At 34.4% G+C, this 142,879-nt stretch overlaps 6 protein-coding genes across 6 annotated transcripts; 4 read left to right on the forward strand and 2 right to left on the reverse strand.

The window, feature by feature from the left end:
- Nucleotides 1-10,203: 10,203 nt before the first annotated feature.
- On the forward strand, nt 10,204-23,303 carry RR14 (response regulator 14). Its single transcript, XM_086453095.1, has 6 exons — nt 10,204-10,849; nt 15,399-15,551; nt 16,192-16,590; nt 16,777-16,853; nt 19,247-20,413; nt 22,846-23,303. Exons 1-5 carry the CDS (start codon nt 10,666-10,668, stop codon nt 20,411-20,413), a joined length of 1,980 nt encoding a protein of 659 aa, XP_086309221.1. The 5' UTR covers nt 10,204-10,665; the 3' UTR covers nt 22,846-23,303.
- Nucleotides 23,304-31,368: 8,065 nt separating this feature from the next.
- LOC147393991 (Sec14p-like phosphatidylinositol transfer family protein) lies at nt 31,369-38,767 on the forward strand. Its single transcript, XM_086453558.1, has 6 exons — nt 31,369-31,606; nt 31,711-31,968; nt 34,906-34,942; nt 35,768-35,888; nt 38,031-38,141; nt 38,524-38,767. The coding sequence occupies exons 1-6, from the start codon at nt 31,537-31,539 to the stop codon at nt 38,659-38,661; spliced, it is 735 nt and encodes a 244-aa protein (XP_086309684.1). The 5' UTR covers nt 31,369-31,536; the 3' UTR covers nt 38,662-38,767.
- An 8,149-nt stretch (nt 38,768-46,916) lies between these two features.
- Nucleotides 46,917-76,039, forward strand: LOC147393992 (putative 3,4-dihydroxy-2-butanone kinase). Its single transcript, XM_086453667.1, has 20 exons — nt 46,917-47,089; nt 47,277-47,350; nt 47,443-47,506; nt 51,151-51,263; nt 51,384-51,431; nt 51,619-51,690; nt 51,799-51,888; nt 57,444-57,617; nt 57,957-58,040; nt 59,761-59,816; nt 60,475-60,605; nt 61,119-61,211; nt 61,452-61,516; nt 73,975-74,118; nt 74,208-74,251; nt 74,571-74,654; nt 74,757-74,827; nt 74,903-75,015; nt 75,096-75,191; nt 75,655-76,039. Exons 1-20 carry the CDS (start codon nt 47,050-47,052, stop codon nt 75,784-75,786), a joined length of 1,788 nt encoding a protein of 595 aa, XP_086309793.1. The 5' UTR covers nt 46,917-47,049; the 3' UTR covers nt 75,787-76,039.
- A 2,710-nt stretch (nt 76,040-78,749) lies between these two features.
- Nucleotides 78,750-81,111, reverse strand: LOC147393993 (nudix hydrolase 18, mitochondrial-like). Its single transcript, XM_086453669.1, has 5 exons — nt 80,833-81,111; nt 80,133-80,241; nt 79,885-79,968; nt 79,662-79,790; nt 78,750-79,184 (listed from the first exon to the last, which is right to left on the reverse strand). The coding sequence occupies exons 1-5, from the start codon at nt 80,904-80,906 to the stop codon at nt 79,056-79,058; spliced, it is 525 nt and encodes a 174-aa protein (XP_086309795.1). The 5' UTR covers nt 80,907-81,111; the 3' UTR covers nt 78,750-79,055.
- Nucleotides 81,112-97,516: 16,405 nt separating this feature from the next.
- On the forward strand, nt 97,517-112,900 carry LOC147393994 (uncharacterized). Its single transcript, XM_086453529.1, has 6 exons — nt 97,517-98,056; nt 109,612-109,729; nt 111,123-111,466; nt 111,563-111,694; nt 111,791-111,889; nt 112,264-112,900. Exons 1-6 carry the CDS (start codon nt 97,635-97,637, stop codon nt 112,772-112,774), a joined length of 1,626 nt encoding a protein of 541 aa, XP_086309655.1. The 5' UTR covers nt 97,517-97,634; the 3' UTR covers nt 112,775-112,900.
- Nucleotides 112,901-113,195: 295 nt separating this feature from the next.
- LOC147393995 (1-aminocyclopropane-1-carboxylate oxidase homolog 3-like) lies at nt 113,196-126,427 on the reverse strand. Its single transcript, XM_086453530.1, has 2 exons — nt 125,527-126,427; nt 113,196-113,637 (listed from the first exon to the last, which is right to left on the reverse strand). Exons 1-2 carry the CDS (start codon nt 126,367-126,369, stop codon nt 113,389-113,391), a joined length of 1,092 nt encoding a protein of 363 aa, XP_086309656.1. The 5' UTR covers nt 126,370-126,427; the 3' UTR covers nt 113,196-113,388.
- Between the last annotated feature and the right edge of the window lie 16,452 nt (nt 126,428-142,879).

The raw sequence follows: 142,879 nt of genomic DNA on the forward strand, positions 1-142,879 counted from the left end.
ATTTTGAATTTTTTTTTTAAATATATATAAAGAAAAGTGGTTATTTTTTTACCATCGGATCTTAATTTAAATTGGGAAATTCGATGGTCCAAAGAGAAGAAAGCTACACGCCCTTCACCATTTTATTTTTTTCTTAGATGTTTATTAGAGGATAACATTGAGATTTTAACTCTATTTTTATCAAAATGATTATAAAATCATTTACAATCATATTTTACGAATCTCGAGATAGAGTGTAAAATTTGTTGTTGATAGATGTCAATCCTTATATAGTTAATTATATCAAGGAGTTTCTCTTTAAATAGAATACATTTGCTGTGACAACTCACTTGTTAGGCTCTGATATCATGAGAAGTTTGGGGGTACAATTCAAAACCAATTGGTAATGAGTGGAGAGGTCCAGGATCTTATAAGGAGGGAGAAACAAGGTGATTTGTGTCCGATGTGGGACTAAATTCAACAAGATAATCAATATTAATAGTCCATTTATGGTGTGATTGATTAACCATGGAAAAATGGGTTCGATTTTCATTTTCCATGGTTTAATTGGAAATTTTTCATGGAAAATAAAAATCCGTCATCATCTTAAAATCCAACAAATGGTGGATTTCATGTTCCCACTTCCACTAATGGGAAAATGAAGTTCACCCTAAATTTACCTTCAAATCACAAACCTTGATGTTCTCCATCCTCTTATGTCTCTTCTTCTTCTTCACTACCACCACTAACACTATTGTAGACCCTTCACTTTCGACCACCCTCACTCATTTATTTCTTTATTCTTCTTCTTTCTCCTCCTCCTCCTCCCCCTGCTTCTCTTCCTATTCTTCATCTCTGCCTCCACCCCACCCCATCCCACCACCACCTCCCCTCCCCTCCCCTCCCCTTGCTCCTTATCTTATTCTTCTTCTTTTCCCCACTCTCTCTCTCTCTTTCTCTCTCTTCCTCTTCGTTTTTATTTTTTTATTATTATTTTTTTTTATTTTTTTGTATTTTGATATTTTTTTAGGTACATTCAAATATTATGATTTAGTTTTCTATGTTGATCATTTTTTCTATTGATTTTGAAATCCATGGAATTGCATTTTTCATGCAATCAAACAAACCCTTAAGCTATCATTGGTTACTCACTTATTCGGAATCAAAATCCTGATAATGGATCCATTTTTATTGGAATTGATTAGATTTTGGCATCTTAGAACCAAACATATTGAGTATCGGAAACAATAGGAATCAAGAATTAGAATCATCTAGAGAGAAAATCTTGATGATTTCGATTTTGATTCCATTAATTTGATAATTGGAATCAGCAGGGGTCAAAATTGATAAAACTAATAGCTCTAATCCCAAACCAAATCAGAATTGACTTGTTTACATACTTATCATCTATCACGTAACTAGTTAGAGATCCAAGTAAGTTATGCAATATTTTAAAATATTGACCAAGTTTACTCGACCAAGTCAATTAGGTTTTGTATATTTTTTTAAACTCATGTTATAGGCATCCATCGAATTTTTTAAGGTACCCCGAATTTATGAAAGAGTCAAAACTTAGATTAAGTTGTTTCTTTTTATAAGGGCACCAAATTTTCTTCATCTCCTCTCTTTCATCTTCTTCTCCAACCACCACCATCATCATTGTCACCCCTCCACCCTTTGCCTCTCTCTTTCTCTCTTTCTTTTTTTTTTCTTCTTTAGCCACCACCATTGTCTCCTTCCACTACCCCCCTCCTTCTAGAAAACAAAAACAAACAAAAAAAAAAAAGAGGAAGAAGAAGAATAAGAAAAACATAAAGGGAAGAGGGAATGGTATGGGATTTTAAAGGGTTTTGAAGAAAAAAAAAAAGAGAGAAAAAAGGAAGAGGGGGAAGAAAAAGAGAGATGGAGGGTCAAGGGGCAATGGTGCCTGGAGAGAGAGATTTAGTGATGGTGGGGTGGTTGGAAAAGAAAAAGAAGACGAGCGCCCTTGTACAAGCGGGGTGCCAAAATCATGCTTAAAATCTTATGTGGGTTAAAAATCTTATGTGTACCTTCAAATATGTTTGGGTTACTAATAAAACTAGCCTTTAAAAAACACAATTTTTTTTTAATATTTAAATGCTTATAATCCATGCTCAAATGATATTGAGACAACATCTACTAGTCCACATTATAATGAGAAAAATTATAAATCTATAGTCTATACTTCTGTGGAGTTTAAAATCTTATGTGTACCTTCAAATATGTTTGGGTTACCTATAAAACTAGCCTTTAAAAAACATAATTTTTTTTAATATTTAAATGCTTATAATCTATGCTCAAATGATATTGAGACGACATCTACTAGTCCACTTTATACTGAGAAAAATTATAAATCTATAGTCTATACAATAAAGAGGGCTATTATGGCCACCAATGTTTTCAGACACTAAGGAGTGAGGCAAGGCGCTTAGCTAGCTAATGCATCAAGGCGTAAAGTGTAAACCTCACATACATGATATTTTTAAATAAATAATATAATATTAAAAAATCAAAATTAGGATAGTCATTGCATATTCATATATTTCAAATCCATACAATTGAATTTCAATTTAATAATGTAAAATATTATTACTTTATATTTTAGCTAAATGAAGTCTCTATAATAACTAATTATTTTATATTTATTAGAAAAATACAATTAGATATTATTTTTTTACAAACTTCTTATGTATAATACTGAATGCTATGAAAAATTATTTATAAATCAGCTTAACTCAATGATTTTATTTGTAAGTATCACTATTTTGTATTCGAATTTATTTCTAAGTGTTCTAATTATATTGCCTATTAGCAGTAACACATAAATAGAAGTATTTTGTTATATTATAAAATCTTATTTAAATAATTAAAAAGAAATAAAGAAATAAATTAGCAAGAAAATGATAAGAAAAATGAAGAAGAAATGTATCAATTTTTTTTAATAATGTGAGGCATATGCCTTTTAGGTGCCTCATTGTTTGAGGCGTAAGTCTTAGCTGCTTTAAGGTTTCAACCTTATGCCTCAAGGCGTCTTTAATGAGCGTCATCTTGAGGCGCGCTTCAAAGTGTACATTAATTGTCACACCAACTTTTACTAATAGCACACCATTATATATGAAACAACAAATCTTGATTTACACACGTCAAAATCACTTATTTTCTCTCTTTGCTATCTTCTTTTTGTTGTTGTCCAACATTGCAATATACTTTTGTTCTCTTTGTTTGTCCATAACGGAATAGAAAAGAGATGAACAAAGATAAAATGGTCTTGGAGATTCCATCATTAACTCTAGCAAAGAATTTTACGTTGGTAGTATTTGGGTATTGGAACATGTGAAACCTCTACATTGTATCTCTAACAATGGTGACGATAATCAGGGGCGGATTTAGAGTGGGGGCATTGCCCCCACAAGAACTTTCAAAGTCTATGAATTAGTGAGCTATTGGGACGGATTTTAGCAGCGGATAAAAAAATGGGCCACTATTGCCCTCATGATTTTTTTTTCCAATCTTAGTTGTCCCCACAACTATTTTATTTTTCACTCTTGGTTGTCCCCACAAAAACAATTTTCTACTTTTGGTTGCCCCCACATGGGCAAAATCCTGGATCCGCCCCAGATGATAATGATGGTTTAGTGAGAATGGTAATTTGTTCTAGTACTTGGGAATCCAATATTTTACTTGCCCCGCCCCCACAACTATTTTTTTTTTCACTCTTAATTGTCCCCACCAAAAAAAAAATCTACTTTTGGTTGCCCCCACATGGGCAAAACCCTGGCTCCGCCCCAGACGATAATGATGGTTTAGTGAGGATGGTAATTTGTTCTAGTACTTGGGAATCCAATGAGTGAAACCCTCATCTCTTGTGCCTATTCTCTGATGATAATAAATGTTGATGATGATGAAGAATTACAATTGGAAGATTATAGGTTAAAAATCTTTTTTTTTTCTTGGTAAAGAATTGTTTGATGAAATGTCAATTAGAATCTTTTGATTCTTTTGATGAAAGTCTGTGATGATAGGAGCAATGGAAAATAAAATAGGGTATAAAAATCTGGAATTGGTAAGCAGATCCATTATCATCGTCATAACTCAAATTTCTAAAAAAAAATTTAGATCTTTTGATTTTTTTTTTTAAATTCTTTTTGTGAGATGAGCAATGAGCGAAAATCGATGCATTACCTATTAGATCAAAAGCAACATCAATTATTCAACTCTTCAAGGATTGAGATCTTTTAGAGCAACTCCAACACAAATCTCTACATTTTGTCTCTATATTGGCATAAGAGATTCTCTCATTCCAACCAAAATGAACTCCAATAGGGTATCACCCTCTAAATCACTATTCATGTCGCTTATTCAATGTTCGCATACTTAAAAAATCATAAAGTTGTTATTGGCAACCCAACTTTAATTGTTACACCCCAATTTAAATATAAAAAATAATCAATTATTATTTTTATTTATTTCTATAAAAAACTTTAAAAAAATTAATATTCATGATCAAACTTATTCTATTACAAATTTCCGTTGAATTTGTTTGAACAATTGATTTGATCTGATTTTTAAAATATTTTTATAAATATTTAATGAAAAGAATTTAAAATATTGAATACTAATAATAAAAGATAAGTAGGGGATAAAAATTATATTTAAAACATATTTTATTAAAAATAAAAGTCAAGAATGATATTTATGTAAAAAAGTGGGGACACAATTGAGATTTATATGTGATGAAAAGTGAAATAAATACTTTTTCTAAATTTTTGCTTCGTCTCTCTAAAGACTTGAATAGTGAAATAGAGGGCTTGTCAGAATATAGAGATTGGTTGGAGTTAGGGTCGGAAGTCTACATCTCTATATATAGAGATATAGAGATCGGTTGGGGTTGCTCTAACAGTATGGTGCTTCTCAACGCAAAAAGAATCGAGGTTTGAATGAAGCTTCTACTTATTTAAATGTTTTTGTTGTCCCCACCTTGATGTTGAGTTTTTATGGTGTGAGGCTTCTCTATTGAGAATGAATTTCCAGAATAAGAAATTAAGATTCTGTTATTTTTTTAGGAAGAAAAATGGACACAAAAGTGAAAATAACAACATGGACTATCTACATCCTAACCAAATTTGTTGGATTTAAATTTGGTGCGATATATTCCCAATGTTTATCGCCTAAATAAGTAGCTCTTGGGATTTAATCTCCCCACAAATCTTGAGGATAATTTTAATTTTATTTCATTCTCTTATCTATTAGCAAAAAGTACCACCTCAACTTCTTTGTTTTTTCTCTTTAATCCCTTTCTTTCCAATAATACCCCCTCCAACTTTATTCTTTGAATTGTTTTTTCTTTTTCCAATAATGCCCTCAAGTTTTTTTTGCCTTTATCCTTTTACTCATTTTTTCAATAATACTTGTAGATGCAAAAACTTGCACTACCTCGTGATTCTCACTATTTAAAGAACTCTCGTCTTCCTGTGCTCATGGGTGTGCCTGCAACAACACCACTCCGACGTCCAAGTCAGGAATTTTAGTGTAAAAAGTAGAGTATGGTATTTTCTTAGAGAAATTGCATACCTTTCAGTGTTTTGCATCCCTCCATTTATAGAGGTTTCCTCCTTTAAATCTTTACAGATTTTCTCCTTGATTTTTGTTTGAACGGTTACACCTATTTAGGGATTTGCTTTGATTTTCGCAGATACAATTATATTCCTTATTTTATGGGATTCATAACTCCCGTACTTCAAGTATATTCCCTCGGAGCTCGATTAAAAGCAAATCCGATCTTTCTTCTCCCTCTCTGTTATTTCGGACGTTTGGCTAGTTCGATTATATTGTCTTATAATTTGGTCATTCGATTAAGTTTTCTTGAGATTGTCACGTGTTGCTTTTTCCAAAAAATACCCTCCACAATACCCCCTCTCGGGGTTTTGGATCTTGGTTCTTGGTTCGAGGCCCCAAGACAATATAATTAATGGTGAACATGTGGCAACTATCAATTGGATGGTTGATCGATAGATGCCCACTTATGGCATTAAATGTGAAGTCCAACCGTTCGAATTTCCAAAGCGGCCCTCTGAATGATTTTTTGTAAGATGCACCGTCGACTACTCTGTTTTGCAGCGCATTTATGCGTCGTACACACATGTCGTTTCACCAATGGTTAGTTGCGCATGCGTGTTCGTATCGTTTGCATCGTTTCCTGTGCCCATTAATGCGTTACCTGGCTCATTATTGCCTCGTTTTTCAAGTGTATCATGGTTTCTTCATTGTTACGTATCTCGAGGTTTTTGAGGTCTACAAATACCCTATTTCCTCTTATTATTTCTCTTTTATTTTTCACTCTCTTCTCTTCTAGCTCTCTATCTCTTAGTTTGTTTTCATCTTCATGCTCTCGTTAGTTCGACACCAGCAAGTCTTCCTCAACAAAGTACCAGTTACTAGTATCTTCATTTCCAAGTTCTTCCTTCGACCACAAGGCAAGATAACAAAATCCTACCCCTCTCCTCAAATCTTTTACATCTTTTTTTTCTTTTTTCCATGGCTAGAGGGAAGACCTATTCCCCTACATGCCCTCTGCTATATGATATCAGGGATACGCATGATATCCATGATGACGTGGGCAAATTTTTCTCGGATGAGCCTTCATCCTCTCAGAGACTCCCCCTGAATACCACGGTGGTGTACTGGGGGCAGTTTAAGGCTAGCCTCCAAGTTCTTTTAAGTAGGCTAACTTGGGAAGTCTTAAACTTTTATTGGAGGGCTCCTGGTCAAATGAGCGATAATTTTTACTATATAATTTATTTCATCGAGCAAATGAACGCTCGGCTGGAAGGTCTTCAACTCGGGCTTTTTGACATAATAGCCCAATTCTCTTTGAGGATGTGCTTTAAGTAATAAAAGAACTTCTACTTAATTAAGAGGAGAGGGAAACGGTCCTTGTTCGAGCTTCCTGACACAGACAAGGATTGGTTTTTGTTCCTGATCAAACTTATTGGTTGGTGGGAGAGTGTTCTTGGGGACGAATTTCCCCCGCTCTCGTTCAAGAGCGTCGGTAAGTTTTTTTCCTTTAACCCTTTTTTAATTTTTCTTTAATTTTTTCTGAGATTTAACTTTTGCCTTCTCATTACTGCAGGTTCGAGCAAATACAAGAGTGTCGACGATTCGGTGATCATAACCCACATACTCTTCAACTCAGAGCAATATCACCGGGTTACTGATTTTTTTGCTCCCATTGATTTTTGCGCACTGACCTCTTAACGACGAAGACATGTCCTTTTGATCGAATCGGCTGGCACCCACTCTCAACTCCAATGCCTCAAATGATGAGGTGATGGAGGTGTCACCTTTTCCCCACCTTGAGGTGAATGAGGAAGAAGAAGATGAACAACCTATTTTGAAAGGCTAAAAAGGGGCATCGACCCCCGACCTTCTAGCACTGGCCCTACCGAGGCCCCTCGAGCTCATGCCCTTACTCTCGTTACTCAGGCCCCAGCTCTTGTTGCTCCAGCCTAAGCCTCGACTTCAACTTCTGGGTCGGGGCCTAAGGGAAGCAACCTTCCAAGCACTTCTTGGGTTGTTTCCCCATCCATGGCGGGCCAATCAGTCACAGACCATTATTCCGTGCTCTCCAATTCTTGAGTTGCACGAGCAATGTTCGAGTTGCCATGTCTCCCCAAGGACATGGCAATTACCAATAAACACTTCGTGAATGTGGTTATTCTATGACATATTCTGAGCAATGATTGCGATGAGTATTCCCGGTTCCCTTAACTTGTATACTTTTAATATTCATTTTCCGAGGTCTGACACTTGAGTTTTCCTTTCAGGTTCAATATGGCATTTAGAAGCTCGGACAATCTAGAGACGTAGCCATTACCGATCGCTATAATGCTGAGGCAACTGTGAAGAAGTTGCTTAGCAAAAGGGATGCTATCGCGTCCAACACTCTAAAGATCCAGGATTACTTAGATGCCGTAAGGTTCGAACTACGTTGTTCGGAGGAAAAGTTGGAATAGGTGAGGTAGGATCTCATCTCAACAGAGGGGAAACTTACCTTGGTCAAGGGATAATTTGAGGCCAAGGAAGCAGAGAAAGAAAAGGTACTCCACGACCAATTTGCTCTCCTCCAAGCTCAGCTTGACAACTCAAAGTTGGCATGGGAGAAGGCCTACAACAAGCTTAAAGCCAAATTGAAGAAGGTCGAGCTGGCCTTGAAGGACATTACAGCACCCGTCGATCCTATTGAGGTCTCCAAGGATAACGAGAATGCTCCCGATGATGTTGATCATTCCCTCAATCCTTTGTAAAAAAAAATATGTAACTAATCATTTGTAATAGTTTTTTTCCTTCTTAATGAAAAATGTTTTTTTTCCTATTCTTTTAAATCTATTTAAAACTTCCTCGGGTTCTACAATAGATCAAATAAGATTTTCTATTCTCAAGTACCTTAGTTGTCTTTTTGTTTAGTCACTTTTCGATTCTTTGGATGAACCATAGCTTGCGCCATCAATTTGTCGTGCTTGACTCACCCACCGAGCCAAGGCTTAAATAAATAATAGATGAGCCGATCGAAATTCTCAATCTGGCTTGGATTCCAAAACAATCAAAGACTTAAATTTATAATAGATGTACCAACCCCACACGGTCGTGCTTGGCTCCTGCGACAGGCCATGATTTAGATAAATAATAGATGAATCGACCAAAATCTCAGGTCGTTCTGGGATCCGAGCTCGATCTAGGACTTCGATTAGTTATTCTATTATTTATGTAAAACTTGTACTACTTCATGATTCTTATTGTTTAAAGACTCTCGCCTTCTTGTGCTCTTGGGTGTGCTTACAACCACACCACTTCGACGCCCAAGCCGAAGAGCATGGTATTTTCAAAAAGAAATTGCATATCTTTCAGTGCCTTACATCCCTCCATTTATAAAGATTTCCTCTCTTAAATCTTCCTAGATTTTTTCCTTGATTTCCATTTGAATGGTTATACCCATTTAGGGATTTGCCTTGATTTCCGCGAATACAATTATACTTCTTATTTTATGAGATTCATAACTCCCGTACTTCAAGTATATTCCCTCAGAGCTCAGTTAAAGGCAAATTCGACCTTTCTTTTCCCTCTCTGTTATTTCGGATGTTCAGCTAGTTCGGTTATGTTGTCATATAATTTGGGCATTCGGTTAAGTTTCCTCGAGATTGTCACGTGTTGCTTTTTCCGAAAAATATCCTTCACAATACTTATGTAGCTTTATCATTTTTCCTCAATTTCCCCCCTTAGGCCTTAATCTAAAGAGGATGACCATCTAGGCATCGACAAACTCTATTATTTGTGGGTTAGGATCCGTTTTGACTCATTAAGAATGATTCATAGGAAAACCCATGGTCACCACGATTTGGATATAAAATCCAACAATTGAGATTTATGCATATCTTGATAACACATATCTCAAAGATAGTTATTTTAATGATAAATCTTAACCATTGGATTTTGTATTTAGACAGTTGGGATCACATTTTTTTTTTGGAGTCATTCTTCATGAGTCAAGGGATCGTGACTTATTTAAATACAATACATTAACAAACAAAGAGTCGTAATAATCTAACTTGAAAAATTGTACTCGGTTGACATGGCAAGTGCTCAAAGCCATAGATCTTTTTCTTCGGGATGCACAAGGAAAAGACCTATGATTTTGTGCACTTGCCAAATCAATTAGTACAGATAGTGTATGTTTTTTCGAGTCATTTTATCATTTGGCATAAACTGATTCCAATGACTTGACTCACCCACAACGAGTCAACTCGGTAACTCGAGTTGCGTGAGCGTGAGCGTGAGCGTGACGAGCCAAGCTAAAATCATCTAAACGGCTGGCTGGTGGGCTTAGGAAGGGAAAGGCACGCGAAGCACTGTGTGGGGTCGCCGCTCTCATATATAGCTCAGAAGGTGTAGACTATAAAAAGAAAGAAATAATAAGTAAAAAAGTTAAGAAATTATTAGGGTAGACCCGAGGTTAACTCAATTGTCACGTCGTCCATAACTTAAAAAATATTTAAATCGTTTTATGATGTGACACGTGTAAAAAACTTTATAATGTAACGGACGTGACCAAACGATGCACAATTTTTCCATAGACATATGTTGTACGCTAACATTTCTGGAAAAAGGAAATTATTAGCTTTAATGGAGTTTTCTTCCCTGGCTTTGCTCTATCTATCCATATCACCTCTCTTTTCATCTATTTTTTAATTATTTGTACTCTCTCATCTCTCTCTGTGATTCTGCCCTAACTGGATCGAATCTGACAACAACTGACGAGAAACTGAGCTGAAATCGATCTGAAAATCCTCTATTTTCAACACAGAATCGAAGTTCAATGAAGTTATTACAGTGATTTCGTTGCAGATCTGATCGAGATTGGATAAAAAAAGAACTTCAAAAGTGGGATTCGAAGTCGAACGAGTGGTTTAATGAGTTTCTTGGTGAGTTTGAGGCTTAGATTTTTCAGATCCGACATGAAATGGCGGTGATTTTGATGCTAGATCTTGTTATGGAATTCGAAGGAAGTTTTGGCCATGGCTGATGATCTGAAAGTTTGAGATCTTTTGTTAAAATAGAAACTTTTAGGGTTTGGAGAACATATAATAGCTTGTTTTTCTGAGGGGTTTGGAGATGGAAACTGTGCATAAATTACAGTTATCGAGCTTGACTACACCGGCTAGCAGTTATGGATCTTGCAAAGTGGACGATTCTGTGTCAGATCAGTTCCCGACCGGGATGAGAGTTCTCGTTGTTGACGATGATGGTACTTGCTTGAGAATTTTAGAGCAAATGCTTCGAAGATGCTTGTATCGGGGTAAGTTCATTTAAATCCCAAATTTTATTTTATTTTATTTTATATCGAAATTATGACACATAATTGAGTTTATTTTGCTGATTAGGGTTGTGTTTTAAGTAAAACTCTAGTTTGTTGCTCTTTAAATTGAAGATGTTTTGGAACAATGGTTGGATTTTTCTTGACTTTTCATTAGTGTACTTAGGTTTTACAAACAAATTGGATCTGTGGAAGAGGTAGTTCTATAGATGCCTGAAGATAGATTTAAGTATTATTTGTATGTTTAGTTGGAAACACTTGAAGAGTTTGGTAAAAGTAGGCAGCAATTTGTGATGTGTAGCATCTTGGGGTTTTTCCAATTCGATTTGTTGACTTGAGGTTTTGAGTTGTAGATTTCAACTTAAATATGCTTTTTACCTGCTTTACTTGGTGCACTTGTTAAGACTATATTCTAGTTGACTTGACCTACTATCACTCCATACCTACCTTTGACTGGAGTAACCTTTAGCATCAATATCAATATTTTGATCTGGAATTGGTGTCTAAATTCAACAGATCTAAGTAGTATGTGTTCAACATAAACCTCCCGGATAAATACACTTATGTGAAATATATATGAAGGTTTGAATTCATGGGATGTTAATGTTTCTGTTAAGGCATGTAGAAGCTGATAAGCAGTTGGAAAATCTTTGTTTCACTTTGCTACACTCATACCGTTCATCTTGGTTAGATTTTATATATTTTGATTGCCAATGAAATATATATAGTTTGCACTTTGTAGCAAGCGACTAATATCACTTTCACACTAACAAAGACTGATGCATCAATTTGAAGTGGTCGAACTCTCATGGTTTTGTTGCTTCTTTGTCGGTGTAATATGTTGCTAAAGTGTTTACTTTTCATGTACTAATTTGAGTATCCCTCTATTCTATCATCATATCTTTAGACTATCCATCATGCATTTATAAACTGCCATCTTTTTTGATAAATCAAACTTTTATTAGAAGACAAGGAGTCTTCAATAAGAAATACATAGCCAAGAAATTAACTTCTCCTCTCACTTGCAATATCCCACCTAAACATAAAATCCTTAGAGGAAAGACCTCTAAAATCTCTTTTTTTGCTTACACGAAAGAAAGATAAAACTCATAATAGAGAAATACGTCCAGCAAAGTCTTTTCCTTACCCCCAAAAGATTCTCCCATCTCTTTCTAGCCAAAGACCCCAACAAATAGCAAAAGGTGCAATAACTCATCCTTAATTCCCCAGCTTCTGAAGACTTCACAGACCGTCTTAAGGGAAGCATCAATTGACACAAAACAAGGACAGGTCAAAAAGACCACATGGAATGAGCAAAATCACAATGAAGAAGCAGGTGATCCACAAATTCCCTGTTGGATTTACACATAAAGAAAAAAAAAAAAAAACCCCTTGCCCCAAGGTTATCCAAAGAAAATTTTCTCAGAAAGTAGACTGCATGCAAAAAAAGCAATATTAAATGGAATTTAAGGAAGCCAAACGGATTTGGGAGGGAACGACATATCCATATCATTTTTAAGATGAGAGATCCAACCATCCCAATTACCAATCCGAATCGTAGAATCCTCCTTGTGTTGGGACTTGGGTGAAAGCATATGAGTATATGGTGCTCATGAGGGAAGCAACTTCCTGAATCTCCCAATCATTAAAACTTCTCATGAAATCAAGATCCCACGATAGGTAGCTCCATTGATGTGCATAAGGGAAGAGATCGTACTTTTCTTTTTTGTTGACATAGAATACAATTTTGGATAATTTCTTTTGAGGGGTTCTTGGGGCACCAACGATCCTCCTAGAAACACACCCTATTACCTTTCCCACCCTGTAGCACATATATTTGGGAACAATGGAATAAGTTTAAACACCCCTTTCCAAACACTACAACCATTAGACGACTTTATTGGGAGATTCACCCATCCCAAATGGTCCTCCCCACTACAATGATTTTCCTGCAAAGGCCATCTCCATGACCACTTGCCCAAAAGGGCTTGATTCATAGATCTAAATCTCTTGATCTTGAGCCCTCCATTGTTTTTGGGCCGAGTCACAACTTCCACTTAACCAAATGGAATTTATCAATCTCAACATGATTTTCCAAAAGAAGTCCCTTACCAACTTTTCCAGTTGAACTTCCTTCTTTTTGGGTGCAAATACAAGGAGAGAAGATATAGAATGCTCGACAAAGTACTTCTGATTAGGGTCAACTTGCCACCTTTTGAGAGATATTGCGCTTTCCAAACCCCCAGTTATCCTTAAAACAATTGTCAATTTTTTAATTTTCAATGTTTAACCGTGGATGAACTCATCCAAATAATATCAGATGGAGAAGGGATATTTACAAGAGGAGACTTAAATAATCATATATGGAAGGAAGGAGGAGGTTATGGAAGCCTTGGGTTTAGGAAAGAAGTTGGATGGAATTGCAATACTTGAATTCATGATAGCATAGTGTTGTTAAGGGTGACTGGTGCACTTAAAGTGCAAAGGCTTCTTGGTGCCTTAGGGCGCAAGGCTATCAAAAAAGGAAAAAAAAAACACACATGCCTAAGTGAAGACACAATAAATTATAAAAAAAAAGAAAGAAATGTAGGTTCTAGGTATTTTACCATTATAACATGTATACATAAATATGAGTTTTACAAACAAGATAAAGCATTCAACACTAAACTCCAAAACTTGAAACGATGAAAAAATGTTTTTTTATTTTAATTTTTGAGTTGATAAAATTATTCTCTACATCCATGTGGCACACGCTCATGTTTTTGGGTGCCACATGGACGTTCGATCCATGTGGATAGGTGTTCCTTTGGGCCATATTACTCTCTCTCTTATATATGTGAAGAAATTTTTTGTTAACCACGACATAATTCCAAGTCAGATGCTTAGTTTTGTCTCTTTTCCAATCGTGGAGCTATAATGTGTTCTTGAGTAGAAAAAGAACCAGGGCCCTCTCTTCTTTTGCCTTTTGCTTTTTGCTGGGCCACATGGAAAGAAAGAAATCGAAGGGTCTTCCTAGGACTGGATTTGAGTGCGCACGAGGTGGTTTTGGAGATTTTAGGGCTTTTGTTTTATTGGAAAGTTATATCTGGACTTTAAAGGAGTGTTTTTTGATAAGTTTGTCTTTAGTTGGGAGTCTTTGTGTAGAGTAATGCTGTAAAAAATTTCCTCCTTGTATTGCGTATGGTTATCTAAACCGTCTTTTTTCGTTGATCTAATAAATTCTTTACCTATCAAAATAAAATAAAATGCCAAGTCTCAAGTTTTTAATCCGCATAATAAATTTCCAAATTTTAATCCCTTTTATTAATCGCAATATAAAATGTTATTATTTTATATTTTAGGAAGAAACAAATATTTTGTATTTGAAAGTTTTTGTACTAAATGGCTATTTTATATTATTGCAAAAGTATAAATAAATGTCATTTTCTACTAATTGTTTCTGCATAATACTAAATACTATAACTCTTATTTATGAATCAAATAAATCCACAACTTGCTTTGCATATATTACCAATGTATATGCATATAGTTTCTAAATGCACCAATTATGTTGAATGTCATTGTTGCATAAGAAGAGAAAGGAAGAAAATAGAAAATACTGTTAAAATATAGTTTTAAAGGAATTTTTTTTTTTAAAAAAAAAAAGGGGAAAATTAATGTGAGGTGTATGCCTTGTTAAAAAGGTGTATGTCTTAGTCACACTGATGCAAGACAACCTAGGTTTTATCGATTTTAGGTTTGTTCTAATTTAGGAAGAGTGGAGAAAAGTTAATTAGATGATGAAGAAGAGAGATTATAAAAAACGGTTTAATTGGCCATTGTGAATGTTTCAATAATCCCAATTGACCATATGTTGAGGAATAAACACAAAATTTTGCAATAGGGTATTGTAATTAAGTTATGGGTATGAAATAAGGGTAGGTAATGGGGTTTAGAGTAGATTTGGGGTAAAAATTAATGGTATATGGTGAAAGGAAAATTGGATGGATTTCTTGATGGGATTAGAGGATTTTTTATGGGTTCAAAACAGAAAATAAAGAAAACAAGTAGGACTCAAAATATCCTAAAATAAATAAATAAATATAAAGGACTTATATTCCTAAAATTCGTCCGACCCATTAATGGGCTACAAAACTATAACAGCCCATTATATTTGATCTCCCCACCAATTATCTCTGGTTAGAGAAAACTCATCCTCAATTTTTGAAATGCCCATGGATGATCTTAACAATCTATGGCCTGTCCCTTTTGGCGAATATGCACATGTTTAAAAATGTAGGCAGAACAATGTAGAATGGTAATGTCTTAGTCAGCAACATTTTTCCTAGAGTATTTGCAACCTTGTAGAGTGAACTATGAGTTTGGATCTGTTCTATTGTTTTTTTTTATATTACAAAAAATAAAGAATTAAATCTACTCTATTGTTACTGACTTCATTTGAGAAAATATCGGACCTGAAAGTTCTCTATCCATTTGCTTTTGTGAGAATATAGCTAAAAGGTATAAATGATGCAATTTTATTTGGTTGCAGTTAAAACTTGCTGCGGAGCAATTGATGCTTTGAATATTCTTCGGGAAAGCAAAGATGGTTTTGATGTAGTAATAAGTGACGTTCATATGCCCGATATGGATGGATTTAAACTCCTTGAACATGTTGGCCTTGAAATGGACTTGCCTGTTATCAGTGAGTAACATTCTCTCTAATAAAGTTTTCTTTAATCTTGTGGTTTGTAAACTAAGTTGAATTTCTCCTCCGCATAACTAAGTTCAATTTAAGATTTGATTCACATCTTCACATAAAAAAGAAGATATATTTGGAAATTATAATTTTTTTCCATTTAAAGTGTTGAATTTTATGTTTTTGCAATTTTTATTGGCTCGAGCTTTGTCAATTTAGGCTCAATAGGGGGGTATAAGGCTGGTCTAAGATAGAGCCTTCCTCTATAGAGCTTGGTTTGGGCTCGACCTAAGCCCATCCATTGATGGCCCTAGGCCCTAGCCATGGTTCAAAATATCAGAATGTATCGTTCGATACCGGCCAAGACTGATAAGAAACATTAATCCGAAACATTGAATGTTTCAAGAATGTATCAACTCATACAACATCAATTTTTTCTTTGAAAGAACATTCCTCCAATACGACATTTTAAACCTTGACCCTAGTTGTTGTTGGCCCACCTCTACTTTTTCTTCCCTTATTCTTGTTCTTCTCCCTTTCTAATTTTTCTGCTATTGCTGATTGTTCCTTTTCTTCTTGAAGTGTTGAATACTTTAACTTATTTATAGAACTCAATACTTTAACCCTAATTTCTGCTGCTCTGTAGTGATGTCGTCTGATGGGAGAACAAGTGAAGTGATGAGAGGAATTAAACACGGGGCTTGTGATTATTTGATTAAACCCGTACGGATGGAAGAGCTGAAGAATATATGGCAACATGTTGTAAGGAAAAAGTGGAATGGAAGTAAAGAACCTGAACAATCAGGTAGCGTTGAAGATAATGACCGACATAAAAGAGGAGGTGATGATGCTGAATATGCTTCTTCTGTTAATGAGGGAACTGATGGTAGTTGGAAGGTTCAAAAGAAGAGAAAGGATACTAAAGAAGAAGATGATGGTGAATTGGATAGTGATGATCCTTCTTCATCAAAGAAGCCACGTGTAGTGTGGTCAGTGGAGCTTCATCAGCAATTTGTCAGTGCTGTGAACCAACTTGGAATTGACAGTACGAACTTCACTTATAGTCCCTCATGTTGCTTTCTTTCTTATCTATGTCTTATTTCGTCAATTCAACAAGTCTGTCTTTGTTGATAATTGCAATTTACTGCAGAAAGTGGTTCTGGTTGATATATTAAAATTTAATTACTGTTTTTCTAATCATTAGTGATGAAATTTCCTGTTTTGTGTGCAGAGGCTGTTCCCAAGAGAATTCTTGAATTAATGAATGTTCCAGGTCTTACCAGAGAAAATGTTGCAAGTCATTTGCAGGTTTGATTCAAATATACAGGGTTTTTTTGTTGCATATGCTGATGAACTGATACATATATAGGGGACGGTTCTCAAAAGTGGTTTACAAAAAAATGGTCCATGATTCTTCAACTTGTAAACTGGGGTTAGAAGTTTCGGAATGGGCTGATTTTTTGGTGAGGATGATCTCCTCACCATAGAGACCATCCTCACCAAAAACCAGCCCATTTTGAAATTTCTAACCCCATCAAAAGTGGTTTACAAAAAACTGTCATAGATTTTGTCCCATGAATCATCCCTATATATATATATGTGTGTGTGTGTGTGTGTGTGTGTGTGTGTGCATATGTTCTTCGGCATATAATTAACATTTTTTATTTTATTTTTTTGGATTGCTTCTACAATGGGTATGGTGGGTTGGATATAATAATGACCTTGAAATAGGATTTGTTAATTTGACAGTATATTTTAAATTTTTTTGATTGGTACACTACAAAATAATCTGAGATGAATAACTATTTTGTATGATAATAAGGATAACAATGCTATGCAAACTTAAGTTATAATACCCAAACACATGCGAATAAATATATGCATTGTTGCATTTACTACATAGAAACTTTCAAATGGTAAATGTAGAAATTTTACTGTATGTTAATGTTAATTGATACATTGCAAGTAAAGAAAACAGAAGAAAATTTGACCACCACCCCCCCCCCCCCCCCGGCAGTATCAGTTGAAGTCTCAGAAACTAACTTGTATTCAACAACAGTACTTCCCCCATTTAGAAGAATCCATGCAACATTGACAAGAATAGTTCATGATAATGATCCTTTTTATTAAATTACTGAACTTCTCAGTCCAAGCAGACTCGCCCTAACCAAGTTCTTGTTATTGTGAGTGACCTGTAGGTGGCTAGACGCATTTTGTTTTGTATAATAAATATTGGGATATGTGAATCACAATTGTGAATAAGGCTGAAAATTATTAAAGGGACTGAATATCTGAGAATAAGAGAAGGCCATTATCAGGTCAATCTTATGGAAAAGGTCCTTTGCTGAGTGGGTGTTGGTCACCTAAATTTTATTGTGATCTTGATATGTATAGCTTCGTTTTCATAGAAACTCACTTGAATACTTTTAGCTTTTGAGTATGAGTTGAGGAATGAGGATATGAGAATAGCATCAGTTTTAAGGTGCATTGTGGGCCAACCAGAACGAAGTTCCGGCAAAGTGGCAGATATTACTCCTATGTCAGAAGCTTAAAAGTACCCATCAAGTTTCTCCAATTATTTTGTGGGAGGATCAATGTGTTCCAATCTTCCAATTTTTTTTTTTTAATTCTGGGCTTTAAAAGTTAACTGCACCTGCAGTTCTTGACTTTGTAATTCAATGGAGCAAGGAGTCAGAGACATGGTTTTTATTTTTATCATTGAGTCCACAGATATATATATATATATATATATAATTTTCTGATTTTTTTTTTTTTGTAGTCATTGATAAATCTTTGTTGTTTACTAAAATCTAACTGAGAACTGATTTCTTCTATATGGTTGATCACTCCACAGAGTGAAGACATTACTCCTAAATCCTAACCATATACTGACTTAAGCTATATGGTTCCTGCATATAATCTGAAAATCCTTATAAAGCTAACCTAGGGGTTGTATCACTTGTTATGATAGATATCCATATGCAAACAACTGACTAGATCCACATGAGTCACTCTAAATCCTAACCATATATTACTCCAAATCCTAACGATATACTGACTTAAGCTATGGGTTCCTGCATATAATCTGAAAATCATTATAAAGCTAACCTAGGGGTTGTATCACTTGTTATGATAGATATCCATATGTACTGAAATCTTGGTCATCCTTTCATAACTGGCAAACAATTGACTAGATCCAAATGAGTCACTCTCCTTAGAGCGTCTCCAATGCTTCTGGCAGCCCTTTCCAACCATTTGTTAGAAGTTATCATTTTGACTTTAAGCCAAATCTTTTCAAATATAAAGAGTTACTATTCACTCTTCAAAAATGTCCCATCATCACAAAAGGATAAAATAACACGTGATTTGCTTTCAAACGGCTATATTTTAGAGGATTTCTCAACGACCATTTTTTTATATTTGAAATTATAATTTTACCCTTAACACTTCAAATGGTATAGATGTGCACCTTCTCACTCTTTCTTCTTTCTACAATAACTGTTAAATTTTACTGCTTTTAACCATCTGACCATACCTACTTTGTGTGTTGCTAAACCTTCGTAAGTATGTTCAATGCTGTTTGTGTATATATTTTTTTCATGTGAAAATAAATTAGGGAGTTATTTTTGCTAATATTTGGTGTATAACTATAATGTGTTACTCACATCTGCTCAACTTTTGTTTCTGATTACAATGTACAGAAATTCAGACTATATTTAAAGAGATTAAGTGGAGTAGGTCCACAGCCAGGTGGGATTTCTAATTCGTTCTTTGGGCCAGTAGAACCAAATCCAAAACTTGGTTCACTGGGGAGAATAGATATCCAAGCTTTGGCTGCTTCTGGGCAGATTCCTCCACAGACACTGGCTGCTTTGCATGCTGAGGTTTTAGGTCGACCAACAGGTGGCTTAGTTTTGCCACCAATGGACAAGTCTGCTCTTTTACAAGCAGCATTGCAGAGACCTAAGGGAATTCATGGTGAACATGGGGTGACATATAGTCAGCCTATATTAAAATGTCAATCCAACTTACCAAAACAGTTCTCTCAATCAAATGTTTCTGTTGAGAATATTCCTTCGGGATTCGGAACATGTCCGCCGAATAACAATCTTGGTACTGTCGGCTCAATGGGCAGCCATGGAAGTTTGAATAATCAGAACAGTGGAATGTTGATGCAAATGCTACAACAGCAACAACATCAGTCTGTTCTACAAGAATCCGGGCATACAATTAATGTGCAACCATCTTGCCTTGTCTCTCCTTCTCAGTCGGCAATGAGTTTCCAAGCAGGAAATATTTCTATTCCCCTCAATCCGAATTCCTCCTTTAGCAGTAGTGCCATGATTGATTACAGCTTACTTCCATCTCAATCAAATAATGTCTCGGTGGGTCTGGGACAAGTCTCGGATGTGGACTCGAAAAGCAGTGGTTTGCTTAATGGGTACTCGATTCCAGGGTCCATTTCCCCATTAACATCTTCTTGTGCAGTCCGGCCTGACAGTGGTCCACATTGGCAAGTTCAGAATTCAGCCATGAATTTCAGTGCTGCTAGCAAATTACCAAGCCTTGTTCCAAATATGTTCGAGATTCAAGGCTCTTATGGTCTAAAGATAAATGATTTGCCTGATCAAGGGCCAAGTAGAAATCTTGGATTTGTTGGTAAAGGGACATTTATTCCAAGTCGGTTTGCAGTGGATGATATTGAACCAACAATGGGCAACTCGAGCTATGGGAAGGTATGTGGGGACAATGGCGTAGACGGAGTGAAGCAAGAGCTCAATTTGGAGTTTATGGAGAATGCTAAAGTTGGCATCCCAGTTGTACAAAATTATTCATCTGGTGATCTCATGAGTGTTCTCTCAAAATAGGTAATCTTGTTCTCTTAAGTATCATACTTTGTTACCATTTCTAGGAAGGTGACTTCTTCCTACTTTTAGGTTGCTTGTTTATATATTTTAGAAAGATATTTTCAGCGAACGTCCTTGTTTTTTTTGGACGAATATAACCATCAAGTAATGATACACTAGAAAGAAAGCATACTCGTCTTTGTCTATATAATTGTTAAACACTGAGGCAGGAGGCAGGGTGTTTCACTGACAAAAGCCTTGAGGCATAAGGCCAATGCCTTATGAGCATACGTTTATAAAGAATTAAATATACATATAAATAAATAGCAAAAAATCTATTGAAGGAGAACATGTGAAAACTCTCAAAACAAAAGAGAATAAAAAAACCATGATTTCACATTCCAAAATTTAATGTCTGAATCTGAATTTCAAACAAATCAAAATCAAGTTAAATTTTGTAATTTCCCCAATTTCATACTTTCCAATTTTTTTAAGTTTTAATCCATGGAACAAGTAAGCAACACTGTAATTTTGTATAAAAACTGTTTCAACTAAATAAACATAAGACTACTTAATACTAGGAGTGGCAGCATTAGGTTAGGAATAAAGAGGAGCTAGAAGTAGGGGCGAAATAAGAACTAGTGGAAGAAGATCATCCAAAGAGTATGTGTAAACTAAATGTCTTATTAGGGGCAACTTTATAGTTATAGAGATTATTTTTTTATTTGATTGGTGGTCATTGTTAGAAATATGTGGAACGAAAAAACTTTGAGCTCTAAAACATGCGAGTTTAATACAATGTCCTCTCCAATGAGGTTAAAATTATAATTAAAAAAATATGAAAACATCAAAGGATTGGTTTTAATAAGAATGTGGTTAAAAAATATGGAGTAAATAAAATAACATCGATATATTTCCTTTAATCTATTATTTTCTTTAATTCTAGTAATGCAAGCCAATGTCATGGTTTACAAGACTTGTCATTTCAAGGTTTCCAAAAAAGATTTAAAAAAAAAAAATTTGTATTCAAAGAGGAAAAGGTGATACCTATTAGAAGGAAGTGCTAGTGAGTAGTGAGCTTTATTCAAGAGACATTTTGGAAAATGTAAAGTTGTTTAGGATTGTTGAATGTTTCTTGTTTCTTCTTGATATATTGGAAGCTATGTCATTTTTAATACTATGTGTTTTTTAGGCAAGTGACAAAAACCTAAAATATTTTTTTGCTCTGGTACAAAAAAAATCTTTATCATTAGTCATCCCCATTGTAATTGGTATTGTATTTGGTTGCTGGTACAAATACAATGTTCTATTCTTATTATGACAGTAGGACTCTCTCTCTCTCTCTCTAGGTTTTTCCCCAAAGATTAATGTTGTTGAATTTCATTTCTATGATAATTTTTTTAATATATAATTAGGTAAAAAGTGAGAAGTCTTCCTAAGTCCGTGTGCGATTACATGGGGTGTTTGGAAGGAAAAATGCTAGAATCTTCGAAGGAAAGCAGTCTTCTTAAGAGTTATGTAGATCCTTTGGCTTTTGTTCTTTTGGTGCAAGATCTTTAAGGAGTTCAAAGGGGTGTTCGTCAAGGACTTTTTGGTTCGTTTGGAGTTTGTTTGTAATCTGTTAGAGGCTTAGCTTGGTGTTTAGTTTTCTTTTTTTCCTTTTGCTTCTTTTTTCTTGTGTTTTCTTTTGGTGTTGGTCAGCTCGATCTCCCTGCTTTGTTTGCTGTTTTTTTCCTGCTATTAATAATAACAAATTAAAAAAAAAAAACTTAGAATTCTCTGGTGGGGGCATGTCAATTATTTTGGGGAGGGTGTGAACGTCTTCTATGAAGTCTGAACTCGACTTAGAAAGGTGAAAAGAAGTCTTGTCGAGTTATAGACAATTGTTCTGGTTATTCTTTTTCACTTCATTCGATTATCATGCATTATGATAGTGTCAAATTATTTCCATGTGACGAAGTTATGTAGCCAGAAAGAGATGTTCTTCAAACTTAAAAAATTCCAAAATACTGAATGGATCCAGAACTGATCTGATTATATTGGATCAGGCTATTAATGGGTTGGGTTTTTTACCGGATCTTAATATTAAGATCCAAACCTGATCCAATAATAATTAGATTGGGTCCGGATAGGGTCAAACCTGATTCGATATACAAAATTTAAATAAACTTCGTTTATTTAAATAAATACATCTTTATATAATTTCAAACATTTTATCTGATCAGGTCCTTATCGGATCGGGATATAGTCAATCCAGATCTGATCAAATAAAGATATCGGATCGAAACCTTGTCATCAGAATCTAAATCATCGATCTAGACCCGAAGTTATTAGATTGAAATAAATCGGATTTCGGGTCTGATCCGATCCATTAACAGCCCTGCTTTGAACCATATATCTATACATATTGCACTACTGCTTTGACATCTAATCTAAAATCTTACCTGCAACAGGTTATCCTTGCATTGCTTGGCTTGTTGAGTAGGACTTGCTTTGAATTCCTTGAAGACTGATAGCTATCACCAAATATTGGGAAGGAAATTTATGTGGATTACTTTTGTATTTATTCGTACTATAGGTTCTATGGGCTGTTCATCATGCTTGCAGAAAATTATCATTGCCTGCTCCCAGATGCACAGAGGAGGTAAAAAATACTCCTATATTTATATTGCATTTTAGCTTCTGATGAATTTTAAACAGAACTTTTCTTCAAGATTTACAACCCGGAAAAAGAAAATTATTTCTCTTTATGATAGATTATTGCAATGTTGAAGTAGGTCTTTCTACTGTCATAAAGTGTGCTGTTTCTTAACTAGTTAGTAGGAAAATAAGTTGTGTAATGTCTTTTTGAAACAAACGATGAACAAGTTATTTGTAGTAAATGATGTCAATATGCTCATTTTCTATTTTATTTGGTTTCCAGAGAAGCGTGATATAATAAAATGTCTAAAAACATAGTAGATCAAACATTTTAGGGCTGTTAGAGTGACCCCAAGACATAGTTTTGTAGTTGACACTAAATTTAGGTCTCTTAGACCCATACTGACCAAGTTTGAATTCGACAATTATTCAGCTGCGGGGAAGTTTCCAATTTTTTTTTTTTGGAGATTATACAAATGTTGTTTTTGGGTTTATTCTTTAGAACCACCATCTTTAACCTCCCCAGACATACTATATTATTCAGATTAGATGGTTGAAGACTGTAAATATTGAGGTTGAAGGGTAAAATTTTTGCTCTAGAGGTTGAAGACAATGGGTTTTTAAGGAGCAGTCAAGATTCTTATTTTAAAAATGAAAACTAGAGGAATGTTTAGTAAAATTTTGTAAGAAGGCTGAAAGTCAATTTAATCGGTTGGTCTCATATTTGATGAATTTTTCTAAAATTTTCAAAAAAGTTAGGAGAATTTTGTGCGAGTGCTTAGTACCCACCCACCCTAAAACATATCGTTTGTCAATTTGTGTCGACAGTACCATTCACAAAGACCAATTCTGAAACTGAAGGTGATTGATTCGACTATTTTTTGGTTAATTTTCTTTCAGACATCACATTTCAGACCATCTGTTGTTGCATTGTTCACACAGATATTAGGTTTTTATTGGGTGCCAAAAGGGGGGCCTGGTTTGGTCCCGATCCCTTCCCCTTTATTTACTTAAGTAGGTTAGTGGGTCCCATGATTTGATCGATCACATTGATGATTCTAGTAACCAGCATGATCAGACAAACCACAACCATCCATTAGATGCAGTTATGGAAACTTTATTTTGTTACATTCTTTATAACTTGTACGAGATATCTGTAATTTGAGATACCCATACAGCTCTGGATATGTGTATATTTGTGATATTCCCTTGACTGTAGTCCTCTTTGCAAGACTGGCAAAAAAATTTGAATTGAGCTGATATTTTGTGAGGACAATCTCTATGCTAACAGATCATACTCACCAAAAATCAGCCTAATACATTACTTCTAACCCATCAATATTATTTTAGAATTGTGAATGATCGACTTTTTACCAAAAATTTGTAAACCATTTTTTCTGGACTTAGAAGTTTCAGATTGGGCTAAGTTTTTGCGAGGATGATCTTCTCATCATAAAGATCATTTTCACAAAAATTTAGCCCAATCTGAAACTTTAAAGTCATATAGGGCAAATTTGGTCAGCCAACGTTGTCCCTCTAAGATTGGCTTATATATATATAAAAACAATCATTTTTCAAAATATGGGTTAGAAGTTATAGATTGAGCTGATTTTTTGTGAGGATGATTTCTATGATGAGAAGATCATCCAAAAAAAATCAGGTCAAAATCTGAAAAATTTTAATCCATCAAAATTTGTTTACAAATTATTGGTAAAAAGTCGACAGTCCACATTCTAAATCACTTTTGATGATCATCCTAAAGAAAAGAAAGACAGTTAATGTATATATATGATGTTTATGGGTAGACAATCTTAAGGGGACAACATTGACTGACAATATTTGTCTTATATGATGTTTATGGTGACGAGATCTTCTTCTCAAAAAAAAAAAAAATCAGTCCAATCTGAAGCTGCTAGGTTTACAAAGTTGAAGAATTATGGATCAATTGATCTTTATTGTTAATTTGTAAATCACTTTTGATCATCCTCACAAAAAATTAGCCCAATCTGAAATTTTTAAGTCATATATAACAAATGTTATCTACGGTATGCTACACTCATAGAAGTTCGTTTTGCAAAATCAAGCAACATCCTTTGCTTTTGTTAAAAAATGGATGGCATCGATTTGATGTTTATACATATGGATTTTATTTTATTAATATACAAATAAAATCACATCTGTAGGTTGTTATGCATAGACGGTGAGCGAGTGAGGGTGATTCTTCATCTTTGAATTAAAAACAATAAACTGAGAGTGTGGTGCAGTTGGTAGAAATTTGAAAATATCTAAAAAATAATTAATTTTGTTTTTAATATGTGGGTGCAAGGGAGACTTGTGGTTTGCAAGTAATTGCTCATTTTCATTAATTTATAGGAGATTAAGAGTAGTGCCACTGTGCCAGTGTGTCTCCTTTTATCTTTACGATTAGAATGAGAGGTCTAGAAGTGGTTCGACTCCAAAATTTGAATGGTCGTATATGCCCTCACATTTACATTTAAATTTAATATAAATAAGGTTATTTTGGTTAAAAATAAAAACAAAAATTGAAGCGGACGACCATATGAATCATGTGGTTAGTTTTCAAAATTATCAAAAAGTCATTTTTAAATTATGTAATACTTAAAAATCTTTTAATCAAGGTTTTAATTATAGATAAGTCCTTTTTATATATGTACGTTTGCACATGCCACTTTCAAGTTAATTTATAGGAAAAATTACTTTATGGTCCTTAGTGCTAACTAATTTTTTTTTTATTAGCCTTTTACTTTTAAGGGTAAGCTAAATAGTTCATTTGGTAAATCTCCTTTTTTTTTCTAATCAGTCCTTGAGCCCCACTCTAGACATTTCTCATGTTTGAAATGTTGAAATTGCCCTAATCATTCAAACTCATTATTGTACAAAAATATTGGATTTTCGATATCCCGATCGACTTTTGGAGATTCCAATCGAATGAAAGGGATTTGAGAAGAAAGAAAAAGTATTTTAAAGAGTTTTTTCAAGCATTTTAGGTATGTATGTAAAAAAAAATTATGATTTTTCAATTCTTTTGCATTGTTTTTGAATGAAATCGATTAAGGATGGTTATTTTGTTTTGAAATCATTTACACAAGTCATTATATCAAGGTATTAAGTTAATCTTTTCATGTATTTTAGTAGAAAAAACTCCAAACAAAAATGAGAACGGGTGGATTTTACACTGGATGGATTTTACACTAGTTGAAGTTGACAATTTTTATTTTTGAATTCAATATTTTTATTGTCTATGTCAACATTGTTTTAAAAATATTGTGGAGCTCATCAATAATTATTGCCAATCTCATCAGTTTTATTTATTATCGACCTTGCCATTTTTATTTATTGTCGACCTCACTAATTTTAATTATTGTTGAGTTCGACAAATTTTTAAAAAAATGTTGAACTCGACAATAAAAATATTGAACTGAAAAATAAAAAATGTCGACTTCAATGCCATAAAACTCACCTATTTTCGTTTTTTGAGTTTTTTCAACTAAAATACAGGGGAAGATCGAGTTTAAACTCCAAAAGAACCATCCATGATCGATTTTTGTTAAGAAACAAAGCAAAAGAATTGAAAATCCTAGTTTTTTACATATATTTTCAAAATCCTTGAAAATGACTTATTCTTCATTTTCAAATCTTTTTTATCAAAATGGAATCTCCAAAACTCAATCAGGATGTTGGAAATCTAGTTTTTTGGGATGAAAATGATGAGTTTGAATGGTTAGGGCAATTTCGATATTTCAATCATGAGAAATGTTTAGAGTGAAGTTCAGGAATTGATAAAAAAAGAGAAATTTACCAAATGGATTAACTAATTAGCTAACCCTTAAAAGTTGGAGATTAAATAAAAAGAAAAGTTTTCGTCAGGGACCATTATGTAATTTTTCCTAATTTATAAGTGGAGTACCAGCTTTTCTTGAGAAAACACGGTTGGTCTTTTTACCTTTCGTAAATATTTTATATACCCTTATATTTTCTGATGATGATACCCTATCTAAGGTTTTCTTTTTTTGTTTTTAATATTTGACATACCTCCTTATGTTTTCATATTGATTGACTACCTTTGACCTCAGTCTTTTCTTATAAATTAATGACAAATTACATTGAAGATAATTGATTTTAGGAAGAGTAATGAAGCATTTTTTAGGTTTTCTTTATTTATTAATCCATGAGAGAAGACCTGGTGCATGTCCCAATGCTTGTGTTTTATAAATTCTTTTAAAATCTTTGGTCATGTTAGGAGGGGCGCAGCCTGGATTTCTTCCAAGGGGGGGGGGGGGGGAACCATGGGTAATGGTAATGTTTAAATATCATTGATTTTGGAGAGAAATTTCAAGTGTTTTTTTGTTAGAGATTGAAGAAAATGGCATTTATGTCATTTCTCAGTAGTTTATGAGAGAAGACCCAAGTCAAGTGATGCAATGCCATCTATTAAAAACATAATATTTGACATTTGTCAAAATGCTTACATGCCCCTTTATCCTCGTTCTTCTCCAATAGCAAAATGACCTCATTACCTTTATTTTCAACTTGAAACCACAAATCCTTTGAATTCTTTTCCCAATAGAGGATGTGTTGATGGAATTGAGACTTATTTCTTTTTTTGAGTTCAAGTCTTGGGGATCTCTTGTGTTAAGAGTGAAGAGGTTTATAGGATTTTGAAGGTAATAATTGTAAAATGGGATGAAAAGATGAAAACGGGTAGACTGGTATGAGATTTGTGATAGGGGTATGTGTAAATTAAGGGGAGTGAAAGGGTATTTGTAAAAGGGGTGTAAATGGATTGTTTGTGATCTTGCAACCCATTTGGATTGAGTATTAGGTGAGTTGAAATGAGTGATTTTTTGTTAGAAAAATGAAGATGTAAGGAAGTGATTATAGATTGAGTGTTAGGTGAGTTGAATGAAATAAGTTTTAGTTAGAAAAATGGGGTGTGTAAGAGAGTGGTTGTTGATTTTTTGAGAAGATAGAGGATGTGGTGACATATGCCCAAAAGTATTGATATTGTGTGTTAGATGAATTGAAGGGGTGTAGGGATGGCTTGTGAGGATGAGTTTGAAGAGGATGATGAGGGCAAGTTAGAGAAAGGTGTGAGTAAGTGTTTTTTTTTTTTGAAAGGTGATAGGGGTAGATAGTTGAATGATGGAGGTAGATTGAGGTGGTGACATGTGTCTCACTTTGATGATCTTGGGTGATTGGTTGTGATCTTTGAGCTTGGATTAAGAGTTGGGCTTAGGGTAATAGTTAGGTTTTAAGTCTTAATGGAATAGGCATAGTGTTGGGTTTTAAGTTTAATAGGTTTAGGTAGTGGGTTGATTAGGCATACTGTTGGGTTGAGTTGAATTGGACTAGAGTTGAGATGATTATGATGTAGAAAGGGGTGAGGTAGGTCTTTAGCTCATGGGCTATATAGGAAAAGGCCTTAAGTTATTTATTTGAAAAAATATATTAATTTTTTGAAAGTTTAGGTTTTGGGGCTCATTTCAATTTTTGTAGATTTTTTGGTCACTTTGCATGAGGGGGGCCATCCAAATTTGGGTGTCTACAACATGCACCAGGTAAGTGAGGGTGCACCCTGAGGAATTAATGCTCATATTAGGTATCAAACTCAGTATTCGAAATTGCCATTGAGCCAACCCTTAAAGGTTGTTTTAAAGAAATCTTGTTAGAAGTTGAAGGCCAGCCTTCAATGAATGTTTTAAAATCATCTCACTTCTTCTTAGTTTATCAGTTTTTAGAGTTGTTCCAATATTTTCTTGAATGCATTCAATTCTAATTTTGTCTTTCTTAGTCTTTTGGTCTTATAATATTTATTTATTTATTGGTAAGCCCGTTTTTAATGAGTTTAACTTGGTGCTGACGAGATTTGATCTTAGGTCTCTGGTATCATGACCCAAAGATTTCAAGTTATCGATTGGATCTAGATCTAATTTTGATTATTCTTAGAATAGTTCTAAGATTATCCCGACCTGAGTGGGATCCATTGTCAGTCCTAAAGAGCAAATTGATTAATCACATAACCAAAATTTCCATGAAATGGTTATTCTAAGAAATAACAAAGTTGACAACACCACCACTAACATGTTAGAGGTCCTTAGCCCATTAATTTTCATCTCACCGCGATTGTAGGGCTCACTTTGCTATAATTTTTCCTCTAAAGAGCTACAGACATCCTAAATTTTCTATCCATCATGAAAAGTGGGGTTGAAATTGTTTTACTTTCTTATCAATATGGAAAACCACCACCCATGTTTATTAGAGGCTATTTAGATTGTATCTTGGTCTTGTCTTTTAATTTTACACATTTTGAAGTAGTCAACAAACCAAACCCATCTAGAACACCTGCACATGTAAGGCCATAAAAGTAGGTGACTTATTTAAATTTTATGTTACGTTATAGAGAGGCAACTAAACAGTATATGTTAATTTTTTACTCAATTTATGACCATAACAAGTGGTTTTAAAGAAATTCTTGTTGGTGGTTAGATGTCATCTTCATCATCATTAAATTCTTACCTAAACACCTTCACTTGGTATGGATTTCATAATAATTACCTATACTTTAGTAGTAACATTTTAATTATTTGTCTTGAGATGGTACTTTGAATAAAATCAAAATTTCACCGTTTATTCATCGTTAGTCAATAAGGCTGATTTTGGTTCAAGAGTAGCCCTAATCTTGCATTTGACAATATTCTCGTAAGTGGATTTTGACCTCATCAATCTCCACCTATGCGAGGGGACTAATTGTGTGGGTAAAAATTGGTACAAGACTCGTGGTGTAAATAAGGTGAATATTGGTCACATGATATATTTAATGAGTATATCAAAGCATTAACTGATATATTTTGAATTAGATTTTATTTATAACCTTATCTACAAATAAAAAATCTCATAATTGACTAAGGAGTATCTATCTCTAGATAATGATAGATTTAGTAGAAAATCCTATATGGTTTGTCTTTCCTTTTTAGGATTTGGCATTTGTATCTATATAAAGGGAGTTTCTAGGTAAAAGGGATAGAGGGTGAAAAAAGTAAAAGATGCTAGATTATATAGATCTTGTAATGATTTCAAGAACAATGGAATGGTTTTCAGAGTCTGGGGACGTAGTTTGATTTTGGGACGAATCCCGTGAACAAATCTTGTGTTTTATCTTCTCTTGTTTTTTTTCCTGTTCTTTGATTATTTTTCTATATGATTTTTGATCATTTGTACGTATTAAAAGTAATGAAGATCGCTTGTTAGGGGAATTTCAAGGAATCGAAAATATCTGAGATTTTTCGTCTATACCACCAATTGGCATGTTATTTGAGGGTAGCAATGCCAAATTTTGACACAATTGCCCAAAAATCATGCGCCAAGGCATGTGCTAAAAGTTATCTCAAATATAAGATGTTGTATCATAAACTAAATTTGATATTGGATTTGGTATTAGTTCAAAATATAGAAGTGACTTTTGGGTTTTAAAAAATGTCTTTTGAATTATTAATTTTTTAACCAAATAGCCATCCAAAAGCATATCAATGACATTTTTTTTAAACGAAGCATTTGGACATACACGTATCAAATATAGCATTGCCATTGGAGTTGCTCTAAAATTCTATTTATTTTATAATTGATTGTCCATGGATGAGACAACCCATTTAACTCGGTTTATAATATTGATTTACATATATTTAAATTAGAATAATTATAATTTTTTAATAAAATAAGATAAATTAGAAAATATCTAGTCATAAAACCACGTTTTAGTTAGATAATAAATTTTAAAAAAATATTAATAATTATATAAATCAAAATCTACAAAATCCTGATTGACTCGATCAAGATTTTTAAAATATCATCCGAGACATCTCGTTTATCTTGCAAGATGATGTGAATGTTGAGACACGCTGCATATCAGTATCGTTGCTAAATGAGATCGAGATGACTTGGGCGAGTCATCTCGATCTCGGACAAGATTTAAAACCATGAACATAATACCTCTTACAACCTTTCACTAATGAGAAAAAATAAGGAGCAATAATAGCATATAAACCTAAGTTAGGGATTTTGTGAGTTTATAAATTATGAGCCCAATCCTACTTTTGCAGGCTCGAGATCAAGGCCGTATTTTAGGTGGGCCAAGTTAGCATATCATGAAGCCCATTTACAGCCCAAATTATTAGAATATTCCTTTCAATCATAGAAGTTTGTCTTTCTTGTCTTTAGCAGAATAGACACTCGTCAACTAACTCCCGATTTTTCTTTATTTTTTATTTTATTTTTCTATTTCTTTCTTCTTCTTTTAATTTTTTTAATTTTAAATTTTAAATTTTTATTGTTTATTGTGAACCTCATCTTCTCTCCCATCTTTTCGTAGGCAGCTCACTTGCTTGGAATTCTTCTCCATTTAGTCAAACAAGAGTTCTTAAGTTCTCCAATTTATATCTAAAATCTCTCTCTCTCTTTTGCTCTCTGTCTCTCTAATCGAAGTCTAGATGGAGAAAAATCATGAAATTTCACTAACTCAAATGAGGAAATCAGTGGAGAAGCTTGGATTATCGACTGAGGAAAGAAAGTCTATAAAAAAAAAACCTAATTTGTATTACAGTCCACCATGTTTGATCGAAATTTTTGTTTTTGAGATTGTTTGTTTGTGTTTCTCTATGTGCAGAAATATGGGGATCCAACACTTATGAGGTTTCTAGTTGCGAGATCGATGGATACGGAGAAAGCAGCGAAGATGTTCGTCCAATGGAGAAAATGGAGAGATGGATTTGTTCCATTAGGGTTTATTTCTGATTCTGAAGTTGAAGATGAATTGAATGCTCGAAAGATTTGTTTACAAAGTCTTTCTCGAGATTCGCATGCTGTGATGATCATCAGAGCTAACAAACACTTCTCCTCCAACGATCAACTTCAATTTAAGAGTAATCTTTTATTTCTCAATTTTTTCTTAATTCAGATCAGTACCTAGGTTTTGGGGAAAATTTTAATTGCATCGACGGCTGAGATAGAAAATGTTTTCCTAGGGATTCTGATAAGTTGGATTCTGTTTAGATCCGTAGAAAACCTGTTTTTTACTTCCCATTTCAGTTGTTAGTTGGACACTCAGTGTCCAACGTCGACGAACTCTAGAAAATTCCAATTTAACTACGTGGGTTTTTTTTCTAAGTAAGCTGTGTACCATTAACGAACGTCCACGTGGCACATTTGTCGAGCCCACTCACTCGGAATATATTTGGCCCAGCTATTGGTTGACTTCAAATCAATCAACCAATCAAGTCAGGTTTAAAAAGAAAGCTACTATTGGCGCCCAGTTTTACTTATCACACCCCAACTTCTTAAATTATTTATCACACACTAATTAAAGGTTAAGATACACCATTCAACAGTTGTTTACAATTAAGATTTAACTCATATAAATCCTAAATCTAACGAAATAGATATCTAAACAGATAGAGATTCTATTGGCACCCCAACTTTTACTTATTTTCATGACTTTTTTAATTGGGATGTAATAAGTAAAATTTGGGGTGCCAATAGCAGCTCTATTTAAAAATTCATGGGAGCCCGAGATGGCGGGGGAGTGTTAACCAGGTCTGATATTTTGAGTGGGCCGTTCTATTTGCACACACCTTTTGGCTAATTGCACCCACTTCTTTCTATACATTCCATTCCAGATTGTGCTTGAGGTGGGTGCAATTAGCCATTTGGGTGTATGCAAATAGAGCAACTCATTTTGAAAACGGCTGAGTTTATAAAAAGTCAAAACGATATGATTTAAACGAGTCAACTCGATATTGGTGGGGTCGAGATGTCACATTTATACCAATTATCAAGTCAATTGGCGAGTTCCAATTATAATAAATTGAGTCAACTCGGTCATCAATTGAAGAGTGGGTTTTGATCATCCCATGTATATGGTATTATTTACTTAGGTAACTGGCCTTCTTAAAAAATGAAGCTGTTAGATGAACACCAAACTGCCACGTGTCTTCAGAAACACATTTTAAAACAGATGGACCAGTTTTATCTGGTCGAGCAGAAACATGTGCACATCTACCTTTGTTAGTTGGACCTAAAAGGACAGTTGGCAATACTATTTATTATTTTGGTAACAGATCTGGTGGTTCTGAAAATTTCAGATTTTGTTGGGATTAATAAACCCAGAATCCCTTGATTTGATATGTAGCCTTCTTTAGTTTTATTTTTATAGAATTATATTTAATAAGCCTTCAATAAAGATGATGATGAGGACGTCAAGTTGATGGGGATGAGTTAATATGTCAAATTATTAATGTAATATAAATATTTCGGTATTTTAAAGATTAAAACCATGTTTATTTTCTGTTTTCCAAATATTAATATTAATAACACAAGTAATTCATTCGAATTTCTAATCTGACTCTGGCAAGTATCTTATGTTCTCCAAGTTATGATCAATTTTTTTTTTTGACAAGTTATGATCATTTTCATTATATGGTTGAATCATCCAAAATATTTCCATGTGGACCCCACAGATGTAAATACAAACAGCAGTAAGAACATGAAGTATAGACCGATTATACATATATTTGAGTTAGACTATAGTTACTCTCACCGGAGAAATTACTGTCTTTTATATATATATATATATATATATATATAGGGGGGCGTTCAAGGGCCAACTTTTTAGCAAACTTTTTGGCAAAACATTTTTCAAAACATAGGTTAGAGGTTTTGGAATGGGCTGATTTTTGGTGAGGATGATCTCTACGGTGAGGAGATCATCCTCACCAAAAATCAGCCCATTCCAAAACTTCTAACCCATGTTTACAAGTTGAAAAATCGTGGACCGTCCATTTTTTATAAACTGTTTTTGATGGGGTTAGAAGTTTTGAAATGGGCTGATTTTTGGTGAGGATGATCTCCTCACCGTAGAGATCATCCTCACCAAAAATCAGCCCATTCCAAAACCTCTAACCTATGTTTTGAAAAATGTTTTGTCAAAAAGTTTGCTAAAAAGTTGGCCCTTGAACGCCACCCATATATATATATATATATATATATATATATATATATATATGAAAATGCTAACGTTCAAGATTTCATGCAAACGTTAGCAACCTCCTCAACTTTACATTTTACTAAAATTTCTTCAAAAAGTATCTATTATTTTGTCTTTTAGGGCAACACGTAAGGGTGTCTTAGTAGTTATGCAATGATATTTTTGTAATTTTTTTTTTTTTTTGTTGAGATTTTTTATATTTACAAAAATGTCATTATAGAATGGCAATGACACCTTTGTGTTTTGCACTAAATATAAGTGGATAAAATGATAAATGCTTTTCAACTAAGTTATTCAAAAACGTTAGGTTGTTGTAGAGGTTGCTAACGTCCCCATGAAGCCTTGGACCGTTGGATGTTAGCATCCCTGCCCCCCGCCACACACACACACACACAAAGTTAGATTTGAGTTAGGCTATATATATTTTATGGGTAAGTTGGGCTATATTTACTCTCCATGTTCTTACTCCGGCTTGTAGAGCGTGTTAGGTGATCAAACTCTACAGTGAATGTCCTTACCTTTGAGACAACTCTCACAGAATTCCAATCCATTCTAAGTTTCTAACATAACCTCTTTAAAAGTTGGCTTGAATTTGAAAATCTAGATTGTTCATTTAAACCATTAATTCAAGTCGGAATTTTTTAGTAATGTTAGAATGGAATGTTTTTTTATTTATTACAATGGCCATCATATCAAGCATGTTTCAATGTATGGTCAGAACATGAGAAATCTTATCCATTTGAGTCCTGTGTGTGTGTTTGTGCGTGTAACGGCACTGGAAAGTAGCAGCCATAACTTTGTTTCTTTCATTGTGCAGAATTCGTGGTTCATATATTGGACAAAACAATTGCTAGGTAAGACTTTCAATGATTTATTTCTTCTACCATACTCTCAGGTAATTTAGACGATGTACATTGTGCGTGACGCCATATACAACATAGTGAATCAATCTATATTTGTCACTCTGTGGGCCTTATCTTGAAAGGCAATGACGGTACTTTACGATGGACATTATCATCAATCCAAATGTTAAGCCATTGCTTTTCTGTCAGATAAGGTATGATGACACAATACCAAGGTACCAACTGCCTCATCAGTTTGAAATTGAGAATTCCAGTTCGAGTTTGATACATACATCTATATCAAAAGCTTGATACAGACATCCCAAGATGCCACACGAACACTCTATTTCCCCGACTCCATGGATTCTTGGCCCATTCCCTTTGTAGATCTACACAACAACGACGACATATCCTTTACTCCACTTATATGTCTGCATGTCTAGTTGTCTAGAGCACATAGAGATCATATTGGGTAATCCAACCACATAATCCATTATCTCCTCTGCAAAGACCGTCATCATAACAAAATAACCTATTCTGACATTCCTAACCTCATGAAAAATTGAATTGAGTTGAAAAATCTTACCCACTCAATCAAACCAATTTTCTGGGTCAACTTTTCATATACTAAATTGTGTCAAAGTGGGGTGATTTTTGGTAATGATGATCAACACGATAAAAAAAACTCGTTGTGTGATTGGATCATTGTACATGATCTCTATGTGGTCCTCATTACCATAAATAACTTTAGATGTCAAGGGATCCCTTCCCTACATGTTTTCTTCCATCGAGAATTGAGGTTTTCCTAATAATTTGGGGTTTCTGCATGGGATTTAGTTCATTCAAGGATGGAAGAGAAATAGGAAATGAGAAGTTGATTAGCATCCTTGATTTGGGGAAAATTGGCTTCAAGAACATCGATGCTCGGGCTTTGATTACTGGCTTTCAATTTTTGCAGGTAATTCTTATCTTTTTCATTTTATTCTAGTAATTATAATCAACATATTCAATCTTTATTTAGATGCCTATTCCGGTTCTCTAAGAAATGGAAGTATTCCGATCAGTGAGGAAATTAATACAATTTTCATGGAATTGTTAGAAATATTGCAGAATTTTTTATTGAAATGGTAGGAGAGGATAAAACAAACATTAAAATATACTTATAAGTCATAAAATACAATAAACAACCAATATGAGATGTGGAAATCAAGATCTACAATGTTCCACCATTTGAGAACTAAATTACTCTGTTGCTTAGAACTAGCTAGACATCTCTACCCAATATAATGCCATTGGTGGTAAATGAGTATTCAATGGTGCTGACATCTCCCTTCTCAGCCCTTGGTGACCTCCCCTACTCCTTTAGGTTCCCTTCACCAACAAGATTATACATGGCATGCATCCAAATCTGACGTTTTACCATCTCATGATCCAAACAACGATGGTATGTACTATCCGTTCATCAGTGACTTTGTCAATCTCGAAAACTAAAAATAAGGCCTAAATTTTGATGTTGACCAAGATCCTATCAATTGAAGTGCTCTAAGGGATGAATTTCAGGCGATTCTTCTCAATGGTTGGACTAGTGCAATCTTATCCAGACCAGTCTTGGCCATTGGTCTCTTTCATTCCTGTTACCTCTATTGTCATCTTTTGTGGAATCGACTCGAGCATCTTTCAGTGTTGCCACATTGTTCATTCTTGAATTCTCCCATCATAATTGTCCAATTGTCTTTCTTTTTTAAGGAATTTTTTTCCAATTGTCATCCGTAACTCCTATGACAATTCCAACTCTGAATAGCTTAGTGAACTCTTGAATTTTCTTTTCTGACCTCTAAAAAGGGTGCATGGGTTATCTATGTTATGCTTAAGATTGCTGGCATAGTGGACGATGACAATGTCCTTTATTTTCCCAAACCTTTTGCATCGATCCCTTAGATGGTTGATTGAACCATACAAGTGAATTCCCAAGATGATACTGGAAACAAGGAACATATCACAACATTGTTGTGATGACATGAGATTCTATGAGATATGTAGAGTTAGAACTCATTTACCTCAAAAAATGTAGAATAGAAATCTAATGGGTAGATTTCCACCGTACACTCTAGATGTTCAGAAATGATCCTTTCTTCTTAGTCTCTGATAGATGTTCTCCCCGTCATAACTAAAAAATTCTGCCCAACACACAAATCAGAAGTCTAAAGGGTAGTGGCAGATAAATAAGAAAATGGTATTCATGTGAAGTTTCTGTCCCACAAGCGTGATTGTAGGCGTTGATAAGGAAATTTGAATTGAGCATTTTCTCCCCACGACGTCCTTATTTCCGATTTCTGCTATCTTACCCAAATGGGTATCCCTCTTTTGGTCATGGATGTGATAAGTAAGAATCAAAATGTGCTGGAGCATTCATGAAATTTGTTCGACTAATAGACTTCCTCTTGAAAATGGATGGCTACCAAACTTCCATGAAACTCCCAAATTTAAAATTCAAATTCAACATTGAAAAATAACATTTTTTTGAATTTGTTTTTTCAAAGTGAATAGAATTTGGTCTTTTCTTCAACCCTGTGGTATCGGATCATGTTTTTAGATGCCACAAGGTGAGCCGGTGAGGTCAACAACCCTTTGTAAGAGTTGAAATCTTACTAAGTTAGCAAGGCTAGTTAAACTCTTATATGTTTACTGCAAACCAGCTAAAATTTGGAAGTTGACAGTTTGAACAAACCCAACAAAAATTACTTTCGAAGAGAAAGATCAGACATATGGGCTATAATAATACATAAAGTAGTGAGAGCTGGTATCAGTTTTGTTTAGCGAGAAATGAAAAGATAAAGATGCCTTCACTTATAATAAATTGCTTTTAAAATAAATACTAAAGAAATTTTAAGGGTATTTTTCTTCCATATATTAAATATCTAAAGAAATTTATTGAACATCATATTATGTTTCGGTCTGGATTTGATTCAAACCAATTGGGGAAAGACAATAATGATGGTTGTTATTCTCTTTGAAAGCATTTAGATGTTATTTATTTCTGATATTTGAGATAACTTTGATTTTGGTGATGTCATCACTACAAATTTGCTCGTCCTTGCAGTCTTACTATCCAGAGCGATTGGCGAAGTTGTATATTTTAAGTATGCCATGGTTCTTTGTGAGTGTATGGAAGATGGTTTCTCATTTCATCGAGAAGGCAACACTAGAAAAGGTTAGTGTTCTTGTGCCAAAAAGAAAAAAAGAAAAAAGAAGAAGAAATACTTAACAAGCTTTTATAAGACACCAAGTGGTAAGTTATGGATTGGAAACTCTAGCACCATCGAAATTCTCTAGCCCACTTAAAGTGGTCTTGTCTAGACTTAATTTTACAAACTAAAATGTCAAAATTTTCATGAATCGATTGTTAGTTTTCAAGTTAGATACATGAATTCTTGTTTTTGAATCTTCAACTTACAGCTAAAGGTCCTGTGTGGAAGCTTAGAAATTTTTTTCCCCAAAAACAAATTTCTACTACTTTGAATTGTTTACTATAATTCCAACAATAGATATGTCCAGTTAACGCCTTTGAGTTGTTCTTTCGATGATGAATGCAGGTTATAATTGTAAGCAATGAGGATGAAAGGAAGGGTTTCATTGAGGAAATTGGGGAGGATTCCTTACCAGAGGAGTATGGCGGTCGAGCCAAGCTTGTATATCTGCAAGATGTTACCATCAGCCATACCCCGGCATAGATGAAACATGTTTAGGTTCTATTACAATTGAAACCATAATACTATTACAATTGAAACCATAATATTCATGGAAGTAAAATAAATGGACGCCCCCCTTTTCAATTTCCATGAAGAGCATTTACACTTTTATAGTGTATAATGCATATTTTCTTACACTTCTTGTAGAGAAATCGATCGAAGAACAATTAAGAATAAAATAAATCAATATTTAATCATGCACAAAAAACATGTGCTAAAATAGATTACTTGCTTCAAATGCAATTTGGGATCCAGGTAATACTGACCCTCGAAAATGAGAACTCTTTGTGTTATGTGCCTAAGTGGTTAATGCCTTAAATTTGACCGTTTCAAACAGGTATAGGCCTTTAGGAGTATTGATTTAGGTTCCTAACATTTGGTATCAGAGTCAATCCCACATCTCGAGTTCGAGTCATGAAAAGGCTACCTGAGAGAGTTAAGCGGAAAAAATACCTTGTGAAAAGCCCCAAAAAGTGCCTAGGGATACAAGATACGGGAAAATCTCTGATAAAAACCTCAAGAAGTGGCCCGCCTAGAGTGAAAGCCGCTGAGGACGTCTGTTGTGGAACGTGGTGGTTTGTTACGTGCCAAAGGCTTAAATTTAATGCATTCAAACAAGTCCAGTCCTTTTGGAGTATTTGGTTTAGGTTCTGAACACTATGGGGTTTGGAGTGATATGATCCCTACCTTGCCCTTATATATTGTAGTATTTATGGTCCTTATCTTTGTCCTATTTTTTTGTTCTTTGTTAGTAATAGGATTGGTCATAGTTACCTTTGGGAATTAGGGTTTAATTTGAATAAGGTATTATAGCTATATCATATTTCTTATGTATGGAAGGGTAATAATCAAAGATTGGCATGTTTGAGGATTAGTGAAATTAGCTCATTGAACTATGGAGACTCGACCATCTGATATGATCCATTGGCGTCGTATCACTGTCACGGCTGAAGATGGGAACAGTGGAAAGGAATCCAAACATTCACAGATGAGATCTTATTAATCAACTATTCAATAGCATTTCACTCGCACGCTTCCGTGAACTTTCACTTTGGATGAGAAAACTGATTTGGAGGCAACCTGTAGAGGTAAACAAATTAGTGGGGTCAGTCTAAAGGGGTGAAACCACATCCTACAAAGAGATCAAAACATCCAACAAATTCGACAATTATATAATGATGGATCGTATCTGATACAATGATTGGTCCTATTGGTGGTACTTCCCTTGACACAATAATTTTTGAGATACATGGAAGTGAATGAGAATTTTCCCCACAAATCCACACATAGAGACGACTAAATTTCCCCATGAAGACTCACTTTCACTATGACTCCGGTAGGTTCCCTTAACCATGCCACTTGCCGATGAGTTTCTAGTTGGTAATAGTTCGTCTAATTCTAAATAATATTTTTATTTATCTTAAATGTAGATGATCAATAATGGTGGATATTTAGGGCCGTTCTCACATTTTTGTGGATGATTTTAGAAAATGAGTGAGATTTATATTTTTAGTGGAAAATCACAATTTCCATTGTTTGGTTGACTTTTTTCCATGGAAAATGAAATCCACCATTATTTAAAAATCCAACCTTAATTTCCCTCTCTCTCTCTCTCTCATCTACTTCTTATTTTTCTCTCATCTATTTTTTCTAGTATTTTCCTGGGTTCAATCAAATGGTGGATTTCAATTTTCCATGTTACCTGTGTTTTTAGAAATTTGAAATCCATCAAATTTCATTGTCCATGCAATCAAACAGACCCTTAATTGATGGACCTAATTCTACCTCATCGAAAAGAAAACTGACTCGTATCCAATTTTATTTAATTTCAAAATTAGTCAAAAACCAATCTGGTGGTAGATTAGAAATAAAGGTGATTTAGACACATCCCCCAACATTTTGTTGATTTTTCGCGTCCCTCCAACTTTTTACGAATGGTAAAATAATTTTCTCCAAAAGTAAGCAAGAAGAGAAATGGCCAAGGCGGCACCTTACATGGATAGAAAACAAAAACAAAATACGACACTCAAATTTCACATAAAAGATCTCACTTGAATACAAAGTTTAAAATAAAACTAAAAAAATACTAATCTAAACTCCTTAAATGCCTTCTCCAAGGCAAAAAAAAAAAAACCCTTGATGGGTAAGAGGACCTCATGCAATGGGTGTTCCTTCCTTTTTGAAAATTTTGTTATTTTGTTCCCATCAAATACCCCAACACACTATAAAAAGGGGTTAAAGATAAAAAGATTCTCTTTTTACACATTGCAAGAGGGGAAGCTTTGAAATCCCAACTTTGAAATAAGGAAAGAAGGGAAGATAGAAAAGGCACCAAGGAATTTTGAAAACAATAAAAAATGTTCCATATATTCCTAGCGAAGGAAAATCTACTATCGTGATGATGTCCAATGTTATAATTTTACCTAAGACAACATACCAAATGAAGAACAAGATCCTAGGGGTCAAGGTTTTAAACCCTAAACCTCTCTGATTTCAGATTTATGAGCTAAGGGTCAGGATTTTATCCCCACATATTTTCAAACTGATGACATGTTCCTTCACCTTAGTCTTCTCAACCGACTAATAAATTGACTTAATACCCTTTTCTTTAACTTATAACAAAAGAAAAAACCATTGATTTTTCTTTCCAAAACCAGTCATCAATAAATGAGTGATTAAATTTTTATCACAAAAGATTTATTTCTTAACTAGAACAAGTATGACAAGGATCTATTGGAATGGATTCACATGGGTGGAGCCAATCCCTTAGCTAATCCCAATTTTTTTCAAAACATAGCTGGTTGTTCGTCATAGATTATTGAATATAAAAGCACACAGAATAAATAAAATAAAACCTTGGCAAGCAAGGGGTGATCCACAAAGACATCGTTGATCCAGATTCAGACTTAAAACAATTGGGGGTAAAGTAACCAATTAAAATCGATTTGTGAAGATTAAAACAATCAATAATAGTAAAAGACAAAAAAGATGGAATCACAATGCAAAAACATTTAGATCAGTTGAATCCACTAAGAAGAATCAACTTTATCAGATTGTTTGTGTTTGGTCCATTTTATTTCGATCCGATCAACAATCTAATATTGTTGGATCAGAAGATTAATCCATTTAAACTCAAATAGTGGTATGAAATCTGCGATTAATCTTAGAGAGACAAAATCATAAAAACTAACTTGATCACTCTTAATAAAGTATGATTTAACACAATTTGATCTAAGTTTAAATCATCAAAACTAAGGAAATAAGCTAGATTCAATGATTAGTTACTAAAATATTGTCACATGTATACATTTGAGCACAAAATAGATCTTCTAAATAAGATTATCTTGCTCATGACTTCCTCGACCTCTCTGATGGAAGGTCTAGTCATAGATCATCGCAAGTTCAATAAAAGTATACAGTAAAAAGAGAAAGCAAGAAAAAAAAGTGCTTCTTTTATTGTTCTTGATTTGAAAATTGGTTGTTACTCCTTTTGATTACAAAGTTTGAAAAGAAGCTAAAGAAACTACAGAAAAAAAAAAAAGTAAATAAAAAGAGGAACTATGCTAAGATGATTTTTGGCTCTGATTTTAGTCTTTATTTATAAAGATCATTAGGGTTATCTCTAAGCTCCAAAATATTCATAATTTAACCCTAATTTGTTGCGTAAGTCATTGTGTAGCAAACAAGTCAACACCACAACATTAAGTGGATTTTTGTCTTTGTCTCGCTGCGTGGAATCTTTACCATATCGCGCTGAATGCGGGCCAGTTGACTCTTGTACTTTTGACCTATTAAAAATAAATAATCAAAATTTGGCCCAAATCACAATAACACGAAATAATCAATAAACATTACGTCAATTTAAGGGAATTATCAAATCTTGGAGTACTAAGAAACAATCAATTATATTATTTGGATCTAACTTGAGAGCCATCCACCACCATTGCTAAAGCTGCATGGATCTCCTCCTTATTTGGATTCATCATAATATATATAGATATAAGAAATTAGTGAAAATGTGATTTAAGACTCTCAGATGTGATTTTGCACCTTATGATCTTCAATGTGCCAATGTGTTTACCAATAGTTTTGGTGTGAGAAACTCCATAGTTTGCATGCTAAGTTTAACATTCGGGACTGTCCACACTCACCTCGAGCTTTAACTATCTTGACCATGTCAATACGACTATTATTGCCCCCAAAGACATGTGCCTTTAGTTGTCTCAATAGGTATAAACTATAGTAAAATTGATTGAAATGTGATAGGGAAGAATCCTCTTCAGATTCTTTCCTTGATCATAGATGATTTTATCTTGTACATATATTTCCTTTCCTAGTTTATATGATAATCTCAATTGTATATATTTCCTTTCCTAGTTTATATGATAATCTCAATTGTATATATTATGTTAATTTGTTTCTTATTATATAGGACATTCCAATTGTAAATACATTCTATATAATGAAACCAATAGCCTTAATATTATGTTGAGGATTTCAGCCACACTATACACAGGTCTTTGAACCTCTTTATGGTATCAAAGCAGATTTTTTTTTTCTTCTTCGATCTTTTCCATGGCTTCTTCGTCCTCATCACCTTCACTTCCACTGAACACGATGATGCATATGCTCACCATCAAACTAACTTCTTCCAATTATTTGCTATGGAGAAATTAGTTTATCCCTTTGTTAATTAGCCAAGATCTCTTTGGATTTCTGGATGGTAGTGTCCGGACTCCTTCTTCGAAGATTACTGGCTCTGACGACACCACACGGGTGGCCTACACTTCCTGGCTGAATAGAGATCAGACTCTCTTAAGTCTTCTATATTCTTCTCTTACAGAGGAGTCTATGAGTGGAGTACTTGGTTTGAGTATGCTCTTGATCTACTATAGTGTGCTGACATGGTTGAGGCCAAACCCATTACCACTCCATCTGTAGTTAGTCATCATCTCTCTACCGAAGGGAAGCTCTTCTCGAATCCCACCCTTTTCCGATCTCTTGCTGGAGCTCTATAGTATTTGACAATTACTCGGCCTGATCTCTCATTCAGTGTCAATTCCATTTGCCAATACATGCATGCTCCAACTGAATATCATTTTCGCGCACTCAAATGCATATTGTGTTATGTTAAAGGCACAGTCTATCATGATCTCCAACTCCACCGCACCCCTTCCCATGAGTTACTTGCTTATTCTGATGCTGATTGGGCGGGTTGTCTTGACACACGTCGGTCTACCACTGACTATGTTATTTTCTTAGGTGCTAATCTTGTTTCTTGGTGTTCCAAGAAACAATCCACGGTTTCTCACTCCAGTGCCGAAGCTGAGTATAGATCCTTAGCCGTCGCTACCGCTGAAGTTGCTTGAATTGTTCAGCTACTCCGAAATCTACGTCTTCAACTTCCTTCCTTTCCAAAAATACTATGTGACAACAAGAGTGCTATTTTTATAGCAGTCAATCCTATCACTCGACCTCGATTCAAACATATTGCGATTGACTACCATTTAGTTCGTGAATTAATTGCCAATGATTTCTAAAAGTCGCCTTTGTTCCCTCACATCTTCAGCTTGCTGATTCATTTACTAAGGGAGTCACCAAGTCTCAGTTTCTACTTTTCCATAACAAACTTCACGTGATTCTTTTTGCCACGCTCAGCTTGAAGGGGGGGTGATAACAAAGAATCCTCTTCAAATTTTTTCCTTGATTATAGATGATTTTATCTTGTACGTATATTTCCTTTCCTAGTTTATAGGATAATCTCAACTGTATACATTCTGTTAATTTGTTTCTTATTCTATAGGACATTCCAATTGTAAATACATTCTATATAATGAAACCAATAACCTCAATATTCTGTTGAGGATTTCAGCCACACTATACACAGGTCTTTGAACCTCTTTAAAATGGTTTAGCCTAGTATGATAAAGATTGAAAAAAGTAAGATGAAGATGGAACTAAAAAATTAACTAAAAAAATAAAACAAGCTTTCTCAAGAGTAATCTCGATTGTGGACCAATGTTGATTGTCATTAATCGATAATATAATAGTTGTAGTAGGACAAGGGATGGACCGAAGTGAGGAAAAAGAGTTGTCAGTGAAGAAAGAAGAATCCAACATCTAATTGTCGATTGCCACATTTGTGGAATGTAACCACTATTATTCTTTGTGATAATTTAATTAATCATCAATTACACGTGCTAGGATTAGTTGTCTTTTTTTTGTTGTTGTGCTTATTGTGGATATCCCCACACTTAGGGTGAGACTAATCCCACGTTCACACACACCACACCCTCTCGAAAAGTCTTACATGCAATTGGTTGAGTCAAGGGTCAACCAACCCTTAGAGGGTGTCCCTAAGAAATTCATTACTTCATGGGGTTTCGAATACTTGACCTACCTTTTCTGAGGAACTTATCAAGACTTGGCTTGCCACTAGGCCAACCCCTTTGGGTTAATGTGTGGATTTGAGTACTGGGTATCTCATACAAGATTGAAACACATTGAGTTTAATTACCACTTTGTTAGTAAAAATAAGTGGTTTTAAGACTCTTATACATTAATTTTGTACCCTTCGATCTCTAACATGCCAATTTGTTGACCAATATGCTAAATTTAACATTCAGGATCCTCCACACTCTCTCAAAGCTTAGGTTATTGGGGCATGGTCACAAAGTTGGAGTACAGGTTTAAAATGGCAATGGAAAACTTCGGAAAAAACATTGAAAATGGAAAAAAAAACGATAAAAAAAATTATATTAAAAGTTATGGAAAAAATAAATATATATCTAATAAAAATTCATAAAATCAAGTTATTATCATCAAATCCCATATTTTTACATTTATGAATTACCAAATTCTATTATGTATCAAATCCCACATAAAATAATAAAAATAAAACGACCTTTTTTGTTACAATGAAAAAGTCGCTTTTTTTTTTTAAATTGTTTTAATTGTCAAAGGTGCAAGGCACGTTTCTTTCTTCTTCAAAAAAATGTTGTTTTTGGTTACTATGATTTGGGACCACGATTATTACATTTATAGTAAAGTTTATTGAAATGGTTTGGTCGTGTGTCATAAAGATCAACAAGAATATTAACCAAAAGAAAGACTCACATTAAAGGCTCCAAAGCGATAAGGATGATGAAAAAATAAATTTAACTAAAAAATATAAAAAACAATCTTGATTGTTGATTAGTGTCAATCATTGTTGATATAAGACGATTAACAACTATCACAACGCAAGAGATGAAATGGGAGGAGAGAGAAGAGTCATTAGTGATGAGAGAAGAATTAAATATCAAATCATCGGTTTACACATTTGTGGTATATAACAAAAAAATTATAAAAATTCGAGTAAACAAAATTATCTTTTACCACATTTTACGGTGATTTCAACTTTCTCTGGTCATGAAAAGTTAGAAACACCCGTTTTTCGCATTTATACAAACACAAACTGCTAACTTCCCATTAAAGTGAAAAAACTTTAATCAAGAACTATTGATATGTGATAATCTTTCACCTGAAATCGCTCTTCAATGCAAAAAAAATTGAGAAGTGCGGTCGAGTTGCATCATCAAACAAATATTAGAATGACTATAATTTAAAGAGAAAGCTTGGGTTTTGTTGACCATTGAAAAATGATTCAAGTAAATCACATGATCTCGACATGTAAATGTAAAATCCAACGGTCAGGATTTGTCCTTGAGATGGGCATCAATATATGTATTATATAGAAACATATAAATTTCGACTGAAGACACTATTATTAGACAAAATTGGATAAAGGAAATCAAGAAAGTGATAGACGGTTAAGATCAAGCTTCCACGTCACAATCAACAGCTCCTAGACTCTGACTAAAATTACCTAATGACTATAATGACACTGGCGATGAAGTCCACTTACACAGTAACAGGTCAAATCAAGTAAGGGTATTTTAGTCATTATATACGCGCCGATTCAGGTAAGTTGTCTGCTAATAAGGTGTTACATTCGTTTCTGCACCACCAATGATAAAATGGTCGATAAATTAGCGTTATTTACAATGGAACGTAAACAAAAAGAAAAGGGTAGGGCTCTTTTGTTATTTTCTTAGATAGTTACGGGCAATTTTGGAAGATTTAATATATAATACAGATGTCTTTATCTCAAAAGAACAAGGGCATTATAGTAAGTTTGAAATACTTGTTCTGACAAGCAACATCTAACTCCCCGTCCGAAGCAAAGGCTATAAAGAGATGGCTCCAACAAACGACCTGTAACTCTATCTCTCTCTCTCTCTCTGCTCTGGTTCTGTTCTTGAGCTAGGGTTTCATCTTGATCAGTAATGCTGTTGAAGTTTCTCTGAATCTTCGAATTGATCTTCGTACATGGCGTTTCGGGAGAAGAAATTAATAAACGATCCAAACGGTTTGCATTTTAGTTTCGTTTACATGTTTCTTTAATCGATTTTACTTCATTGAGTTCAGATGCGATGATTGATGTATTTTGATCCCATTTTAGTCCTAATTTTCTGTTATAATGATCGTAGAAATTTAAGCATTTTTTTGGGTCTTTAATGGACTTATTTTATTTTTTTAATTAATTTTCGTTGTAGATGTGGTGACTGAGTTCATCGAGGGTTTGGTAGAAACTTATCCTGGATTACAGTACTTGGACGGTTTCCCCGAGGTGAGGGATTTATTTCGACTCTGTTTTTCTTTGTTGGGATTAGGTTATATTGTGTAGAATATTTATTTCTTTGTGCATTTTTGGTGGTACAGATTAAGGTTGTATTACGAGCTGATGTTTCGAGTGCGACTTACGACAAGGTTGCAGTTATCTCAGGTGCAAATGCAATATCATATGTGCTTCTTTATCTTGCATTGTATCTACTCGGGGCACCTAAGATGAGGCATGTTTGGTTTGCTAACTTTTTTGACTTTGAACTATGAATGGTTGTTACTTTAATAGGTTATTTGATATCAATATCACACTTAAGCCGCCTTAAGCTACACACAGAAAAACATTGCAATATATGATTTTGATTGCAAAAATAATTTGGAAGGAAGATGAAAATCAACTTCTTTTCATTCCCTTCTAGATGAGTGTTTATTGACTAACTTGGTGAATTATTATTATTTTTTTGTAACAAGTAAATAGGATTCACTAAGTGAATAGATAAAAACAAACTTGAGTTAGCGAAATAGGTGGTCGAGGATACTTATCAGAGAGAAACCAACCCTCTAATACTAGAAGAGATACAAGACAGAACTGCCAAGCAAATAAAGCCAACACAAATACAACTTTCTCATGATACCGTCACTTATATCATTAGGGAATCCATCTAAAGAACAAAATCCTCAAAGAAGACCCCTTTGAGTACTAATTGCATTTCGGGCCAAGAAAATAAAAATTGCTTTAGTGTCCATGATGGAATCTTCCTTCCTATCTTTCCCTTGAAAGCCCTGACACTCCCCTTCTTCCAATTACACTTTAAAATTGCTAATGGAAGAAAACTAGGGAATATATCTCTAGTTTTACATGTAAAAGTGGACTAACTGGCAAACAATGCCTCCGTAGAACAAGGAAGAATCCAATACATGTGGAACAACAAAAATAAGTGAGACCAAGAGGAATATGTTCAATGCTCGCATCCTTTTTTATAAGTAAAGGGTCAATGGTTAAAGGTGACGTTGGATTCAAGGGGGTTTGAACCTAGGACATGGGAACAACACTCCACATGTCTTCCATTCTCCTTGCATATAATAAAGAAACTCATAATGACTCTTCCTTGAGCAGTAAGAGGATCAATAATTCAGATTTTATCCAATGTGGTTGACCAAACTAAAAAAGGTCACTGTCGATGAGTCTTTTGATCCACAAGTGAAAGCTCATGGGAAGCTTTTCTTTTTTAAATTTCATTTTTAAGTAAAAGCTCTTGAGAAAGATTGAGTAGATGAATGGGAAATAAGACAAGTAAACCAATCTGACTGAGAACTTACCATTCCATATTTTAACCATTTACATTTGTTTTCCATCTTGGAAAAGATTTGAAGGACAGTGATATAGTCGTTCAACCTTGCATTCGATTCCTGCTCCCAATCATTCAAATTTCTCCATGGGCCTAGGTTCCAAGATGTGTCTTTCCCCGAATTCGAACCATACACAGGATGGAATGATGCTTTTAAGTAGACAAGGAGTATAGAAATTGGAATTGAGTTAGACATGGAGTATAGAAGATGGAATTGACTTCTAAGAAAAGACACATCCCACCACCTATCTTCCCAAAATCTTACCCTCTCCTAACCTTACATTGTTAAAAATCTCACTCCTATTAAGAATACCAATCCAAAAATTGCACCCATAAGGAGCTCTAGCATGATTGCTCTCCCCAACACATAAGGAAAGTGATGTAGTCTTTCAATCTAGCATTTGATTCTGCCTCCCAATCATTCAAATTTCTCCATAGGCCTAGGTTCCAAGATGTCTCTTTCCCCGAATTCGAACCATACACATAATGGAATGACTCTTTTAATTAGACAAGGAGAATAGAAAAGGGAATTGAGTTCTAAGCGAGGATGCATCCCACCATCTATCTTCCCAAAATGTTTCCCTCTCCTCACCTTACATTGTTAAAGATCTCTTGTATTAAGAATACCTATCCAGACATTGCACTCCTACAGAGCTCTAGCATGTTTGCTCTCCTAAACCCACTTGTCAAACTTGAATTTCTTGGTAATAGTTTGTCTTCAAAGATCGGTATTCTCCTTTATGAAAACTCTTTCACTACTATTTCCTCAAAATTTTTTTTTTTGTGTTTAATAAGAATGACATTGGGGATCTCTTTTCTTTAACCCTTGAGAGACACTAAGAAATCCCATTGGACTGCTATTAACCAGAATAGATAAAAATGCAAATAATACACATTTCATTATCAACTTACTCCACTGACTACCAAACCCCATACATTTCATCAAAAACTCTGACAGACATGATCATATGCTTTCTACATATTAAATTATCAATCTTGAAGACAAGCTCTGGTCCAGCTTCTGATCTTGATGTTGATGCATTATTTAGTTATTATGATTCAATAAAAAAATTGTCCAAATTTCACAAAGGCTCCTTGTTCGATAGCTAAGATTTGGGGAAAAATTATTCTAAGCATTAGGGCAAGTAGCTATGATTTGAGGTGGAACTGTTTTAAACCTTTGGGGATGTAAGTTGGTAATGATTTTGTGGCTACATCCCCATAGACTTACAGCTCTTAAATCCATAGTTCCTCCCCATAGGAACCAAAATAGGACAATTAGGCCTACATTTGGATCCATATGCTTATGTTTCATTCTGGAGTATCAACCCAATGGGCTACTTGCTTGGACCCCCTCGGTAGTTGTTGTAGCTAAGATAATTAAGTGAAAGAGGAACCCTTTTTAGAGAAAGAACTTTTGTTTCATTCAGTCAAGACTGACTGATATAAATGTATACGTTACACTAGAAATATAACGAGAACTCCTTGTCCTCCCCTTAATAAATTCTTTGGTTATCAAAAATTAAAGAAAATTGTGAAGCATATATCTATGTGGCAAACAACATCTATACACCTACAGGTGCCAGCTAGATTAGTTGGTAAAGTCTGTAGGTGATGATAAGACCTAGGTCTGATCCCACCACCACCAAGTTATAGATCTCATTAAAACAGGCTTACCGATCACAATCTACACAGTTGCTCCTTGGTTCCCTGTTCTATTGTTGTGTGCTTTCCATTTCTTTCTTTCTTTCTTTTCCCAACATCCAACTATGGGTTCTGATGGTTCTAGGATCCAACCTATGCTACTAATCCTCTCATGTTGTTCTCTATTCTGGCCTTTTAGGAGCCTTTGCATTTTTAATCTCACTTCATTTTGGGACGTTATGCATTGTATAGTCTATTAACTATTAAGTGCATGGATCGTTATTTATTTTAAATTTTTTTGATACAGCTACAGTTAATTAGCATATAAATGGTTATTCAAATTTTTATCCAAAATGCATGTAAAAATAATTTATTGTAGAAATGACATGGTTTTTTTAATGGGTTTTAATTTAATTTCTCTAACATTGAAGATATTAAAATTTCAAGGAAATAATGCAATTTATGTGTTGCATTTTATAATTGGTGGAAATACACTATTCATCCAAAAGCAATTAGTGATATGATTAGTGACTGCTATATAAGTTTTTTAAGAACAATAATGTAGATGCTTTTCAATTTCAGTACTTGGGGAAAAGGGAAATATTTTAGGAATCTATGAAATTTAATAGCTTGATTTTAAGTAGTTATGATCTCATGTTTGAACATAGTTTGCAACTTTTCATGGCTTGGAGTGGAATCTTGTATGCATGAATATTAAATTGATCATGCAAGTGGAACTGCTTTTAACTTGGCCATTTTATGTAAACAACTATCATAGGAAGCATTAGTCATACTGGTATGCTTCTTGATGCAGGGGGTGGAAGTGGGCATGAACCTGCTCATACTGGATTTGTGGGGGAAGGAATGCTGACTGCAGCTATCTGTGGATATGTTTTTGCCTCTCCTCCTGTTGAATCTATTCTAGCTGTACGGTAACTCAATATACCAATAAATGAATAAACATTAGGCTGATCTACCTCATTGCTTCAATTTTTTTGTTAAACTTTGACTTAACGATCTATGAACTAACAACATTATTCACTTTAGGGCATTCGAGCTGTGACAGGTCCCAAGGGATGTCTTCTGATTGTCACGGTATTGTAACTATATTGAATTATTGACTTGTAAACTGAATGAAATTATCCTTTAACAGGCATTCTGATTTGTGTTGTGGTGTTTATTTACACATGTATGACATCTTTTCTTTACATGAATTACTTAACATATGAAAAAGTTATCTATTCAATGTGCTAGACTTATGATTTAGGTTGGGTATTGACAGAATTATACTGGCGATCGGTTAAATTTTGGTTTGGCTGCTGAGCAAGCAAAATCTGAAGGTTATAAAGTAGAGGTATATATTCCATTTTCTTTTTTCAGAAGCATCCATCGATCTTGTTCTAAATTAAAAAAAAAAAAATTGAAAAATCTAAAATCAGAAGATGATGGTTGCACTATGTAGATGGTTATTGTTGGAGATGATTGTGCTCTCCCACCACGTCGAGGCATAACCGGTCGAAGAGGTTTGGCTGGGACAGTTCTTGTTAATAAGGTACGGTGTTCATTTTTTACTTCCTAGCTTAATTGTAAAGGGAAGCCGTGCCTTCACTATAACATGCAAGTCGGTAGGACCCAAATCTTTTTTATTTACTTTGTTGCAAGGGTTTTGAATCTTAGTTTAAGCAGCAGTTATGGTATTGGCTGAGCCAAAATGAGATCTGAAATTTCAGTCATGATGTTGTTCAATTTGTAGAAGATTTAGTTGAAAAAATTAGTCAAAATTGTTAGTTCTACAATTTCCAGAAGGCATCATAATTTCACTGAATTTTTTTTTTTGATAAGTATGTCTTGCTATGAATACAATGATATGCCCATTCTTTACCATTTCTACCTAAATATTTTGGTATGAGTTGTTCCTTAGCTATCCTTTGTTGGATATTGAGGATCAAGCCAAAACAACAACAATCACAAAGAAGAAAAAAACCATCACTCTCAAGATAGGGATTTTTTTGTCGTTCATGCGCGGAGGGATTTGTCCAAGGGCAGGAACTTCCATTATAAGGCATTGAAAAGGGGAGTACAAAATAAGCCCACCAAACTCCAATTCTGACAATTAGAAGGAGAGTCCCAAGAAATAGAAAATTAGGATTTTCCCAAACCCAACGAAAGAAAACCCAAAACATATGAAACATGCTGTTTCCTAGTCAAGTAGAAGACCCACAACTTTATATAGGTCCAAGAGGTAACAAAATTCAAGACACCCAATGCACATATAACAATTTCCGTGCTAGCTTGAATTCTATCCGGCCTTGCTGAAATTGCTCACCAAATCACCATCTCCAATGCTCCTCGCAAAGTGCTCGATCATCTTGGCACCCCATCCACACATAAAAATCTCCAGTCTAGAATCCCGCATGTATAAAAATCTTGATATTGGTTTAATTATATCAATCCGTGCAAAAGATGCTGATTTAACCTCCGTCCCTAGTACGCCATGCATAGTGTTCCATCGTCAATGTAGAACATTAAAGTCCAAGAATTTCTTGAACTTGACCAGCGGATTTGGTTTTACCATCATATCCATTGGATTATTCTTTGTATGGATTTTCTTCAAAGAATTCTTGCTACTTAATATAATCTCACTAGAATGGATACCAAACTTCAATGTGCTTGTGCTTGGTTGTTGTGCAATGAACTTAATTTTTGCAAATGAATTGAGTTTTGGTTTGAAGTGATGCTCAACCTTGTCTTACGAAAAATTAAGTCACAAACTAATTGTTGAAGCCATGTCTGTGGTGTGCGTATATATTGTGCGCGCGCGTGCGTGTCCTGAAGCCATATGGAACCTGCATAGCTTCAATGGTTACTATATATTTACCTACATAGCTTTAGTGGCTTTTATATATTTTTCTTCATAATAGATCAAACAATCATTGCCTATAATATCAATCTCTAATTGAAGGTGTCACCTTGGTTAGTTTATAAAGGGAAATGCTTTCACACTCAAAAGGAGGAGGATTGCTATTATTGATCTATAAAAGAGATTGTTATTGGAAGAGGTTGCCATTATTGATAAGGAGGAAGGAGAAGGTTCTTTGTCGATGGGGGAGAGGGATGAAATAGTAAACTTGAAGAGGGATTGTTTCAAAGTTACCAATTTGGTGGTTATCAGTTTCAAATAGAGATTCATCGTAAGATGGTTAAATAAAAGAGGGAAAGTTACAGTCATCAAGAGTGCTTTAGCAAGTATCCCGATCTACACCTTTTCACTTTTTTCAGTGCCAAGGAGAGTGGAAGTGCAATTACAAAGAATTTGTTGTGAGTTTTTGTGGCACGACAAAGACAGGTTGAGAAAGCACCATTGGGTGAGATGGAACAAGTTATGTTTGTCTAAGAAAAATGGGGGTTTGGGTTTTCGGAATTTTAGTTCCATGAATTAGGCTTTGTTGGGGAAATGGCTTTGGAGGTTTAGGGAGGAGGGGGAGAGTCTTTGGAGGAGAGTAATTGTTGACAAATATGGGGTGAAGGAGAATGGTTGGGAGAGCGGTCCGGCGAGAAACACGATGGGGTGTGGGGTGTGGAAGGGTATTCTGAAAAGACTTATAGTTTTCAAAAGAAAAGTGAAATATAAGGTTGGGAAATGAACTAAGGTGAGATTCTGGGAGGATTGGTGGTGTGGGAATGGCCCCCTTAGGGACTTGTTTCCGGATCTTTTTGATTTGTCTTAAAAAAGGAACCAAGTCATCTCGATTTACAAGACTTTTGTAAATGGTTTGACTAACTGGGAATTTGGGTTTAGAAGAACCTTCAATAACTGGGAGGTTGATATGCTAGGGAGGCTAATTGTTTTGGTGGAGAATAGTTATAGGCATAATTTGTCGGAAGACAAAAGATTATGCGAAGGTACTAGGGATGGAAGGTTTACGGTTAAATCTCTATATGATGATATTGGTCCTAAGAGCGCATTAACTTTTTCTTACCTAGTTATCGGGGGGGGGGGTATGATACCACCTAAGTTATCTTGTTTTCTCTGGTTGGCGGCATTAGGGAGACTTGCAACATTGGATCAGTTAATCAAAAGAGGCTTTATTACTCCGAATCAGTGTTGTATGTGTGGATTTCAAGCGGAAACAATGGATCATCTTTTCATTCATTGTCGGGTAGCTCATCTCGTTTGGTCGCATTTCATGTCCCTTTTTCGGTATTGTGGGCTGTTTTCCTTGCTCGGTCAAGTCGATTTTGGAAGCTTGGTGGTCGTGGGGAGGTTCTTTCTTGTTATCTAAGCGGATTCTTTGGTCTTTGGCTCCTTTTGCAATCTGTTGGGGTATTTGGAAAGATCGGAATCGGTGCATTTTTGAAGGGAAAGTTTCATCGTTGGAAGGCTTGATTCTATCTATCTTGGAGTTTTTGTTCTCTTGGTGCAAACTTCACAAGGAATTCAAGGGAATCTTCTTTGAAGACTTTGTTGTGAGATGGGAAAGAGTGTGTTCCCTGTTGAGTGGGTAACTTGGGTCGTGTGTTGTTATTGTTTTTGCCTTGTTCTTTTTGCTTCTTTTTTCCTTTTGTTGTTTTGGGTGGGTCTTCTCGACCCCTTATTTTCTTTTTTCACAATAAATTCATCTTTAATGATCAAAAAAATAAAAATAAAATAATATATGAATTTTTTTTGTAAGATTGTCAATTCTCAAAGATGAGGCAATTATTTCTCAAGATTGTGGGGAAGTCGAAACTTAGAAGGTGAGGAAACTCTTAGGGATGATGTGGTTGATTTCTAGTTCAAGTTATATGTGGGAACCACAATTTATAGATTGGTGTTGGATGTAAAACTAGTTGGAAAGACTCCAAATGATGAGGAACAAATTCTGGTTGGGATAAGGGAGTTGGCAAAGTAGAAAACCCCAGTTCATAAGAACTTCATCATTTCTTTTTTCAAAAGTTGTTGGAACAGTTTTGGGAGTCACTTTATCAAGGTGGTTCAAGATTTCCAGAAAAAGCTCTCTCTATATTATACTTCTAACAACACTTTCATAGCACTAGTCCCCCATCCCCCCTCCCCACAAAAATAAAATAAAATCTAGGGTTTCCAAACATATTAATGTTTTTACCCCAAAGATTGAAGAAATATTTTATTTTATTATTTTGTGTGGGGTGGGGGGGGGGGGGGGGGTTGGGGGCATCAAGGGTTTTTTGAATGATGTTGAAGATGAGGATAGTTAGGTTATTTTCTATGTATCTCTCTTAGAAGACCACGCTCAAAGTGGAATGCCATTAGTTTGTAAACACTGATGAAGATGTATATATATTTGGGGGGTGGGTGATCAAGGGTTTTCTGAATGAGGTTGAAGATGAGGGTAGTTAGGTCATTTTCATGTATCTCTCGTAAAAGACCATGGTCAAAGTGGAATGCCATCAGTTTGTGAATGTAGGAGGTTATCTCAAAGCAATGGGGAATCCATCAATAATATATTGCTTCATAGCTCCATTGTAGAGAGTATTTGGTGCTGTGTGTGTACGATGCCTTTAACCATGTTAGATGCATGTCTGAGTTGGTATATTTCCACTTTTGCCTTGAGAGGGCGTATATATTGGAGAATGCTTCCATTCACTATTTGCTAGGGCCCATGTAGAAAGAAATTATAGGTTGAAGGGTTGGGGGGTGGTCAAGGGTTTTCTGAACAAGGTTGAAGATGAGGGTAGTTAGGTCATTTTCCATGTATCTCTCAAAGAAGACCATGGTCAAAGTGGAATGCCATCAGTTTGTTAACACAAGAGGTTGTCTCAAATATTCAGCAAAACCTGGAGGGGTATGATTACTCAATTCAATATTAACATTAGACCATACCAATCAAGAAATGTAATTATTGTGGATTTTTTGTACCCTATGCAAAACAATGGGGAATCCATCAATAATGTATTGCTTCATAGCCCCATTGCAGATGGTGGTATTTGGAGCTGTGTGTGTGTACGGTGCCTTTTACCATGTTAGATGCATGTCGGAGTTGGTATATTTCCACTTTTGCCTCGAGAGGGCATATATATTGGAGAATGCTTCCATTCACTATTTGCTAGGGCCCATGGAGAGAGAAATTATAGGGTTTTTATTGGAAAGAAAGAAAAAATCCATAAAATCACTTCCAATATTAAAGCATTGTTACCTATCAAAAAAAAATATTAAATCATTGTTGCTTGAGTGGAGTTTCAAGGATTTTTGGGGGTTGTCACGCAAGATTGGTCTTTAAATTTGAATTAATTATCAAAAAGGATTTTAATTGTAGTTTTCTTTGTGTTAAGCCTTGGAAAATCTCGTCTACCTTATGCACTCTTTGTTTTTTAAGCTTTGGATTTTAATTGTAGTTTTCTTTGTTTTAAGCGTTGGAAAACTCCTCTACGTTATAATCTTGGATTAAAAAGGTTTTTGTCTGAGTATCTTTGAGTTCAAAATAATCTCTATATAGCATATTAGGAATTTAATGTAATTTTTTTGGTCATTATTTATATGTTTTTGAACAAAATCGTTCAAAAGCTTATCATTGTATCAAGGGTTACAGATTATGTAGTCATATCATATTTAAATATTTTTTTGATAAGTATATTTAAATATTTTAACTTTTGCTCTTATATTTATATTTTTTTTACTTTGTAATGAAAACTCTGAACTTCATGATCCAACAATTTGAATTCTACTACTATGATTTTATGATCTGGCCCAATTAAGATAACAGTAATTCAAAGCTTTCCAATTCTATTGACTTCATTATTGAAATTATAAGAGTTTGCAGAATTATTTTGTGTCACACCTTAGCAGTGCCAGCAAGCAGCAGATTTATTAGCTAAGAATGGTGTAAGTAGACCAAACACGTATCTAGGGAATTCTCATTCCTATCATTTGTAAATATAGTTAATTTACTTATAAAAAAAGTGAGTTTTCTTCCGTGCCTTTAGTTAGTTTTTTCTCTTCTTATTTGATGTGTTGTGACTTGAAATATACATAAGCTGTCACTTGTTTGAATTGGTGGTGATGATGAAATGCTGTCATTGCTTCATTATCATTTTCTTCCAGAATCTTTCACTGATACTTCCTCTTATTTTTTTCTTTTTGAATGACAGATTGCTGGGGCTGCTGCTGCTGCTGGTCTTCCTCTTGCTGATGTTGCTGCAGAAGCAAAGAATGCATCTGAAATGGTTGGAACAATGGGTGTGGCATTGTCTGTTTGTACATTGCCGGGTCGGGTTACTTCTGATCGTCTAGGCCCAGGAAAGATGGAGCTTGGTCTTGGAATTGTATGTTTATACGTTTCCTTAATTTTTGCTTCCAAGTTAGTATTGCAGTTTCCATCCATTCTTCACATATCTTTTATTTATGAATTTTAATGAAGATCCAGATTTTTTTACATGTTCTAAATATACCCAAAACTATACCCGTTGCTCATGTTTTCATGAGATTATTTTACTCACTTATGATGCATCATCTTGTGTTGTTGACCTGATTGAACCGCTTTTAACTCCATTTGGTTGACATTCTCTGCTTGTGGACCAATGTTTTCATTCACCTTTATATTATTGCGAGATTGTTTTTTTATTTGTTCAATTCAGTGAGGCTACTATTGATTTCCATTTCAGCATGGAGAACCTGGTGCTGCTGTGGCAGATCTTCAACCTGTGGATCTAGTGGTTTCCCATGTTCTCAACCAAATATTGTCCACGGTATTTTCAACAAATAACTGATTTTTATGGTTCTTCTTGCATCCTGTCTTTTTTATTATGATTCATTCAACTATCTGCGCACAAAATTTTAAATCCTACAGCTTTTGTTTTTGATTAGTGATATAATTTATTAAAGGAAATGGAGGATCAAGGCTTAGTTGCTGGAACCTTTTACCTCTGGTGCTACTCATTCTTTGGACTTTCATAGATGTAGGACAACCTAGATTTTATGGATTCTAGGTCTGTTCTACTTTGGGAAGGGTGGTGGAAACTGAAAGTACTAATTAGATGGTGATGAAGAAGAAAGAAAAATTGTAGAAGGGGTTTTTCAGGAACAAAATTGTTTCAGAAATCCCAATTGGCTATATGTTGAAAGAATAAATGCAAAATTTTGCAAGTAAGGATATGATGTGGTATAGGTTGGGCTTAGGGATTGATCTATACTAGAAATAGATAAGAAGAGGAAGAATAGATGAAGAAGAAGATAACAGAAAAAACAGAAGAATTTCCTTAGAATCACACAAAGATAGCTTCACACCATATCCAATCACTGAAGAAGTTCTCAAAAGAGATCTGTAAATTTTTTTTTTTTTATAATAAACTGTGAGAAATCAACTACACTAGCCATATATACAGGCTCTCATGTTTTAGACTCCAAACCCTAATCTTAACATGGCTTAAACAGTAATGCTTTTGACCTTAAGAAGTCAATCCTGTGTAAAACTGATACCATATCAGCATTAGGCTGAAGTGTTGGGCCTTTCCTTTTCCGCATTTTGGCAATGAATTTCTCAAAACTCGTCGAAATTGCAAAATCTTGGGTTCCTTGGATCGATAATTGAATAACCTTTTCAAATAACACAAAAATCAACACAACATGACAAGTTTTGACCCATTAAACAAGGCTTAAAGGAAAAATGATGAGAATGGTAGTTAGACTCAGATCAAACTCCTAAAATAACCCAAAGACAATTCAAAACTAAAATAACTAATCCTAACAAAATAAATGCGATAAAAATAATTCTGGACCTAAGGGGCACCTAAATAAGTACAAAATTGCTGTTGGAACCCGTAATTGTTGGCTTGACTTGCGTCCCACATTATTCATCCCAGCTCACGTTTCCTACAATTTAATTAAAACTGATTTGTAAGAGCTGCTTCCCTACCATCGCACCCAAATGAGATCAAAGAAACAAACTTGCATCATGAATTAAATCCTTAGATCTTCCCGATCCTTGGAGGCACAAATCATCTTCCGCTCAACAAAGTCATGTTTTTGGTTATCCTTTTCTATAGATGAATTTATCAATCTAATACTCCTCAATTGGCATTTTAAAATATCAACATGAAAGATAATGGAGATCAACATTCATTGGAGATCAAGTACATTATGATATTTTGTCTTGAATTTCAAAGAAAGAGCAGTAAATAATTGAATGAATATCTATATTTAAGAGAGCTTGGGGACACTGGACGATTAGATATCTTAGGTGGAAAAGCATTCCATCTTGCCTAATTTTGATTTATGAAATAAAAGACTGATTGCATGACTAATATTGTAGAAGGGTACTTTAAGCTTTCACACTTTTAGAGTAAGTTGTGACATTGGTTTATGATGTAATTATGTTTGATTGTCCATTTTAATATAGCATATAAGAATATTTTACAAAACCGATATTAGTAATATCTTATTTATTCCATTCTATTCTATTCAATGCAGGAAACTCACTATGTCCCGATCACACGGGGTTGTAGAGTTGTGCTCATGGTTAATGGGTGAGTCCACCTTTTCTCTTATCTCATCAAGATTACTATCCTTAATCAAGGTTGGAAGCCTTGAAACTTAATTGTTGATTCCACGAGGATCTCGGTCAAACTGACTAGGAAATTGCTTAAGTATTTAAACGCATGAGTTATGCTTCTATCCTTTTCCATGAAATGGGAAGTTGTGAAAGAGGAAATATCATGAAAGAGTAGTGTGACACCATTTGGAAGTCAAAGAGACACATTACTAATATTTATTTCTTTATTTTCTAGTATGTAAGTAGTCTTTCATCCCTTGAAAGGAGTTTTGGATATATAAAAGAAAAATGTTAGTTATCATCATGCAACATGTGAGGTATTAAATTTTGGTTTCAGCTTTTATTTTGTTCAACCTAGAAATGGTTGATGTTTTTGATCAGTGTGGGTATTAGTAAAATTTTCATGAAAATAAATACAAGTACCGTAGAAATGATGGAAATTTTGATGACATTTTCATTGAACTGTAGATGATGATAAAACAGACGTGCAAACTCAATTATGAAGTGTGAAAATGAACTATATTATACATCTCACATTAATTTTATACATCTCAATAGGTTAAACACTTTCTTGAAAGAAGTATTAGCATTTAACCAATATTATGTAGGATTTGATCTAGTTTGCTATGCAGATTAGGTGCTACACCGATAATGGAGCTGATGATTACATCTGGAAAAACAGTTCCAAAATTGCAGCTGGAACATGGACTGGCTGTCGATAGAGTGTACACGGGATCATTCATGACTTCTCTTGATATGGCAGGTTGGTTATTGTAGGAAGCCATTTCTGTTTTTTGATAGGGCTTAAAATGGGTTGGGTTTGGGACGGATCCTATTAGCTAAAATCGTATCCGAATCATTTTTCTTTCACTAAATCCGGATCCAACACAACCGAATTACTTGATTCGGGTCAGATAATTTCGGACCATTCAACATTTTGTTGCTATATTTCTTTTCTAATTGCTATATTATTCTATTTTACTATTATAACCCTTTTATTTTGTAAGAATTCATGTTATATTAAAGTGGTAGAAAAAAGATATTTTGAAAAACAATATACTTTAAAAGCAATATATCGTTTGGATCTAGGGATGGATCCATATCCGACCTGGATCTGGCTCGGATCAAGGGATATCAACCCATATCCGACCCATTTTTATTTGGGTCTACTCTAAGGGTCCAAACCCCCTAAATTCGGATTCGGATAAAATCCGACCCATGTATGCCCTATTTTTTGAACATGTTCAATGTTCACAATTGAGTGTCACTCCCGCAGGATTTTCGATTACTATTATGAAGGCAGATCAATCAATTTTGCAACGTTTGGATGCCCCTACTAAGGCTCCATATTGGCCTGTTGGCGTTGAAGGTAGGAGTTCGACCATTTCTATTTTGATCTTATTTTTTGGTGTCATTTTTGTCTTCAAGTTACTTATACAGTCATGATCTAAGAGAACTGAGGATTATTTCTTTAGCTGATACCAACCAAAAATTTCCCCCTATTTGTAGTTGTAGTTCAATCTATCACTAGATACCAGGCCCTACCTTCTTTCATAAATTTATTTTCCTGCTTCAATTTTCAACTTATCAGAAGTTGCTTTGACTGCAGGAGACCGCCCACCTGCAAAGATTCCTGTTCCAGTTCCAACATCACGTTCAAGAAAGAGTGATGAGGTAACTGTGGAAGCATTTTGAAGTGTTTGGAGTTGCTTTTAAAACATAGATGCACGTTGATCTTTAATATATTGCTTGGGCTATCAAGGTATATGGCTACTGCCTTTATCCTATGGTTGTAGAAGGGCTTGGATGATTTAACAACTATGTTGTAAATCAGATCTGCAGAAAGAAGAGAAAATAAAGAAACTAGAGAGAGAGGAGAGAAAAAATTATCTGAGATTAGGGTTAATCAGCCCTTCTCTCGTCATTTACATAAATTAACTATTCAGAATTACAAACTACTCCCCAAATTACTAGAAATTAATTAGACCTCCTCTAACATAAGCAAAATATCAAACTTAGCTATTTCTACAGAACAAAAGTTTGTGGAACCATAGATTTATATGTAGAAATTATCAAATGAAGATTGCACAAGAGGGTCAGGAATAACAAAGAGGTTTGAGAGACCAAAGAGCACACATGCAACCATACTTTTGTAAAATTAGGGTAAAAGAGGTGAAAGCCTTAGCATAGATGAGGGCTGGTAGGGCCTTAGGACTAGGTGATATTCCAGTTAGTGTGGAAAATGCATGGGAAATATTGATATCCTGACTAATTAAGGTATTCAACAATAGCTTGATAACTAAGAAAATGCTAGGTAAGTGGAGGAAAAAAACCTTATTGCCTCTATTCTAGAATGGACGATACAAGCAAAACTACACTCACTTCTTTATCTTGCTTGTGTCTTTCATTTGTTCTTCTTAACCTTCCTTTTAATAAATTGATTGTTAAAACTGATCAATTTTTTTTTTCTTTATCTGGAAAATAATAAAATTGTTGCTTTTCCCTAAGTTTTTACAAGGGTTTGGATGACTTAATTTCTATGAACAAGAGATTAAGGTAGTTGAATTGTTTTCCTAAATTGTTAAATGAATATTGCACAAGAGGCTAAGGTCTAGAAGGAGAGGCTTGAGATAACAGGGAACACACATGAAACCCGACTTTTTTAAATTAGGTTAGAAGAGGTGAAAATAGTTATATAAAAGATGGGGACTGATAGGCCTTAGGAGGAAGTAGTATCAATTTGTTCAACAATATACCAGCTACAGAGAAATTGCCAGATAAATGGAAAACGATACGATATTACCAACATAGAATGACAAAAAAGGCATTTAGAGTTGCAACCACAGTCATGGCATTAAACGTATGATCCTGTGCTATGGGAGTGAGGACAAGCTATTAAGACGAAAAAAAGGAATTCTGGAGAACCAGTTTGATTTTACATTTGAGAGGTTAGAGGTCAACTATCGATGCAATCTTTTTACATAGACAGATGATGGAGATGCTAAGTAGGAAGAGTCTCCATATGATTTTATTAACTTGTAAAAAACATATCATAGAATTTCTAGAAGTTAAATTGATTGGGCATCAGAAATAAAGGATTCTCAAATGGATGTATTGATGTCATTGAGGACATGTATAAGGGAGCAGTGATGTTTTTTGTTTTTGGTAACATCAACTTTACACCAAGGATTGGCTCCAACATTGTATCATTTTTTTGTTTTGCTTTAGATATAGATGATTTAATTGCTCATATGCAAGGGGTTTCTTGATGTACTTTATTTGTAAATGAAATATTGTTAGTAAGAAGGGGGTAAGTGCAAGTTATTGAACTCTTGAGGGATGCTTTGAGGGTTTAGTACAACACAAACCAAGTGGAGTGCAACTTTGGCTAGAACACACATAAAACAAATATAGTAGGTAAAATTGATGGTTGGGAGATACGTCAGAGCAATAACTTTCTTTATCTAGCTAAGAAATTGTTAACCAACCAACTACTCACCGTAGTTATCATCATCACTAAAAATCAGCTCATTCCAAAACTTCTAAACCCCATAAAAAATGGTTTTACAAAAAATGGACGGTCCACGATTTTTCATGCCTAGAAAAATCATAGAGAAGTTGAGAGAAAGGAGGAAGAAATGCCATATGATTTTATTTACTTAGAGAAAGCATATGAAAAAATTCTTATAGATTTAATTGGGTGGGCCTTTAAAATAAAGAAGCCCAAATGGATACATTGACGTCATTAAGGCCATATATGAGGGCGCTGGGACTAATTTTTTTTTCTTCTCATAAGTGTCACATTGCACCAAATATTGGCTGTAAGTTAATATCTATTTGCTATAGTTACAGGTTAAGTTCTGTTTTATATGCAAGGAGGAGCCTTAGTGTACTTTGTTTATGGATGATATAATGCTGGTTGAGGACATGCAGTACTTTAGGATGCACCAGATTAAATTGAGGGCCAGGAGATACCTTGAAGAAACCATTAATCTGTTTCCCATAGACTCAAGAGGCGAGTGGCTGAAGTGGATATGTGCCTCTGTAGTGCGATGAAACTTGAACACTGTAGTCAAACTAGGAGGATTAAGTCTGGCTATGCTTTATGGAACGTAATAATGGGGCAATAAAGAAACAAGATAATCATAGAATGAGTGTAAACAAGGTGAGGATGTTGAGATTAACAAGTTAACACACTAGAAATAAACTCATCCGTGGAAATGAAGGAGCCTCAATAGGTGTTAATATGGGAGAATCTCCCAAGATAATCTGGCCATGTGCACACTTCTAAAATACCAATTGCAGATCAGGGGCGGAGCCAGGATTTTGCCCATGTAGGGGCAACTAAGAATATAAATTTTTTTTTTGTGGGGGGCAACTTAGAGAATTTTTTTTGAGGGGGCAATTAAAAGTGGAATTGTTTTCTTTTTTTGTGGGGGCCATAGTTGCGGATTTTTTTATCCGTCGCTAATATCTGTCACAATAGCTTATTAATCTAAGACTGAAAATTCTTGTGGGGGCAAGTTCCCCCACTGTAAATCCGCCCCTGGTGCAGATTGAATAGTCTAATCGAGTGACAAGACAGCTCAAAATGACATAAATTGAGACATTGATAGCAATGTTATCAAATAGCATATGTGATCAGCATATATGCACATATGCAAAATCACACATGGCATATGGGTTGCATATTGCACAATTATTTTTTTATTTAAAAAAAAAAAACAGTAAAAAATGGAAAAAATATTTAAATAATAAGAAAAATAAAAAAAACCTATATCAATATATTTGGATAGTAGTCATTTAGTAACAAGAATAAAAGAACTTAAGAAGCTAAATAGTCAATAAAAATAAACTATTCATGATATGAAGGTGGCCTACTTTAATTATCAAGTTCTAGTTCTAGATAATTCAAGTGGATTCTACTTTAATAGTTTAATCATTGGATATTATGATCTTATATTAGAGTGCATAAACTCAATATTTTGAAAAAAATGAGACTTGAGAATATATGTGAGTGAAAGAATAAAAGAAATAGCTCAGAATAATGCAGGAATATGAGGTGGAAATAAGATAGTTGTAGGAGAAGATAGATTAAAAAAACTTGAATTTAATGCTCCAATAGTGAAATCTTTGCCCATTGGAGTAATATGCCATCGCATATTGTTGAGTGTTGTGTTATCCGCCTCCACTCCCAGGTATCATGTGCTCACGTATCGTGCCCCAGTTCAATCTGTGATTCTCTTATATTTTTAGTTGCGCTTTCTCCATTAGATCGGTCCTTTGGAGTTGTTGGTTGGTTAACATGGTATCAAAACACTGGGTTCATATAAGTCACAGGTTCGAATCTCCTTGAGGGAATTTTCCACCCTTATGGGTGAGGGGGAGTGTTGAATGTTGTGTTATTTGCTTCCGCTCCCAGGTATCACGTGTTCACGTATTGTGCCCCAGTTTGACCTGTCTTTTATATTCATAGTTGCGCTTTTGGTCTTTTGGAGTATTTGGTTGGTTAACATATATGCCATCATGTACATTTGTATGTCATGGCATAATGAACTAGAAACCCTACATAACATGCATAGAAAATAGCATATGCGATCGCATTTAACAACACTGATTGGGAGTGACACTTGAGAACACTTATCGAGTATAATTGAAGGGAAAAATGTTATTAGGACCATTGACCCCATACTTTTGTGACAAGGCTTGTGACAATGATGACAATGGAATGGAGAATCTAAAAGTAATGTATCATCTGTATTTATCTATGGGTGTAGAGACATACTTCTGGGTTATAGAGGATTGGTTTGATGGTCATCTAGCGGGTTAATAGGAATATTTTTAGGTTTAACTTAAGATTTGGATTAGATGTGTATGTAATTGGAGGGACATATTCAGGTTTGATATTTTGAGTAGTCTTGAAAAGTAGGCATGAGTATGTGTAGGGCTGGTTTTGCTAACAGAGAGGAGCCTGAAAATAATTGAATGGTAGAGGGGTTCAATTGGTGAGATGCTCTAGTTAAATGTGGAATTGAACCACAGCAATCTGAAGAGTCTCACTTTAGAATTACAAGCAGTGGAAGTTGAATATAAAGTAATTTATTTAGTGTGTGAAAAAAAAAACCATTATGAGCTTTTTATTGAGTCTCTTAACCTAGGAAGCATCCTCATGGTACTCTTATTCATGTGATTAAATCGAGATTTTTATTGACGAATAAATCACGTCTTTTTGAAAAAGTCGTGATTTAAAAAAAAGAAGTGATTTAATCGTCCACTTTTTAAAGGGTTTTTTCATAGACAATTTATTCTTATAGTTTACAATAAGATTTGATGATGTAAATGATAACACCACTTAGTAGAATTTTTTTTTTATTGTCCTAACACTATTTCAATTTTTTCCCGTTTTTTTTTTTTCCGACTTTTCCCTTGCTGACTTATTCTCGAACCCGGACTTGGTGAATATGCTCTTATTAAGTATGTAGCTTCCAACAATTAGTAGATTTATAACTTGTTTAAAAGTCAAGCTTCATTTTACTGATACATGCTTAACAAGTATTCCTACTATAGTTAATAGCATTGCTCCACCCTTTCTTTGTTTTTATTTTCTTAAAACCCTTTGTTGCTAAGTAACAATGTGTTGCATATTTGTAAATGTGTCATTAGGAACATAGCTTCCAATACATAGAAAAGTCTTTTTGTACACCATTTTAGCTTTAGAATCCACCAGACCACTTTCATCTCATAATTTTTTTTTTTTTTTTGATAAATTGAAGGGAAAATACAATGAAGGTAACGTCGAGATGACTGCCCAAAAGCAGGAAGAACAAAAAACAACAAACAAAAGCAACGAAAACAGCGAAAAGAAACTAGGGGGCTAAAATGTTACAAACGTTCTCCCAATGGACCAAAAAGTCCTCAAAACCACTCCTTTGAATTTTTTGTGTGCCTTGCACCAAAAAAATAAAAGCCCAAGCACTGATACAATCAACTCTTGAGAAGATTGAGTCTTTCCTTCAAAAGTTCTCGCGTTTCTTTCTCTCCACATGCCCCAAGTAATCGCAAACAAAACTAAACTCCAAATCAACTTCTTGGAATGACGGAAGCTCAACCCTAATCCCAACTGAAGCCATTCGCTTAATACTTCTCTAATTGAACTAGGAGGACAACAGGCCACCCCAAATAAAGAAAGAAAATGATCCCACACTTCCTTTATGATCTCGCAATGAATAAATAAATGATTAGTTGACTCTTCCCTAGCCATGCACATACAACAAACATTTGGGCCACAAAACCTGTTCTTCCTCAATAGATCTACTGTTTGAATCCTTTCCCAAACTGCTGACCATACAAAAAAAAGCCATCTTGGACGACACTTTTTGGCCCCACACAACAACATGAGGAAAATTAGGGTCTCCACTATTTGCAAGGTCAGAATAAAAATCTAACCTAAAACAAGCCTTTACTATTGGCCTTCCAAATTCTAATATCATCCTCGCTTGAACCTCTTGCCTCTCTATCTAGAATACTCAACATTTCCAAAATCTCTGGCACTTCCCAATCATTCAATGATCTCCTAAAACCCAAGTCCCACTCCGATGACCTAAGATCCGAAACTCGGAAGTTTGCAATAAGAAGATTCTTTTTCCTTGAGATTGCGAATAGCAATGGAAATCTCTCCTTCAAAGGCACCCACCCCACACATCTTCCCAAAACCTTACTCTATCTCCTCTCCCCACCTTAAAAGTAATTCTTTTTTTGAATGGGGAAAGATCTTCTATATACCCTTCCGCACCCCACCCCCATACGGATTCTTAGCAAAGCCACTCTCCCACCCCAAAGGGTCCTCCCCAAATTTTGCCACTATAACCTTCTGCCACAACCCATTCCTACCTACTTTGAATCTCCATAACCACTTCCTTAGCAAAGCCCCATTAAGATTCCACAACTTTCTGAAAGCGAGACCCCCCAAACGTTTAACCGTACACACATTTTCTCAACTGACCAAGTGAAGTTTGCTTTTTTCCTTATCATGTCACAGAAAATCTCTAAACAACTTCACCAATCTCAATATCACAATTCTAGGAATTGAAAATAAAGAAAGATAATAGACTAGAATGCTAAACAACACACTTTTAATCAAAGTTAGCTTACTACCCTTAGACAATTGATAACTTTCTCAACCACTGGATCCCAAATACTTTTGCTCTTATAGTGCGCATCAAAGGGAAGGCCTAGGTAAGAAGTAGGAAAAGACCTGCATGACACCCTAATGAGATTGCTAAAAACTCCACATCTAGTACAAAACCCATCGGGTGAATCTTGCTTTTCCGAAGATTTATAGGCAAACCTGTAACGACTTCAAAACAAGAAAGTAAACCTCCAAGGAACCTAACCTGATCAATGTCCGCATCCAAGAATAATAAAGTATCATCCGCAAACTGCAACTGGGTAAACCAATGGACCCCTTGCACTTGACCGAAAACCACTTAGATCGCCCCATTCTCCACCACGTTACCAACCATTCTTCCCCAAGCCTCTGCCACCACCAAGAACAAAAAGGGGGAAAGAGGATCTCCCTAACATAATCCTCACGAGCTCTTAAGAAGCCTTCCTGGGAGCCATTAACTAGAATGAAGACCGAACCCTATTCGCCCTAACAAGTATCTCGAGCAACTCCAACTAACGTGGTCATAAACTTTCTCCAAATCAATCTTACAAACTAAACCCAACTCCCGAGATTTTAATCTTGAATCTAAGCAATCATTAGCTATAAGAACTCCATCCAAGATTTGTCTTCCACTCACAAAGGCTCTTTGACTTCGACTAGTAATCCCAACTAGGACCTCTTTCATTCTTGCGCCAAGCAATTTGAAAATGATTTTATACGTGGCACCCACTAAGCTTATAGGTATTAGGTCTGCAATGTCTTCCACCCCTAGCTTCTTGGGAACTAAAGTAACAAATGAACAATTCAAGCCAGTATCCCAAGCACCATGCTCAAAGAGATCGAACAAAACTTCCATTAGTTCCCCTTTAATTGTAACTCCTCAGATGGTCTTTCTTATCAAATTCTTTGCATATCCGAAATAGTATCAAAATGCAACCCCTCCAACTTTGGATTCTCTAAATGTGGTTCAGAATAAAGGTTGTCATAAAAATCTACAACCCCTTACCTAGCCTCCTCCTCCCTTTCAACCTAACTCCCCCAAATTTTAATCTTAGAAATGAAATTAGCCATCCTATGTGCATTTTCCATGCGATAGAAGAATTTAGTGTTATCATCCCCTTTTTTTAACCAATGAACCCTTGATTTTTTATTCCAACAAACCTCTTCCATAATCACCTTCTTACCATACTCTTCCTGAATAACTCCCCTTCTCGCTTTTCCGCCTGGGAAGAGTAAGCTGCCCTCCTCCTATCCAACTCATTTATCTCCGCCAACAATTCCTTCTTTTTCAATTCCACCCTCCCAAAGACCTCTCTATTCCATACCTTTAGCTCTTCTTTGACATACTTTAGTTTCAACCTAAACACCACCCGCGGCCTCCCCACCAAATTCAAACCCGACCACCAACCCTCAACAACTCCTTAAAGTTCTCTTGCAACAACCACATGTTCTTGAATCAACGTGACAGACATCTCATTATTGGACCCACCCAAAGAAGGACCAAGCAATGATCTGAAGTTGGATTTGGCACTGATTCTTGAGTAATTTCTAAGAAATGTTCTTCCCAGCTTGACGATACCAAGAACCTGTCGAGCTTATTTAGAATGGGAGACCCTTGGTTATTAGACCAAGTAAATTGCTACCCAAACAATGGCAAATCAACCAAATCGTTGGCATGAACAAAATCTCCAAACCTCATCATCTTCTCCGTTAGCCTAGAGCCCCCAAACTTTTCAAAGGAGAAACTAATAACGTTGAAGGCGCCCCCCAGACACCAAGGCTTACCCCAATCCAAATTGACATCATTTAACTCCTCCCAAAACTGATCTCTTTCACAATCCTTTGAAGGACCGTAAACCCCTAAAAACCTACTAAAAACTACCATTCACCAGCCTACAAAGAATGGATGCCGAAAAAACTTCGAGGAGAGTGTCCTCAACTACCATGCATCTTTTGTCCCACATAACGATGATACCACCAGTAGTCCCGATCGTTGGAACACAACACCACTTGACTTCCCTAATTCCCCAAAGCTCCCTAACCCCCAATTCATCCACTGCTTCTAATTTCGATTCTTGAATCGCAACAATCTGAGGCTTCACACCCCTAACCATAGATTTTATCACCTCTCTTTTTACAATCATTTAATTCCCTCACATTCCATTACAAAATTTTATACTTCATTAATGACTAGCTTTCTTTTCTTTGAACCCTTACTTGAGGAAGTCCTATGTTTTACACTCTCCTGCCTTATGCCCAAGCTAGTCACTTCTTCTGCAATCAATACTTTCCTTTTTCTGATACCCTCTACATCTACTCCCAATTCCTCCAAATCAACTGGCTCTTCTGCCACGCAACTAACAGGAGGAGAAAACTCCAAACAATCCTTTGAAAATTCCACTATTTCGGAACTATGCAGATAAATCTCGGACAGCTTTCCTCCAACTACTATATCTCTAGCCACAACTTCTCTTAGAATTTCCAGTTCCGCTTCCTTACTGTTCTTGTTGACCCCCACCAAAATACTCAACACAAGAATCTTCTCCTTGTTCCATGTGTAAGAGCCAACAACACTCAGACTCTCCTCAAGCAATTTACTTCCCGACACCACTCTCTCCTTTAAACTTTCCAATCCGTCGTACTTGGATGAACGAATGAGTGTGACAGAAGAACCAATTGAATTCAATGACAAATCCAACAGCATAGAGAAAGGATTTCTCCGGGTATTAACACACCAATCCACTTCGATGATGGGCAACCCTTCACGGGAGAAGACCACTAACCCACCCTCAAAGCACTTCTGCGACTCTCTTTCGAAAAAACCAGTAGAGTACAAGCTTTTGAACCAACATCAAAAGAGGGAAGAATACCGTGAAAAGACTGGGCTTCAGACAAAGAGTTGTTTAAGAGGACAAATATTGAAAGGCTTGAACTCCCTTCACAAGGCCCATTGAGTCGAAAATAGTAAGTGGACTTCTCACGACCAACCACTTGATCCACTACAGTTCCTCCAATTTGGGTCCCCAAAATGGGCCAAAAACAGGAGTTGGTCTCCTTGTAAATAGTCGCCTAATCCACTTCAACTTCTATAGGCTGGTCCCTTGAAAAAAGGCTTGGCAGAAACATGTGGGTATCCTCCTATACAAGCCCAAGGACACCATAATCCACATAGCCCGCAGACCCAAAACTCTTTGGACTTTCCGCATGGTCCAATGAACTTGAGTCCCTAGAATCATCTGATAGACTCGAAAACCTAACTCCTTAGCACACTTGTCCTTGCGCGATTTAACCTTCCACACCCTTTTAACACCTGCATGGGCCTTCCCCACTTGTTTCCCATGTCTTTACACCACTCGTTTCATAAACCCAACTGAGGATTCTTTCTTAGCGAACTTATCTAGAAATTTCTTCCGTCTTTTTGCCGCCCTACTCAAATCCAATGTACAACCACGTGTCCTCTTCAATTCTGCACAAGCAGCCACGTAATCACCCTCGTACACGAAACATGCTTTAATTCAAATAAGGGGCCAGGATCTGATTCTGCCTTTTCTCCTAAATTTAACACCAACTCCACCTCTACTGATCTACCAAACCTACATTGTTGCACACCGGACACACCTTCATTGACCCTGGCTTCAACGGCAAAAGAACACAACGAAGATGGAATCTCCTCCAGTGTACCAATTCCCGCACCACCACCCCCCAACACACCTCCAATGTAGCCTTTTCCTTTAGCTCTACCAAAGCATGGATTTCCACTGAATTGATACCTACTTTGTAATGACACCCACCTGCTTCTACCAAAAGCCCTCCAGGCAATCTCCAAGGCTATATTTTACCTTAAGTCTAGCCGATGAAAATCCCCCAAGTTTGTTGTTTGAGAATCCACCTCCAAAAGACCTCCCAATTGCTCCCCAATGTAACCAAAAGCCTGGGGCCCCCCCAACGATTAAAAGTCAACCCCATAACCTTCACTCAAGACCCTTCCTTTGTCCACGATTCATCCAACTTATTGACCTTCGCGTACCACTGAGAAAGCTTCACCTCTATTCTTGTTAACGACACTAATTTCAAACCAAGGATTGAGGTAGCCACAAATCTATTCTTAGCAAGAAGCACTCTACTCGACTTTCCCCATGCATAGCTTTAGATTAGGTTCCCTTATTTTCTGCTCTCCTTCAACCCTTTCCTCACAGCCTCCTTTAATAAACTCCAGTTAACAAAGTCACAGTTCGAACTACAGACTACTGCCCACTTCCAAACCCATAACAATCCTCTATCCCCGAAACAGGTCTCCTTCCATTCTCATCCCCACCCCTTGCCTTCTTCACCTTACTCGTTCTAACTGGTTCTTTCTTCTTTGATTGCAGCCACGTAGCAGTCCCATCTAAGAGGTTTGACCCTTTGCCCAGTTCCCTTTCTCAACTTGAACAACCCTTAAAAGTGGCTCCATCTTCTCATCAGGTTCACAACAAGCTCTCAGCTTCAAACTGATACCCAGCCACCTATTACCATCCTTGCCTTTTAGGAAAACAAGGATTTGGGTCTTCGATTTTTCTCTGGACAACTGAAGTTTCACAAACTTACCAAACCTGTTCTGCCTCTCTAAAGCTATTAAGGTTCTTCCTTCCGAAATGTGTTTCTTCGAGTACTCCCTACCTGAATCTCCAACAAACGTTAAGATCCTACTTAGCCACAAGCCTTCCTTTAGCTGTAGAAAAACCATCGATTTAAACCTTTTTCCCACTTCTACAATTTCTACTCCTTTACTTCTCTGCTCCCAGCAAAGCCTGAATGATATTTCTTTTGATTCCACATACTCCACATTCATCTCTTCCCTCTTACGAAATTAGTGAATTTGAGTCAAGCCTAATTGGGTTTAGATCATAATTCATCTCATAATGTGTGAGAGAAGATAATAAACCACCCTCTAACTAACTCTTTAATTTGGTCTAGTAGACACAATAAGCTGCAAGGACTGCTGTGCTATTCCTTTGCCATACAGTTCAATTTAAAGATCTAAAGGCCTCAAAGGAGCTCTAACTTCTTCCTTACTGGAATCAAGACCACCTCATTGAAGGTGCCATCTTTATTTCTTATGACAACCATTGTAACAACTGCACCTTGGTTACCCAGAGAGTTCCATCAAAATTTAATTTGATATAAAAATTTCTTGAATTCATCCAAGGAATCTTTGGCTTTTCTTTCATCTTTCCATTAAAAATATTGTTGGTTCTGATTACTAAGAAACTTATCATCCTTGGCCTCAGAAAGCATTTTGTACATGCATCCATTCTTCTAGTATCAGGTGTCTTGTTTCTCCATACAACACCTCAGGGATCTTCTCGGACTGCAGGCCCTTTTCTGGGACCTTGAATTTTTATTTTATTTATTTTATTTATAAGCAAGTAAGTTTGTGGTTAGTAATTAGTGGGTGAAGGTGGGTTTTGATCCCTGCTTGTGGTATCAAGATTCACAAATTTTACCAACTTAGCAGACTAGCACCTTGATGGGCCTTGTAAACACACATGTGCATTACACCCCATTATGTCACTTGGTAAAACAGATTGAAAACATCTCCATCGTAAAGAAATGGATGTTAAAAATGCCTTTGTGCTTTTCTACCAACAACCCTTCGCAGTGCCTCAAGAATACTCTTCTGCTGATCCTGCATCAGTCAAGTCAATTTTAAGTGTAGATGCTATGTTTCACCATATCAACCTTGTATCCGAGTCATATGATTTTAACTTTATGATGAATATTATTGAAGAGAGGCTGATACATAACCTGCATCGCTTACTTAGCTAGCTAAGTTTGTAAAGGCCCATAGAGTGTTGATTTCACAACTTAGGTTTAAAACTAGTTGAACCCACCTTCATGTTCAACTCATTTATTTCTCTTTAAACCTTTCGTGTTTTATTGTTATTTCATCAAGCATTACCATACCATATCTGCTGATCTTTAGGCATTAAGTCGTCCACAAGAATTGAACGTGCATGGCTGTATTCTTGAGGCTGCTATTCAAGCTGCAGCAAATGCAGTTATTGATCTTAAGGATAGTTTAAATGAGTGGGACAGCAAAGTAGGTGACGGTGACTGTGGGACAACTGTAAGTTCTCTTCCTAAGTCATTGTTATGGTTTATGTTTCCTTTGAGGCATTTCATGTGGCATGTGATCTGAATACATGATTTTAACAGATGTTTAGAGGTGCAACGGTTATTCTCGAGGACATGAGGAAGTAGTAAGTTTCTGTTTCACTTGAAGGTCTATTGTTTTAGTGCTGTGATACTAACGCACTATAAAAATATGAAAAAAAACCACATATGAGCAGTATATATTTTTATTGCTTACTATAACAAGGTTCAAACACCTTGGCTAGTTAGTTCCACAGCACCAGAACCTGTGACTTGACATGGTTGCTTGCAAGCTACTAAATATTTCTTTCTATTAAATTTGTATGACTGTTAATGAAAAAACTTTTGTTCGTGTTAAAGATAATTAAACTTTCAAGTTTAGACATCCCATTCGACGATTAACTTTCATATTTTCCTTCTTCTCAGCTATCCTCTGAATGATGCAGCAGAAACCATAAATGAAATTGGATCGTCTATCAGAAGGGTTATGGGAGGGACAAGTGGGATCATGTATTGTTTTTATCCCATCTCTCTAGTTATATTGCTTTCAAATCCATCACTTGGCTCACTCTTTTTAGTTATTACTAAATCCCTCCATCTCCCTCTGAACAGATATGATATATTTTGTAAGGCAGCTTATGCGAAGTTGAAAGAAAGCACTACAGTGGTCACATCCAAACAATGTAAGATGATGTTTTTTAACACAATAATTCTCACATGATTTACAAACTCTCCATCTAACTTCTCTCTTGGTTCAGGGGCTGATGCACTTGAGGCCGCCATTGCTGCTGTCAGCAAGTATGGGGGAGCAATTGCAGGTTACCGTACGTTGTTGGATGCTCTTGTTCCAGCGTTGGCAGTTCTTCGAGAGGTCTCTAGGGATTATCTATTTTACTTATGGTTGCTGATGTGTTTGAAGCTTTGTGCTGATTCTCGTTTCTTCATGAACAGAGGTTAAATGCGGGGGCTGATCCTTCCGCTGCTTTTGTTATTTCTTCCGAAGCAGCAGTGAATGGTGCAGAATTTACCAAATTCATGGAGGCTCAGGTGACATCTCTTATGGAATCCTTTCTAAGATAAGATAGAGAATTTGTGCACATTAGACCCCCCCTCCCCCAAATAAAATAAAATAAAATAATTAAAAAAATATATAAATAAAGGATTAAGACATGCTCTCTCCCCTACCTTGACCCTCATCTCCTGAAGGAAGTGGAATCTTGATAAGCGGTTGAAGATGTTTTCTTTCTTTTTTTTTTTTTTGAAAAATCAAGGATTTTTGGCAAGAAGTAGATCATGAAGGTATTTCTGTCATCACTACCTCCTCATGGAAGGCTGAAATCAAAAGGGGTCATCATCAGTTTGAAAACCCTTACCAATTTTCACCTAAACCCAGAGGGGCACCTTGAAATTAGCCTAAACAAAATCACTGATTATCCCATAAAATACCTCACATGTTTTCATGATTCCACTTCTCACATCTTTGGAAAGCTGATCAAATATGCTTTTGTAGGCTGGCCGTTCCACCTATGTCTCTGCAGAGATCCTTGCATTGGTTCCGGATCCAGGAGCCATGGCAGCAGCGGCCTGGTACAGAGCTGCAGCCCTAGCTGTCAAGGACAAGAGCCAAAGCGTCGTAAACTGAGGCACAACTGGTGTGCCCTTCTCACATCACCATCTTGTTTATCTCTTACTGCAAATTTAACCAATTAAATTTTGCGCACTTTTTTAGGCAATTGTCAGGCTCTCCGCTTGTGCGTTTGTGCATAAAGCTGAGAGAGCGAGTTCATCTATCCGAGTTTGTTCCTACCATCTTATAGAAGACTTTTAAATAATACTCTACAGATTGGTTAATCAGATTTTCATAATAAGCAGTTAAATTAATTCTGACATGAAAACTACAATTTCTACCATCAAATATCCAATTGACTGTGTTATAATAATGCCTTGTAGGTATAGCTTATCATTAAATAAAATGAGTAATGGCTTTTAATTATCCTATGTTACCTTAGACACCTTAAATTGTGCCTGTAATAAAATAAATGAATTAGAAAAAAAATATACTAGCACTTGTCAAAGAGATGGTTTGCAAAGAAAAAGATTCAACCTTCTAGCTTTGCAAAAATAAGAACAGACAAAAAAAGTAAAAAAAAAAAAAAAGAAAAAAGAACCAAAGATGTATACATATATATTTGATGGCCTACCTACTGGTATTTATCCCAACACCACTGGTACATGTGGAAGGGGTGACATGCGTGCCCCATGCGATTAGTCTGTTGCTCTAAGTAGCTTGGATGTCCAAGGTATAACATTTTTACGTTAAGATTCCGCCCTTGTTGATCACATTCTCATTAATTTCACCATCTTTTATGTATGATTGAATTTAAAAATGTTGAATAATTTTTTAAGTGGCCCAAGCTTATATAATCTTAAGTTCTAATATGAGACTTCAACCATGGAGCTTTTAGTCTCAATTCTCTCTTTTCTTATATGGGACGAAAAATATTGTTCAAACTTTATAAAGAAGATGAACTCAGGACAATTTTAAAATATTTGTAAAGATCAATGAATGGTTTTAGAGCTTTTGTTAGAATATTTTTAGATAATGGCTCACATAAGGTTAAGATTCTACAGAAGAATACTGAGGCTTCTAAACAATTTAATCTTGGCAGACAAGTACATCATTTGCACCTATAATCCCCCACCTCTTCTTCCTCTTCCTCTCTCTTTTTGTTAATATTAATCTCCTTTTGAGTTTTTTGATTTTTTTTTTTCAAGTTATATTTTTAAAAATACAATAAAAAGAGTTCTCTTATTTTTGGCATTTAATCATTAAGGGAGATGAAAAAAATACTATTAAAAATCTCAAACGACTATTGTAGATTAAAGAACTCAAATTATTTTGACATTTTGTTCAGTAGGTTTATACTGAATTTGTTTTAATTGATTTGGTACACCTACAAAATAGATTTGATAAGTGTCTACAACATATAATTTTCTCTTGTAAATTTTAATGTTTGATATGCCAATAACTTTCTCATGTAAATCTGTGTTCGGTATGCTCGTTGAAACATTTCTAGACAAAAAAAAAAAAGAGAAAAAAAGTTGGCAGGAGATAGAGAGAGAGGGAACAAAAATGGTTCGGCCTCTTGGGTGGGCATATGGGGTAAAATTACTTCAATTAGATGGATACAATGAGAAATGTCAATTTTTAGCTGGGTGGAGTAAGTGGGTGCGTTGAGCATTTTAGGTGTGTGCAAAATAGTGCCACACAGTTGATTACAATATCCCCTCCGAGCAAGGAAGCATCATTATGTTTCTACGATTCTTTGCGTCTATAGTTTCTAAAGTGTATTTGGAGGTTGACCTAGACTAATTATGAATTAACGAATTGGTCAAAATGAGTACTTAGAAATTTAATTCTCAAAGAGTGTGAGCATCAAATCAACTTGGCAATTCCTAAATTTAGGTAGGAGTCGTCATTCTTAATGCGACTCAAAAGCAGTACGAGGTTAATGGGTTTGAGTTGAGCTTAATCACATTTGGCATAGAGTACAAGTATTTCTTACTGCTAATGGATAACTCAAGTACCTCACAGGGGACAAGTCCATGCACGAAACTTGTAATTTTTCTTAATGAATCTTAATTAAAACTAAGCGAATTATACAACATGTAAGGAAGATGTATTATGGATCCAATAATATTACGAGAATATATCAACTATCTCAACAATATTTTAATCTTTAACGAAGTGATAAAAACCTTGAAGACTACTATTAGGAGATGATGAGTATTTGTGAGAAATTAAATCTTTATCAACCCATTACCTTAGGTCTACAAGTTATGCAAAGACAACGAGACAACTTTAATGTTACCCATTTTCTGTCTCAGACTTAAGTATGAATATGAGCCTATTTGTGTTCAAATTTTAAGCAACTCTCAACTCCCATCATTGTCTGATGTATTTTCTAGATTTCAGAGGAGCTTCTATATCAGATTCTACTTCCTCTATCATTGTTGATTGTTTGGCTTTGGCAGTTATTGGAGGTAAAGGTCGTGGTGCACGTGTTGGTGGCCACAGACGTGGTGGTAGAAGAAGTCGTCGTGGACGTATTGAGTCAGGGGTGGGTCAAGGACGTGGTCCTGGATCTCGGACTTGTTCTCATTGTGGTAACTACTTTTTATTCATTAAAGAATAACTTTAACATCAGGAGATGAGAAAATCATTTTCCTTGGGAGTTGATGGGAAATCAGCCTTTTAAAAAGAAAAAAAGGAAATTTTATTGACATGCCACCGACCTCTAAGAGTGGGCCAAATTCAAAATGTTAGGGTCCTTAAAGTTTCAAGGCATATCAATAAACTTTCTCGGAAAAAAAGTTATTTTTAAAATGAAAAATGATTTTCCGCAAAAATGCACAATCATACACATATAACTCATATTTTCCCAGAAAACCATTTTCCTACCGACCCCACCTTAAAAAGTGAATCACTCCACAATCTAAATCATTTCTGTCTACCTCAACACATCTCCCAAAGAACTCAACCCTCTATGTGATTCTTGCAATTTTTCACGAGTAGAACATTATTATAAATAATAAAAAAAAGACTGAAAGAATTCCTGAATTTATTTGACAAAAGAATAGAATTGAAATGTGCACATCTTGATGGATTGTTTCTTTTTATGGTTTTTCATCCAATGTTGTTGTATGTTCAACTTTCCCTGAGAAGCAGAATTATTCCTGTACAAGGGTGCAAACAAGCGCACCAGGAATATAAAACAACAAAGCAAGAAAAATAATTCTCCTTTCCTTTTCCCTCAACTTCTACCAGCACTGTCTCAGCCACATAATTGATTCCTCTACTGCTTTGCTCCTACAATTTAATTGCTGTTATGTACATTTCCATTATAGTCTCTAGCAAAGTGTACAAGGTGCAATTTCTTCTTCATGTTGCTGTGCGTATAACAGTCGACGAACTAATATGTCTAGAGCTTCCTTCATCCACCAATGCTGGCAAACTTCTCTTGCTTCTTTAACTGTCATCTATATGAAAACAATTCAAAATATAAACTAAATTAGTACATTATCATTCAAATTCTTAGCAAAATTTACAAACACACACATTATTAAGAGTTTATTAAATGTACTCCGACTCTTGGGAGTTCGATTCATAAATCTCCAAATAAGGGATTTATTGATTAAATAGGTGAGTTGCCAATTAATCTCCCCATCCCCCTCTTTAACCTCTTCGACCTTCAAATCTCAAGTACAACATAGGATTCTTAGAGACGTGGAAGTTGATGGGTTTTGGAGACGGAACTGAAAAAACATCATCGGTATAGTCCACGAAATTTTTCCCAAAATTTTATCAGATCTATCTGAATTGAGTGGAAACAAACGTGATCACTCTAGTACTATCGTCGTAATGGATGTTGGATCTTTCCAATTTCCGACGATGTCATGACATAACTTCTTTCACACACACACACACACACACACACACACAATATTTCTACGTACCCATCTTCGGCTACGGACATTCTTCTCTGGCCATGAATCGAGTTGCTCTTTGACAAGTAAAGGGAACATGTATCCTTCATAAAGTGTGTCATTCCTCTTACTCATAAAACTCCATGTGCCCAATTTAGACTGCAATACATAACATAAAGAACTCAATTAAGGATTCATATAAGTTTAGTAGAAGAACACTAAGAGAAGAATCTAAGTTTATTCAAATAATTACCTCGACATTGCCTCGTACCCCAGCTTCCTCTAGGCTTTCTCGTGAAGCCGCCTCTTCCATTGTTTCATCTATCTCCCAACCTCCCTGAATGATAAAATTTCAACGAAAATAAGTTAAAAATTTTATTTTACCAAAAGTCGATCGCCATTATCATTGAAGTTTCATTGAAAAAAAAAAATTGGATTTATAAATTAAGCTATGTCTTCTATTAATTGAACTAAAATTACAATTAGAGGCATTGGATGTACCTTTGGGAACAACATTGTGTGACCTTTTTGTGAACTAATCACAAGAACCTCCAATTCTTCTTGATCGAAACCTTTCTCATTGCCATTTTTGTATCTATAGGGAATGCATCTGCAAAGATCCAAAAAACAAACAATTAATTTTATTTACACAAAATTAAATTTCTATTTATAAAAAAGGGGTAAGACGTAGCAAAAAAATATCCCATCACAATTTGATTTGAAAAAGTCTAAAAAGACCAAACAATTATCAAACCCTAACTTTTTTTCTTCAAAAAAATACAAAATAATCATTGAAAAAGTCTAAAATGGTAACCATAGTTTCATTAAATTTTGAAAGAAACTCTGTCATTCATTTTTTCCCCCTTTTATCATTAAAATCAAGGAATATTTACAAAACAATTAATCAAGACTAAGATAATCCAAACATTTTGACGAAATATTCAAAAACGAAACGAAATAAACTTTTGAACCACACCATTAATTAATTAAAAAAAAAAAAAATCATTCAGAACAAGTCTGATACAATTCAAAATATCCGCCAAACATTCAATATTTTGAACTCGTAAATTGAAATTAAAAAATAAAAACTTTGAACCATGCATAATTCACTACTTTTAATTTAAAAAGAACAAAATTATATATATAGAGAAAGAGAAAGAGAAAGAAAAAGAAAGAGAGAGAGGGAGAGAGAGAAACATACCCAACAACTTGGCGGCATCCTTTATTATATCTCTGCAAATGTCTTCCTGTTCGAGATACCAATGAGATCACCATTTCTTCTTCTTTTTAAGAAAATTTTGTAACAAAAAAAATGAAAAAATCTCTTTCGATCACTTTTTTCAAGTGTTTGGCTCTTATTGTCTCCCAATAATATCTGAGAAAAACTATCTGAACCTATGGTTTGTTTATCTTTCTTGGATAACAATCCTAAGCAAAGACTATATTTATGTCTCTCTATCTGTCTATTTCTATACCTTTCCTCCCTTTAAATAGATAGAAATAGAAATACTAAAGAGAGAAAGAATGGTTTTTTGGTTTACAAAACCGTGTCTTGAAGATATGAACGTGTGTGTATCTCTAACGCGTTCCGTCGCGCCTTCGAAGACACATCCGATTATTAAACACGGCGTGTTTTTTTTTTTAATATAAAATTGTTTATATTTCTACGTGTTGTAATATTATTGGTTTAAACACCGTTGACAATTTTAATTATATCCTGCCTGGAGATTGAGATGATGCCACGTCATTAATAGTCAAACGCTCACCACAGCCAGGTACCAGCGTTAAAAAAGCTGTTTTACTTTTCTTTGGTAAGCGTGCGCGTGATCTGATGTATATTTTGTGTGACGTTAGTTAGCATAGTCAACAAGTGGAGTTGGTTACCACTTTAATTACAATACTGTACAATACAATGGGGGGTTGCTGATTTAGACATTAAGAAGGCCTCCACGCTTTAGAATTTGTTCTAAGTTAATATTTGAGATACCTACCTAACCCCCTTATGTTTTCAAATTGATGACATGGTCCTCTTGACTTTGATCTTCTCAAATGTCATAAATATCTTTTATATTTGATCTCTAAATACTAATAAATAAATAAAAATCATCCCCAAAATATGTCATCTTTAAAATTTTCAACGTCTATTATTAATTATTTTTAATTTTTTCAACTTTTTACGAAATGCTAGTTCGGTGTCAAGACATAGCCTTGCCGACATGCTATCAGCATTGGTTTAATATGTCAACGATGCTTTGTTTTTCCTGATGCTTATGTTGGTAATAATGGGTTGTTAGTGTCAGTAAGTAGTGGAGTGGTGCAATCCAATCAGGTAGTCAAGAGCTCCCATTCGTTCATGAAATACGACATCCTTACGCATTAATGTTCATTTGGTCTCCCTCTGGCAATGTCACCAGAAGAAAGAAACGTTGGTCAAAGGAAGATTGCATGACATAAATTTTGTCAAGAATATCTTATACAAATTGATCATGATGGCTATCAAAGGAACGATGCGTGTGAACCGCATCAAGGGATCTTCCCTTCAAGCGATAATTAGGAGGGTCTTATTCGAACAAAGGGTCTTTTGGAACATACTCTATATGAATGAAATTGTTAGGTTATTTCTTCTATTCTTGATATATAAAAAGTTATTGTGAATTCAACTTGGATCTTTTAATGACCCGCTAACGACCCGTTTAATTGGTAATGGACTTGGATTTGACCCGTTTATCCTCTTTATAACTCTAAGTATATAAGGGGTAAAAGATGAAACCCTAAAGAGGTTGGAGAAATATACGATAGGTAGAAAAATTATAACCTTGTTTTTCTTTAGTTATCATAGTGACATCATTATTTTCATTAGTGGACGTAGGTCGATGCTTTGACCGAATCACATATATTTTGTGTTTTGTGAGATTATTTGTATTTTTGTTGATTTATATTTTGGATCTGAGGGTTTACTCTAACAGAAACGATTTCTTAAATGACCACCATTGTCGTTTAGGTGAAGTTCAGAACTACCCTAAGACTATTCTACATCATACGTGTTAAAGATCTTATCCAGTTCAATCTTTTGTAATTCTAAAATCTTAATAATCATTTTTTCCTTCCACAAACCACATCTTCAATCCATCATTTTCAACTTCTAATCCCTCAAGAAAATCTTTTATTTCTCTACCAAAAATTCCATCCTCTTTTACATTTCCAAAATCCTATCTTGTTCTTTATGTTTGACTGTTGAATAAGTTAGAATCTTAAAGTTGAACATAGAAAGTAAAAGAAAAAAAAAAAACCAAGAAGTTAAAGATAACTAGTCTTAGAAAGAAATATAAAGTTTTTAACTATAAGATGAAGATAAGGGTATTTAAGTCATTTTTCATTACTCTATTGTTGTAGACCAAAGTTAAGGGGTCATGTCATCAGTTTGCAAACATAGAGGAGTATCTCAAATGTTTACCAAAATGTGAACGGAATCCATCATAAGACGGCTAGCATGAATTTCCTAGAATGGACTATGAGTTTTCTTGGAATTAATCAGAGTCAAAGGTCAAAGCCCTTTCTCTTTGGGATCCATTTTATTTATAGATCAGAGTATTGTCCCTCACAATTTTCTGTCATTCCTATTTATAGTTATATCTTTAGGTAATACATGCATGTTCTTTCTAAGTCTTTTCTTTACTATTTCAATTAAATTTATTTTAATTAAAGAAAAAATTTATCGAAAAATTCTCAAAACATTCAATGTTTCAAGGTGGTCAATGCTCTGTTCAAGTCTCAATTGAAACTAGGGAAAAAATTGATGCATGTTATCAAATATACTCATATTTGCTTTTTATTCTACACGCACTTTGTTTTCAAGTCCTGACACCAAGCTATGTGGAGTCTTGTGTGTCATAGATCAGTAGTTGCTTGTAACACATTATTTACTTTTGTAACGTATTACTCCGTGTAGTTTGCATACTATATCAATAAAGTTATTTTCAGACTTTATCTTGTGTTACCCCCGTTATCTTGTATTATAAATTTCATTTTGTGGTGTAAGATAATTTTAACAGGTTTACTTGTAGATTAGCACTTCAAGTACCGCACGACCTCGCTTCAAAAGAACAAGGCCGTGACCTTTACAATTCGTCCATCTCAACAACCTTATGTTTTAAAGGATTTTGTTAATGCGTGCCCTTAGGCACACGTTAAAGTGCAATAAATACACTTTGAAAATTGAATTTTGTACTAAAAATATCCTTAAAAAAATTACTTTTTATTAAAATACCCTCAGATTCTAATTTTCAAAATGTATTTATTACACTTTAATATATGCTCTCGTTAACAAAATCCTGTTTTATATACTTATTCCACAAATATTTTTTTGTAGTTATCAATAATCGAACCTAAATAATGAAAATGATTTTTTGGATCAGATTTTACTAACTTCTCTTCCTTAACAAAAACAATATTTATTTATTGGGATGAATTGCACGTCTCGACCTGACAAAAATGTCCCAACATACAACAAAATAAATCAGGAGGCCACAATTTAAAAATACAGTGGCGGTACATGTTCCCACAAATGTTTTTAAAAATTACATTGTCCTATTGAAATTTTGATATAGGATCGTGATAATATGACTACCCCACATGACAAACTTAATCGACTACCTTGATGTGACAAGTTTGGAATTGTAGATTTGCTCTCCTTGAGATACATGACTGTTTTTCCCCATAAAAAAAGTATATCTCTAGAGAGCCGTGTTTCCCGTGGAACATAGATCTACAGTTCCGAATCTTGTCACATCAAGTAGTCGATTGAGTATGCCAGAAAGATTATCATGACTCTTTGATATATTTTCAAGTTGCACCTATGTTTGCCCTCAAGTTAGAATTTTTTTTTGCTAGTTGCCCCCTCTCCCCCACCCCAACTTAGGTTTTTGGATTTCTTAGAACCCTCTCTATTTATTTCATATTTGACAGTTGCCCCTAGCTGCCCCTTTGATTTAGGTCTTATCTCTTAGACTAATAAGAAATGACTTAAAAACCCTTTTCTTCAACCTCTGACAAAACCCCTTGAATTTTCTCCTCGACATAGTTTGCCCCTTCTACAAGAAAATCCTGGCTCCGCTCCTACGTACGTCTCCTACTACTTAACTTTTTAATTCCCTTCATTGTTCTACATTTTACATATAATCTCTCTCTCTCTTTAATTATATCAAGTTCTTAACCAATATTATACCTATACATAAAATATACTAAGAACATATTGCTTGAATATGAGTAGTTAATCCAATTCAGTATCCATCGAAAAGGGGCCCATTTTATGGATGAGAACGACCTCAAAAAGATAGACGATAGTTTGTTCTTTGTTCACATCGAGGGCCACCCCATGTCCCATAATACCTATTTCTTATTGGATTTTTGGTGACTTTCGTATTTTGGATTGATTTTCCAATCGTGTGGGACAAAGTAGAAGGTAAGGACCCCTTCTTTTGTTTGAAAATGAATTGTAAGCATAGTAGTAAATAAAGACTAAAGTAAGTTTTATTAGAGACTTGAAAGATTGGAAATTTTATAGTGGTTTGCATTTTAATATTGAAGCATATTAATATATATATATATATATATATGGGTGGGGTTCTATAGACCCTTATTACGACTCACATTGCGATACCATGTTTGTCTTATACGGGTAAAAATGTTTGGAATGGACTGATTTTTTGTGAGGATGATCTCTGTGATGAGGGGATCATCCTTGCAAAAAATCATCCCATTCCAAAACTTCTAACCTCATCAAAATTGATTTACAAAAATTGAATGATCTAAAATTTTTCAACTTGTAAACACAGGGCTAGAAGTTTCATAATGAGCTGATTTTTGGCAAGGATGATCTCCTCGCTACAGAGATCATCCTCACAAAAAATCAGCTCATTCCAAACATTTTTTCTCATATAAGACAAAACACGGTGTCACAATTTGAGTCGTAATAAGGGTCGTTGGAACCCGACCCTATATATATATATTATAATCAAACTTTGAATTCATATTTTTCTACTTGTTTAATTTGTTGTATAACATGAAAAATCATATTTATACGTTCATGATTTACTTCGTGATCAAATAATTAAAACTACCATGAATTATGTCGGAGAAAAATGAATTTTTTGTACTCAAATCCCATTTCAATCCGATATCGATAACTTTAAAAAGCGACATACTGTTCTCAAACACATGGCTTAGAGGGGTACTCCAAGAAAATGTATTTATTACACTTTAATATATGCTCTCGTTAACAAAATCCTATTTTATATGCTTATTCCATGAATATTTTTTTTTTTTTATAGTTATCAATAATCCAACCTAAATAATGAAAATGATTTTTTGGATAAGATTAACTTCTCATCCTTAACAGAAAAAAAAAAAAAAAAAAAAAGATTATTTATTAAGATGACTTGCACGTCCCGACTTGACAAAAATTTTCCAACATACAACAAAATAAGTCAGGAGGCCAGAATTTAAAAGTATTGTTGCTAAGCTTGCACTATATATATATATAAAATGTGCTTACGCCTAAGGGCAGATTTACAGTGGGGGCACATGTTCCCACAAATGTTTTTAAAAATTACATTGTCCTATTCAAATTTTGATGTAGGATCGTGATAATATGACTACCCCACATGACAAACTTAATCGACTATCTTGATGTGACAAGTTTGAAATTATAGATTTGTGCTCTTTGAGATACAAGACTGTTCTTCGCCATAAAAAAAGTGTATCTCGAGAGAGCCGTCTTTCCCATGGAGCATAGATCTATGATTCCGAATCTTGTCACATCAAGTAGTCGATTGAGTAAGCCATGTGGGGTAGTCAGATTATCATGACTCTTTGATATATTTTCAAGTTGCACCTATGTTTGCCCTCTAAGTAAGAAAATTTTTGGTACTTGCTCCCTCCTCCACCTCACTTAGGTTTTTGGATTTTTTAGAGTTCTCTCTATTTAGTTAATATTTGACAGTTGCCCCCTAATTGTCCCTTTAATTTAGGTCTTATCTCTTACACTAATGAGAAATGACTTAAAGACCCTTGAATTTTCTCCTAGATATAGTTTGCCCCTTCTACAAGAAAATCCTGGCTCCACTCCTACGTACGTCCCCTACTAGTTACTTAACTTTTTAAATCCCTTCATTGTACTTATAATCTCTCTCTTTAATTATATCAAGTTATTAACTAATATCATACCTATAAATAAAATATACTAAGAACATATTGCTTGAATATGAGTAGTTAATCCAATTCAGTATCGATCGAAAAGTGGCCCATTTTATGGATGAGAATGACTTTAGTCTTCCAAGCTAAAAAGATAGACGATGGTTTGTTCTTTGTTTACATCGAGGGCCACCCCATGTCCCATAATACCTATTTCTTATTGGATTTTTGGTGACTTTCGTATTTTGGATTGATTTTCCAATCGTGTGGGACAAAGTAGAAGGTAAGGACCACTTCTTTTGTTTGAAAATGAATTGTAAGCATAGTAGTAAATAAAGATTAAAGTAAGTTTTATTAGAGACTTGAAAGATTGGAAATTTTATAGTGGTTTGGATTTTAATATTGAAGCATATATATATATATGCTTCAATATTAAAATCCAAACCACTATAAAATTTCCAATCTTTCAAGTCTCTAATAAAACTTACTTTAGTCTATATATATATATATATATATATTATAATCGAACTTTAAATTAATATTTTTCTACTTGTTTAATTTGTTGTATAACATGAAAAATCATATTTATACTTTCATGATTTACTTCGTGATCAAATAATTAAAGCTACCATGAATTATATCGGAGAAAAATGAAATTTTTGTACTCAAATCCCATTTCAATAAGATATCGATAACTTTAAAAAGCAACATAATGTTCTCAAACACATGGCTTAGAGGGGTACTCCAAGGGATTTTAAAAAAATGGATCCCTAAGAAATATACATCGATTCATGGGAAACATGTGTTTTTCCAACCATCTCAACTTTTCCAAAAATGTAAATATTGTTTGAGTTTTCAAAGTCCAAAATAAACAACATTTTACTAAGATATTCGATTCAAAATTTCTCTCCACCAACCAATCATGCTTGCTTTTTCATGACATCATGCCATTGGTTCATCAACTTAACACAAAAAAATTTTAACAGCAAATTCGTACTCCTATAAAAGGAAATTCCTCACTAGGGGGGCATTGAACCCTAGTTAATTCCATGACTTAAACACTAAAAATTACTTAGTAATTTTTCTTCCTATCATAAATTAATTTGATCTTCGGAGAGTTTTTGACAGTGTTGAAGTCACATAGACAGACTGGAAAAGATGAATGAATGGTCATTCAGGAAGACCAAAGTATAAATATTTCACCAATGACATGTATCTCAAGGATGTGATGCCAAAAAAAACTTTATCTAATATAAATATTTTCTTTAATTGGGAAAGAATCTTGGACCATCTCCAATGTACAAAGAAACAACAAAACAAATCGAAATTTGAATACCCATGGCCTTACCTACTTGTTTGAATCGGTTTTGATTTCTTTTGGACACGGCTCTTAAAAAACATGGATTAGAAACCGAAATTTTTGATTATTAAACAAGGTACCCATTCGATTGGCAACTGCATTATCGTTTAGCAAAGCAAGTGGACTAGTAATTTCAAGGAACACATCAATTGCTATTTGGCACACCTCATGATTTGATAGGAGAACTCTATCTTCTTACATACAAGTCTTTGTTTTCAGCATAAAATGAGATAAAAGTCTTTTACGAATCATTGCAAAGTTTTTTCTTTCAAAAATATTATACATTATATGCAAAGATAATAACAATAGAATAATAATTTGAAACAATAAGAGCACGTATTAATTATCTTTTTCAAAAATACAAATTTATATTCTTTGCACAAGTAATAAACTTTCAGAAGAGATGATCTATTTAAGCTCGAATAAAAAATTTATACAAAAATTTGAAGAACTTGATGTAATATCTATTAATTAAACCATCAATCATCTTTAATATAAAAATTAAGAATAAATGACACTTTCACCCCTTCTGGTTTGGCATAATTCTATGTTGACCCCTAACGCCTTTGCACTAATTGCCTCCCTTTTGTCTAGTTGTCGACTTACCCTTTTTAAGATGTTCTCTTCTTTATAAACAAAAATATCCCTATGAATAAATGGGTTAATGCGTGAGAATATAGGCACTTAAACATAGACATTAATTTTTATAATTTTTTTAAAATTTAATTTTTTTAATAAAAAAATAAATAAAATGATAAAATAGTAAAATAACATTCGAATTTAGGCAAGTGCAATTGTCAGAAAGAAAAATTTGAAACGAGCCCACCGTTTCAAAATTTGAAGAAACCTCCTCCATTTCGTGTCATCTTGAAAGGAGGGTTCCTTTGAAATTTTGAAACGGTTTGTTCCCTTCAAAGTTGGATTATTGTCAAAATGCTAGGGGTCAACATGGAATTTATCGAAAAATTAATTGATTGATCGAAATACCTACTTCACATGATTGCTCCATGATTACATCATGAGTTGATAAGTAATTTCCAGGTAAACTCATTGTTGGCAAACACGTGGGAGGATAATTTTGAAAGGCACACATCACTACATCAGCAACTATTTGGCGTCAAACACGTGAGGAGATAATTATGGAGTGAGAGTTTATAAAACCAATTAGTCCCAACTCTCAAGTCCCAACCATCAAGAACAAAAGCAAAATTGGTTGAAATGGTCTGTCGTCTAACACACGTGTAGTGGAAAATGTGTCCCCGCCCGCCCATTTGCCCATAGAGAAATATTTTAATTCCTCGTTTGTGCCCTTGTCTCACGTGGGAGTCATTTTTAATTTTTTTCTTTCTATTAAAACTATTTAAAGAATAGTCTCTGTAGTTATTTATGTAAAATTATGAACGCCCTCCAATTGTGCCACCAGTTTTGAACATAACCACCATAATATAACAAACCCAACTCCCAACAACCACAAGTCAAGATCTATCATCTATGGCTTTAATATTCCAATTTTTTTTTCTTCTTGTATTTTGTTTATTCTTGGGTCTAGGAGTACATGCATGCACATAATACCCAATGTGCATGAACATGGGATGAGATTGTGCATGTGAGCCAATCTTGAAGATATTATTCTTCATTTCTTGCATCTTCCAATGTTAAATGTATATGGACATGCAATGCTTGTTAGTACATAATTGTAAATACTGGCCACCATAGAGAACCCTAAGTTGGTTGTTCTATAATATCAAAAGTAGAAGATATTCCTAATTAATTTGGATCTTTCCTAAATTAAAAATATAGTAATTTCCTATAATCCAATGACAATTCTAAATAAGGCATAAATAATGTTTTTTAACGAGTTTGAGACCCAGAATTGGAGCTTCGTACTCCGCAATATTGTTTGTACACGGGAAAGTCAATTTGAAAGATAACGGTAGAACCGGGGTCAAGAAACCCCTCCTCCCCTCCCGTCCTTCTACAAGACATCTATCTTCCTAACTTCATCAATTTTGTCCCTCTGAAACCTTGCTCTATCAAACCGATTGTTAGAAGAGTCGATCACTAAACCATTACATATCGAGAAGAGCCTTCAAATGATAGAACTAGAGTCGGGAGAGTTTATATTGCCACACCAATTTTCGTGAATGCCACCCTAAACGTGTACTAGATATATATGAATTGGGGTGGTGTTAGCAAAAGTTGGCATGGCAATAGAATCTCGCTATTTTAAACATAAATTTTTTTATTTATGTTTGCCATGTGAGGTTTGTGCATCTCTTGAGAGGTTTGTGTCCGTTTTTGTGACTCTAGAATGTTAGAGAATTAGTTACTATATTGTATTATGGTGTATGTATAAGCATTAAATCATCTTTAGAATTAGATCAAGTGGTTAGGATAGTTAAGTAGTTATGTAATTACTTGTATCTTTATTTAATAATAATCTCACCTTGATCTGGGTTTTCATTTTATCTCAATTCTTATCATGGTATCAGAGCTTTGAGATTATTTCATCAAAACTCTACGATCCACTTTATTCTTCGACTGGCGGCATCTACGATGGTTGTTGGACTCGAACTCTTCTCAATCATTTTGTCGAACAATTGTGTGAGATCCATAATTCACATTACCTAAATTGTTTTCATAAAGACATGACGTCTCTCATGAGTTATTTTAACTTCTATTAATAAGGTCCTATTAAAGGATTTGGCACACCAAAAAATATGAGAATCGAATCGTCTTTTTGTTTCTCATTGATAATATTTTCTATTCGACCATATACTTGAGGATAAATAGAATTTGAGGACTCATGAAGAAACTTCATTTTATACCCTATTGATTTGATTCTCTATTGTGATTTGTTTCTAGTGATGAGCAATGTTTCTCAGACCCCTTGTTAGTACTCTCATAGCTAATTTAAGGCTTTGGAGTTCATTCTCTATTTAGAGGAATTCAACCTCCATTAGAAACCATCAATATAGATCCAAAACAATTATCTCCAAGAGAATCTCAAATTTTATAAAAAAAATGATCAAAATACCCCTTGATAAGTGTAACAGAGATAGAACACAAAAAAATAAAAAACGTACTTCAACAATTTCAGCAAAATCAATAATACTGCCTACGTGCCCAGAAGCTGTTCTTACATAGAGTTTCTATTTTTTTTTTTTATAGATTTAGAAAATAGCCAGAATTACATGTATATTATAATTAGGTTCCTGAGAAATAAGAAACTAACGAGTTTCCTAAGAGATAAGAATCCTAAGAGAAATAGGAAACTAAAGAGTTTCTCTCTACTCCAACACTCCCCTTCAAGTTGGTGCAAAGATATCAAGAATGCTCAACTTGCCAATGATATCTTGAAATGAAGCAATCGGAAGCCCTTTGGTAAAAATGTCAGTTAGTTGTTGACAACTTCGAACAAAAGGAGTATATATAGTGATAGCTTGAACCTTTTCTCGAACATAGTGACAACCAACTTCGATGTGTTTTGTTCTCTGATGGAACACCGGATTAGAAGCGATATAAATTGCAACCTAATTGTCACAACACATTTCTGACGGTTGGGACACTAAATCCTATAACAATGCATGGAGCCAAACAATTTCACTAGTAGTCGCAGTCATGACTCTATACTTTGCTTTAGTATTCGACCTTGTAACAATACTCTACTTCTTACTTTTCCAGGTTACCAAATTACCTCCAACAAATGTACAGTATCCAGTTATAGACCGTCGATCAATCGAACATCCTGCCCAGTCTACATTAGTGTAGGCTGTAATATAACTATGACCATTCTTTTTCATCCATATTCTTCTTCCAGGAGATCCCTTCAAGTACTACAAAATTCGTGTAACTACATTCATATGATTAGTTCTGAGCGCATGCATAATTACTATGTCATCAACATAGACTAGAACTATTGTAGCTCTTGAAGTAGTCCTTTTGATGAATAATGAAGAATCGACGCCACTTTGTAAGAGCCCACTGCTTTCAAGCACGTGATTGAGCTTAGAGTACCATGCTCGAGGTCATTGTTTAAGGTTGTAGATGGCCTTGTGTAACTTGCAAACCAGTCCTACATGAGAGTCTTAAGGGTGTCCAGGCAGAATACTCATATACACTTCTTTTTCTAAGTTTCCATGCAAAAGACATTTTTAACATCTAACTGGAATAATTTCCAATCATTATTCACGACTAGTGACAATAAAACTCTAAAGGTATTCATTTTTGTGACTGGAGTGAATGTTTCTTTGTAATCTTCTCCATAAGTTTGGGTAAATCCTTTTGCAACCAACCTGGCCTTATGTCATTCAAGAGTGCCATCACTATTGTACTTTATCTTGTAAACCCAACGACATCCTACAGTCTTTTTCCTAGGAGGTAACGATACCACAAATCAAGTTTTGTTCTCATCCAATGCTTGGAGCTCTTCTTTCATGGCATGTTTTCATATCGGTTCAAGATTAGTTTCTAGAAAAATTTTAAGCACTTCATAACTCGATATAGCACTTAAAAAGGTTAGATGAGACTGTGTTACATAATCATAAGTTATACGGTCCTATATAGGATAGGTCATAATATAATAAGTAAGATAGTCCTTCAATTTTCTAGGAGGATGAGTTTCCTTCTGAGATTTCTTTTGAACTACTTCAGTGGATGGGATCAGATCAATGACTGCAACTTTAGTAAAGGCTGAGTTAGGAGGATTAGCCACCATAGAATTATGTTATTTTATGTTAGTAGGCTCATTGCAAAGCTAATAGTTAGAAGTGGTACCAAATTTGCCAAATATTCCCCTTGGGACCGATTCCCAGACTCAAGTTGAAAGTAAGGTTCAGCTTCATTAAAATGCACATAACGAGAAATCACCAACTTCCTAGAGACAGGATCATAACATTTGTATCCTTTTTGTCAGGAAGAGTATCCTACAAACGCACACTGGACTGTCTGAGTGCCAAACTTGTCATGATGAGTAGCCTGGTGATGGACATAACATACACATCCAAAAATCCACAAGTGGAAGGTGGCTGGCTTACGAGTCAATAAGATCTCCAAAGGAGATTTAAAGTCTAAAATGCGACTAGGAAGTCTATTAATGAGATAAGTTGCCATTAATGCCCCGTGAGACCAATATGACTTCAGAACGGTCATCTGAAACATTAAAGCTCTTGTAGTTTCCAAAACATGCCGATTTTTCCTCTCTACAACCCTATTCTATTATGGGGTACGCACACGACTAATCTGATGAATAATTCTGTAGATGCGAAAAAATTTAGGCAATGGATCTTTTGCAAATTCAGACCCATTGTCAGAACGAAATTTTTTTATTTTCGCATTAAATTGAATAGTCATCATACTGTGAAAATCTAGAAAAACATAGCACACCTTATTTTTAGATTTTAAGAGATATATCCAAATTTTTTCTTACCGCCCAAAGACAAGGACACATCTTTAGACCATGGAATGTAGTCGGAACCATTCAATAACACAGATGATAATCTCTGACCAGGATTTTCATATGAGTCTGTCATTGTTGAAACAAAAAATCTCAAAAAAAAAACAAATCGCCAAGAGCTTGAGTGTGTCTCGTTTTCAATCACTTTCAATCCAAACAAAACCTTAGTAAGGCTTTTTAGCCTTAATATGTTAGTAAGAAAAGAGTTTCACTATTACTTATTACAAATTACTTCTCTTTTTGGTCTTGTCATATCAAACTTTTTAAGACCCACTAAAGATGTAAACTGTTGACAGATGACAGTTACAGTACCTCATAAAAACTTCTTTTATTTTTATTTGATTCCCAGCAAAGGAAATAACATCCACCACTCTCTCTCTCTGCTTCAATGGAACCAGAAGGCAGTACCCAGCCGACTTTCTCTCGAATTACTAGTGGAAGTAGAAGCAACGATTTCAACTCACCACAGTTCGAGTGAACTGATTCAAAACAAAATCTGCTCTGATACTATGTAGTAGAGATAGAACAAAAAATATATATATAAACGTGTTTAAGCAATTTCAGCAAAATCAGCAATACTGCCTATGTGCGCAGAAGCTGTTCTTACATAGAGTTTCTGTTTTTTTTGTTACAGATTTAGAAAACAGTTGGAGTTACATGTATATTACTACGAAATAGGAAACTAACGAGTTTCCTAAGAGATAGGAATCCTAAGAGAAATAGGAAACTAAAGAGTTTCTCTCAACTCCAACAATAAGACATTATGCCCCTACTTTAATTTAAAAATGAATCGAAATATCCCTAGAACTTCAACTTAGAAAAAAAATCTAAGTTACACGGTCACACAGCCATGGGGAAGCTCCAATTCTAAAATCCTTTTGTATTCCTTAAAATTTTCTCCTAATAGCCACCTTTTACTTTGGATGAGCCTAACATATCCCTAAAGTGACAATCAACCAACCTTCTCAAGACATGAAACTCTACAAAAAAATCTACCTCACCACGCACTTTCCAAAGTGACAATCATTGCTTGCAAGCTTGAAGATAAAAGATCCAAGAAGGTTTGAGGTCTCAAATTAGGCTAACAAGATAGGAGTAGTGTAATCTAGACATTTGGTAGGCTATTAATCTTCTAACTCTTTTGTAATAACCTAGAAGCCTTTGTGTGAAAATCAACCCCCGATTAATTTGAAACATTTACTGAAACATTATTTGGGGAATTTCTCTGGACAAGGACTCGAAAATGGATTGGAGGAGAGGAACCCTATATCTAAAACCCAATTTTCATCAAAATCATGCATGAATAATGGCATAATGAACACATTGGGGGTCTCTCTTTAGAGTCGAGCCCTTTGTCCTTTCCTAGATTTACACTCCATTTCGGATAAAATTTCATTCTCAAGACCCAAAACTCTACCTCGCCACACTCTTTCCAAAGTGACAACCATCTCTTGCAAACTTGAAGATTTGAAGATCTCAAATTAGGTTAGCAAGGTAGGAGTAGTGTAATCTAGACATTTTTTAGGCTATTATTCTTCTAACCTTCCTTTTTTTTTTTTTTTAATCCTTTTTAATAACCTAGAAGCCTTTGTGTGCAAAACAACCCTTGACTCCGTTTGAAACATTTAGTAAAACCTTGTTTGCAGAATGCCTCTGGACAAGGACTCAAAAATGTATTGGAGGAGAGGAACCCTATATCCATAATCAATTTTTCATCAAAATCATGTATGAACGATAACATAATGAACAAATTGGGGTCTTTCTTCATATTCAAACCCTTTGTCCTTTCCTAGATCTACACCCAATTTCAGGTAAAATTGCATTAATGTAGTGTAAGTTTCAATTATGCAAAGGAAATTATCAACAAAAAAAACCTATTAAAATAAATTATTATTAAAAAAAAAGAACCTAGAACGCCACTTGTAGTGGCGTTTCTTTGAAATTACCATATCATCCATATTAAAGAATGAAGTGGTGTTCTTTGATACGTACGAAAAACCACCACATGAAGTGGCATTTTAATAGGAATTTTATAGTCGTTGTGGTACTCACACACACACACTATTTTCGGATAGGGAATGTAACAACATTTGCATTTGAGATTTTCCTGCCCTTTCAACAAGTCTCACGAGCTTCTGAATATTATAAATTGTTGTAATAGTTGATGCATTATGAACATCCGCCTCCTTTAATGCTCTCAATATTTCCTTCACTTTCATTCCAATGGTACTCATTTCTTTCAAAATTCGCTTTTCCTCATCATTTGTCTACTGAAATAAGAGTGGCCTTCAAAATTCTTGAAGAGTGGATGGTTGTGGGTGCCACAAAAAACAAAAACCTTTCATTGGTCATTTGAGGGTGGCTTTATACCTCTCAATGAGAAAGGACAACCACAATGTTTAGTACTAGATTGTCGAGCTAACTTTCGAGGATCAACCAATTTTTTCCCTTGGTATTTTCCACCCTTTCACAACCATATGCAATCCTAGGTGTCTTACCCAACTGACTAAAGTCTGATCTTGACACAACAACAACAACAACAACTGTACCAACAAATTTTCTAACGTCCCTAGCCCATTTAGTCATTTCATCAAGGCTATCAAAGACCTGTGAATAAATAATTAATAAAAGATTAAAATCACAAACACCAATTAGTCTATGTAATTATAAATAACATAACAAAACATTCCTTATATGTGGTGAATACATCTATGAAAGAGGCTCTTCGAAGTATTCATCAACATTTAGTTCATTAACATGTGGATATTCAATTGATAATGGAACCTATATCGAGATGTATATGTTAAATGCTTATTATGCAACATAATAACAACATAACAAACTAAACTTGAAAAAATAAAATTATATAAATACTTACATAATCCTTTTCATTTTGAAGCATACATGGAACTTCAGATGCAAAACTAAATCATTTGAAGTACTAGGTAATTCCTATTTGAACACGACCAAATAAAATAATTAACTCAAGGAAAAAAAATTTAAACCAAACTAAGGTGACAATTTTTAATGAATGTCACCCGAAATAGGGAAATTTTTTTCAAAAGATGTTGCCCTAACTAAGGTGACATGGTTTGAACATTGTCACTCATGATGGGTCAACAACATTCAAAAATGTTGCAATATAACACAAAAAAACAAAACGAAAATGAATTAGAAACTAACAAGTTTGATTTAAAACTTCTAAACTATCAAATTTCAATTTCATTGTGGTCATTTGATTGAGTTAGAACCCTCATTGTTGCATTCTAGGGCATCATTCATTTGATTCAAACAACTGAAATAAATCAAATAGAAACACTAAAAATAGATTAAAAAAATTCAATGTTAACCAACCTTCATAGCCGAAATTTATTGAAATAATAATTTGTTGAAGCTTTTTTAACCTTAAATGGAAAAAACTCACAAGTTCTCTATGTCTTCCCGAATAGGCGTGAACGAACCTTATGAGTTTTTTATTTTGAAATGGTTGGTTATTATGGTGGGTTCAAGTACTAAAATAACTGGGATCCATTCGTCATTTTCTTTTTTTCTTTTTTAAGTGGGTGTAGCTATGTGATATCTCAAAAAGTGGGCCCTAGTATCGCGACTCTTTGAGATGGGCCGAGCCTTCGACCAGGCGATACTCATCCGAGACGTCTCAGATCCAAATTATTAAAAGAATATGCTGAAGTGACCTCAAGTTGGAATCTCATATTGCACTTCATGACGTGAAAATGTATAGGAATTATAGATGATTTCATTGACATATGAGTGAAAAAAGCATCTATGATTCCTATCCACTTTCACATCATGAAGTGCGATATGAGGTTCCATGTTAAGGTCACTCCAGCACAACTCCATTTGAAAACCAACTCAGCAGCCTTTCCACCACTTCTCCTAACAAGACCCAACATTTCAATAACTAGGTTTCAAACCAAAAATAACGGCAACTGGGTCTCCTTCGCGCCATATTACAGAGCATAACAAACGTTGTTAAATGTATCACCACCACCAACAACTCTTCTCCAAAACTCATAGATCTCTTCTTCTTCGCATCCTGAGAATCCCACCCATTTCACATTTTCACTCATCCAACAAAACCCTAATTTCTTATTCAAAGTTGGGTTTCGTCTTGAAGGAAGTTGAAGAGCTCCAATCACTAAAACCCACACAAGACAAAGGTGAAGAAATTGGGAATCAAATTGGGTTCTTGCCGACACCACCACGGGTCGAGCCCAAGGTCCAGATTTCACATCCATGGCCGGAATGGGTTGATCTAATGGAACACCTCTTGAAGAAGGGTTACATCGAAGGAGTTGGTGGACAACCTTTTGATCGTATCGAAATGGGTATGAAGGATTCGAACCGAATCCGAACGGCGTGCCTCAATTTTGCCCGTGATAGGTTTGATTTCATAAGGTATGGGGTGGTGTACTTTTTGAACGATATGTGTTTGTTAATTGGATTTTATTTTTCTGTTTCAGTTTTTGATATGTGTACGACTGAATTGGTGTTGAATTGTGGGTTTGTGTGTGAAGATTGGTTTGGATTTTGGTCTGAAAAACAGAACAGGTTTGTCTTGGAGTTCCTGAATTGGAATTAGCAACTCCATGTTTAGAATTAAGTAAGAAAATTGAAATTTTTTGTTTTGATAAATTTTTCTAAATTAATTTAACTATTTGGTTTGTCAAAATGTGTATTAAACGTAATATTGAGAGGGAATTATGGACTTTCATTGACATATTTAGATTCATTAGTTTGGTAGATGGTATATGTGCAAAATCATTGATATGGCCATAGTATTGGCAATCTTGCTGTAATCACACCAACTGGACGCTAAGATCATTGAAGATTTTGTGTTGAAGAATTTGTGGCTTTCGTCAAACATGGGCCTGCTGCTATGATCACACCAAGATCATGGATTTTGTCAAGCATAGGCTGATGTTATGATCATGCAAGAGTTTGTCAAGCAAGAGGACAAATCCCACAATGTTTTTAGAACCAAGAATTTTAATATCAGAAAGGCCATTTGATGTTGGATCTTGTTTCTTGGAATGGGGATGCCATTTCTTGGGATTCCTATCTTAGGAAAATTTTAAAGTACTTGATGCAGTTATGATCAATCCCATTATAGCTAGTTAATCAGTTGGAACTGTTTTACTTCTTCAATTAGTTAGTTACAACTTACAAGGGCATTATTTACTTTTCATATCTTTTGTTTTGCCTATAAATAGGTTACTGTAATCAGTTGTAACTTGTAAGGCAGTTTTTACAGTTTGAATGAATTGAAATTGAGTATATTTTTTTTCTTTCTCCTAAGTTCTGAAATTTTCTAAAATTTCAACCAAATCTGAAAGAGAATTACGGACTTTCGTAGACCTATTTAGACTCATTAGTTTGGTGGTGTGTAAAAAATCATTGGATCTTGCTGTAACCACACCAATTGGACACCAAGATCATTGAAGAATTTGAGGCTTTTGTCAAACATGGCTGCTGCTGTGATCACGCCAAGATCATGGATTTTGTCAAACATGGGCTACTACTGGAGTACAAAGATTAAGTGATTTTAGAAGAAGAAATAGAAAAACTTGAAAATAATTAAGGGCCTAGACTATGATTTAATTTGTGTGATCTTGAAAGCTATGTTTTGATATTCCAATAAAGGTTCAAAGTACACGAGAGAAATTGGATTGTGTTGGTTAACTCATTTGCTTGGCTTTATGTTCTTTCCACCAAAAAGGAGCTATCATGCAATGCTTTCTTGAACCTTGAGGGATTCAAGCCTATGTGGTATATGGGTTTTAGGAGGGACTTTAATGATTGGGAAATTCAGGATCTGACAGACTTGACGGCTCCTCTTGATCAGGCCAATTAGACATTCACGAACGATGACAAAAGAGAATGGACTCGCACTAAAAGCAATGTCTTCACTGTTAAATCTTTTGCTTTGGGTTTGCACACTCCTACTGTCTCTTTCGAGCATTTTCCTACCAAACTCATTTGGGGTTCAAAAGTTCCTTCCAAGGTGCCTTTTTTTTTTTTTTGCTTGGCTAGCCGTGCTTCACGAGTTACTCACTCTTGATATTTTAATTCACAAGGGTTTTGTAGCTCCAAACTATTGCTTCTTTTGAAAATGGAATAGTGAATCAATGGACCACATTTTAATTCATTGCAAATTATCTTTTTTGGTTTGGTCAAATTTCTTCGGTCTTTTCAACATCCCTTGGGTCATTCCGAGTTCGCTTCTCTCTCTTTTTCAGTGTTGGGATATCTCTCTACTCGAGGGGAAAAAGAAAATTCTATGGGGTCTCTCTTTGCTACTAGTTGGGGTTTATGGCTAAGAGAGAAACAGGAGGATCTTCAAAGGCTTGGAAACCACCTTTCAAGTGCCTATTCTAAATATCTTAGGTCTTTATTCTTTTGTTTTTAGATGAGACACGTTGTGTGATAGTTAAGTCTTGTTTGTTGTTGGTTGGTCATCTTGTCCACCTTTGTACTTTTCTTTGTACCATTTCTTCTCATAATAAATTTATACATATAAAAAAAACTAATTTGCTTGAAAAGATTTTGAAGACTAAGAGCATGCATGAAGAATGGAAACGTAATATGGTAGTATAAGATTGAGGACAATGCACAAAATTGCACTGAATACTAATGGACTAAAGATTAAGCCAAAAAAAATAATATTAGAAAAAATAATTACATGATGCCATGGAAATTAATTGTTGAGGCTTATTTCAGACTAGGGGTGTACATTCGGGTACCCAGAACCAAACCCGACCTGATGGGTTGGGTATACATGGAACCGGAATCGAACCTACCCATTTCCGGTATGGGTCGGGTACGGGTACGTAACAAAAAGGTATACCCAAACCTGATATTTCAGGTACAGGTTTGGGCATATATTAAATTTAAAATATTATAATTTATATAAACAGATCAGTTTACTTTAAAGTTAAACTTTAAATTCAAATTTATTTAAATATGTTAGTTTCTAAAATAAAGTTCAAATTTATAAAAAAAATAGAGTGCATTAACCTAAATAATGATAGATAGAAACAAATCTCAAAAGGTATTTGTATTAATCTTAGTTATATAATCAATGTACATTAATGATTAATGACATTATAAATTCTGAAATTGGATAAATAATTTACATATAAGAATTGATATTTAACTAATTCAGAGTATGTTAGGCTTTAAGCCTTAGGGTGAGGAATTGCATCACTATAGTATGAGTACATCTCACCTATCTATCATTTGCACAACTCAACCTAAAAATAAAAATATTTCTAATCTAATCATATTTTTATTTGTCCTAATTCATTAGCAAGTCGTTCCACTTCTCTTGATCTCCACCTTCTCTGGAATTAGGCGACTTCTATATGTTGAAAGAACTCTTCTACCTGCACTAAATGGTGATTCAGAAGCAATTGTTATTATACTTCATAATTGGCCCACCCACAGTTCAAGCCATAGCACAAATATTCCAAATGGGAATAAGATACCAGTTTAGCTAACTAAAGTTTTACAAGCCTAAGAGTACAAAGATTTGAAGGTTAAATAAGCCAAAAATCAAGAAAATTGGAAGAAAAGAAGCGATTGCCAGAAGAAAAGAAGGCCCAAAATTCAAGAAACTCAACTTAGCCAAATAACAATTTTTGGTTGCTATATATAGCGACTAGGGCAAATAACGATTTTGGATCGCTATACTGTTTATAGCGATCAGAAACCTGGTTCGGTTTGATTGAAATTGAATCGGGTTGTTGCTTCGGGTTTGTGGTTGTTTTTGTAAATTTCCTCCCTCCATGATTCTTTAAGTAGAGGGAAGGGATCCTCATTTCAAAGGGAGGAAGGTTTTTCTCAGTTTTAGAGATTTTTTTCATTTTTTTTGGAAAGTCTTCTAAGGAAATTGTCTGAGGAGACTCGAAGAGAGAGCTTCAAGGAGATCTGTAAATCTACTTTCCAGAGTTTTAGAGAAATTTGGAGAGAAAAAGAGTTCAAATCTTGGAATTTTTCAGATCTTGAGAGAGTTCCTCCAAATTATTGGAAAAATATTGTACGATTGGAGTATCCTATTCAGAGGAAGCAATAAAAAGAAGAAATTTGTTCGGATCTGAGAAACTCGTCCACGCTAAAGGAACTAAGATCAAATTTGTGATAGATCCACTAAGTTTTTTTTTTAGATTTTAATTTATTTGTTCATCAAAAATGAATTTCTTAGTTGCCAATTCTTGTATTTCATGGTTCATTTTGACCTCTAACCACAAACTTGATTTCTCAACTTCAGTAAATTTCTTAATTAGATCTTAAGCTTCGATTTAGATATGGTCGAGATGTTATTTAGGTTGCAAGATTGAGCTTAGAGCTCTAGAAAAGTTATAAAATCCATAATAGAACCCATCACCTCACTACATTGCGGGATTGGACCCCAGGTCCTTCTCCTTGTAGTGGGGACAAGATTACCAAGGACTCATTTACTATACCCCAACTCATATCCACCAACACAACCACAACTTATCTATCACGTTCATCATTTTTCATTCATAATATCTCATGCCATCGGATGGGGGGAATAATTGTCAACACTAGAATAGTTAGTAGATCACGTGCCATCACAGATAACTTGTGATATTGAACAGAGTATCCCTTCCACCAATCTAATACATTGTAGGCTTTCTCATCATAAACCTCCAATGGGTCAAATTCTAAATAACGTTGTAACTTAGACATTGAGCCACCATAGAATTAGAAGTCCTATAGATAATAATCGACGTAAAGTTGATAATTTAACAACAGAAGAAAAAGCTCCAACACTATTAGTAGAACCACTAACTACACCCGAGCTACGTTCATAATAATTAAAAAGTTCTTCACATTTAAGTTTAATTTCTTTTAAGTGGTTTTCATTGTCTTGACCATAAGTCAATGTCAAAATTACTTTATATCGATGATCTATGAATGATCCAAATGCTAAAGAATTAGGAACTTCTTTCCAATACTTTTCAAATTTTAATCTCATATAATTAACAATAGTATTACCCAAATTATCTTCTATAAGTCCCTCTATACTAGTTATTTGTAAACAAAAATCATTAGATGTAACATAATTAACCCCTGAAAAAAAATTGGTAGTTTCAGTAAAAAGTTGCAAATATTTTGGGCATTTAGCCAATCTAAATTGTGTGAGATTTGCGTCAATTATATAATTATTTATTGGCATTTTATATTCTAGTATTTGTGCTCACACATAATAAGTTGCATTCCAACAATGAGGTGCATCTAATGATAATCTAACGATTTTTAAATTACAATATACATAACATTCATCAAAACTATGTTGTTTGGCTGTTGATAATCTCAACATTCTAATAAATTCTCTAAATCCCTCAATAACTTATCAACAATTTAATATATGTGTGGTACAATGTACGTGAAATAAAATTTTCAAAATTTCATTATTATCAAATAGATTTTGTGAGGCAAACTATTGTAGCAAGATTATTTGATGCATTATCTAAGGTCATAGTAAATATTTTTTTCATGTATTGGATATTCTATAAGACTATTTTGTATGGCCTCGGCAATAATTATTTCTCTATAATGTGATTTTAGTTGAGAAAAATTAATTATTCTTTTATGTAATTTTCAATCATGACTTATATGAGGTGTTGTAATACACATGTATTGAATTCCTTAAATAGATGTCCATGAATCAGAGGTGAGGCAAATCTTACTTGTTACATTATGTAATATTTGTTTTATTTGTTCTTTTTTATTGAAACATATTTATTACATCTCTTTTAAGGGTATTTCTAGAAAAACTCTCAAAACCAGGAAAAAATGCATCATGAACAAATTCTTTAAAACTATCTTTCTCAACAATTAGAAATAGTATTTCTTCTAGTATAAATTTTTTTACAATAGCGCATCGCACGTTTTCTTGACTATATGACCATGTGTGATGCAGGGCGAAGAACAATCTTCCAATTGGTTTGTTGATTCTCAAAAGAAAAGCATAAAAAACTTGTTGATTCACATAGAATACTTAGCAATTGGAAATAAAGAGAAAAACACTCTAAAAATCATAAATTTTATTAATCAAAGATGTTCCCCGATATTGGAATTACAATACTATTTATTTAAAAAAGTCTTATTTCTAGAAGAACATGAAAATAGACAAAAATAGAAAAATTACAAAAAATAGTAAAAATGACCTAGGGATGGAAATAGATACTACTTAACCTTGGAAATAAGAGAGAATCAACGGTGCACGGTTCTTACTTCTATGACTAAAGTAATTAATAAAATGAAACTTTCTTAAAATAGTAAAAATGTCTGCAAAGTAGGTTAAACGAATGAATCAGGCTTAAAAATAGAAAGTCCATGACTTGCTATGGATCTTGAAGATTTCGACATTTCCATTCAAGAATATGGCTCTTCAAATTATTCTAAATCCGTCGCTGGTCCGGATCCGTAGCCCCACTTAGGCTTGTTGCACTACATCATTCTCCCCGGATTGAAAGGAATTTGTCCTCGAGATCAAGGCATCGTTGTTTGAAGCATATGGTCCAACTGCTTTTATGATCAACTTGTTGGACTCAACAATTGGAAAACAATTCGAAGGCCATCTGGGCAGTAATTCTTTGAGATGTAAATCGATGAACTCATCTAAAGGATTTTGACCATTGTTGGGACATAATCAAAATCTATCTCCTCTCGGTCTTTCTCGAACCAAAAGAACATGGAAAGATTTGGATGAATTTGAGCTCCTATTTGTAATTTTGAAAAGATTTTATTTGACATAACGTTCCTTAAACTTCTATTGTCGATCACCATATCACAAATTAATTTTCTGCCTATTGTGCACGTTGTGAAAGACATTGTTGCAAAGCCAACCATCATTAGGTTTTTACTTGGATGTAAAGAAGCACTTCGTGGCGTTAGATCCTCCACATATTCATAAGCAACTTCCTCTTCCTCAACTTCATCATTGTACTCATCATGGATATGATTAGAGTGAAAAAAAAAACCATCCGCATTACACAAGTTACTATATATGAAGTCTGTTTTGATCGTAAAGAGCGATTCAACAAACTTATCCAATTTATATACATCTTCTTGTATAGCATCTTGTTGAACCGATCGTTTTCTCGGAGGCATCTCAACGAGAATAACAAGCTATGCGATCGACGTAAGCTCTGATACCAACTAGTGGAGGGCGAAGAACAATTTTCCATTTAGTTAATTGATTCTCAAAAGAATACTAAACAATTGAGTATAAAAAAAATTGTTGATTCACACAAATTACCAAGCAATTGGAAATAAAGATAAAACTCTCTAAAAATCATAAATTTTATTAATCAAAGATGTTCCCCCATATTAGAGTTACAATAATATTTATATAGAAAAGTCTTATTTCTTGAAGAACATGAAAACAGCCAAAATAGAAAAATTACTAAAAATAGTAAAAATAACCTAGGGATAGAAATAAATACTACTTGACCTTAGATATAAGAGAGAATCAACAGTACACAATTCTTCTATAACTAAAGTTATTAACAAAATGAAATTTTCCTAAAATAGCAAAAATCTCTAAAAAGTAGATTAAACGAATGAATCAGGCCTAAAAATAGAAAGTCCATAGCTTGCTTTGGATCTTGAAGATCTCAATGTTTCCATTCAAGAATAGGTCTCTGCAAATTATTCTGAATTCGTCACTTGTCTAGATCCGTGGCCCCACTTGGGCTTGTTGCACTACATCAACGTGCTTACCTCACCCGTGTCATGGTCGATCTACTTAACATTGTTTGACTAATATCCGGTTGAAACTTTCTTGTACAAGAATTTTTAATTATTTTAGCAAAGAGCTAGTTCCCGTTTATGCACTAGAATAAGCTAATAATTTCTAACAATAATTATATTTGACTTTTTGAATGACATTTTCATCTTCTTTAGTGTGTTGAATAATTTTGAAATGTTGCCGAAATCGAATCTTTATCTTTTATTTTTTGGGTTTTGTTGTTGATTTGATGATTCGGGCACATTGCTAGTTTTATCATCACCCCCTGTGCCCGTAGTGTCAACAGGTGTTTCATAATCATTCATGGTGGGGGGGTTAGAAGCATTATCAAAATAAGTTGTTTAATCATCAAAATGATTATCCATTATAAATTACTAATTTTATTAAATAAACGTGAAAACTAAAAAAATCAAGCTAATAATAAAATAGAGATGGGAAATATATACATGTATAAATTAGAATTTAAAACAATTAAACCTGAGATTTTTCCTTTAATCAAAGCTATAAAGAAATTTGGAGATTCACGTGGAAAAATCGGAGATTTGTTGTCGATCATCCTTCTTTGCTTTGAATTTTGATAGACTTGGAAGTTGGATTCCCTTGCTAAGCTTGGTAGAATGATTTTCTTTTTTCTTTTTTGAAATTATTCTAGAGAGAATAAGAGTTGAGACTTTTTTTTATATATTTCTTGCTATAAAAATTGAGACGGGAACACGAATTCTTGGGATCTGGGATTTAGGAGGAATTTCAATGATTGGGAATTGACGGAGGTCACATCTCTTCTAGATCTCCTTAATTCGATTCAATTCAGAGAGAACGAGCAGGACAGAAGAGAATGGTTCAAGGCTAAGGATAAGAAATTTTCTATTAAGTCTTTCTATGATTGTTTGCTTCCGTTGCATGGGGTATCTTTTTCTCCATCTATCATTTGGTCAACTCTTGTTCCTTCTAAGGTGTCTTTCTTTTTATGGCTTGCTTCTTTGGGTAGAATCTTAACTTTGGATAATTTGATCTATCGGGGGTGGATTACCCCAAACTTCTGCCATCTTTGTTTGAGGGATGGGGAGTCAACCAACCACATTCTTATTCATTGTTCTTTCGCCCGTATTATTTGGATGTTCTTCTTATCTCGTTTCCAGGTGGATTGGGTTCTTCCATTTTCTATCTTTGGGCTTTTAGAGGGTTGGAGTTTCAATATCTTCTCTGCTAGAAAGAGGCATCTTTGGACTATCCTTCCATTCGCCATTGCTTGGGGTCTTTGGAAAGAGCGTAACAACAGGGTGTTCCATAGCAAGGAAAGCTTGCCTCATACGGTGATTTTAGAGACTCTGGGATTTCTTTTCTTCTGGTCAAAGATGAGTAAAGATTTTGAGGGATTGAGCTTCCAAGATTTTATTTTTAATTGGGATATGGTTTGTGAACCATAGCCTCCCGTTGGGCGTTGGGCGTGTTTTTATTTTTTTTTTTTTATTTTTCTTGTTTTTTTGGTTTTGTTGTTTGGGGGCTATCTCAGCCTCCTCTTATCCTTTTTCTTTCATTAATAAAATTTATATTTATCAAAAAAAAAAAATTGAGAATGATTGGTGATTTGGTGTCAAATGTGAATATTTAAGAGATTAAGAGAGAATGTAGTGAGAGAGAAAGTGATTTTATGTGAGAAGGAAAGGGATTTGAAGGGAAGTATTTATAAAAGAATGAAATACATTATTTTTAAAATATATAAATATATTTAAATTAAAAATATAAGACCTTTTTTTATTGTTCAACGGTCTTGTGACCGTTGGGGGGGGGGGGGGGGGGGTTAAAAATCTTTTTCTTTTTTTTTTTTTAATTTTATGTACGATTTCAGGCAACGGGTACAGGTAACAGGTAAAATTCGGGCCGGTTCTAGGTTCTCAAAATTGTACCAGAACATAACCAAGCTGGGTTTTGTCTAGTTTGAGTTTTCGGGTTCAAGACGGTTGCAGGCACGTTTTTTGGGCGCGTAATGGGTATTTTGTACACCCCTATTTTAGACAATAAAGAAATTTTAAAAAAGGGGGAAAATTCCTTATGGCATTTGTTGACTTAGAAAACACAAATGAGAGTCCAAAGAGAGTTAATTTGGTAGATATTAAATAAAGAGAGCCTAGTGAGTACATGGATTTTATTAAGGACATGTACACTGGATATTAAATAAAGAGAGCCTACTTGGGAAACTGTGCTTCGGCACTACTTGGAGGTAATGGGTCAAAAAAGTGGTTTCCATATTAGAATTCCCTTTCAGTTACTTCTAAAGCACTAGGTGTCTTAAACAAGAGGATCCTCTCTCTTCCTTCCTTTTTCTATCATGCTTGTGTAGGAGCTAGAACGAATGGTGTCTTGGACACTGTAGAAAGGGATATTGGAAGGTTCCATCACTGATCCAGAAGCCTGAATATCTCCCATGTGCAGTTCATCAATAATATTTCACTTTTTATGGGCCCATCATCGTTGAAGTGAGTTTCATGAGAAGATTGCTAGTTTTCTTTGAGGCAGCATCGGGTTTTGAGCATCAACTTGTCAAAGAGCAAAGTGTTTATTTTTTTTTTGTAGGGGGGGGGGGGGGGGGGGGGGGTGAATAATGTTGAGGAGCATGTCGCATCTCTATTTTCTGGTACTAGGAGCTTTCCTATAACCTATCTAGGTCTTCTATTGGGAGTTAATTATGCTCTAATGATATTTAAGATACTGGCAGTGAGAGATTTGAAGTTTGTGTCCTGGAAATCTAGAATTTTTTTTTTTTTTTTTTTTGGAAAGGGGGGACAGGTGTTAATTAAAAGCATGTCATATAGCATTTTTGTGCAACATATGTCCACTTTTTTCCATCCCAAAATGCATTGCAAAGAATACGGAAAGATTGTTAAAATTTTCTTTTGAAATAGGGAGGACACTCTAGTCCTAACTATCACTTGGTTGAGTGGAAGATTATCAGTACATCAAAGAAAGGGGAAGGTATCAGAAAGCTTCAAAGTCTTGAATATGGCTCTCTTGGGCAAATGACATAAGAGGTTGGGGGAAGTTATGAGTTTGTGGATGAGAGTTATCTGAGTACGGGAGTAGAAATCTTGGTTGGGATATTGTGGAGGTATGGTATTCTTATGTATGCAGTTTTCCCCAATGTTCAACATGAATTTTCAAGAGGTTTAAGTTTCAAAATGAGAAAAGGAGATAAAGTTTGATATGGGGAGGATAGATTGTGTGGGTGCTTTATTAAAGTCCCATGTCACGGATTTCTTCTTTCTTGAGTTGAAAATTCCATTCGACCTAGGATCCTGTTTCTTGGAATGGGAATGATATTTCTTGGAATTTTGGTCTTGGAAAAAATTTAAAGTATTGGAGATTGATATTATTGCTAACCTTTTGTCTCCTCCCAAGTTCATATTTTTGGGGGGAGGGGGGTTACGGTGTGCATGCGTGCGTGTGTGTGAGTGTTTTGGGATAATTATAATTATATACTTACCACAAATATATATATATATATATATATATATATTTGTCAATCGTTGTTCTATGTGTAACGCATAAGTTGAATGTACCAATCATCACCTACTTCATGGTGATTTAGCTAGAAAAGTTTTGGGGTTTCTTCTTTGTCAGTTCAGGTTTTGTTAGAGATATTAGCAGGGTGTGTTAGATATCTTTAGCATAGACCTACCAGGGCATTCTCACTTAGAGGTGATAATGCAATTTTGAGGAAATAATACAATTTATGTACTGTGATTTTATCTTTTTGGTAAAATGATATTGCCCGGGCTTAAGTTATGTACCCATCACGACATTCAATGAAATAAAAACATGATAAAAATAAGAACTCTAACACTCCCCCTCAAGAGGGAACATACAAATCAGACATGCCCAGGTTGGTACAAAAATTAAGAAAAGAACTCCGAGACAAAGGTTTTGTGAACATATCTCCCAACTGATTTTCTGACCTGATGTAAGGAGTAGATATCTTCTCTATTTTTCCGTTTTCTTTTTTTTGTTTTTTTCTTTTCTTGGTGGGGAGGGGGGAATATGTAAAATCAATATCAAGGTATTTGTTTTGATGATAATAATTTGACCTACATTCAACTGGTGATAAGTTTCATTATGTTTTACATTTGTTCAGTAACTTCAGTATTTGTTGTTCACCAAATGTCTTTGCTGTCAGATACCTGTCTAGGAAAGACATCAAGGTGGTTGTGGGATCTGGATGCCCAAGCATAGACAGGAAGGTTGTTAACTCTGCAAAGCGCCTAAGGTCACATGTTGGCATCGATGAAGGAAATGTATGTGATAACTCTTCTACACAGATATCTAACACTATGTTCCTATCATTATTTTAGAGAGCTTCTATTGCTATTCCATCTTTTACTAATGCCACCCCCAAGATGTAAGGGCGGATTTACACGGGGCAATTGCCCCCACAAAGCCCCACAAGAAATTTAAAAATCTTAAGGAGTTATTCATAATTTTAAAAAAATTATAAATTCCTAAGAGTTTGTGCCACAAAATTTTCTAAAATTTAGAAGGATTTTTTAATCATTTAAATTTTTTAAAAGAGAGATTCACCGGGCAGACCTATCTTTTGCAATTTTAATACAAAAACGCCCTTACTTCATCAAGTTTGTTACTGAACAAATCTTACTTTATGAAGTAGGCTAGTGTGACTAACTTAGTAAGATTTAAGGGTCGTTGGGCCTATATGGATTATCAAATTTTCAATCCAACGCCACAGCCTTCTAGATTTCATGGAAAAAAACTTAGATTCAAAAGAACTGTAAGAAAAAAAAATTCCTTTTTGCGCTTGATTGAAGGTGTTGAAAATGGATGGCTTCCAAACTCAGAAATTTAATACGTACAATTCAAGAGTGAAAATTAACTTTTTTGTTTTGAATTTTTGTTCTTTTCAAATATTTTAGAAGTTTGTCCTTTATGACCATGTGGCATTAGATCATGTTTTTAGATGTGCAAATTGTTGTGGTTAGGAACCACCCCAAGGTATGTTAAGTAACAAACTAACCGCATCAATTTGAATTTTATGACGTGGATCCCCACTCCAAGGTTTGGTTACCACAAACTTGTGACCAAAATATGAGAACTTGTCGCAAACAATTGTGAAAACTTATGTGTATAGATTAGTGATTGCCTTATTTGTAGAAACAATGTTAACATTTTGTATAAATGCTACGAGTTAATACTTTTTGAAAATGTAAATTATTGCAGATACATATAGTAAAAGTTAGATTTTTTTAGATTTTATAAAATTAAATTTAATATTATTAATGAATTCGTAGTTGCTCCCACGTAGACAAAATCCTGGCTCCTCCCCTGCCGAGATGTGTGCTAATTCCTTGGTGATTTACATATGAATGGGGCGGCATTAGCAAAACTTGGTGTGGCAATAGAATCTCTCTATTTTTTTTTTATGTAGCTCAATTTTCTGCTCAAAAGGGTCCCCATTGACAGGCATAGTTTTAATAATTGTCCATGACAGAGATGACATGACTTTGTCATCTTGATATCGTTCACAAACAAGACGAGACGCCTGATATATGAGACCTTAATCATCTTGGTATCGTTCATGAACGAGACAAGACAATAAACCGAGATTGAAAACCATGTTGATAGGTCGAGACATTAGGAGCTATTTGTATCTAATACTACCAAGCATCTTAGTAGGTTTGCAGCTCTTGCAGTTTGAGGGGAAGCTGTGAAAGGGCATACGTGAAAGCCCGTGATGATGAAGACGGGAGGACCGTAGATGTCATGCGCATCTTATTAACATATGGACTTGACCCCATTACTGGTTCAGTAGAAAACAAGCCGTGCCTTAACAGAAAGGTTAAAGAATCTGTTAGATTACTTCTGACTAAAATGGTCGAATTCAGCAATAATGAACTCAACTCTGATAATCTGAAGGCAATCCCCTCTAAAAGGAATTTGTCCACGCCTGATCGCTCAATTCGGCATCAGAAAGGCCAAATTGATGTTCCAATGAAGCAAGGCGACTGGGTTTGTCCCAAGTAATCCAATTAGCATAACTTTGTTGCCTTGAAACATTACGACTCTTCATGTTATGGATATCTAGTACTTGAATTTTATTTTTTTTCTTTTTGTAGGTGCAACTTCGTAAATTTTGCCAAAAATATAAAGTGCTTGCGCTGTAATGGGTGGTTTGAAGAAAGGCTAAAGAAACTTGGGGAGGATCAGGATCATCTTCCATTGAAAAAAGGAGATTGGTTATGTGACAAGTAAGTTCTTTTCATATCTTTCAAAACTGTCACTTATAGTTCTCTCTCAAAGACGGAAAAAAAAAAAAAAGACCTAACTTCAAATTTTCGTTTCAGATGCAATTTTTTGAACTTTGCCAAGAATACAAGATGTTTGCAATGTAAAGAGAAGCCTCCAAAGCGACAACTCAATGGAGGGGAGTGGGAATGTGAATCGTGAGTTCTCTGCTTTGAGTTTCCTTGCTCTCTAAATTTAATGATTCAGGATCTAGAAGTGTCCTGTTCCTATAGAATAGGCATGGTGTCTATGTGGCCTCTTTTGGTAGGAGTTTAAGATACGTTGGACTCCTAATAATGTCGTTTTCTATTTGGCACGCAGCCCAATGTGTTTAATCTCCAACCAAAAACTGCCATGTAGACACCGTTTCTTGCTATAGGGATGGGACATCGTTCTAGATCGCGACTCATTTAATATTGCTTCTAAACCGTCTTTATCTTTTTCTGAATTTTTTTTTTTTTTTTTTTTTTGAAAGGAAAAAAATATATATATATATTCAGTATATCTTATGTGTCTTGGCTACATTTCTTAGGTGCAATTACATCAATTTCAAAAGAAACATGGTATGCTTGAAATGCAATTGGAAACGTCCGAAAGCATCAAATTATGTAAATACGTCTCCTCCACCCCATCATGAAGATGGGAACTTTCGTCAACCTTATGGAATGACATTTGTCCGAGATGATGATGAAGCCAATGATCGGTCTTCATTTAGACAAGAGAGACAACGTCAAAAGGAATATGATGATGGCTTGAGCCCACAGAACAGGCTCGAAGAGTTTCAAGATTTTCCTATTGTAGGAGGTAAGAGTTCTCTGTCTTGGAACTTACAAGTGAGGGACATGTGGAAGGAAGAGATGTCAAAGAGGAGCAGAAGTGTGTCAAGGGAGCAGAAAAATCATCGTGATTCGGTTCCCTGGCTTCCAAAGAAATTGGAGTTTCTTGAGTCTACCGATGACGATGAGATGGCTGAGTGGTTTGGACATAGGAATAAGATTGAAACCGAGAATGGTAAAGCTGTACCTAAGTCATGTAGAGAATGATTGTAAGCAATATTCGATTTTGACAAAGAAAATCATAAATCTTTATTTTTTGGGGGTATCCAATTTCTGAAAAGTGTTTTAAATTTAAGAATTTCCATTGTTCTGGTTTAACATCCAACCGATAGCTCGGACAATTAGTATGCAGACAATTAGTATGCATCCACCCAAGTAAGAACTCATGGGTTCGATCTCATAACAGCCAGGAGGTTTCCTCAGCAAAGTTGAAATTGCCTTCTTCCCAAGGGTGGGTTAGCCCAATCGGCTCAGTGGTACTCACCCGAGTAGCGTGTAGTCCTGCGTACCAACCACCTTAACCATCAAACACAAGGGAGAAGAGGAAACCTTATTGGTTGAAGATAGTGCTACACACCCACACATACCCAAAAAACAAAGAATAGTACCCAAAAAAAGATGTTCTAAAGAACTTGAAACTTCTTAAAAAATTAAAAATGGGTCATCACCTTCATCTTTAGCATGGTTTTAGAAGATTGTAGGTTTGAGGGGATTTGTAATGTAAAATTTACATAACAAATATAAAATCTATATACTTTAGTTTGGCTTTCTATTCAACCAATATAAACAATATATTACATCATCGATGCATCAACTGTTTCTCACAATTTGAAGTGATCTATCAAAGATTTCCCATCCAACTCTTTTGAAAAGAGCTTTCTCATAAACTCTGTCAATGTGAACTGTTGGTAAAGGGATGGTTTCTCTGGTGATATTAGATCTGGTATTGGTCCATAGAGATCCTCTCTCTTGCTGGGGTTGAAGAAAATGGCGATTGAGATTCGTGGCTCCTGGAAAGGATTGGCCAGCACCCGATGCTCCACGCTCTTGTATTCGTCATTAGACATAATCTGAAAGACAACATAGAAGAACAATATCAGAAAGAATTTGAAATCAAATGACGTTGTTCGAAAAGCTTCTCTAGTGGAAATAACAGATAAATAGTACTGTTAGAACTCAATCCCTTGGAGATCAGAGCAAAGTATGGGTAGTGGTGGTGGAAAAGCAAAGGCGGGATCATGGAAGCATAATGTTCAAAAACATCTTTGGAAGTGGAGCACCTTCAAAAAAATTACTTATTAATTCAATGTCTGCCATACACCAACTTTCCTTTCCGGTTCTGACCATATTCAAATGTTAACTTGGTTGTCATTTGTATCCCTATACTTATTTGCCTATAAAAGAGAGCTCTATGATTTTCTCTCTCTCTCTCTCTCTCTCTCTCAAACAGAGTCTCCTCATTTTCCTTTGTCTTCTTCCCCTTTGACTCGTGAAACGACCTTCCTATCAGTTTAGGCAGGTTGTCAAAACCACCTCACCCTCATCCTCCATGCAATCAAGCAAAAAAGACTAATCCGCATTTCCACCTAAAACATTCGGCGACTCCACTAGGGAGGTGGTTCACACGATCGAGGCGAAGAAATGACAATGGAAGAGCAGCAAACATCCAAAATAGGCCGTTGTAACACAACACTCCACCAGTTCAAGCAAAAAAAAAAAAAAAAGGAGAATGACAAAATACCAGTCTCTATGGTTGCATCCTTGTCTACCAATTGCACCAACAAACATCATGAACGAGGCTTGTTGACGAAAAGGTTGTTGGATCGAACAAACCCAATCAGCTACACAACTAGCAACATTTATTCTTATACAGGTCATCTACTTTTTGTCCATTGTTATTTTTTTTTAAAGGGCTCTAAGCGTTGGTTTTCACCGTTATGAGTCATTAGTGGTGCATTGGTATTGGGGCTTGGTTTAAAATGAACTGCTAATCTTCCTTGTCTTCTTCAAATTTTCTACTATTTGGGATGGAGATTTCGCCCTCTTCTTTTCCTTTTGCCCTTTCCTTGAGTGTCAAACTGGACTTGCCAAATGGGCTCAAATCCACGAAAGAAAACCCATGCTTTCAAGCATGCTCCAACTAGATCAATCCACATTAAACCATGTTAGAATGTTACACAGATCATTGATACTCATCCTGTTTTCTCTCTACCTTTCTTTGAAAGGTGTTTACCATGCTTTGACTAATGTTTTTATTTATTTATTTACGGAATTATAAGAAAATATACCTTTGCGTGGCATGTGTCTTGTGCAGAGCACTCCTGCCAAAACCCTAAAGTTGTCCTTACATTAGCTATTAATAAATATAGCACGTATAGTTGTTGTACATATCCCTAAGATTTATCTCAACCGTTGGATTTCAAGCTTACATGGCCTGGACATGATTTTCTCTTTTGATAGGTAAAGATAATGTCATTAATAAAAAACGTAGGTCGAGGGGAATAGCCAAAAGAAAGAAATACAAACCTATCAAACGGTGAGTAAGCCATCGAAAAAGAAGGAAAAAGATTACCTCATATCTACACTACAAACCCTCTCCCAACTAACTAAGAAATCTTCAAAGAAAATACCCCTAAACTCTTTAAGCCTTTTGCACAAAAAAACAAAAAAAACAAAGCAATGACCTCCAAAACCACGTCTTGCACAACCTTTCCTTCATTCTCAAACACACGTTGATTCCTCTCCTTCCAAATCGACTAACATATTACGAAAGGAACTAAATCCCAAAGAGTCTATTTTGCCTTGGTGAAATGCCTCCCCCTACAAGCCAACTCTCCACAAAATCCTTCACCGAGTTCGGCAAACACCCTCACCAACCTAAATAATTGAAGAAAATGGTTCCAAACCTTGCAAATATAGCAACAATGTAAAAGAGTAAATGAATTACCATCTCCCCATCTAATTTGCAAAGGCAACAAAAATTTGTTAAGTAGAACCCTTTCTTTCTCAAGATATTGATCGTCGACAATCTTACAAGCGTAGCAAGCCACATAAACACCGAAAAACTTGAGGGGGCGCTCGTCCTCCAAACCGTGGTACAAGGGAAGCTCGAATCAGTAACTTGAGCCCCAATTAAGTATAAAGACCGCATAGTGATATTACCATCCTAAACCCATCTATCCTCCGTATTAAGATCAATCAACGACACATGTACACACTTAGTAAATCTCGCCACATTCTCCAACTCCCAATCATTGAAAGGACATCTGAACCCAAAGCCCCAACTACCCCCCTCAACATCTCTATAAATAAAAGAAGAAACCGCTTCTCCTTTTTTCAAGGAAAACTCATACAACTCTAAGAAAAGAAGATTCAAGGGCCGATCTCCACACCACCAATATTCCCAAAATCTCAATTGATCGTTCTTCCCCGCTTTAAATTTTACTTTCTAACGGTACAACAGAAGTCTCCTCAAAATACCTTTCCACACTCCACACCCATACGTTCTTTTTGCGGCACCACTTTCCCAACCACTGTTTTGAACCCCGAACTTATCCCTTATTACCCTCCTCCACAAACTTCCACACTCATTTGCAAACCTCCATAGCCACTTTCCTAAGAGAGCCGAGTTCATTATGCTAAAATTTGTTATGCCTAAACCTCCATTTCTCTTGAGCAAGCACACTTTTTTCCAACTCACAAGATGCAACTTCCTTCCATCATCTTTGTCATGCCAGAAGAAATCCTTGCACAATCTGTCGAGTTTAATTTCCACGTTTTTCGATAAGGAGAAGAGAGGGACAGTAGTTTGGGATTGCCAATAATGAGCTTTTGATCGAAGTCAACTTGCCACCTTTTGAAAGGAACCTCATTTTTACAAAGGCTCAACTTCTACCCAATCTTCTCAAGAACCCAATCTTCCCATAATTACTACCTCACTTAATTGTTGTATAACCCACTTGTCCCCCATGACTCTTATATATTAATAGTTGCTGCCTTACCTACCACCAATTGGTTTTGAGGTAAATGAGCAGTTATCAATCACAATTGATATGAATTGGATGACATGGAGGAGAGAAAGGGATGCTCTAATACCATGTTAACCAACCAACTACTCCAAAAGACCGATCTTTTGGAGAGGGAGACAACTATGAATATAAGAGGGTCACGTGTCAAACTAGGGCACGATACGTGAGCATGTGACACCTGGGAGCAGAAGCGGATAACACAACACTCCCCCTCACCTATAAGAGTAGAAAATTCCTTCGAATAGACTTGAACCCTACCTATACAAACCTAGCTCTTTGGTACCACGTTGCAAACCATTCTACCTAAAACCAATTGATGTTAGGGAAGACAACAACTATTAATATATGAGGGTCATGGAGGACAAGTGGGGTATACCACAATATAGAGTAGAGGAAAACTAACATTCAACATCGAGATACTAGTCTAAGGCCTAATTTGAATGACAATATCAGATTTAGGACGTTTGTGGAGTGGTTTATGATGGGTTTCAATCCCTAGTACAACATGTGTAAAAGTCCAAGATGCATGTTAATGGCATAAGCTTGTTGTCTAAATTGAAGCACTTTTTAGGTGAGTTTTGGAACCTTATAAGACTGTCTCAAACATTAGTCTAGGCACGTTCAAAATGCATAGGGATGTTGGTTTAGCATGCACTTTGGGAACGTTTAAGGTATGTGGTTCAGAAGGCTTTAAGGCATATTGAGGCGCCAATGCAACAATGTTTTCAAATGTGGTCCGAAATGGCATAGGTCCAAGGCCTAAGTTAATGGTGTGAGTTGTAGGTATAGATTTAAGGCATTGGGATCAAGCAAAAAGAGTGTATTACACAAGGCAATTAAGACGTGAGTTGCACATGGTTCAAGTGTGGGATGAAGAATAAGCAAACTTGTGGGTTTTGACATCTTCTTGTGTTTCAACTGGTGTTTTCATATGGCATTTCAAGCATCTAATTTAGTTGTTTCAAGCGTGATTTAGATGCCAGTTTGATCAAGGGTTTCTAGCACAAGTATACTGGATGGTTTGGGTTAGAGGCGAGGGTAGCATGGGCCTAAGGCATCTTAGACATGGCACTAACACTCATATATGAAATATCCTTTTTAGAGTAGTGTGACAAAGCCAGAAAAAGATAAACAATACAACGAAAAGAAGCTTTTGCAAGAGTTCATATATATAGGGTGGGGATCCGTAGACTCTTGGAAAATGAACTCAATATCTTCACTAGCAATTTGCTAGTGGTGTTTGTGGACTTTTATAATGAAGACTTTCTTGATTTTAGGAAAATTGCACTTTTGTGGATCTCATTCTTAAAAAATCGGGTATGGTGGAAATTTCTAACTTGAGACCAATTAGCTTGGTGAGTTCGGTTTATAAGATAATTTTTAAAGTGCTAGCCGTGAGAATAAGAAAGGTGATTTCAAGCATCATTAGCGAAACTCAAGAAGCTTTTGTGCAAGAGAAAAATTCTCGACAGGGTGCTTATTGCTAACGAATGCATAAATTATAGAAGGAAGTTGAAGGCTCCTGGTCTAGTTTGTAAAGTTGATCCCCAAAAGGCCTACGATCACATGAATTGGAATTTCCTTAAATACTTGATGAGAAGGATGGATTTTGGAAATAGATGGGTTATATGGATTCTGAAGTGTATCTTTGTTGAGTGTTAGTTTTCCTCCATTCTCAATTATGACATACCCCATTTGTCCCCTATGACCCTCATATATTAATAGTTGTTGTATTCCCTAACACCAATTGGTTTTGAGGTAAATGATCAGTTATCATAGTATCAAAGCTTTGTTTCATATTGATCATGGGTTCAAATCTTTCCACCCTTATGGGTAAGTGGGAGTGTTGAGTGTCAGTTTTCCTCCACTCTCAATTGTGGCATACCCCATTTGTCCCCTATGACCCTCATATATTAATAGTTGTTGCATTCCCTAACATTAATTGATTTTAGATAGAATAATTTTTAATAACTAATCATTTTCCCCAAAACCAATTGGTGTTAAGGAAGACAGTAATTATTAATATATGAGGGTCATGAGGGACAAACAGGGTATGCCACAATTGAGAGTGGAGGAAAACTAACACTCAAAACTCCTCACCCATAAGGGTGGAAAGATTTGAACTCATAACCAATATGAACTAAAACTCTGATACCATGATAACTTTGAGGGACCAACTCAAAACCAATTGGCAATGAGTGGAGAGGCCCAAGAGCTTATAAGGAGAGAGACAAGGCAATGAGTGTCTGATGTGGGACTAAACTCAACACTCTAACCACCATAGAACGTCACCTAAAACACGTCAAGTAAATGTTTGGGAACAATACCCAAAGTCACCTTTTAAACCCACTAAAATCAACCAACACCTCAAACTAACGTCTAGGGCACACCTTCCACTAAAAACCTTACTAAAATGGTGCTCGAAATGCATTTTTAAATACTACCGAACCCCCCACCTAAAATGTACTTGACCCATGCCATAGAGCCAGACCTGAGTGTTGGCATAATAAACCTAAGGGAAAATTATGAAAAAAATCCTTAAAAGAAAATTATTTAACAAAAATAATCTAATTTTTGAAAACTTATAAAAAGGATAAAAATCCGACCATTAAAGGGCTGATTTCTTCTCTCTCTCTCTTCACTTCTCTCTCTCGAATATTTAAAAAAAAAATTGAATTTTTTTAAAAAAAATCGACCATTAAAGGGCCGATTTCTTCTCTCTCTTCACTCATTTCTCTCTTGGGTATTTAAACAAAAAATCGAATTTTTTAAAAACAACCGGCCATTCAATGTCCGATTTTTTCTCTCCTCTTTCTCTCTTCATCCTCGATTTCAACAACGTAAATTTACTCGCTCATCCACTTTTTACTCAACTTCAACAACGCAAATTTATTCCCTCATCCACTTTTTACTCGATTTCAACAACGCAAATTTACTCCCTCATCCACCTTTTACTCTTCCTTTCTCTCTCTTTTCTTCTCTCAAAAAAAACGAATTTTTTTTTTACTTCTTCAACTTCTTCATTCACTAAGGTAAATCAATTTTTTTTTAATTATTTTACATCTCAAGATATTAATCTCAATATATTAAACTCAAGATCTTGATCTTATGATAAGATCAAGATCATAAGATCTTGATCTCATAATAAGATCAAGATCATAAGATCCTAATCTCAAGATCAGATGATCCTGATCTTATGATAAGATCTTGATCTTATGATAAGATCTTGATCTTATTGGGTTTGGGTATGAGTATGAGTACCAGTACCAAAATTTATGATCTCAATCTTCTTTTAGATAATTTTAGAGAGCTTCTCTGCCACACCAACTTTTGATAATCCCTCCGCAAGATGTGTGCTAATTCTTTGATGATTTATTAATGAAATAAGGCATGTGTTCGCAAAAGTTGGCGTGGCAAAAGAATCTCTCTAATTGTATTAATTGAAGTGTTAAAGAAATCGTTGTGGCGGCAAATATGAATCATTTATCTTAATGATTAATAAGGAGAAGTTTTAACAAAAGTCTTAGCGAGTATGCTATATTCGGGTTGCTAGAGATAAATAAGGATGATAGAAATAAGGTAGGTGCATTGTATTCTATGTAAACGATGCTTTTTATCACATCGTAAAGATTTAGATTAGTCAACATCAATTAATTGATTGTGTTTGTATGTTTGTGGACTTTGAAATGAAAATGGAATTTGAGTATAAATTTAATTTAGAAATTAACCTTGAAAATCTAACTAATTTGGAAAAAGAATATTAAAATTGTTTTTTTCTACAAAATTTAAATTAAAAAAAACATTTTGAAAATATGGCACAAAAAATATGTTATAGATAATTAGATATATTATTAATGTTTATATCCAAATGTAATTAGAGAAGTTAATGAAATCGATATAGAGTTAATTTTAGGTAAGGCATGTGCAAATCATGAATTGAAATGTTTGGGTCTTTATATGGAAGTTTTAAAACAGACAAAAAGAAAAGAAAGAAAGATAATCCAAGCACTCTTGTAATCATCTAATGTGGGACTAGAATTTCAAAAGCTTTCTTTAGAAAAAACAGGATACCTTTTGAACCAATTAGTGGTGTAAAAAAATTATGTTGAGATCACAACACCAAAAAAGTCAAGAGCAATAATAGAGTAGTCCTTAGAGAAGTATAGAAGTTTGAAAATATTTATGTATTACTTCATTTTCCTATCCTCCTTTGTACTCGTTATTGGGTCCACATGAATGTCATGTTTGATGATCTTATGTTAGAATAAATCTTACTATCATCACCCACAAAAAAATATTAATGCATCATTGTAATATTAACCTCACAAACAGTTGACTTTTAATAAAATAAAGAAAAAAAAAACTTCGATGATTTTAAATAATTATTTTGAATAATATTTTTATACTAAAGTTTACTGTATTGACACTGACATCCTCTTTGGAGTTGAGGGGGTAAAAGAGAAAAAATAATTTAATTTTGAGAGGTTTTATTAAGAAAGGGGAGAGAAGATAAAAGACAATAAAATTAGAAAGTAACAAATAATTTTCCCTATTAGAACTCAACACTATACAATGTTAAAAACATGCAATGGGGATTTAGTAATTTTGGCAAAACACAGTTTTTTGTAATTTCATGCACATGTAGTGTTGAGTTATAAAATTAATTGATTGTGTTAGCATGTTTGTGAACTTTGAAATGAAAATGGAATTTGAGTATAAATTTAATTTAAAAATTAATCTCAAAAATTTAATTTAGAAATTAATAATTTGGAAAAAGAATATTAAATTTTTTTTTTTCCTACAAAATTTAAATAAATAAAAAAACATTCTGAAAATATGGGTGCAAACACATTTAAGTCATATGTTATTTTTCTTTTAGGTTAATTTCCTAGGTTAGAAACTATAAAGGGTAACTAAAATATTTACAAATTCAGCATTCTTAATTTAAATGTATCACGTGACCTTAATATTAATATCTTATGATCTTGATTTATTGGAATAGATGGCAACCAATGATGAACGTATTCCTTGAGGTCCGACTACAGATGTTTTAACTGATCGGCAGGGTCATATATCAAATGATATATGGATGGGACAGGTTAGAATTTTTATTTAAAAATTAATGATGCACATTAAATGATTACAAGAGTGCTTGGATTATATTTCTTTCATTTTCTTTTTGTCTATTTTAAAACTTCCATATAACACTTCAATTCATGATTTGCACATGCCTTACCTAAAATTAGCTCTATATCGATTTCATTAACTTCTCTAATCACATTTGTATATAAACATTAATAATATATCTAATTACCTATAACATATTTTTTGTGCCATATTTTTAGAAAAACAATTTTGTAGAAAAAAATAATTTTAATATTCTTTTTCCAAATTAGTTAGATTTTCGAGATTAGTTTCTAAATTAAATTTATAATCAAATTCCATTTTCATTTCAAAGTCCACAAACATGCAAACACAATCAATTAATTGATGTTGATTAATCTAAATCTTTACAATGTGATAAAAAGCATCGTTTACATAGAATACAATACACCTACCTTATTTCTATTATCCTTATTTATCTCTAGCAACCCGAACATAGCATACTCGTTAAAACTTTTGTTAAAACTTTTCCTTATTAATCATTAAGATAAATGATTCATATTTGTTGTCACAATGATTTCTTTAACACTTCAATTAATATAATTAGAGAGATTCTATTGCCACGCCAACTTTTGTGAACACATGCCTTATTTCATTAATAAATCATCAAAGAATTAACACACATCTTGCAGTGGGATTAGCAAAAGTTGGTGTGGCAAAGAAACTCTCTAAAATTATCTAAAAGAATATTGAGATCATAAATTTTGATACTCATATCCATACCCGATAAGATCAAGATCATCTTATCATGATATCAAGATCTTGAGTTTAATATCTTTAGATCAATATCTTGAGATGTAAAATAATAATAAAAAAATTTTGATTTACCTTAGTGAGTGAAGAAGTTGAAGAAGAAGATGAAGTAAAAAAAATCGTTCTTTTGAAGAGAAGAGAGAAATGAAGAGTAAAAGATGGATGAGGAAGTAAATTTGCATTGTTGAAATCGAGTAAAAAGTGGATGAGGGAATAAATTTGCGTTGTTGAAATCGAGTAAAAAGTGGATGAGGGAGTAAATTTGCGTTGTTGAAATCAAGGAGGAAGAGATGAAGAGGAGAGAGAAAAAATCGGACATTGAATGGCCAGTTGTTTTTTAAAAATTCAAAATTTTGTTTAAATACTCAAGAGAGAGAAAAAGGAGAAAGGAGTGAAGAGAGAAGAAACCGATCCTTTAATGGTCGATTTTAAAAAAAAAATCCAATTTGAATTCATATACAAAAAGTCGAATAATATTCAAAAACTTTGGATTTCGAATTCGAATTCAGATAAATTTTGATATTCGAATTTTTTTTTAATACAGATTCGGATATTGGTGCATCTGATTCGATATCTTATATGTATTATAGATTATATTGCATGATAAAATCTCCCTCTAGAATCTCAATATCTCATTTTTAACAATTCCACATACTCAACATCTCCTCCTCTAAGGTTTACAACTAGGCCGGCCAGTTTTGTCGATCATCTTCTTTGGGCTCTGACGATCGGTCTTACAACTTTCTAAGTAAATCCTATCTCTTTCTTCCTCTCTCTCCATAGTCCTTCTCTCAAAATCTTTCATGTTCAAGATATTCACTTTTCCTTTAACCAACCTTATCTTGATCTTGAATCACCATCTTCAATTACCCTAACCTGATGTAGAAAACCATTGATTTTTAAAACCAAAATTCCATTGTTTTCTACTTCCGCAAAATCCTAGTTTCCCTTGCAGTTTGAAGGTTGAAGGAAATAGAATATTAGGGTTCAAGATCTGGTTTTGACAATAAAAGTCTAATGATTAAAGCCTTAAAAGTGTCTCGTTTTGGAAAAAAGAAGACGGTTTTTGTTACAAGTGAAGTCGGCATTTAGGTAATCTTTTATTTGTCTACAAAGCAAATTTTTAGCTCTTAATCCATCGTTTTCAAACTTTTCCTCAATTCCTAGTAAAAATCCATTGATTTTTGAACCCAAAATCCCACCATTTTCTACTTTCCAGAAACCCTATCTTGCCTGGTTTTGAGAAAAAAATCAAGGGTTTCTGTTACAAAGAAGAAGACAAAGGCATTCAAGGTCATATTATAATAGTATATCATAGAAGACCGAGTTTAAGGGGATCCCATCAATTTGAATTTTAGATTTTTTTTTTCAAATCCGATTTACTTATCAAACGAATCGAATATTCAAAAGTTAATCGAATTCAAATATTGTATTACAATATCCGTCAAACTTCAGATTCGAAATCGAATTCGAATATAGTCATATTCGATTTGAAAGATATCCATTGACAAGCCTAGGCTTGACTAAGTCACTAGGTCTCCGTTCAACGCCATGACTTAGTTGATAGGCCCCAATGCCATTACTCCATTATCATGCTCCAACACCATGACTAATAGTGGCTAGGCTCCAACACCATGATTTATGGTCACCAAGATCTAACGCCTTGACTCAATCATTAGGCACCAATGCCTTGACTCAGTCACTAAACCCCGACACCATACTTTGACTTACAGTCGCTAGGAACCAATGCCCTACTCATTTTCTACAAAATCATTAGGAGGCTTAGACTCAATTGGTTCCTTAGACTACTTGGCATCTAGGACCAATTGGTTCCTTAGACTAATTGACCAAAGGTGCCTTAAATCATTTGTTGTCCCAAACCCATTGGTGTCGTAGATCAAACTAGTGTCTTAAATTGGCATCTTAAACCGATTGGCGCCCTAAACCCAATTGACACTTCACACCAGTTGGTACCCTATACCAAGTGTTAAGCACTAGCAAACCTTTACCAACTTTCTTACTTTGGTAGGTGACCTTTTTAAGCATACCATGCTTGATAAATGATTAATTTGTGTAAATATAACAATTAAAGACACTGTTATTACTCTTCGAGTTATGCCTCATCGTTGAGGTCTTGTAAGCCACCCTTTTTTAGGCATTTACTAACCACTGAGGTCGCTTCTACCTCACTCCTTAATCTACCTAATTGTATCAACCATTATTATTTCATCAAACCACGAGATATCCTAATTGAGAAACCATAGTCAAATGATGCTATGATTTGCACCAAGGATGGCCCATCAACCTCTATGCCATGCAAGGAGCCAATGTTGATGGTGCAAAATGAGTTGCTCCAAGTGTTTGCCGCATGGATTGATCGAACGAGGCGGCAAAACCATAGTTAATGTGGGAGACAAAGAGATCATAGGTTTAGAGACCAAGAGATCATTATAACCCACATAATCGCAAATACGGCAATTGTATCTAAGAAATCCGCCACTTTATGGTTTATTACAAGAAGGCATATTCCAGTAATTCATCGCTTATTTGCCTATAAAAGAGAGCTTTAGGGCATCAAAGAGGGGGTTGGATCTTTCTTCATTTTCTCCCTTACATGGGAGTCTCTCTCTCTCTCTCTCTCTCTCTCTCTCTAAACCTCCTTGTCCTCCTTTATCTTGTTCCCCTTCGACTCGTGAAACGACCCCTTGAAAGGCTATCGTATAAGATGGGGTGTCAGATCTCCCTCACAAGTACACTTTGAAAATAGGAATTGAGCAATTTTGGTTGAATATAATTTTTTTCAAGGTCACCTTCAATACAAAATCCAATTTCCAAGATGTATTTATTGCACTTTAAGAGCACACGTTAACAAGACCCTTAATTAAAAAGGTAAGGGTATTTTTGTAAAAGTGTTTGTGACATTCGTTGAACCAACATTTATTAGATCACCTAGCACACAAGCGTGTAATTTTAGTCAAACAAATCGACGGTTCCGATACGATCAGATTTACTTACCTGAAGAATATCTCCAATGTTGATAACAAGAGCTCCCTCAACTGGTTTGACATCCACCCAATTCTCACCTTTCTTCACCTGTAACCCTCCAATTTCATTTTGAATCAGAACCGTTAAAACACCTGGATCCGAATGAGATGCAATTCCCACCGTTCGATCTGGTTCTGGACAATACGGATAACAGTGGGCCACCATCACTCTTCCTTCCAAACACGTCATCTTTTTCAACCTCTCTGTATCCAAACCTAGCCCTTCTGATAAAATCCCCATCAGAGTCTCTCCCAACCGTTGGATTTCCTGGTCCCACTCCACAATCTCTCTCCTGCAAATCTCAGGCACTTCATCAAAGTTTGATGGTGTGGGGCCCAATCGAACTGTAAGTGTGTCCCTCCAACTTGCAGCTTTGGACTTGAAGAGATCGAAATTTGTCGAGAACGATACGCCGCGTCCGATTTCACGGCTGTAGTGCTGCGATTTGATGTCCGTTGATTGATTGTTGAAAGATTTGATGGAAGAGATCAGACGGTGGAGGATTTCTAAGGGGATTCCGTGATTGGTGATTTGGAAGAAGCCACACGTGCGGGATGATTCACGGATTTGGTCGACTATGGTTGATCTACGATCAGAATCGACTCCGGAGAGATCGACAATGGAGATTTCATCGAGTATCTGATTTGTGGTGGTGATGGGCCCAGGGAGAGTTTCTGGTGGATGGATGAAGAAGCGAGGGATGGAGGTGATGCCAGAGTCAACGAGACCTTTGACTCCAATCTTAGAGTCGTCGAATTCCTTGACCTCCTTTGCTCGATCGTAATTCTCGTCCACAGTGCTTCCGATTGTCATCTGTCTCGCTCTTGTATTTGATTTCTGGCTCTCACCACCCTTTGTGAGTTAAGAACTTGAAAAACTATAACCTCAAACTAATGGCTGAGGCTCTCCATCAGACGGACGGTTGAGATGTTAGGTATTTCCAATAAAATGTATCCCTATAAAATAAAAAAAATGTACTAATTAGAGAACTGTACCGATCTTTAGGATATCTACATTCATTATATTATCTCAACCGTCAGTTTGGCTTAAAAGTTCTGGATTGAGATGATTTTGAAGGAGTCAACACATCTGCCTCATATGACTTAAAAGTTTTGGATTGGGGATTGGGCCCTCATAAAAAATCAGCCCAATCTGAAACTTCTGACCCTATTAAAAATGATTTAAGAATTCTGGACCCTCGATTTTTTTACTAAAAATTTGTATACCATTTTTTATGGACTTAAAAATTTTAGATTGAACTGATTTTTTGTGATGATGATCTCCTCACCATAGAAATCATTTACACAAAAAATCAGCTCAATCCAAAATTTTAAGTCATATGGGACAACATTGGCTGTAGAAGGTGACTCAGATATATGTATATATAAAAAGGGAACGGATCAAGGGACATATGAAAATAACATATGTAAAAATAATATAACATTAATAAATTTTCAAAATATGGGTTAGAAGTTTTGGATTTAGCTGATTTTTTGTGAGGATGATATCTATGATAGGAAGATCATCCGGAAAAAAATCAGTCCAATCTGAAACTTCTAACCCCATCATGAGGATAAATGTAAAAACAATAGTTTTTCAAAATATGGGTTAGAAGATTCCGATTAAGCTGATTTTTTGTGAGGATGGTCTTTATGATGAGAAGATTATCCTCACAAAAAACCAGCTCAATCTAAAACTTCTACGTCTATCAAAAGTGATTTACAAATTATTGGTAAAACATTGACGACTCACATTATAAATCACTTTTGATGGGGTTAGAAGTTTCAGATTGGCCTAATTTGTTTTTAGGATGATCTTTCCATCATAGAGATCATCCTTATAAAAAATCAGTTCAATCCGAAACTTCTAACCCGTATTTTGAAAAATTATTATTATTACATTGTTTTTACGTATGTCCATGATCCGTCCCCTAGATAGTAGTCATTATCACTATATTTTTTAATGTTAAAGATTATCTCAAGTGTTTAGGATATAGAGAGGGAGAAATTAATGGAAATAAAAATTATGTGTACTTGTGGCAAAGGAATTTGCCAAATATGCATTTCGAAACTTTAAGAAATCTTAAATATCCAAATGCAGTAAGCTTGATTATTTAACATGTGCTTTGATAAGACATGATTTCAAAGCATTTAAATTTATTTGTTTGTGTTTTTAAGGTTGGAAACAATAATGGATGCGGTTATTGGATTTGGGTGGATAAACTAAAGTGATATAGTTGTGGGTGTAGACCTTGTCCTATACCGACTGTAAGTTTTAATTTAATTTAAATTGAATATTACGAACTGTATTCAATTGTGTCTTTTGATGTAAATATTCTTCTAACCAAGGAAAAATCGTTGCTGTTTTTTCATGTGGGACGAGGAACCAAAGACTCATGTATCAATAGACATAAAGGAAGGAGAAGAAACGACAGAGGAGAAAATAAAAAAAATTGAAGACCTTTGTTATAATATATTGTAGATTTATGGAATAGTTTGAAAGAAAAAATGTATTTGCGACCTTTTTCAGGGGTGTGTTGGTTCGACGTTCTTTTTGTGTACTCAGATATCCTCATTTGATGTGTTTTGAACATGCATAGATCCTGTGAGTTGGGACCCATCGACCATACACATCTTTTAGGTCGATCATTGACTTGAATTGTATGAACCAAGCATCCATCTAAAGCCATCTAAGGCCAATTTCCATTATTTTTTAGTGTTGCATGAAAAGCTATGGCGAGATTACAGGCAAAACTATAAACTAAGCCTGTTTGCAAGTATAACATTGACAAATAAATTTGTTAGAGAGCTCTATTGGCATTAGGAAAAGTTGGTGTGGCAATTAACAAGAAGGATGCAATTTTTTCAGTTTATGCTGTTCTAACTGGAAAAAGAAAGAATAATATATTTGTCACTTCAAACATATGAACTACTCCATTAGTTATGAGTCTTAAAAAAATAAAAAATAAAAAAAAGCACGACGAACTAAACAAATCACATTGTCGTAGTATGAACGAAAAAAGAAAAAAAGCAATATTGAACGAATGATTATCAAGTGTCTAATGAAAAGGAAATGCCTTGTGACCATATCCCGAGTGAAACTATTTTTCGAACAATTTAATTCATCTTGATTATACAATAGGTGAAATATCTTTTAAGCTATGGTTCCAAGCCCGAACATGGATGATACTAATTGTTCTAAGAAATTGTCTGAATTTGTTGGCTGTGTAAGGGAATGATGATTAACTCTCATTAGGATGATAGTTGGGTTGAATGCTAATTTTCATTTAATTGTGCTAAGGTTTGTTGTTGGATAGATGTATACATTTTTTTTAATATTATATGTTCTTTTTATTTTTTATTTGTTATTAAAATTTGGACTGCTTTGTAATGCCAAAAATTAACTGCCCATGTCAACAACTTACCATTTGATTAAAACTAGGAATATGTTTTGGAGATTTTTTAGTAGGATTGGAGTTGTTTTTGGCAAAGCTATATTTGGGCCCCCAATTGATGCATATTGGACAAAAAGGCTTCAAGAAGAAGCAACAAAAAAGTAGACAAATTAAAACTCAAGTTAGTAACATTCAATGGAAGTACCATTGTTCCCAATGTTCTACAGTCATGAACAAGGTAAGGAATTGTTCTCATAACAATGTAGTACTGAAAGGAAGATGCACCCCTTTGTAGGTTTCCATGGGGTTGTTTGTCAATTTTAAAGGGGTTGTAATTGTTTTTGAAAACAAAGTCCTAAGATGACTCACCATTTATTCCAATAGGAAGATTTTTAATTAACATATTATTTTTTTTAGTAACATTCAAATCTCTTGTTGTTGCTGCTAGATGGAGAGAATAATAAAAATGCAAAAAATAAATAAATAAATAAACTTTTGTGATTGTTGCGTTAACATTTAGTTCAGATTGTTAAATTGATCCAAGGATCAAGCAAGAACAAAAAAAAAAAAGTATACCTTTTGTTAACAATAAATTTTACAAATCTACCTCGAGATTTGTGAAATGAGATCGCAACTGATTTTATATTGATTTTGATGAAAACGAGAATATAAATCTTAGTATTTTCCTCTGATTAACAGTCAAGTATAAAAAGATGACAAATGTGGTTTATCTTCTGTATGGATTTCGTGCATGATCTGTAGAGAATGTTGCTTTAACGATGACCTTGTTTGTGCTCGATCTTCTGTAGAGGCTTCTATAGATTTTCTTCTCTCCAGACTTCGCGTTTTATCGGTTGAGAAGGATTTCTTAACTTCCTGAGAAGGATTTCTTGCTTGATCTTTTATTTAATCGGAATCTGATTCTCTGAAGAACTTTGTTTTGTCTTTAAAGGAAGGCTTGAGAGCTTTTGTCTTCTAAGAGAAAGTGATCCAGATTCTCTCTCAATGAGGGAGGCTTTGGTATTTATAAACTTAAAGATAATTCAATTTTTCAAATATATCCCAACTTAAAGAGATTTGATTGGCTTGTTTAAATGTTAAATTCGTTCAAATCCAATTTTAAGGATTCTATGAATTATTATTGGGTCAAACTCATTTATTTGGGTATAGGGCCCAATATTTAATATGTGAATCACTTGATTTTGTTTAAATCATGGGATTTATTTGTGAAAGCCTAAAATCCAAGCTTGTAGGGGGTACGTTCCCAATTAATGGACTCAATTGCGAGACCCATTTATAACTTTAGGGACTTCATTTTTATTTATAAAATTTGTAAATGCATCTTCAAAATTTTGGTGCCTTCAAATATCCCCTCAAGGATACATTGTCGAATGCGAGGTATCCTTGATCATGTCAGTTGACACGTGAAGGCTTCGAGTTTAGAGGGATTTGCCACGTGTCTTTGTTCTCAATCCTGCAAAAAGGATAGATGAACACACAAAAAAAATTTAGTGAAAACATATATATATATATATATATTATTTTAAAACCTTTTATGAGAATAAAATGGGAACATTAATCTTTCCTTTTTTAAGAAAATGTTTTAAAAAAATTTTTACAAGAATATTTTCAAGAAACTTTATGAAAATAATTTTTTTAATCATTTTTTTAATTTTATTTTCAAAATCTCATTTTTGTTTATTTACAATTAAACGTTGGGCCGCCGATATAAAAAAATTAGGGTTTTATGGACAAATGGTTTTGTGTGAAACAATTGGAGTTTAACAATTAAAAGTTGGGGCGTCAATATAAAAAATAACAAAAGAAAACCCAAAACTCCTTCCCTATCAAATCATTTTTGAGTCTTTGACTAATCTCTTATTTCTTTTAGGCAAAATCTGCAGATACATCGATTTCTTCAATTCATGACTACAAATCTTACAAGTTGAGTGAGATCTCAAGAAGAAGTTATGAAAACCTTCACCTCATCTCACTCATTGATGTAGAGACATCAAACTCTCTGATACCGAACATTTACCTCTCCTATTGATGTAGGAAGAACATAAGCAATGGAGATTCCATCAAAGTTTCTTGATTTCAAAAGTAGGATCAGTTTCTTTTCAAGATTGAATTGTAGAGATTGCAATGTTGTTCGACTGTTTTTTCGAGATAGGGATGAACATCAAAGTTCATCTATCGAGAGAGAAAAAAATTGATCGAGAGAACAGGGACTTCTTTGGTTCTTCAACCTTGTCTACGATAATCCTTGAATTTTCATTTATTGTTCCATTTGTTTCTTCATCGCCAATCTGCATCAGTTCCTCTTCTCCAATGTTGGACAAGATTAAGTTCTTTTTGGATTGATGAATTTGCAATGATTGAAAGTAAGAGATGTTTAAAAAAAATCAAATTAAGCTTTTTCACTTCGTTTCAAGCACCACAAATGGTTCTAAGAATGATTTAATTTAATGAAGCTTTTTTCACTTCATCTCAAACATTAAGGTATGTTTGGTAATACTTCTGAAGTCTGAAGTCTATTTTTCTAAAATCTGAAATTTGAAATCTGAAATCTTATTATGGAAAAGTTGTTTGTTTATCATTTTTAAAAGCTTTTGATTACAAATAAAATTTTAAAACATAATGACCATTTTGACAATATTACCCTTTTGTAATTCTAATAAATTGTTAACCAAAAAATATAACATGTTATGCATAAGGAAACCATCCACACATTTTATTTCGATTTATAACATATCAAACACTCTAAAAGTATTATTTTCAATTGAATTCATACTTGAGAAATTATATTCCAACAAAGTAATACTCAACAATAAACAATCATTTATTTTCTAGTTGAAAAATATAGGGTTTTAGGGTTTGTATAAAAATATAGGATTTTCAAACACGAAACGAGAGAAAGGGGAGAGATTTTGACAATACAGTTGTAGGAGGAAAGAGATGTAGAAAAGTTAAAAATAAGGGTTCTAGGGTTCATATAAGGAAATGATAAGTGATAGAAATCAGGATTTTGAGGAGGATATTTTAGGAATATAAAAAAAATTAGATTTTAGAAGTTTCGTCCAGCATCCCTCCATCACTAGTTCAAAACTTCTGATTTTTTGTTCAGAAGTTTGAAATATAAACCAAAACAAACGAAAATAAAACTTCTAAAGTCTGAATTTTAAAGGTGGACCACATCCCTTCAAACTTCAGAAGTGTTGTCAAATACACACTAACAGTTGAGTTTAAGAAGGACTCCCCAATCTTGAATTTTGTTTTAGCACATCAAGGACATATCTCATTCTTCAACTTGGATTCTACAACCTATTCAAAGGGGACTCTCACCACTCTTTTATAAATAGCACCCTCTGCAGTGGTAGGTTTGTGATTAGATGCTTCGACACCTTGACTCCTCATCTCAATTGGTACGTGGAGCTTGAGCCACAAGTACACCTCTCTATTTCTCCATCTATTGAATGCATTGCCTCATATTAATCTTAAAATCAGACTTATATGTGTGACAATTTCTCTCCAAATTTCTTTTCTATAAGCCCAAGGCATAAACAATGACGTGTGGTGGGAATTTTTATAGCTACTCCCATGGCTATGTCTTGGTGAGTTATGATAGATACTGGATGTCTTCCTCCCATGGCCTTGAGCCATATATTAAACAATAAAAATAAAAAATGTAACCTCTGTTTCATCTTGTAAAAATGCACAATCATATTGTATAGTTTGATAATGATAATTCACCCTCGCAAAAAGAGCAAATAGCATTCCGTATTTATTGGTCTTATACGTAGTATCAAAGTTGACAACATCATTGAATTGGTGATACGCCATATGTGATCGTGCATCTACCTAGAAAAAATTTACCTTTCTTCCATCTTCATCAAATTGGATGGCATTAAAAAATTGAGGATTCTCTGTTTGCCTATTCTAAAAATAATTTAATGCATCTCTTACTTCTAGGTCTCTATGTCTAACTGAACGCAAATGATTCCAACAAGCTCTATTATCAAATCCTATGTTACTCTCACCAAATATGGAAGAAAATTTTTCCACTAGTAAATTCTCTCTATTAAAAGTTTCTGTTAATGGATAAAAAACATATAACACTCCTTATTTTAAAATTTTAGTTGTGGCGTTCAATTGAGTGTCTATTTCAACGCTATACTATATGTATTTTGGGTATTTCGAAAAGATCCATCCAAACGTAAGCTAAAAAAATTGGAATGCTTTTGGGTGACACAAATTGGTCAACATGCCCAAAAGATGTTTTATGCTATATTTTGAGATATGACAAATCTTAAGTTATTCTTTGCACAAGATGTAGTATATATTAGGCATGTCAAATATCATATGCTTTCGAATTCATTTTTTGGTAGCAATGCTTAACTTTAGCATTGCTACAACTTTTTACCATATTGCCACTAGATATGCTCTCAGTAGGGCACTCACATATATGAAAAGTTTAAATATTTAATTAACATTAAAAAATAAAAATTGGACAGCTATTAGTTTTTCTTTTATTTTAAATTTCAATATTCAATTTCACAAACTACAATTTTAAGTTTGAATCTCCAGCATTAATATATATATATATATATATATATATATATATATATTATTTTAATAAGAATAAGATAATTTATATTTGAATAACTAAAATTTTATGTACTAATTTTTTTTATATTTATTGCAAAAATATATCAATGACCATTTTAGTAATAAAATACTTTTATGGATAATGCTAAATGATACTAAATTTTATTTATGAATCAAATCAATTCAATAACTTTCTTTACATATATTACTAATTTATATTAAGATTTAATTTTAAATTCCAAAATTATGTTGCTGACTAACATTAACAAAGAATATGAAGAAGAAGATGATGATGAAGAAAAATTATCCCAATTATGTAAATGCAAAATCCAATTGTCAATAAGATAAAAATGAGATCGCGTCACATATTTTTAAGATAAATCCCAATCATTGGATTTCATGTTGCACGGTCAGCATTGTGTGTTAATATATGATTCATTTTATATATAGATATATGGGGGGGGGGGGGTTTCAGGTGTCAACCGTTTGGCCAACACGTTTTATCTTGCATGAGTTAGAAGTTTCGGAATGAGCTGATTTTTTGTGAAGATGATTTCCTCATTTTTTGTGAAAATGATTTCTATGATGAGGAAATCATCTTCACAAAAAATCAGCCTATTCCCCAACTTTTAACTCAATGTTTACAAATTGAAGAACTGTGGACCTTTTATTTTTTGTAAATCACTTTTGATGGGGTTAGAAGTTTCAGAATGAGCTGATTTTTTGTGAGGATGATCGGGGTGGCTCAACGGTTAGATGTAGCGACAAGAGTATGCTCATCTGGGTCATGAGTTTGAAATTGAGTGCAGCCTTTGGATAAAATTGGCACATGAGGTTGCGAGTTCAACGTGGGCCCCTAGGGAGACTAATACTGTGTTTGGAAGAGCCGTGGGCCGGCTAAATTCATCAGAACACGCTCAGTTTTTTTAAACCTTAGTGTTTGGAATGGATTGGAACTCTTTTTAATTGCCGATTCCTTTGTCAAAAACAGCCGACTCTTTCGACTTCCAACTCTTCATCGAGTCTCCGCAACATCACACGGTTCTTCCGCAACTCTTTAATAAGCCTTTTTACTTGCCGATTCATTCAACACTTCACACGGTTTGGAAAAAAAAAATATTACCATCTCTGCAACCAAGAAGTTTACAATCAATAAGCTTTCTTCCATACTCATATCTGCAACCAGGTAAGCATCCATCTTTTATTCTTTTTTTTTTCTTCAACCAGAGAAGAGATGCCTTCTCAACTGCCGAGTACTCTCTCCATCTCTCTCTCTCTCTCTCTCTCTCTCTCTCTCTCTCTCTCTCTCTCTCTCTCTCTTTTGAGTCTTGATAGAAGTATGTTGAACGGTTAGAACTTGAGATTTCTACCCACAGATAAAGAGAATTTTTTTATAATAAAAAAAAAAGGAATATGCTTTGTGATATTTATTAAGGTGCAGGAATATACTTTGTGATATTTATTAAGGTGCATGAGTGTTAGACTGTAGACCCCAATTTCTAACAAACCTGAGAAGAAAAGAAAGACAGTAGTAGTGGGTCAGCCATCTATTATATTGGACCGGCCCATTGGGTTCTATATTTATTATTATTATTATTCCAGTATGAGTGTTAGACTGTATACTCCAATTTCTAACAAATTTGAGAAGAAAAAAAAGACAGCAATGGTGGGTGAACCATCTATTTTATTGGACCAGCCCATTGGATTTTATATTTATTATTATTATTCCATTGGAGGGTCATTATGCCTGCCATGTTCAAACCTTTATTTATTTTTTCATTGGAGGGTCATTATGTTTGCCATGTTTATATCTTTATGTATGTATATGTATAAACATATGTATTTATATAATATAATGTATTTTAAGTTGAAATATTATTGTAAAACATTCCAATATTGGCTAAGACCGAAATGAAATAATCATCTTGAAACATTCATAATTTCCGGATCGTTAGAAAATGTTTTTTTTTTTTTTAATCTTGAATGAAATATTTCTTGAGAAGAGATTTTATAACTTGATCACAAACCCAACATTGGCTGTGAATTCAAGACCAACAATGGTGGGGAATTATGGAGGCATGATTAAACTAAGCCAAAGGCCTAGATTCAGGCATATATTAATGGTAGTATTGTGTCCTTAGAGATCTCATGTGTTGGCACGTGTTATTTATAATCAAATAAAACAAAATAAATGGTCGTAATAGGCAAATTATCAAAAGGATAATTATAATTTTCAACGAAGTTGGAGATTAAGTGTCCAACATGATTAAAATTATTTTTTAGAGATGAAAATTCTCCTAATCCGGGTCTATATATCAAAAGCTTACATCAAGCTCAAAAAAAATTTCTTGAATTTTATTTTTTTAATCTAAGACTTTCGATGAAATTTAGAGGGTTGTGGTAGTATTGGACTAGTGATGTGGCTATCCATATGAATAAAAAGACCCTTAGTGAGGATTAAAATCGTATTACGTTAGTAAGACAAAATTTCAATTGAAAATGACGGTGTTTGGATTTGAATTTAATTAATAAAGAGTATAAGGATTGTAAACAAAATTAAAATGGAAGGACTGCTTGGTGACAAAGTTTTGTCTTACAAAATACAAACTCATTTTATATTTGAGTTACAGTAATTTTTTAATTGGAGTGCTTGATGACATGTCTACAAGTAAGTTAAACAAGATCTTAGTTAAGTTGATGCATAGACAAATTTGTGTGGATTAATTTATTACTTTCTTTTTTTTAATTTTTTTTTTAAATTTAAAATTTTCTTTTGTAGTTTTTATCAACATAATGTCTAGTCAACCATCAGTAAAAGCATATTGGGATTTACCAATACATAAAATTTGGGTGGAATGTTATGTTGAAGTAGTTCAAAAGTATGGTAAAGGAGGAGGAGGTCTAACCTCAAAAGGACATGATTATTTTATAACTATATTTGAAGAAAAGTCAAAAAAATCTTACACCAAAGTTCAATACAAGCATCGCTGGGATTACGTGAAGGATAGATGGAAAGCATGGAAGAATCTTAGGATGAAATCTGGATTAGGATGGGATGTAAATACGGGATCCTTTGAAGCAACTGATGAACAATGAAAGTCATATGTTTTGGTATTTTTTTTTTTTTTTTTCATATGATAATTGAAGTTAAATGAGTTAATTAATTTTTTTTTCTGATTATGTTTTATATCTTTTATCAGTTAAATAAATATTCCAATCAATTTTCATATAAGGCACTAGAGTATGAAGATGAACTAGATCAAATATTTGGTGGGACTGTTGCAATTGGAAAACATTGTATGACCCCAAACGAGACGCCTTCTTCAATCATGCAAGATAGTCATATTTCTCTCGATGATTTGGATGTAGATATTGATGATGTGAATGAAAGGTCAACACCAAATACTTCAATTGATCCAGTTGAAAAATCTGTTGAAGAGATACCTAGAAGACGTCATAAGAGATCGAGCGAGTTTGACCCATCTTCTATCACAAGTATGAATGCGAAAAGGAATGCAAAAACAGGCAATGTTGAAGTCCATAGAATGCTTTGTGTGATGGCTAATAGTATAGAGGCGGATTTGAAAAAATAAGAAATGACGTAGAATGCAAAGAAAGACACTTCTATTATCGCATGTATTAACTTGTTGAGTACTTTTCATGACATGGATCGGTGTAGACCAGTATGGATGTTTTTAGTTGACAAATTATTCAAAGAGTCTTCTAACAGGGAGATTTTTGTTGGATTGATGGATATTGACCGCATGTCTGCATCACAGTGGATTAAAATGAAGTTTGAAGAGGCTTATGGAATCTCATGATGGATAATTTTCTAAGGATAGGATAGATTTATGATTACAAATTCTATTAAATACTATATACAATAATGATATTTTTTTATTTTTTTATTACCATAATTGTTAGAAGATATTATTTTAGTTTATTAAATTTTTAAATGTATTTTTTACTTAATAGTTTTACGTTTTTGTGGTAGAAATATGTGTTTAATTTTTTTACTTTTCATTTAAACTCTATATGATTTGGATGATTATGATTGTTATATGTTTATAATCATGTGATTGGTATATATGCAATAACAATGGATGATAACACAAAGAAGAAAATTTTCTTTTTTTATTTATTGTGGCATTACTACCGTACAAGGAATCGACGAATGAAACAACCATGTCGAACTTCATTAACTTCGGGTGATTCATAGGTCAGAGAAATACTTGATTCAGACAACCTAGTGCCTTGCTACGACAATTTTTCGTATGGATAAATATGTCTTTAAAAATAAATGTTATTTTATGAGAGATAGAGGATTACTTCAAGATAGTAGAGCGGTGAGAGTTGAAGAACAAATTGTAATTTTTTATATAACAGTTGGACATAATGTTAGGAATAGAATAATCATGATAGATTTCAACATTCTGGTGAAATGATAAGTCGATATGTTAGGAATAGAAATAATCAGGATAGATTTCAACATTCTGGTGAAATGATAAGTCGATATTTCATCACGTGTTGCAATCAATCTATATAGTTTTGCTCATGACTTAATAAAAGCACCTGACTTGAGGCATCACATCACCAAAAATATTAGTAAATCGATGATATTTTCCATGGTTTCAGGTAATTAATTTTTAATATTGAATTAATATAATAATTATAATAATTGTTTAATGTTTAATTTTTAAATGTAATAGGATTGTGTGGGTGCAATTGACGGGACTTATATACCTGTCGTATATACCATTTGACAAACAAATACCATTTCGATTAGGAAAAAGAAAGACGAATGTACACAAAATGTCTTGGTTGTTTGTTCATTTGACATGCAGTTCTCTTTTTTTTTCGCTGGATGTTTGACAAACAAATACCATTTCGATTAGGAAGAAGACCGAATGTACACAAAATGTCTTGGTTGTTTGTTCATTTGACATGCAGTTCTCTTTTGTTTTAGCTGGATGGGAAGGTTCGGCACACGATGGCGAGTCTTTTAATCTGCGCTTAACGATCCGAGTTTGAATTTTCCACATCTCCTACTGGAATGAAACGTTATTTTATTTTCTTAATTTTTATATTTTTTATATCCATTAAGGTAATTTAAATTTACTAAAAATAATATCTTAATTGTCTTAGAAAATATTATATGATTGATGCGGGTTACCAAAATATGCGATGATATCTTGCACCATATCGTAATACACGGTATCACATTCATGATTTTTGTAGAGGAAATGGGTCAAGAACGAAGGAGGAGTGGTTCAATTATTATCACTCTTCGTGTAGAAACGTTATTGAGCGTTGTTTCGGTGTACTGAAAAAACGATTCCCGATTTTAAAACGGATGGCTTCATATTCTTTTGTGACTTAGATACGTATTTATGTGTGTGCATGGCCTTACATAATTTCATCCGACAACAATCAGTTACTGATAGTTGGTTTACACAATATGAAGATGAAAATGTTGACGTTGATAGAGGAGGCGCATTTAATACGACACCAAATGAAGTTGATGATGAATTGGTTGTTGATATGAATATTGTACGAGATGAGATTGCTCAACAAATATATAATGCCATATATACATGATGTAAAATTTTATTTAATTATTTATTATTTATTTGATAGACATTAAGTATGTTAGTAAAGAAAAAATGAAATTTAATTTTTATTTTTATTTTTTAATATTAAATATTATGTTTATATTTATTATTAACATATTAGTACTTATATCAGATAAATAATCATTTTTTTAATATTATTTTTAATTTCATTCAACAATTTTTAGACAGTAGGTTACCAAACAGTTCAACATTTTAACAGCACAATTAGACAGCATGTTACCAAACAATATGCTCAATTCAGCAAGTTGCTTCAGCAACAGCAACATCAACTTTCTCTCAGCTTCAGCAACTTAATTCAGCATCAGCTACTTTACATACAGCTTTTCCAAACAGAGCATTAGTCTCACCAATGTGGGGATACTCCCTAGATCACAAAAAAAAATGATCTCATCATACAAATCATCTTCACAAAAATTCAGTCCATTATGAAACATATAACCCTTAGGAAAAAACGTGTTAGCACTCAAACGACTCCTCTTATATATATAAGGTCGAGTTCGGCTGACTCAAGAAATTTGACTCAAATTTTGACACAAAATCTCGTCAAACCTCCCTAGAGAGACACCACGTGTAATCTAAAGAAGACGATTATACCAATATTTTGAAGCAGGTTGTCGACTTTAAAGATTTTTTTTTCTCATTTTTCGTATCTTTCACGATTTCTCTCTCACTCACAGTCACTCAACCTTTAATGCTAGCTTGACTAGTTCATGGTTGATGACATTTGTTATTTCTTGGAAAATGTCACTCCCACATTTAAGGGATTGTCACAATTAATAATTTGCTGTTGTTTTGAATTTTTTTTAAAATTGAACTTCCAACGTCATTAGATCACCAATTCAATAAAAGAGAGCAAACTTCATGAGAAAGATTTGTTGGCTCGGCTCAAGCCATCAATAAAATATATTTTATTTAGTTATTTTGGCAACTTCTTCTCCACCACGTTACGTTTCTCTATCTTCTATCTCCCTATTCTACTTTTTTCTCTCTCTCTCTCTCTACAACCTTCTTTTATGTCTTCTATACCCCCTTCGTCCTCTACAAACAATTGTAGGCTTTCCCCCTTTATCAATTTTCTTTGTCTCTTTCTCTCTACATTATATTCTCCACCTCTCTCCCTCTACAAATTGTAGTCATTTTTATGCGAACCGACATCGAAATTTATAATTGCTAGTAAGTAGGGGTGCACATTGGATTGGGTAAATCCAAGAACCGAACCAATCCGAAGTCTTTTGGATTGGATTGGTTCGAGTGTGGATTGTAAAAAAAAAATCTGATTAAGTTGGTTCGGTTTCGGATTAGGGGTATAATAGAACTGAACCAATCCGAGAACCGAACTAATCCGAAGTATCTACTAATATATATATATATATGGGTCCCGTTCGGCACCCTACTATTTACCCTACTCTTTGCCCAACGTGTTTTGTCCTACATGGGTTAGAAGTTTTGAAATAAACTGATTTTTGGTGTGGATGATCTCTATGGTGAGGAGATCATCCTCACCAAAAATCAGCCAATTCCAAAACTTCTAACCCCATCAAAAATGATTTACAAAAAATGGACGGTCCACGATTTTTCAACTTGTAAACATGGGGCTAGAAAATTTGGAATTGGCTGATTTTTGGTGAGGATGATCTTCTAACCATAGAGATCATTCTCACAAAAAATCAGCCCATTCCAAAACTTCTAAACCATGTAAGACAAAACACGTTGGGCAAAGCATAGGGTAAAAATAAAATTATTTCTTAGTTTCGTTATTCTGTTATCTATTTATCTCTTTTTCAAGTTTAAAGAAAACCTAGCCATCGTTCGACTCTCTCACCTCATCACTCGCCACCTCATCGAAAACGAAGAGGTAACTCATCAAAGTCTTCAACTTCATCTCCTCTGTTTTTTTCTAATAAAAACTCATTAAAAAATGTACACAAATCTTTCTCTCAACTCTCAAATGGATCTACCCATTTATGCAAAAACTTTCTTAAAGAGTTTAATTCCTTGTTTTTTTACAAGAACTTTTATGTTGTGTTTGTTAGATGAAATATACTATACGAACCTAGACTTGGATTCATTAATCTACCATTTATAGATTAGTTTCCTTCCTAATCCATCTAAAATACCAATTTTAAACTATAATTTTTTTTAGTCTCATTGAGCTTCCTCTAATTTTCAATTTATACAGATTTCGGTCAAAATTTAATCATAAAATCATTTTCATTTTTAAAATAGGCATTATTTATGATCTGATCCAAATGGATCCTCTTTTGAAAGAAAAAAAATACTAGTTTTTCTATTTTGAAAGTATGAGAACCGAGAACCAATCCGAACCAAAGTTGGTTTGGATTGGTTCGATTCTATAGGGTAATTGGATTGGTTCGGTTCTAAATTTATAGAATCGATCAGGTTTGGTTCGGTTTCAATTTTGTCAAAATTTGAACCAATCCGAATCATGTGCACCCCTACTAGTAAGTTATACTCTTTTCTTAGAATTTTACATGATCTATGTTCAAGATGTTACGGTTAGATTTTCTTCCATCAAATACTAAGAACAACAAATTAGGTTTAATTTATAGATATCTTTAATTTCATATGTTAGTTTGAAATTTTTTTCTATAAAATAGTTAAAGTAATTTAATCCTTGTTTGATTAATTAAGTAATTTTTCTTTAAGAATGACCACTTAGCTCAGTGGTAAGACTTTGTGGAGGTTGTTCTCAAGGTTTTAAGTTCAAATCCCTTGAACCCCTTATTATGTTGGTTTGTTTTCCTTAACCCTGTTGACCTTCCAATTTTTTTTTTTTTTTTAATTTCTATTTGCTAGATTTAGGATTTGCATGGGCTTAAGAATCTTGAGCTTGATTACTGATTTACCAGTTATTTGTGTAAGAATTATAATAATTCTATTAATAACTAATCTTCGTATCTTGCTTCACAAATTTTCATATTTTTATTAAGAATTGTGTTGAAGTAAATGCTTGAAGGTCATTCCTAGGTTTTTATTTGGGAATCAAGTAAAATGCCCCCCCCCCTTTTTTTTCTTCTAGAAGTAACACTCAAATATATTTTCTCATTGGTGTTGGTCTATATAGTTCTAACTAAATCCCTTAACCACTTCTTTATTATTGACTCTTATTTGCATGTTTTGTCTTGAAAATGTCCATCAAATATTTTGGCAACTAAATTAAGATGGTCTTTAATGATTTAAGACTAGACAAATGAAGTCAAAACGGGGTTTAAGTAGACATTTTGTGTAAGATATATAGCTAAGCAAGTTTGTACAAATTTGAGAACCTCAAATGAATTTTTCTTATACATTCTATAACCATATGTTATATATATTTTTTAAATTCGATTCTAAGTGTGGATATCCAAATTTCATTTTATATGATATTTAGCTTTGTTGCAATTCTAAAAGTTAACATGTTGTGTTAATGAATTTCTATTATTCACATAGAAAAATGAATAATGATAGGGTTTCGGAACAAATAGAGAGAAATGATGGGAATGAAAAGTCTTATTTTTCAAATGAAAGTGTAGATACGTGGTTTCGCGATTACGATGGCCACATCTACCAAGGTTTTGAGTCGCCACCATTCATATTGTAAGAGGGTGTGAATAGTCACCCGATGTACATTTTTCGAAAAAAGTGACATTTTGACGTTTTGGTGACTTGCGATGGATAAGGTATTAAT

The sequence above is a fragment of the Akebia trifoliata genome, chromosome 9, assembly GCF_017979445.1.
Source record: "Akebia trifoliata isolate Shusen 1 chromosome 9, ASM1797944v1, whole genome shotgun sequence".
NCBI classification, from domain to species: domain Eukaryota; kingdom Viridiplantae; phylum Streptophyta; class Magnoliopsida; order Ranunculales; family Lardizabalaceae; genus Akebia; species Akebia trifoliata.

Excerpts from the sequence above, each read along its gene's own strand:
- RR14 (XM_086453095.1), top strand. The coding sequence starts at position 10,666 with ATGGAAACTGTGCATAAATTACAGTTATCGAGCTTGACTACACCGGCT. Across the intron at positions 15,552-16,191 it reads AATGGACTTGCCTGTTATCA|TGATGTCGTCTGATGGGAGA; the intron begins GTGAGTAACATT and ends GCTGCTCTGTAG. Across the intron at positions 16,591-16,776 it reads GAACCAACTTGGAATTGACA|AGGCTGTTCCCAAGAGAATT; the intron begins GTACGAACTTCA and ends TTTTGTGTGCAG.
- LOC147393991 (XM_086453558.1), top strand. The coding sequence starts at position 31,537 with ATGGAGAAAAATCATGAAATTTCACTAACTCAAATGAGGAAATCAGTG. Across the intron at positions 31,969-34,905 it reads CGATCAACTTCAATTTAAGA|AATTCGTGGTTCATATATTG; the intron begins GTAATCTTTTAT and ends TTCATTGTGCAG. Across the intron at positions 35,889-38,030 it reads CTGGCTTTCAATTTTTGCAG|TCTTACTATCCAGAGCGATT; the intron begins GTAATTCTTATC and ends TCGTCCTTGCAG.
- LOC147393992 (XM_086453667.1), top strand. The coding sequence starts at position 47,050 with ATGGCGTTTCGGGAGAAGAAATTAATAAACGATCCAAACG. Across the intron at positions 59,817-60,474 it reads GTTGTGCTCATGGTTAATGG|ATTAGGTGCTACACCGATAA; the intron begins GTGAGTCCACCT and ends TTTGCTATGCAG. Across the intron at positions 74,119-74,207 it reads ACGGTGACTGTGGGACAACT|ATGTTTAGAGGTGCAACGGT; the intron begins GTAAGTTCTCTT and ends TGATTTTAACAG.
- LOC147393993 (XM_086453669.1), bottom strand. The coding sequence starts at position 80,906 with ATGGTGATCTCATTGGTATCTCGAACAGGAAGACATTTGCAGAGATAT. Across the intron at positions 80,242-80,832 it reads GGATGCCGCCAAGTTGTTGG|ATGCATTCCCTATAGATACA; the intron begins GTATGTTTCTCT and ends GGATCTTTGCAG. Across the intron at positions 79,185-79,661 it reads ATGTCCGTAGCCGAAGATGG|ATGACAGTTAAAGAAGCAAG; the intron begins GTACGTAGAAAT and ends GTTTTCATATAG.
- LOC147393994 (XM_086453529.1), top strand. The coding sequence starts at position 97,635 with ATGTATCACCACCACCAACAACTCTTCTCCAAAACTCATAGATCTCTT. Across the intron at positions 109,730-111,122 it reads TTGGCATCGATGAAGGAAAT|GTTTGCAGCTCTTGCAGTTT; the intron begins GTATGTGATAAC and ends GCATCTTAGTAG. Across the intron at positions 111,695-111,790 it reads GGAGATTGGTTATGTGACAA|ATGCAATTTTTTGAACTTTG; the intron begins GTAAGTTCTTTT and ends TTTTCGTTTCAG.
- LOC147393995 (XM_086453530.1), bottom strand. The coding sequence starts at position 126,369 with ATGACAATCGGAAGCACTGTGGACGAGAATTACGATCGAGCAAAGGAG. Across the intron at positions 113,638-125,526 it reads ACATTGGAGATATTCTTCAG|ATTATGTCTAATGACGAATA; the intron begins GTAAGTAAATCT and ends GTTGTCTTTCAG.